The sequence below is a fragment of the Balaenoptera physalus genome (assembly GCF_965194825.1).
Source record: "Balaenoptera physalus genome assembly, chromosome: 1".
NCBI lineage: Eukaryota > Metazoa > Chordata > Mammalia > Artiodactyla > Balaenopteridae > Balaenoptera > Balaenoptera physalus.
This window is the reverse complement of record NC_138882.1, coordinates 151,061,425-151,201,801: the sequence shown is the minus strand read 5'-3', so window position 1 is coordinate 151,201,801 and position 140,377 is coordinate 151,061,425. Positions and strand designations below refer to the sequence as shown.

Sequence of the window (140,377 nt, the reverse complement as noted above, 5' to 3'; positions counted from 1 at the left end):
CAAAAAGTAATCAACTAGGACTTCCCTGGTGGTGCAGTGGTTAAGAATCCGCCTGCCAATGCAGGGGACACGGGTTCAAGCCCTGGTCCGGGAAGATCCCACATGCCACGGAGCAACTAAGCCCATGCGCCACAACTACTGATGCCTCCGTGCCTAGAGCCCATGCTCCGCAACAAGAGAAGCCACAGCAATGAGAAGCCCACGCACCACAACGAAGAGTAGCCCCCGCTCGCCACAACTAGAGAAAGCCCGCGCACAACAACGAAGACCCAATGCAGCCAAAAATCAATAAATTAAATTTAAAAAAAAAAGTATTCAACTAATCATACAAATGAATGCATACTTACAAACAAGGAGAAATGCCCCATGCTATGAGAGGATGTGAAGTGGGGAGGGGGGGTCGGAGGCTTGCTGGAGTCTAAAGGGTCAAGGAAGTCTTCCCTGAGAGGTGATGATTAAACTAGAATCTAAGAGGATAAGAAGTTAATTGTCGTAGAGTTGAGGAAAAGCTTTCCAGAAGATGGAGGAGTACGTGCAAAAGGTGCAAATGTTTTGAAATGAGAGGAATAATATTCCTTCCAGGCAGCAAAAGAGAGGCAGTGTGATTGGAGCCACAGAGTGAGAGGAGGGAAGGCATCAGGTGAGACTGGGAAAGGGAAAGGGCTGGGTGCAAAATCAGTGAAGGACTTTGGGTTGGACACTGATATGATCAGATCTGTTCTGAAAATATCATTCTAGCTGTTGTGTGGAAAATGGATTGAGAAAGCAGCAAGCGTGGATAATGGAAGACTAGTGAGGAGATAATCCCAGAGAGAGATGCTGAGGAGCCAGGGGTTGGTGCAGATGGCGAGAGGCGGCTGGAATGCGGCTTCGTTAAGGAAGAAAACTAGACAAGCCTGGTGATGGGAGAGAAGAGAAAGGAGAAGCTGAGTATCTGGAAGAAGAGTAGTTTTAGACTTTGGAACTTCCCCTGGGTGGCCCAAGGCATTCTTCATCCTTAAGGGTGATTTTCTAGAAGCAAAGTGTCACAATTAACAGGCCATTAAGTTATACCCCTTCCTCACTCTCATTATTATGCAACTGCTTTTCCATAACAACTTTAGTTGGTTTCCAGCACATCATTGTATTTGTAGGGAAACAGAATCAGACTTAATATAAAATGCACATCAAATGCTTCTAATGAAGACAATAAGAATTGACAGCTTGAAAAGTTGTGAGGGACAGTTTGGGTTGTCTGTTTAGAAGGGGCCTGTTATTTATGGAAGCACAGAGTACCATGCCCTGTGGCAGGTTCTTTTATGTAAATTACTGCAGATGACACTACATATATACATTTAATACAGACAACAACCTATGAAGAGAGTGGTATTGTTCCTATTATAGATGAGGGAAATGAGACCCAAATAAGTTAAGTGACTTGCCCAAGGTTTCAACTAGCAAGTGGCAGATTCAGGGTTCAGCCCTAGGTCTGCTTGACCCTAAATACCATGGTCTTTCTGTCATGCCACTGTACCTCATCTCCAACAGAACTGGAACACCCTCTGTCACCTGACCTTTCTTTTCCTTTCATCCAGAATGCCTTTGTGGCTGACCATTCCTACCTGGACCCATCCAGATCTCCAAGGTGCACCTCAGATGGCCCCTTCTCCACATAACCTGCTTCCCCTCCCAACCAAACACTAGCACACAAAGCCCCTCTCAGAGCATTTATTTTCTGCCTTGTTACATACCCAATTATAAACTATAGACCCCTTGAAGGCACAGACTTTCTATGTGTATGAGAGATAATCAGTGGTGTGTGGATTTGAACACATGTACTAAATTGTTTGAAGAGGTGAAAAAGTTGGCAAATGAGGCTACGACAAATGTATATATGGAGTAAGGAGTGAGATAGTTGATTATTCACATTTTTATTAATTAATATTTTAATTTGTTAAAGTAAATATCAAGTTCATCCGGTATACACTAGTATTATGTAATTCATATACTTCTTTTTGAGCCAGTATTAAAATCATAGATACCTATAGGCAGAAAGCATTCTGAAAAATAGAAGAATGGAATGGTATTCATGAATAAGTTTTAAATGAATCTTTCAATTACAAAAATCAATTTTAAGACATTTGATAGACATCTTCTTACCATAATATTTTCTTCTAAGACTTTTTATCTCTTTTGTGAAAAAATACTTACCTTACTATGTGACAAACTCAAAGACTCATGCAAAATTAGTCAGAAGGGAACTTAAAAATCATTCAGTCCAATTCTTTTATTTTGCAGTTGAAATAGAGGTTTAGTGATGAAATCTTAGCTCAGAGTCACACAGCTAGATGATGCCAGACTAGAACTTGCTTCTTCCAAAATCAAACTTCAAACTCTGGAGAAGAGACTGCTCACAGCCTATGTTAATATTCATTTAGAGCCCCAGTAACAGAATCCCAATTTATTTAGGAGTTACATACAACCTCTAAAAGACATTTCCCAGGCTCCCTTGCAGCCAGATATGGCCTCATGACTATGCTTCAGCCAATAAGATGCAACGGTAAGTGTGTGGACTTTTAGGAAGTCTCCTTGAAAGGGAGGGGATTCACCATTCTCTCTTCTCTTCTTCCTTCTTGTCTCCTGGAATACAGATATAATGGCTGTAGTTCTAGCAGCCATTTGGGACCATGAGGATGAGAAGCACACCTTGGGGCTAGCTAAGTAGAGAGCTAGAATGAGCCTGAATCCCTGATAACTTCAGGAAGCAATCCTGAGACAGCCTATTTCTGGATCTTCTTTTATGTGAAAAAAATAAATAAATAAATTTCTATGTTACTTAAGCCACCATTATTTTGAGTTTTTCAGTTATATGCAGCCAAACTTAACTAACCCATCATACTTACTCCACTGTAAACCCATTCCTCTCCCATCTCAGCAAATGGCAATTTCAGTCTACCAACTGCTCAGGCCAAAAACCTCAGAGTCCATGTTACTGACTCGTTTTCTTTCATACTCCACAACCATTCCACCAGCAATTCTCATCAACTCTTTCTTCGTAATAGACCCAGACCTGTCTGTTTCTCATTGCTTTCACTATCACTCTGGTCCCAGTCACTGCAGGTGACCCTTGAACAACATAGGGCTCAGGGGCACCAACCCTCTGTGCAGTAGGGAACTCTGCATAGTACTTTACAGTCAGACCTCCATATCCGCGGTTCCACGTGCATGGATTCATCCAACCACTGATTGTGTAGTACTGTAGTACAGATTTAGTGAAAAATAGCTGCGTGTAAGAGGACCCACGCACTCCCTTGGTTTTCCTCTTGCTTCTCTGGCAACTCCTGCCCCTTCTTCTTTCTTCATCTTCTATTCAGCCTTAAATGCTGGCTTAGATCTTCTTCCCTCTCCGGCTCTACATATTCTCAAAGGCAAGGTCATCCATCCATATCCCCAGAGCTGTCACCATCATCTAGAGTATCATCATTAAGAATTCCAAAGTTAGAATATGAAAAAGAATATATATATGTATAACTGAGTCATTTTGCTGTACATCAGAAATTAGCACATTGTAAATCAACTCTACTTCAATAAAATAAATTTTAAAAAGTAGTAAAAAAAAAAAAAGGACCCACAAAAGTTTGAACCCATTTTTCAAGGGTTAACTGCATCTTCTCTCACCTGCTTTACAGCAGTAGCCTCCTAACTAGTCTCCCTGCTTTCTTTTTTTTTTTTTAAGATTTTTTTGATGTAGACCATTTTTAAAGTCTTTATCAAATTTGTAACAATACTGCTTCTGTTTTATGTTTTGGTTTTTTTGGCTGCGAGGCATGTAGGATCTTTGTTCCCCGACCAGGGATCAAACCCGCACCCCCTGCATTGGAAGGCGAAGTCTTAACCACTGGACCGACAGGGAAGTCCCAATCTCCCTGCTTTCATTCTTACCTGTTTTCCAGAGAACAGCCAGATTTAATTTTTTTAAACATAAGTTGGTCCAAGTTACTCCTTCGCTCAGAACTTTCCAGTGGCTGCCCCTGACTCAGAGTAAGAGCAAAGTCCTTGTTGTTGTCTACCAGGCCTGACATGATCTGGTCCCCTCCTCAGTCTCTGACCACAGCTACCGCTCTTCCCCTCACCCACTGAACCCTGCCACCCTGCCCTCTTTGCTATCCCTTGAACTTATCAGGCATGCTCTGGTCTCCAGGTCCACTGCTTTTAGGAACTCTTCCCCCAGATACCCACATATCACCACTCTTACCTCATTCAGGCCTCTGGCCAAACATCACTTTATCAGGAGGGCGTTCCCTGACCACCCTATCTAAAATAGAATCCCACCCCCACTATCTACTGTCTAATTGTTCCCCTGTGTACTCGCCACCACATGATGTTTGTTTATACTCATTGTCTATCTCTCACACTACAGCCTTAGTGTTGCTACTCTGAGCAACTTGCCATCCACATGGAAACTTGTTAAATATTTGCTCGCAACAAAAATAAGCCAGTTCCATCTTATTAGTTAATTAAGACGATCTATAAGGGTAATATGGTTTTCTGTTCTAATAATAATAAGCATTATTATTACAGTTAACAGCAACCACAAAACATTAAAAATTTTGAAATAAGAATGATGGACAGCAGTACGTCAGACCAATTTGTAAGACTGACTCCAGAACCAAATGTCCTTTTATAGCAGTCCAAGAGATACAAAGCTTTTTCTTACTGTTCTCATATGACCTCTTCAGTGAGAACAGGGCGGGGTCAAATTGACCACTCGTTATTTGGTGATGAACACAGCTGCCTTCTCATAACTCTCCAGCTTTATGGAAAATCCTGATAATTTATTAATGTTTTTTAAAACATGAATAAATAAAAGTCCACTAAAACAGATTTATCTTTTCATTCACAAACAGCTTATTTCTTGTCAAAGTTAGGAAGTTTTTCCGTTGGATTTATAAATTGAAATTAGAAATCTTTTTAGTAAACTACTCACCAAATAGGTCTTAAGCTTGAGACATTTTTGGAGACAATGTATTACTAACATTTGTTTTCCTGTGGAGAAGGAGCAAAGGCTGACAGAACATCACAGTTCCCATCTTCAGAGGACCAAGAAGCCAAGTTTAGCTTCTTCAAGAACATTTGCAAGGAGAAACAGCAAGCTATTTCTGAGGCTTTGCTTCAGATGACTGCTAAAATATTCCTTCTTTGAAGAAAAAGTATAGCTCCCAAGAAAATGAAGAGCCGAGCTTTGAAGACAGAACTCCCTGCATCTGAATCCCATCTCCATTAGCTGTGTGCCCTTGGACTTCTCCTCACCTCAGGCTCCCCTTCTGGAAAACTGAGGTAAGCATCACAACCACTCCAGAAGATAGATGGCTATTAAAGATAAGAGAGTGGACAGTGTGGAGCACAGGGTCCGGTACCTAGTAGGTGCTCAATAAATGTTATCACTACATAAACAACTGTCTACAGAAGTCCACGCAAGCCATCAGCACTTTTAAACGTAATATATTACAAAATTGATTTTTTTTGGAACATTTGGAAAGTACAGAAAAGTATGAATAGAAAACCTCCCACCAGTACTCTATGAATAAAACCTCCCCCAAACAAAAGAGAAGTGGTGTGGACTATCATTTTACCTCTGACAACTTTGAAATAGTGACCTCTGCTGGCCAGTGGAAAACATGAGCTTTCCAGTAAACTCTTGCGACTGAGCAAGGGTTGAGTCAGCCAGGCTTGGTCCGTGTCCCAGAAACAAAAACCAGGTGTTGCATTACAAGGGACAGAAATCATCACAAGGGTTACCACGATGTAATTGGGATGTTAACAAAATTAAAGGCTGGCCTTTCCATTTGCTTATCCGCCCAGAAGATTCTTTTTTTCAAACTCCATGGTCTCCTATTTTTAAAATGTCATAATTACATGCAAATGTTACAGTCGAAAAACAATGCAAGGGGCATTAAAAATCAATCTTCCATGTAAGCCTCAGATTTTCCAACATGATGATCCAAAAGCAGAAGTGGTGACAAATGTGTAGAAAACAGAGTGAAAAAGTCAGAAGGCATCATTAAGAATATTACAACAAAAGGAGGAAAAATATCTTTGGGAACACATGTATGATTCAGCTGTGGTAAACAGCCAACTACAAAGAAGGCTTTAAAAAACCCTACAAACCTCTTACAGATATGACCCAGAAATCCAGTTAGGAAGCAGTCACGACCCTTTTCTTCAGGCAGAAATAAGCTTGATGGAATAGGCTGCCCAAGAGTCCATTGGCTGAGGTATTTAGACATGAAACACATTCCCACCTCTTAAGGTATGAAATAAAACAGAAGTTGCAAACTGGCAACCACAGGGCTGTGTGGTTTGATTTGGCACTTACTGTATCTTTTTTTAATTAATTAGTTTCCAACATTTTAAAAATGGAGATTTCACAAAAATCTGAATTTCTGCCTTCTTAAAAACAAATGGAGAGATCTAGACATACCAGGCAAGCACTCTTCCATAGCAACAATCAACCAGGGCCAAACAGCAGTGGTTCCTTTATTTTATTTTATTTTTTAATTAATTTTTATTGAAGTATAGTTGATTTACAATGCTATGTTAGTTTCTGCTGTACAGCAAAGTGAATCAGCTATACATATACATATATCCACTCTTTTTTAGATTTCCTTCCCATTTAGGTCACCACAGAGCATTGAGTAGAGTTCCCTGTGCTATACAGTAGGTTCTTATTAGTTATCTATTTTATATATAGTAGTGTGTATATATGTCAATCCCAATCTCCCAATTCATCTCACCCCCCCTTCCCCCCTTGGTAACCATAGCTTGTTTTCTACATCTGTGACTCTATTTCTGCTTTGCAAATAAGTCCATCTGTACCATTTTTCTAGATTCCACATATAAGCAATATTATACGATATTTGACTTTCTCTTTCTGACTTTCTTCACTCTTTTTTGTTTGTTTGTTTTTGGCCACGCCGCGTGGCATGCGGGATCTTAGTTCCCAACCAGGGATCGAACCTATGCCCCATTCAGTAGAAGCGCAGAGTCTTCACCACTGGACCGCCAGGAAAGTCCCTTACTTCACTCTGTATAACAGTCTCTAGGTCCATCCGTGTCACTGCAAATGGCATTATTTCATTCCTTCTTATGGCTGAGTATAATCTCACTCCTGGGCATATATCCGGAGAAAACCATGATTCGAAAGGATGCATGCACCCCATTGCAGCCCTATTTACAATAGCCAGGACATGGAAGCAACCTAAATGTCCATCGACAGAGGAATGGATAAAGAAGACATGGTACATATACACAATGGAATATTACTCAGCAGTCGTTCCTTTAGATGGGGCACGTCCTCTCTGGTTTGCTGCGTCCCCCATCCTGACAGCCTTACTCATCATATCACCTGTTTGGCTTTTGTAAGCTCGAGATTGAGACCCCGGGTTTCTTTTTCTTTTTTTAAAATATTTATTTATTTATTTGGTTGCACCGGGTCTTAGTTGCAGCGGGCGGGCTCCTTAGTTGCGGCACATGGGCTCCTTAGTTGTGCCAGGCGGGCTCCTTAGTTGTGGCATGAGGCATGCACGTGGGATCTAGTTCGTTGGATTGAACCCTGGCCTGCTGCATTGGGAGTGCGAAGTCTTAACCATTGCACCACCAGGGAAGTCCCGTGACCCTGGGTTTCTGACCAACCTAAGGCACTGAGGATTCAGTTAAAACAATTATCAACCATGTGCAAGGTACTTCAACAAGCACTGGGTTTATAAAGAGACATGATCCTTGAACCCAAAGAACTCATATATCACCATTTCCAGTAAGACCAAGTAAACTGGTTAATTATAATACATTATGACATCTTCATTGAAAAGATATAGAGGTGGTAAAGACAAAAGTGATAAAATTCACTTTCTAGCTTTTTGAGATGCTACTCAGCCCACTGATGTTCAGCCTTTCTTCTTTCTTAATAGATGCATTTTAAAAAAATTAATTAGTTAATTTATTTTTTGGCTGCACTGGGTCTTCGTTGCTGTGCGCAGGCTTTCTCTAGTTGCGGCGAGCGGGGGGCTACTCTTTGTTATGGTGTGCAGGCTTCTCATTGCGGTGGCTTCTCTTTATGCGGAGCACAGGCTCTAGGCACACGGGCTGCAGTAGTTGTGGCATGCAGGCTCAGTAGTTGTGGCTCACAGGCTCTAGAGCGCAGGCTCAGTAGTTGTGGTGCACGGGCTTAGTTCTCCGCGGCATGTGGGATCTTTGCAGACCAGGGCTTGAACCTGTGTCCCCTGCATTGGCAGGCGGATTCTTAACCACTTCGCTACCAGGGAAGTACCCTAATAAATGCATTATAAGGGTATAAATTTCCCTCTAAGCATGGCATTAGCTCTATCTCACAAGTTTCAACATGTATTCTTATTATCACTCCTTTAGAATCATTTTTCTAATTCCCACCTGTGTCATTTTCTGTGGGAGATTTTGAAGTGTATTTCTTAATTTCCAAACATATGGAATATTCTAATTATCATTTTTAATGGATTTCTACCTTAACTGCCTTACAAATATACTCTAAATCATTTTAATCCTTTGAAATTTGTTGAAACTTGCTTTATGGATCAACATATGGCCAGATTTGTAAATGTTCAATGTGAGCGTGAAGAGAATGCCTGATTTTTAGTTGTCAGGTGCAGTGTTTCATATGTGTCCATTAGGTCAAGTTTGCTGATTGTGTCATTCAAATATTCTACATCCTTACTGATTGCTAAAATCTACTTCTTCTATCAGTTACTGAGAGAGGTGTGTAAAGAATCTTGTTGTAATTGTGGATTTATCTATTTCTCCTTGTAAGTGGTTCTGTCAGTTTTTGTTTTGTGTATTTTTTATTAAGGTATAACATACCAATACATAAAGCACATAAATCTTACATATCCAGTTCAACAAGTCTTTTACGTATACACCCAAATAATTCAAATCAAGATATAGAACATTTCCAGCACCTCAGGTTTCCTCATGCCCTTCTAAGTCAATATGCTGCCCCTCTCTCCATTACTATTCTGACTGAGGACGATAACATGAAGTTTTACCTGTTCTTGAAATGCATAAAAATGTAATCGTACAGTATATATTCCTTTGTGTCTGGCTTCTTTTGCTTAATACCATGTCTATGAGCTTCATTCATGTTGGTATACATAGCAGTAGTCCGTTCTTTTGCTTGCTATGTAAAATTGCATTGCAGAAGTGTAGCACAATTTATTTATCCATTCTACTATTGACAGACAATTGTCTCCAATTTGGGGTTATTGTGAAAAATCCTGCTGTAAGCATCCTTGTAAACATGACTTTTGGTGTGCACACACACTTATTTTTGTTGAGTGGTATCTCAGTATAGTTTAAATTTGTATTTCCCTAGTAACTGATGGTGCTGAATACCTATCTTCTCTTATAAGCCATTTCAATATCCTCATTTTTGAAGTGCCTGTTAATCTTTTGCCCATATTTTTTAATATACTTTAAGGCTATGTTATTAGGCGCATTAACATTTAGAACTGTTAACTTTCTCATGAATTGAATCTTTTATTTTGAAGTGCCCCTCTTTATCTCTAGTAAGGCTTTTTGCCTTATACATTATCAAAAATTAATGCAAGTATACCGGCTTTCTTTTAGTGTCTGCATGTTTCTTTCCTATTTTTTTATTTTCAATGTATCTTTCTTTAACTGTGGCTCTTGTTGACAGCTAACAGTTCAGTTTTGGTTTTCTGTTTGATGATCTTTGCTTTTTGAGTGGAATATTAGTTCATTTATATTAATGTAATTACTGATATCTTGGGTTTATTTATTTATTTTTTGGTGGCCACACAGCATATGGGATCTTAGTTCCCTGACCAGCGCTCGAACCCATGCCCCCTGCATTGGGAGCGTGCAGTCTTAACCACTGGACCGCCAGGGAAGTCCTGATATCTTGGGTTTAAATCTGCAACTTATTATGTGGATTTTCTTTGTCCTGCCTATTTCAGATTTCTTTTTTCCTCCTCCTTTCATTCATTTTTTGTTATTTCATTCTTTCCCTGCCTTCGTTTGAAACTTTTACTATTCTTTTAGAGGTTATCCTTAAGTTACAATGTACACCTTTAATATATCAAAGTCTACTTTTACTCTATTGGCACTTTCTCTCTATTCCCAGACAACATAAAGACCTTAAAGATATTTTACATCCCAAATACTAACGTATATGTCATTATGTTGTGTACTTTAATTCTCTCTGTATTTAAAACCCCATCAGACATTACTATGTCTCATAAGTCAATATTCATATTTATCCTTTTTGTTGTTCTTAATTTCTTCCTGCTTCTCTATCCTTTCTTATCCCTGGAAAAACAAAAAAACAAAAAAACCCTACATTTACAAATTAAGTTCCTTTTAGTGTGAACTGTTGATGAAATTTCTCAGCTTTTGTCTGAAAATGTTTTGAATTTCCCCACTATTTTTGTAGATTAATGCTGGATATGGAGTTCTAGGTTAGTAAATTTCTTCCAGCACTTTAAAATTTCCATTACATTCTCTTCAATTGTTTTCGTTGAAATGTTAGCTGTCTAGTTGTTGCTCATTTAAACATGGTCTTTTTTTCACTTCTGGCTACTTTAAACACTTTGATTTTTAGCACTGATGTACCTCAGTGTGCACTCTTTTTATTTATCTGTTTAGGGGTCATAGAGCTTTCTCAATCTGTGCCTTGACGTTTTATCAATTTTAGAAAGTTCTTTGCTATTAAGTCTTCAAAATCGTTTCTGTTCCATCAGATCACCATCTCTTTGAAGGACTCCAATTACATTTACAAACTTTCTCATTATATTATCTCTGTCTTAATCTGTCATCTGTATTTTGATATTTTTTACTTTCCATGCTTTATTCTGAATAATTTCTTCTGACCGATCTTCTAAGTCAATCTTTTTCAGCTATGTCTATCTGCAGGTAAACCTATCCAATGACTTAATTTTATTCCATTTTTCTGTTCTAGAATTTCTCTGTGGTACTTTTTCAAATTGTGTGTGTGTGTGTGTGTGTGTGTGTGTGTGTATGTGTGTAGTTTCTACTACATATATATGTAGTTTCTAGTTCTCTAATGAATTAAAATTTCATTTTTTAATCTTATTGAACACAGTAATCATAATTCTTTTAAAATCTTTGTCTGATAACTCTAATACCTGGAGTCCCTATGGGTCTATTCTATTGTCTATTGCTTTTGTTATTCTCATTCATGTTGTCTCTTCCTGTGCCTGGTTATTTTCAATTGTCTGCAGACATTGTATCTGAAAAATCATTTGTAGAAATAATTAAGACCCAGGACGTTGTTTTCCTCCAGAGATGATTTATGATAGCTTCTCCCAGGAGCTAGAAACACTGGCAAATAGAGATTACTGCAATTTCAATTTAATTAGGATTCTAACTCAACTACAGCTCATGCAATCGACTTCCTCTTCACCCTTCCTTCTAGGTTGCAGCCCTTTGGGGTTCCAACCCAAAGCAAGGGGACTTACCAGCCCCTCTTTGCAGGCCCTGAATCCCAAATTCTGTCCCCTATGTTGGAAAACTCTGGAAACTGCCCCTACCTGACACTTTATCCTGATCAACAAAGGTAAGTTCTCAGAAGCCATGTTGGCACTACATGACCTTGTCCCTAAAGCCTAATTAGACCCTTGGACACTTGATCCATTTAAGCTAATTTCTTTCAAACAGGAATTTGGTTGGCATTCAGAAACAGATGGTCAGTCTACATCTATTATATGTAAACTCAGGAGTTAGAGGGCAGATGGAGTGAGTAGCAGAAAGCCACTAGGCAGAGAGACAGAATAAATCTTTGATGCACAAAGAAGCAGAGAAGAACCATTTAGAGGTCCTGAGAGCTTTCCAGGTTCTTCATGGGGCCCAGAAGCAAATCTATACTTGTACGCACCAAGACCTTCCTGTGCCCTTGGGATCAACTCCCCTTCTTATGCTTAAGCTAAGTTGGGGATTGTGTCCTTGCAACAAAGAATCATAATACAGCAAGGGAGGGACTAGTGTTCAAAATTTTTTCAAGACTGTAGACCGCTTTACTAGCAAGTTGAGAGATTAAAAAGGATAAATCAATCAAGAGTCAACATATCTTCAAGACTATCAAGTAAAAGCATGTGATTCAGAGGTCATCTTCCAATGTTTCTCTGCCAGAGACATCTCATAGGTCTTCCAGAAGTACCATCAGAACTACTTTACCATCAGAATCACTTGCAAGGCACACTCAACAGTATCTGGTAAGAGATATGTGTGTGCAGGGAGAACATGAGCAATTAAAGACAAGGTAGAGCCACACAGCTCCTGAAAAATAATGCAAGAGACAAAGTGGGAGAGCACCAGGACACCTAAAGAGATGCTGCATTCTGGGTAGGCTAGGAACAGAATAGATGCTCAATCAACAATGAGACAGCACATAGCAAGACACATCAATTCTGTAAATAAGTAGAAAAAAGGTCTTTGCAAACAAGGGTTACCTCCACTTACTTCTTCCACACAAGGAAGAACTCTAAGGGGGTAAGTTTGTACTATCAGGGCCTGGTATACAGCAGGCAGTTAGTAAATGCTGCATGAGTAAATGGAAGAATTAACAGCATTTTACAAAAACAGGTCTGCAACACTTTGTCTTAAACTCCTGAGGCCGGATGTTTCGAATAAAGAATTTTTCAGATTTTAGAAAGGTAATAAAGACGTATATTACATAACACTCTAGTGGGGTCTGGAACAGCACCTTATAATCACACTACAGTGAACGTAAACGTAGTCATACTACATGGAATAAATTAAGTCTACAAATAACCTCATATCAGTTAAGGTCAGGTTTAGCTGCCAAATATGTTTTGTCACCAAACTTACCAATAAAAAAACCTCTGGATTTCAGAATTGTAGATAAGGTCTGCTAAAGATGAAAACTAGTGGGCTTCCCTGTTGGCGCAGTGGTTGAGAATCTGCCTGCCAATGCAGGAGACACAGGTTCGAACCCTGGTCTGGGAAGATCCCACATGCCGCGGAGCAACTACGCCCGTGAGCCACAATTACTGAGCCTGTGCATCTGGAGCCTGTGCTCCGCAACAAGAGAGGCCGCGATAGTGAGAGGCCCGCGCACCGCGATGAAGAGTGGCCCCCACTTGCCGCAACTAGAGAAAGCCCTCGCACAGAAACGAAGACCCAACACAGCCATAAATAAATAAATAAAATAAAATAAATAAATTTTAAAAATGTATAAAAATAAAAATAAAAAAAATAAATCTTTAACGGTTTAAAAAAAAAAAAGATGAAAACTAAAAGTAATCCTAAAAACGGACTGCTAATTTTCACTTATTTATCAGGAAACTATTGTCAGTGTGATAAGTTTACTGATTAGACACAGTTGAGGAAAATTACTTGTAAGACAGGTCAGAAGAAACTATCCAGAATAAAGCATGGAAAGTCAAAAATATTAAAGTGATACATTGAGAAAGTGTAACGGGAATCCTGGAAGGAGAGACAGCTCATAATCTACAAGGGGAAGCAGATTTGTAATCAGTTAAGTTACAATTCAATGTGATAAGGTCCAAAACAGAAAGAATGACAAAGCATTGAGAAAACACATTGAAATCTATCCAGGAGCATGAGGGAAAGCTAAGCTCGTTGTGAAAAATGGGAAGTGTGCCAAGACGGAAATTCAGGCAAAGGGAACAATATGAGCCGAGCACATAAAGGTGCGAGAGCAACTCGCGTCAGATCCCTGCTGCAGTTTCAAGATAATCATCCAAACACCTGAATATTTCTCAGCATTCCTGCATTACCTATGGGATCTAACCACATTCTTCAAGCTTTCCAACAAATGAATCAGATGTAAGAACTCTGCCTTATAGAAAACCATAGTTCATATGCTTTAGACACTCATCTGAGCGAACAACACATATGAGAAAATCCGCTAGAACAGTAGTTCTTGAAGTATGGTCTCCTGACTAGCAGCATCCGCAGTGTCTGGACACTTGTTAGAAATACAAATTCTTGGGCCCCACCTCAGACGTACTGAACCTAAAACTCTGGAGAGGGGGCCCGGTAATGTGTTCTAACAAGCTTTCCAACTGATTCTGATGCATGCTAAATGCATCAGATCTCCTGATCTAAGATAAACCCTTCTCATAATATAATTCTCAGACCACTGCTTGGAATTGGTTACAAACTACATCTCTTGGGAACCAGTCCAGACCTCCTGAAGCAGAATCTGTACTGAAGTGGAGCCCAGACTCTGCACCTTAATAAGCACTCCCTGTGAGTCTGATGCTTCTGATTCCAAGTTTCAAATGCCACTGCATCAGATTATACACTCCTGGAGGACAAGGACTCTCTTGTTCACAGGTCAATTTGTTTCTAATAGCTGGGCCATAATAGACATTCAGTGAGTATTTTTGGATGATTAGCTAGCTCCACATCAACGTGCCTATCACTACAGCAACTGCCACGGCTGCTTAGGACCATGACTGGGAACTCTAAGGGGGTGTGTGCTGTCTATCCCCCCTTCTTACCCCTCAAAACGGTAACGGTTTTGCTTATTTTAAAATGGTGGTCAGCAGCTTGTTAAAGAGTAGCTGGATTATTAACTGATGAATTAAATTCATCTTTGTTTTAGGCTGTTTGGTTCTAAGGAAACATAACTATGGATTGGGATAGCAAACAAGAAAGTTGAGGGCCTTAATATATAGTACCTCAACTACCTTGAGGTGACGTTCAGACTAATTTAAGTAAAGCTGACAGACAAAATTTTCAGTCTGGTGGAATATGATCTGTTCAGAAACATTATTCTGGCAAGAAAAGAAACCTCTATTAAGAAATGGCTTTCAGCACCTGCATCCTTTGTTTAGTTTCGGAAAAAAAGGCAGCCAAGACAACGAAGAAAGAGGCTTTTAGAATTCAGGCTCCTTAGAGTTACCATGAAACACAGATCACCTACCAGATTAGTCCAACCAGGGGCAAAAGCTCATTTCTCAAGAAGTGTTTCAGGTTTTATAAGCAACAACTCTGATACTGAATTAAAATGGCTAAGGAAACACACATACACACACAACACCCCCCCCCCAGAAATTAAATAATTGACCTCACAGATATACATATTTCAATTAATAGTCCCATTTTTAAAAACTGTTAATTTATTTTTCTACCCAGTTCAGTATCAGTGATATATAAAACGATATAAACAGATTACCATATTTATAGGAAGACACACAGAACAATTACCAAGGAATAAACCCAGCAAAGTAACAAATTGTTGCTTATCCACGTCCACTCAACTATACAAGTTTTTTAAAATTCTAGCACAGTGTCCCAGTTCTCTAGGAAAGAAGTTACGTGGATTTATACCTTCCATAAGGGTCAAGAAAACATTACAAGAGCTGATACAATCACATTTTGTACTGACAGTCAGAGAAAGGCTTTTAAAGAACACCCTCTAATTTTCAGGCCAATGTGTAGTATCAGTGGGTTCATAGGCAGGATGTGACTTCATCAAAGGAAATGGTTCTCTCCTCTTGCTGGCCTCCTAAGATCCTCCTCCCTGTACACAGGCGAAGGAGCTCTCTTTCATAACAGGTGATCGAGCCATACCCTACTCCAACAGATGGTGTGTAGATTAACAACACAATGAGGAAAAGGAACTGACTTCCTTATCTACTAAATACAATCCAGATTTGGGGAAGCAGTTTCCAAATTTCCACCAGCCAGACATAAAGTGAACTATATTGTGTACACAGCACGTCCTCTTGAGAAAAAATAGGGATGAACACATCAGAAATTTTCACATTGCTCATCAAATATACATTTTCCCAAAGTATATGGGAAATGACAAAAACCTAAACAAAGCCAGACATTTTATCTAAGTAAGTCAGAGTTTAAATTCTTCTTTATGGAAGCATAAGGTTAAGAGTTCTTTTCTCCCAAAATGCCTCAGCCAGGGAAAGCACAGAGAATGGAATATAAAAAGTTCAATGGCTTTAAAACATGGAACTCAACAGTTCTCAGTCAACCTAGTCACAGTTTTCTGGTCATCTGTAAGTAACTTCCACATTCGAAATTCAACTTTTACATTCAAAAAAGAGATCAACTCCACTTCAGATGCCAAAAAAAAAAAAAGGCAACAGCCTAGATACTCCAAACACTTGACAACTGGGAAACTGTCTCATAAAGATACTTTAAAGGCCAGCAGGATTCATTTATAATTTGGCATGTGCTGGTTGAAGGGGCAACAAATAAATCAAGATATAATACATCAAGTAATCAGACAAATGGTAGACATATATACCACATTAAAGATTCATATACAATTCTGTGCTGGCTTTAAAGAAAAAAACCGCGGACACTAGAGGGAAAAAATGGGAAAAGAATTACAAGGGAGCATTTCAGTCCAAAGCTAGTCCAGTGAATATCTACCAGTAGGATTTCCAATCTTTCACCTCCAAAGTTGATCTAATAAATTATAAAATTACCTACTCATTTTTGGGACATACAACATACTCCTAAGTACAGTAATCCCTCTGACATTTTGGTTTCACTTGCTGATTGATGACTAAGTTGTTTCTGGCTGTAAAGATTTTCCTAATATATTTTAATTAGCCAGTTAACAAAGCAAAGGTTGCTCCCTCTGTGAGGCCAATTAAGCTTTACAAAATAATTTGATCTAATGAAGATGAGGGAAGGAAAAAAAAGGGAAAGTTTCCTGGGTTTTCGTGCAAAACTTTTTCTCTCACTTGAAAAACTCGGCAATCACTTAATGTTTTGTTCCAGAAAAAGAAAGCAAAACTAGTTGAGAAAATACCCATATGCTTATTGTTTACTAGCATGATACAAAATAAATTCATAGATGTTGGTCAATTGTCTTTCGAAAACCAAATGTGAATGTTTAATCTTGTAACTTAAGAACTGAATTTTTCCACATTCCTTTATATAGAGTTAGCATCTGTAAATTGAGACTTTTTTTGGACAATCATGCAAATTTAATTTGTCTCTGAAAACAAAAACACAACCTAACAGATTAACAAAATATGTCCTTCAGACAATATTTTCTGTGAATTTTTCTCCACTGTTACCCTTTTTATCCTTTAGTAAACAGAAACTACTCCAAAAAAGTTTATGTATTTTGAATTTACAGAGAGCTAAACTCTCAGGACGATTAGGAAGGAAGACTAGACCAAGTCAACCTATTTTATCAGTACCTTCTGAGCTGACTCTACTCCTCTCAAAAGTAAACTCTAAAAATTTTCTAGTTATTATTATTAAGCTATATAAGCTACAAACATTTCTACTGCCATAGATGCTTCTGTAAAATTGAATAAAGATTTTATTATACCACACACACAAAAAGTAATCGGTACAGAAAAGGCAGTTTTCGGTTATTCTGTTGAGAATTTCTTTCCATGATCTCTCCCATTAAAGTATAGTTTTCAAAGCAACCACCACGACAAAGGAAGCATCTAATTAGTCTATTTTCTTCTGATCCAAGAATGCTGAACATTTACTGTCCCATCTGTAGTTGTATCAGCAGTGTAATGAACACAGTTTATATTACTTAACTATTCTTTGAACTCCAAGAACTGTTGAAGTCTTTTCTGATGTTCTGCAGATGCTTGCACAGCACTAAATGAAACATAAATTCAAAGCATAAGCTTTATTTTACATTAAGCATATTAAGTGAACCACAGAGCACAGAGTCAATATTTTTCAAAACAATTAAAAACGAATAGAAATCTTCACATATTTAGTACTTCTGAAAAAGCTGGATGAAAACCCTCCTTAATCTAATGAGGAGGAGGGCTTGCATTCAGTAACAGCATGCTTCTACCTTCTAAAAGACCAAAGCAAATTAAGACTGACAAGTGAAGGCATCAATTTTAACCTGCTCTGCTGTGGAACCTGCTGTGCAGTTCCAGGCCTTGCAGTAGATTTTCTGGATTTTATTATTTTATTTAAACCAGATTCCAACATTATCTTTGAGTTGTGGAGTATTTGAATTGCCTTTAATATAAAATCCTTTAAACTAAAATGTTTGGTTAAAACACAATAGACTCCACTAATCGTTTTCAAAGGTAACAGCTTGGTGGTTTAGATTTACTTTTCCCTTTGAACGTAAGTTATGTCTTGGAGGGGAAAACTGAGTTCTCTCCCCACCCTTGCTGCCACAAAAATACATTACCTGGACAAAAGCGGGGCAAATATATATATTGAAACTAGCATAAAACGTCCTTTTAAACTTTTGGGCACAAACTGAATATACTGAAAGGTTCTGGTTTTCTAGTTGTTGATAGTAATATAACATTACTGAATGATAAAATTCCAGGTAACTGAAGGGCGCCACTTTTAAAAGTGTCAAGTCTTATTATAATAATTTGACTACAAATCATGCTAAAGCACCTTATACATTTACATCTCTCCGACTAACTGCACCATCTCAAGTGTATTTTACTGTTCGAACTCTCTCTAGGTGCCAGCGAGGCTGTCATCTCTCACTAAATGGCTCTGAACTTTTTCAAACACCAAGTCTACAGCTTTTCTCATGACTCCCCTCTGCTAGCAGGCACTGTACTATCTCTTGCTATTGTTAGTATTCTTGACTCTAATAGCAGTCTTCCTCTCATATTTTAATGTTATAGGCTGGAAAACTAGCAAATCGAATTTGCCTAAATTAAGAGTAAATAGGTATTAAATGAATTTCTCCAATGCGTAACTGATCTGCGTTAATTTTCACGCCTCAAATGTTAGCTTCATTTATACCTGGTTCTCAGAGGTGAAGTTTTGGGGAATGAATAAACCAGGTATTATACAGTAATAATAGTTATTGTCACAACAATATATAATGTAGTGTGAGCTTTACATATGTAGGATCCCATTTTATCTCTCTTAAGAGCAAATGAAACAAACTGGAATGGATAACAGACCCTTTTCATGGGAGGGTAAACAGTATCAGAATGGTTTCCAGAGGTTTGTAGATAGAATTCTAGGGTCAGAAAGATTTGAGTCTAAATGCTGGTTCTGCAACTTACTACCTGCATAATCTCAGGCAAGTCACTTAAATCAATAGGTAACCTGTCCACAACTACAGATAGTCAATAATGTAACCAGACATATATCCAAATGTTTTAATTCCAAATCTAACTTCTACTATACCATTCTGTCCTATATTTGTACAAAATAGTCTCTACTGACCTCATCAATTTTGGTACATGTATAAAATATGGCTCTTCCACAGACCTACTAGAGAATGGACTTGAGGATATGGGGAGGGGGAGGGGTGAGATGTGACAGGGTGAGAGAGTGTCATGGGCATATATACACTACCAAATGTAAAATAGATAGCTAGTGGGAAGCAGCCGCATAGCACAGGGAGATCAGCTCGGTGCTTTGTGACCACCTAGAGGGGTGGGATGGGGAGGGTGGGAGGGAGGGAGATGCAAGAGGGAAGAGATATGGGAACATATGTATATGTATAACTGATTCACTTTGTTATAAAGCAGAAACTAACACACCATTGTAAAGCAATTATACTTCAATAAAGATGTTTAAAAAAAAAAATATGGCTCTTCTCAGAGGAAAGAAACTAAGGCAGAGTTTCATTCTCATAACTTTTTTAACAGTCATCTATCTCCCTTTCTTATCTAAGAAATTTATTTTCCCCTTTTCGTCCTGTTTTGCTGTATCATCAATATACATCATATCTATTTCATTACCTAAATTCATTGAACGTTTTCTGAGAGTACCCTACGTGGCAGTTTACATCTTAAAGGGAGTCCAGTGTTGTATAGGGTGAGAAGGTGGAATTTTAAGAGCAAGAAAGACCTGATTTCAGGTTCATGTTCTAACACTGACTAGACTACGCTATTAGGCAAGGTCTTAATCCCTCCAAGTCTCAGTTTCCGTATCTATACAATTACGATAATCTCTACACCTCAAAGGCTCTTTGAGAAGAGTAAATGAAAGTGCGAAGTGTACTGTCTAGAACAGCACTGTGCAACAGAACTTTCTGCAATGATGGAAATGTTTTATACCTAAGCTGTCCAATACGGTAGCCACTAGCTATGTGCAGTTATTGAGGACTTGGAATGTGGCCAATGTAAGTGACAAACTGGATTTTCAATTTTATTTAACTTCAATTAATTTAAATTTAAATAGCAATACGTGGCATCATATTGGAGAGTGCAGATCTAGAAGCACTCAATAAACAGATTTATTTTTGGTTTGTTTTTAAACAAATGAATAAACCTCTTAAGGAGAGCGGATTATCTATAGCTCTTCTGTATTCCCACACAGAACCAAAGTGTTCCATAAAAACTTGCTGCTGCTGCTACCTTATGTATGTGTTGACATGTATGTCATATGCTTTATGTATGTGCCTCATGGAAGTAAAAGGAAATACACTACTGCTTCTAAAACCAAGTGGTTTGAGGAAGTTCTAAACTACTTATTGATTGCATACAGAAAAAACAGAGCAATCTCTTATATCTTTTAAAGTTTATTTATAATTATGACAGACATAATTTAGTTAATAAACTAGTATCCCTTACACTGACTAGGTAGATTATTCCATGAAAAGAAAGCAGTAAACATCAATGAAACTAAATATACACAGGTTTGGCATTTGTGGTTTTCTTTCTGGTTCCGTTTCTGAAGGTGGTATGATCTATCATTGCTTTTCCAGCACGATTCACAAAGCACCAAGGACTCATTTATGGAATACTCTGCTCACCCCAAGTCTTAGTTTGCTGACCAAGACGTAATAACAGAATTATTTTTAATACGCTTTTCTGGAGAAGTATTCATTTTGCCTTTTTTCTCCCTTAAGGATATTTTAGTAATTTAAAAAATATATATATAATTACATTTGCTGCTTTTATAACTTTCTATCCTCTTTTTTACCCATTTGAAAGAAGGCCCCAAAACTTTTATGATAGGCCAAATTTTAAAATGTAAATATTAAATCTAAATCCAAGCTGTTAGTTCCCAGTAGGAATCATGAAGGTCCCAAAAGAATACTTTCAACTTATGAGCCTTTATAATTCTCATACCTGTTTCTCAGGTGAACTCCTGAAAGTGAATTATCGTGGAACAAAAACAGGTAAACTTACTTCAGATGTCCACCAAATGTAGTAGTTATTCTATAGATGGCAGTTTTTAGTGATGCTCTAAAGGCAAATCTTAATGTTTTATAAGAAGTGTCCACTAGGCTTCCTGAAATCCGAGGTGGTTTACTGGAAGCATGAGGAAGCTTGAAGTACTTGTCAACTGCCTACATCAAGAAAGAAAGAAAACACGTTAGTTCAGACTATCAAGAAAGCCAATTTAGTCCAAAGGATTAAAGAGATTTCATTTCAGATAGATAGATAGGTACAGAGAGACACACACACACACACACACACACAGAGACATATAATAAATATTTATTTTGGATCACAGTCAAAACAGTTTGAAAAACAGGGAGTAGAGGTTCAGCCACTTCAGCAGTTACCAGGGAAAAGTCCACATCTGTCCTTTAAAAAGCAGTTATACTTCAACAGCCTTGAAAATGAAAAACCGGGAAGTGAAACACAGATATCCTACTCTGCTTATGATGCATGACAGACGGGTAAGAGTACCTTTATTATAAATCTCAGCCCAAAAAAAGACCAAACTTTATACTTTACAAGGGTAAGGTTATTTACTATACTAGTTTATCTTCCTTTTCAATTCTAGCTGATAAAGTACCTATGAGCAAGAATAGGTGGGAAGAGAACTCACAAGTGAAACTGATTTTATTTATACTTGATAGTATAAGAAAGAGATTTAAGTATAACTTTTAAAAGCCAAAGGTAAATATTATCATTTTTAAATGCTATAAACTATATTAAGAGAAGGGAGAAGACAGAGAAGTATAAGCATGTCAGTCTACTACAGCAAAGATAATGTCTAAAGTGACAAGAAGTAATAGTAAAAGTCTATTATTTATAGTTACAGATGTAAGCACCAAAAAAGTACTTAAAACTATAGTTAAAAGGATTTCTGCCGTCATGTTTTTAATTTCAAGAGCTCTTAAGAGGGGAAAGCAGGGGCGGGGTGGTAGTGGGATGAACTGGGAGATTGGGACTGACATATATACACTATTATGTATTAAATAGATAACTAATAAGAACCTGCTGTGTAAACAATAAAGAAAAATTTTAAAAAGAGCTCTTTTATGTCATTTGAGTGATCCTTTTTATTTCAGCATCCTATTTTTGTTTCAAGGCTGCAATACCGCTTTTATTTCTGAGGATTTTGGTGATTTTTGTTATGTTTTTGGTTTTTTGTTTGTTTTATAGTTTCTTCCAAGCTACTTTTCTTCTCTTTGCTTCTTTTGGTCTCTATCTTCTGTATTGGATACTTTCTTCAAATTCTAGTGATCCTTGGCTCATGACTGAGAGTGGGACCTCCTAAAGAGCTGACCGAAAGCTCTGAGTACACAACTGGAGATTTCTGACAGCTTCACAATAGGTGATCTGCATGGACTTTTTTGGGGGTGAGTGCTCAACTCAGTAACTTTAGGTCTTTCTTCTTGGTCTGATCAGAGTTCCCAAAGAAAAGTCTTCCAGTACCCTGTCTGGGGGACCTGGTCCCCAGTGCTCAGGGAAGCCAAGTGGTGAACAGAGCTATGGAGCACAGCTCTATGCTTTTAGTAGAGTACCCGCAACTGTGAACTCTCCCAGTCCAGAGACCCAGTGCTCTACTCTCTCTGAGGATGAACCTTGACTTCTGCTGGAATGAGGGAGAAGCACCACCTAGGAAAATCTAGGGATCTAACTGGCTTTCAAACAGCTCTCACCCAAACCTCCTTGTTCTGGTGCCTGTCCCTTCACCCTTGGTTCCAGAGGGCCTTGGTGCTTGCCCTACTACCAACTTCAGATTTGCCTCTGGAATCTGCTAAGTTAGTTATCTCAACCATCTGCTGTCCAGCTTTGAAGACTTTGTTGCTGTTGTATCCTCTCCTATTTATGGATTTATGTTTGTTTTTTTTTCCAAATAAATTTATTTATTTATTTTTGGCTGCATTGGGTCTTCGTTGCTGCGTGCGGGCTTCCTCTAGTTGCCGCGAGTGGGGGCTAACTCATCGTTGCGGTGCGCGGGCTTCTCATTGCAGTGGCTTCTCTTGTTGCGGACCACGGGCTCTAGGCACGTGGGCTCCAGTAGTTGTGGCGAGTGGGCTCAGTAGTTGTGGCTCGCGGGCTCTAGGGCGCAGGCTCAGTAGTTGTAGCGCATGGGTGTAGTTGCTCCGCAGCATGTGGGATCTTCCCGGAACAGGGCTCGAACCCGTGTCCCCTGCATTGGCAGGCGGATTCTCAACCACTGTGCCACCAGGGAAGCCCTTTTTTTTTTTTCCAGTGGACCCTTTTTATAGTTTAGTTTTTTACAAAAAAATTTACAGAAATAAGAATCACAGGATAATGTAAAATAACTTTACACAAGTTTAAATAAGACTATAAACGTATTTTCCAGGTTTTGAAGATATATACATCTGAAATAGGCAATGTCTTTTGAATGCAACTAGCTGCTTATCAGCTATCATGAATAAACCTGGAACATAGCCATCTTGTAATACTGATTTCAAACTGAAGATATATCTCCAGCAGGTTCTAGCTTATCATTACTTCTGGTTCTTTTTCTTGCATCTGCACATCAAAATACAATATTTTAAAAAACTTTTGACAGCTCATAATATTGTTGAAGAGTTCAGCCATTTTCTTTGTACCCCAATTGTGCAAAACATTTTCATTCTTAGGTTTATAAAGATGAACTGAAATGATGAATCAAATATAAAAATATTTTATTGTACATGACTCTTTTCATTTCAATATCACCTATTTCCTTCCAATCACTTTTTTGTTGATTAATTAATTAATTTTTGGCTGCGTTGGGTCTTCATTGCTGCCCATGAGCTTTCTTTAGTTGCTGCAAGCGGGGGCTACTCTTCACTGCGGTGCACAGGCTTCTCATTGCAGTGGCTTCTCTTGCTGTGGAGCACGGGCTCTAGGCACACGGGCTTCAGCAGTTGTGGCTCGCGGGTTCTAGAGTGCAGGCTCAGTAGTTATGGCGCACGGGCTTAGTTGCTCCGTGGCATGTGGGATCTTCCCAGACCAGCGCTCGAACCCTTGTCCCCTGCATTGGCAGGCGGATTCTTAACCACTGCGCCACCAGGAAAGCCCTTCCATCACTTTTGAATACACCTTTGTATACCTTCAGCATGTATCCACTTAAGAACCATGTAAATTTCTAGAGTGCCGTCTCTCTACGTTCATCTTCTGATTTATCTAAATAATTACTTAACATATTGGCAATTTTCTTCCTTTTACCATCATGGGTGGTAAATTTTAAAAATCTGAACTAGCAACTGCATTCAATGAAAGCTTAAAAAAAAACTGTAAAGATGTGTGTTCAGACTATTTATATACCTTTTCTTGAAAGATGATACAATACTATATGATTTCATCATTCTTCTGTTTTCTTATTGGTCTTCTTTACCACAACTGGAATAACTGATGAGTAATGATGAAATAATTCCTGGGATGATCAAATAGCAAGTTGTTTCAAGATACTGGAAATGTAAAATCACTAGGATTTCATAATACATCTTGGATTTTAAAAGGGTCCAAAGGATAATTGTAAAAGAGTGAATTCTGTTTGACTGTTTTCTCTTTGTTCTTTGAAAGACCTCTAAGAAAGAATAAAAGTCACAGAATATCAATCCTTACAAATAACTGGAATAGCTCACAAATAAACGCAAAAATTAAATTGGGTCCAGCAGACTCTAGTGGTATAAAAGTTACACTGGGGAAGAAAGTCTTAGTTTAGAGGTAATGTGTCCTTAACACATCTCTAATTCTCTCTAATCTCCTTTATAACAAAGGACAAGAAGGCTTCAGGTTCAGGGATTTGAGCAAACAGTATGTAGCCAGAGCTTAAAATTATTGTCTTTTCTCACTTTAATTGTCTTCTCCTAAATACTGAAATCCAGGAAGCCCTGGGACTTCCCTGGTGGTCCAGTGGTTAAGAATCCGCCTTCCATGTGGAACATATATACAATGGAATATTACTCAGCCATAAAAAGAAATGAAATGGAGGTATTTGTAATGAGGTGGATGGAGCTAGAGTCTGTCATACAGAGTGAAGTAAGTCAGAAAGAGAAAAACAAGTACAGTATGCTAACACATATATATGGAATCTAAGGGGGAAAAAAAAAAAGGCCATGAAGAACCTAGTGGCAAGACGGGAATAAAGACACAGACCTACTAGAGAATGGACTTGAGGATATGGGGACGGGGAGGGGTGAGATGTGACAGGGTGAGAGAGTGTCATGGACATATATACACTACCAAATGTAAAATAGATAGCTAGTGGGAAGCAGCTGCATAGCACAGGGAGATCAGCTCGGTGCTTTGTGACCACCTAGAGGGGTGGGATGGGGAGGGTGGGAGGGAGGGAGATGCAAGAGGGAAGAGATATGGGAACATATGTATATGTATAACTGATTCACTTTGTTATAAAGCAGAAACTAACACACCATTGTAAAGCACTTATACTTCAATAAAGATGCTAAAAAAAAAAAAAAGAATCCGCCTTCCATGTGGAACATATATACAATGGAATACTACTCAGCCATAAAAAGGAACGAACCTAGGTAATTTTTAGAGACGTGCATGGACCTAGAGACTGTCATACAAAGTGAAGTAAGTCAGAAAGAGAAAAACAAATATCGTATATTAATGCATATATGTGGAATCTAGAAAAATGGTACAGATGAACCGGTTTGCAAGGCAGAAATAGAGACAGAGATGTAGAGAACAAATGTATGGACACCAAGGGGGCAAAGCAGGGGTCGGGGGGTGGTGTTGGTGGGATGAATTGGGAGATTGGGATTGACATATATAAACTAATGTGTATAAAATAGATAACTAATAAGAACCTGCTGTATGGGACTTCCCTGGCGGCACAGTGGCTAAGAATCTGCCTGCCAATGCAGGGGACACAGGTTCGAGCCCTGGTCCAGGAAGATCCCACATGCCGCAGAGCAACTAAGCCCATGCGCCAGAACTACTGAGCCTGCGCTCTAGAGCCCACGAGCCACAACTACTGAAGCCCATGCACTCTAGGGCCCGTGCTCCACAACAAGAGAAGCCACCGCAATGAGAAGCCCGCACACTGCAACGAAGAGTAGCCCCCGCTCGCCGCAACTATAGAAAGCCCGCGTGCAGCAACGAAGACCCAACACAGCCAAAAAAAATAAATAAAAAAAAAACAAAAACAAAAAACCAGAAATAGAGTCACAGATGTAGAAAATAAACTTAAAAAAAAAAAAAGAACCTGCTGTATAGTAAAAATAAAATAAAATTCAAAACAAAACAAAACAAAAAAGGAATCCGCCTTCCAATGCATGGGACACGGATTCGATCCCTGATCGGGGAACTAAGATCCCACATGCTGCGGGGCAACTAAGCATGTGTGCCACAACTACTGAGCCCGCGCTCCACAACTAGAGAGAAGCCTGCACACCACAATGAAGAGCCTGTGTGCTGCAATGAAGACCCGACACAGCCATAAATAAATAAATGAAAGAAGGAAAGAAAGAAAGAAAGAAGGTTAAGAAATGCATGCTCCTGCCAAGCCCTCACAGAGGTAATTTGATACAGTGGGAAGCAAAGGACATGAGGTCTAAAAGCCTGGTTTTCAAATTTACTCAACCATTTATTGGCATGATCTTGATTAAGTCATACCAACAGATATAGTCTTTTTGAAAGAGACTCAGTCATGCAAAATAAGCCTTATTCTAACTTTATGGGATTGTTACAAAAATTAAAGAAAGAGCATTTCTTTTGGAGTACTACACAAATATTAGGTAAAGTAGCATAGGATTCTAGAGAAACAAAGAATGGTCTGTGACTTGTAGAAGAATATTGGTCAAGGGTCTCTGGGCCTTCAAACCCATAGTTCTGGCCCTCAAGGACATTCCTTTCCTTTTCCCCATTCTTCCTTCTAACTTCTGTTATCACTTCCTCAAGGAGGCCTTTAATGACTTCACACTTCCTTTCAATCTCCTATTCACAAGACTAGCTTAGACTCGCCCGTTTTATGTTCTCTGATCATCCTGCATTTTTGCATATTGTGGCACTTATTACAATTGTAGTTACTTATTTGTATGATTTTCCATTTTATAGTCTGTAAGCTCCTAGAGGGCAGGAACCATGTCTGCCTTTTCTCATTCTATATCCTAACACATGGTAAACCATTTGATAATTAACATTTATTGGATGAATGGATATGTGAATAGCATAAAGGTCAACTTCAATATTCCAAGTATATCAAAATTTGACCTTCAGATGATAAGGCAAAAAATATAATAGAGCTGATATCCTACCAACAAGGTGACAATGACTTTTCAAAGACTTGAAGGCTTTCTGAAAACTTTAAAACATACTTTTAAAGATGAAAAAGTTCTGGAGCTAGATGATGGTTGATGGTTAAACAACAATGTGACTGTACTTAATGACACAGAAATGTACACTAAAAGATAGTTAAAATGGTAAATTTTATGTTATGTGTATTTTAACACAATTTAAGAAAAATTTTTTTGATTAAAAAGCACTCTACCGGGCTTCCCTGGTAGCGCAGTGGTTAAGAATCTGCCTGCCAATGCAGGGGACACGGGTTCGAGCCCTGGTCTGGGAAGATCCCACATGCCGTGGAGCAACTAAGCCCGTGAGCCGCAACTACTGAGCCTGCGCATCTGGAGCCTGTGCTCCACAACGGGAGAGGCCCGCGCACCGCAATGAAGAGTGGCCTCCGCTCGCCACGGCTGGAGAAAGCCCTCGCACAGAAACGAAGACCCAACACAGCCAAAAATAAATAAATAAATAAATAAATTTATTAAAAAAAAAAAAAACCACTCTACCATTTTGGTCCCCAACCTTTATAAGGACCCTTTTTAAAGACTATATATATATATATATATATATATATATATATATATATGTAGATATATATACATATATATATGTATATGTAGTGGAATTCCACAGGATAGTAGCTGTTCTCCATCCACTAATGTAGGAAATAATGCTTTTAAATGAATTTGTATTTTAATTAACCAAAACAGCATGTAGAAACCTCTGAAAAATAGCTATAAATGTCAGACAAACATTAATTACTCAGATGACAGCAATGTATGTGTGGATTCATGAACCTGTTGTAATACTTGGAATCTCCCAGGAGGGTCTGGCCCACTATTAGGAACAACTGTCCTAGGATATCCATCCCCCCACTGCTTGCCCTCTGAATGGTTTGAAGAATGAAAGGCTTCCCCTTTCCTTTCATATTTTCTCTTTAATGATTCACAGTGATATGGCTTTTTTATTGATAGTGAAAAATAAAACAAAAGAACAGAACAGTTCCATACAATTTTTCCTTAGTAACATCCAGAAGCCTGTATTTTATAACTTGCCTTAAATTACAGAGATACTTAGAACTTACTCTCGTTATTAAGAGCAAGTATTCCTCCTACATCACAGAACATAAAACCAAAAACATGTAACAGGGCTCGTATGAGTCACATGACATCCCTGCCTCTCAAAATGAAGGGGCTTGAGACTATTATGATTAACCCATTACATCAGAACTGTCACTCAAATCAGGCCCCAGAACAGAAGCTTTTGCCCACCAAACCAACCATGAAGCTATCCAGCAGTCACGCAACAAGCATTTAATAAGTGCCTGTCATTTGCCAGGTACCAGGTCAGATGCTAGGAATACAGAAATAAGACAAGGTCCCTGCCTCTGCTCTGACTAGAGACAATAAAAGTAAACAGACAATTAAAATGCAGTATAATAAAGTGATGAAATGGGGATTACAGGGCAGAGCCAGAGAAAAGGAGAAAAATGTGTTCTAGGCAAAGAAGGAAAGAAGAAGCATCGTATATAGAGTTAGAGTCTGGTTAAGAAAATAAAATATATTTGGGGGGAAAACAGAATAGTCCATGGTGGTTATTAGAGTAGAGGGCTTATAGGAAGAACAGGATAGTGACTAAAGTCAGAATGAAGGACCCCTGTTAATAATAGGAGCAAAAGGCCATAGTAATAATTCAGGTCAGAAATGCCAAGGGCCTGAAGTGAGGCTGAAGCAGGAGGGATGGGCAAGAGAAAAGGGTGGGTGGTCGATATGGGATTGATCCCTTAGAGTTTTGCCACATGGGTGCAACTGAAGGACATGGCAACAAGGAGTTGAAGAATTGGTAACAAAATGGTTGAAGTGACAGACTACAAGGTCTAAGCTGGATAGGGAAAGACATATGTGTAGCTAGGAGGGAGCCGAAAAAGGAAGTGGGGCTTCCCTGGTGGCGCAGTGGTTGGGAGTCCGCCTGCCAATGCGGGGGACACGGGTTCGAGCCCTGGTCCGGGAAGATCCCACATGCTGCGGAGCAACTAAGCCCGTGCGCCACAACTACTGAGCCTGCGCTCTAGAGCCTGCGAGCCACAACTACTAAGCCCACGTGCCACAACTACTGAAGCCCGTGAGCCTAGAGCCCGTGCTCTGCAACAAGGGAATCCACTGCAATGAGAAGCCCGCGCACTGCAATGAAGAGTAGCCCCCGCTCGCCACAACTAGAGGGCGCCCACGCACAGCAACAAAGACCCAATGCAGCCAAAAATAAATAAATAAAATAAATTTAAAAACAAACAAACAAAGGAAGTGAAAATATTGGCAAAGACAAAGTGTACAGAAGAAGCAAGGAAATGAGAGGCTGTGCTTGGGGGGGCTCTTACATGGGCCCACAGATCTATGGATAGAATTCAGGGGGCATGAACTTTGGGAAAAAAATTACATGTTTATCTTTACTAAGCTCTAATTAAAATTTAGCATTTCTTTCAATTATGAAACAGTAAATCACAATAGCATTAGCAATTCCTGTGACTTTGCCACCAACAGATATCATCAGTATCTTCATATCACATTACTATTGCAATTATCTGAAATACCATTCATCATATCACTACTTCAAAGTGATGAGTTTTTAGACTCACTGATAGATCTTGTTATTTAATGCATTAATTAAAAAGCACACATTACTATATCACAAATTTAATACTTTCATAATTGTATTCTAATATAATTGATTTCCTTTCTAATCCTAAGGACTTTATTTTATGTATTTAAGAACATTATTCTGAGAAAAAGTCCATGGGCTTCATCAGACTGCTAAAGGGACCTTTGGCACAAAAACATTTAAGGACTCTGACTTAGAGGGTAGAATCCTGGAATTTTAAGCTTTGGAGGTGGAGAATTCAGGGGATGATGAGGCCTGGATGATGGTCAAAGGTTGAGACTGATGGGTATGTAAAAGACTGGCGAGGAGGTCAAAGTGTGGGACAAATACCCACGTGGACACTGAATCACTCACTACAGTCAACCTCAGGATATGGGGTGGGAAAGACTGCAAGGCAGTTTGCAAAATCTGATGCCTGCAGAGCATGACCAAAAGGCCGACTGTGATGTGGCCTAGGGGAGAACAGATGCCACAAGCCTCACACTAGGAAGGGTTGTTATACTCAGAAGCAAAGTATCAAATCACCGGTCCTGTTCTTTGCTCCATTTACCTCTTTTCAACTCTCAAAAACATGCCTCTGCCTCTTTCTACTCTGCCCCTCAACAGTATCCTCCATTCAACTCCTCTGTTTCAAAGTAAATAGGGCCTGACCCTTCCACAAATCTATAATTCTTACCTTCCCAATCAAAGGTAGGAATGACTATAACCAAATAAACAAATTGCTTTCCTTGTCATACCTACCCATAACCAACTATGAAGAATTAGGAATTCTGATGGTGGGGAGGTGAAAAGAAAGTAACTTTGGTGCAGAATACCTTGAGGGCAGTGTGATCCTTGTGAAATCAATTCCGTTTCAACCAGCATTTTTAAAAAATGAAATAGAATGGAAAGCATTAGAATGCAGAGCACATACTGAAAGGTAAGCACTCTTCTAAGAATCTTTTGTTTCTTGTTACACCCACACACCTCTATATTCTGAGTCTAATGTAAATGTACTAGATCATGGTCTAAAAAGTTTGAAAGCCACAGTTCTAAGGGTAGAGCCATTCTCTCTAAAGAGAACCTTATGTAAAAATAAAAGCCCAGGAGAAGATGATAGACAAGTTCAGAGAGAATAAGGAATGTGGATCTGCAGCTTTCCCTGGGGTCTACTACACTGCTAATGCCCTGCAATCAGCTCACATTCAAGTCCCAGCTCTGCCACTAACACGACTTGTGTGTGAGACCTGAGGTAAGTCACTGTACTACCGAGCCCCTCTCATGTGCAAGACAGGGCCAAAACACCTCCATCTCACTTCACAAGATAGATCTGAGGTTCAAAAAAAATAATGATAAATCACTCTGCAGACTATGGAACATTGTACTGTAGTTTTATTTTAAACTATATAGCAAGAGTGATTAAAAAAAAAAAAAAAAACTATGCTATGTACCAAAGATACGCCCAAATCATGGTTACCCTATTGTGTGGTTAGACAAGCCAAATATTAGAAGTTGTGGAGAAATAGTAGGAAATTCTTTCTTTAGAGAAAGGCAGCTGGGAAAAGAAGCCAAATAATAAAACTACCCATGTGTATAAACATGTCTCAAATAATGTACATGAGAAAGTGGGCACAAAGAGGACTCAAAGTGAAGAAAAAAAAAAATCACTGGTTTTGATGGGTAAGACTTTCTAAGAGGTAAAATGAATTGAGATTTGGAGAAAGGAACAGTGAAGCCTGTTTTCTCTTCATGTCTTAAATTGTTTCCCAAGACCCAAATATGCACCAGTTTATTATCCTTCAAGCCTAGTTCAGTAACACTCCTCCAGAAAACCTATACACCCAAGCCCCTACCTCTAAATGCCCCTAGCCCTCAGTGTTTATACTCCTCATCTGACATACAACTAATATTACAAGGCAGTGTAAAACATATCACCCAACATGAAGTTAGGAAAGGCAGCCTAATGGAAAACAAGAAGCATACGTTTTACTTTTCTTCCTTTAAGTCTAGGACTAAAAAGACCTGGTAGTTTAAAACTATGCACACAGCCTGCTAACAGGAATCCACTAGCCCCAGCTCTATCTTCTTAAGCCCTGGCCAGTAGGTAACTTCTTATCTGCAGGGTAATTTAACTACAAGTCACTTTCAGTAGCTACAAATTATGTAAGGATGCAAACTTATAGCACTGAACAGAATTCCAATATCCTAAATAATCTGATTAATATCAGAGGTATATCCTACAGGTTTAGTATACTTTCTTTCTCTGTTACAATAAAATTATTACTTATAAATGAATTAAAAGTTTATCTTCCTAGTTTCTCTTAGATTATAAGTGCCTGAGGGTGAGAATAGCACCATTATTTTGATTTCCAACATATGTTTGTTACTCAATGTGATATGTAAGAAACAAACTGAGGGACTTCCCTGGTGGCGCAGTGGTTAAGAATCTGCCTGTCAATGCAGGGGACACGGGTTCGAGCCCTGGTCTGGGAAGATCCCACATGCCGTGGAGCAACTAAGCCCGTGAGCCACAACTACTGAGCCTGCGCGTCTGGAGCCTGTGCTCCACAACGGGAGAGGCCGCAACAGTGAGAGGCCTGCGCACCGCGATGAAGAGTGGCCCCCGCTCGCCACAGCTGGAGAAAGCCCTCGCACAGAAACGAAGACCCAACACGGCAAAAATAAATAAATAAATAAATAAATTTATTTAAAAAGTGTAAAAAAAAAAAGAAACAAACTGAAAAAGCTGGGCAGGGGGAGGGGACAGGACCTCTACCTCCACCCAACCCACATATTGCCTACCTCTTGTAGCGTCAACAAAGTATTAAGAATAGCTGGTAGTGTAGTCTGGACAACTCCAAATCTATCTTCTGTAAATGATGCTGCTACTAAGTGAGACAGACCTCAAGTGGAAAAGAAGAAAAAAGTTAAAAGCGAATCAAAATTAGGCAAATCTACTTGCAATACATCTATTTGAGAAAGGATTAATATTCTGAATGCATAAAAAAACTTATAAATAAAAAAGAGGGAGTAATACAATAGAAAAATAGGCAAAAGATTGGAAAAGGCATGGAAAAAGTGCTCAACTGCAATAGTCTTGAATAATAAGATGACAGTCTCTGCCTTACGTTCTGGTAGGAAAAAGAATTTTTTAAAATAATATTGTGTTTGGTAGTGATAAGTGCTAAGAAAACAAAGCCTGATAAGGGTGACAGCTGTGAGGATACTTTTCATAGGGTGGTCAGGAAAGGCCTCTCTGAGGAAGTATCACTTAAGCATTGAAAAGGCAGTATCTGTAAGATGAAAAGAAATAGTTCTTTAGGAACTAGATTTTCATATTTAACCTAAGCTAAATATGCTTAAACATGTTATGTCAACGTAAGTTGACGGTTAAAAAACAATCTATTAATTGCAGTTTTTTTGAAATAGAGAAAAGAGAGGCAAGAACCCCAGGCTCAGTTTATCCACTTATATACAAGGAAAATTTCTGCCTAAATTAAAATACACCTAAATATCTAAGAAAAATGATCTATATAAAACAAAGAAATAACAATGTATCTGAAAATTCAAAGATTGAGATCAAAGTCCAGAACTGATCTTTCATGGATTATACTTCAATATTTAACTAATAAATAAATCATAGTTCACTGAGATTGCTTACCTTCTAATGCCCAAATATGCATTTGGGCATCTGAAAAAACAGCCTGAATGGAGGCCTCTGGGTGCTACAAATACAATAAAGACATTTAAGTAAGTTCCCCTGAAATGATAATTTCATGTAATCAATTATGTAGACTATAACAATAAAAATTTCACAGCTGCCTCTGAAGAATTAAAACCTGAAATTCTTACACAGTATGATTTAACTGCAATAAAGCATTCTGCTACCAACTCATTGTGTGACCCTTGCCAAGTCTCTAAATCTCTACGGGCCTCAGTTTCTCATTTAAAATAAGAGTTGAATAAATAATAAATATATTCAACTCAACCCACCTCAGGGGATTAGCATAGAGATCACTTAAGAGAAGGGTTAAGAATGCTTTTTTTTAAAAACAAAAGAACTGCCTAAATACATATTACCTCTCTTAAATTGTCTACCCTCGATCCCACTGCAAAGAAAAACAACCCAACCTTCTTTAATACAGCAAGGTATTGTGGCATGGAGCAATAACTGGCCCGTGTAAATGGTGGATTTCATAATGCACCCAATGAAGCCTACTAAGTACAACAGCATGTTACATGTCCCAACATTAAGTAGCAGTGTCTACAACTCCTTATCATACAATAGATCCACTTGCAAAATTAGAATCAAAAGCAGCCGTTCACTTCCAAGGAAAAAGGAGATGTTATCTTGTTCAGCGTCTGCTCTGCCACTTACTGGCTATGTGCCCTTAGGCTAGCTACTTGACCCCTCTGAGCCTCAGGTTTCCTAATCTGTAAAATGAGGACAAAAAGACAACTCACAGGAATGCTGTTAGAATTAAATGAGGGAACTTAAGTGAAAAGAGCATGCATGGCATACAGAAGACAAAAGGGTAAGTTTTCTTCCCATCCTTCTGAAACAAAGCTCTGAAGTAAAACTTCAGACAACTCCTCTTGCTCTTGCCGGAAGACGAGACACCTTCCTCAGGGGTCTGGTAGTCTAACCGGGGCTCTAATGGATAGCCTCACTGCTAGCTGGGTGGATCCTCCCTGCCACCACAGTGAAAAAACAGTTTCAACAACTTGAAAGGATTCTCTGCTATGTGTATCTATATTCTATCAGAGTTACTGAGTTCTCTCTCCCCACCACAGTATGACTCCCAAAGAATAAAAATGAGGAATGTACGCCAATGCAGACTTTCACTTGAAGGCATTAATTGAGTGCACTGTTAGTTAATACTACAGTATCTGCAGAAAGAGAGAAGCTAGATTAAAATAATTAAAACAAAAATTCTTTCCCCTACAAATGGGCAAGGTTTTCCTCATCAAAGGATTAACTGACACACAACAGCTGTAGCAGTGAAAACAGGAATGAATTTTTAGCTTCTACCATTGAGATTTACTCCCCTACAGCAGCCGGGGCAGCTGACAGACAAGTTGGAAAGTCATTTAGTTTGTGGTCTGAATTACAACTTTTATCCAACCCAAGTTTAACATCTGCAACCTAACCCAGTCATCTCTCTTCTGAACACCAAGTGGGCCATAAAGATGTTAGCAGGACAATGAGCCATGAAGCATCACCATGGATTTGCTCATTTTGCAGCAAGGGGCTACATATCAGCACAAAGCTGCCTGCAGCCAAGAAACTCAGAAGGTCAACTAGAGCCAAGCCTCAGGAAGCCACTAAGGTGAGACGTGTGTCTAGGGCAGCTACTGTTAAAAGGGAGGTTTAGTGAAGCATGATGCAAAGCTGTTTGGCTTGCTAGGATCAAGCTAAATATTTAGAAGTCAAATCCTACCTGCTACTTCATTCTTATTTTGTTTCCTCTCCCCCCATTCCCAATGCTATAACTACACATTCTTACCTTACTGAAAAAATACATTATCAGCACCCGTTTTGATAAGAAATTCTTAATCTGAGTTGGAAAAAGGGAAGAATTAACACATGCACATTTTCCAATTCTACTCAAATATAATATTACACATTTCCAGGTTCTTCCTGACACTAACTTAAATGAAACACTTCACATCTTACAAAGAAAGAACAGTATTTAAGGTAAACCACGTAAGTAAATACCTTTGTACTATAAACTGGAAAACAAAGATAGGCCATCTAACCTAAATTGCATTCTCATGTACACATGTCTAGCCCTCAAATTAAAGCCCTGTCATAATAAAAAAGGAACTCTAAGTGGTTCTGGTGATATTTTCTAAGACCATATTCTTTCTCAATTCTCTACAACTGTCTTGCCCCTTACCTCTTAACACCAAAAAAGAGCATGTTTCCCCTACCAAAAAAAAAAGATCTTAAGACATGAAGTGGTTTTCTACTAGTTGACATTTACAGGGAAAACAATTTTTTTAATATTAAGCTAAAAGCTACATACCCCAACTGACTTGAAAGTAAATTCATGACATAGCAGTACTTATGGCATATAGAGCCATATGGGATCCTGAAGTTTTGTAAAATGCCTTCAGTTCTGCCCTCTCTATTAATTGATCATTCTATCAGTGAACATGATATTATTTCTCCCATCCTAAAAAATAAAACCCTTCTTTGACCCCTCAACTCCTCCCAGCTACTACCCCATTTCTCTGTTCCCCTTATAGCAAAACTCCTTGAAAGATCTAGCTTTTCTTGTGGTTTCCAATTCCTCTCCCAGTCTCTCCTGAACCCACGCCAATCAGGTGTGCATCCCCTCTACTCCACCCAGTAGCTCTTGTCAAGTACTCAATGACCTCCATATTTCTAGCGCAACAGTTCATTCTTAGTTTGAGTCTCATGCTACCTATCAGCATCATCTCTGACACTCACTTCTGTCTGAAACACCCTCTTCTTGGTTCTTTCTCACCTCAACGGTGCTGCTTTGCTATTCCTTCTCACCTCCCAGACCTCGTCATTAGAGGGTCCCAGTTCTTGCATCTCTCTTCTTCTATATCTATATTCCCCAAGAATTTTCTCGGAGTCTCATGGCTTTTATATTCTGATGACTTCCAAAATTTCATTTCTAACCTGGACTTTCCCCTAGACTCCAGATGTTATGTCTAATATCTTATTCAGTATTTTCACTTGGTTGTCTAGTAAGTATCTCAAAATTGACATGTCTAAAATCAAACTCATGATTTCCCTACCTTACCTCTATCAAATCTCTTCTTCCAGAATCATCAGTAAATTGCAACTCAATAAACTGCAACTACATTATTTCAGATCCTCAGGCCAAAAACTTTAGAATCAACACTGACTCTTTCACACCACAACCAAACCATAAGCAAGTCCTATTACATCTACCTTCAAAATATATCCAGACCTTGATCACATTTTAGTCTCCACCACAACCACTCTGGTCACAGATACCATCGTCTCCCCCTAGATTACTTTAACAGCTTTACTACTGTCCCTCTGCTTCCACTCCTGCCCTCTGAGGATCTAGTCTCAACACAGCAGCACTTTTCAAAATGTAAAGTTACATCATGTCATTCTTGTGGGTAAAACCATGCAGTGTCTATCCATCACATTCAGAGAAAATGTCAGTGTTTACAACGGCTAATGGGCCTGATGAGCTCTGGGTGCCTGCTACCTGTCTTATCTCACCACCCACCTACCACTCTCCCCTCACTCTGCTCTGGACACACTAGTGTCTACACCGTTCCTCACGCAAGCCAATCCTACTCCCACGTGAGGGCCTTTGCATTTTGCTGTTCCCTGCCCTCCCTTCAGGCCTCTGATCAAGAGTCACCCTATCAATGAAATGGCCCCTGATCACCCCACATAAAATAGTACTCTCTTCCCCTAGGTACTGGTCTCCTTTACCTGTTCTATTTTTCTATATAGCACGTAAGACATCAAATTTCTTCCCTTTTAAGACATATATTTTTCATATTTTGCACATGACATATCAGGATGTATCTTATAGTCAATAGCATGTCACGGTTTAACTGGCAACTTTTTTTTTCTTAATAGTATGTAAAGTAAGTCTTACAATTAATAGTACAGTTGACCCTTGTAAAAACTCGGTCGTTAGGGACACTGACCCTCTTGCAGTTGAAAATCCACCTATAACTTACAGTCCGTCCTCTGTATCCACAGTTCCACATCAGTGGATTCAACCAACTGCGATCGAGTAGTATTGTAGTATTTACTACTGAAAAAAAATCCACATTTAAGTGGACACACAGTTCAAACCCGAGTTGTTCAAGCACAAACTGTATTTTTTATATTCAAAGAAATATAATACACTTGTTTGCTCACCTCTTTCCCCTCACTAGAATGTAAACATATGGTCAGGGACTTTTGTTTGCTGTTTTCCCAATACCTAAAACTACACCTTATATATATGAAGAACTCAATAAATATCTCTTAAATGAAAGAATTCACAGATCAAAGGCACTGTATTAGGTTAAGCCAAATGAAATTGCAATTTCTATAACTCAAAACCAGTCAAATACTGGCAATTTTATACGGGTCAACTTAATACATTAAGCATCCCCAAAGTCCTATTTATTCCTAATGGCTTACTTAAGTGAGATCCTTGATTCTCTCAGTGTTACATGTAACTATAAATCCTATACCCATATCATCCTACCTGTTCACGTTTATTCTGAATCCATGAATAAATCACATTGGGCTGTCTCACTGTCTCACCCTCAGCACTAACAGAGGTAGATGGAGAAGGATTAGAATATTCAGTCATTTGCTGACCTACAAAAAAAAAACCCAAGAAGGTGAAAACTTAGCCTGATTCTCTGCAACTATGACATTTCAAATTTTAGAAAATAAATAGTCCTCACCAGAAGCCGAAGTCCACAATCTTGGCCCTCTTCTTGTAAGCTGAGGACTCTGAGGTGACCCATAGCACGTGTTTACATCAAAAATCCCAGCCGTCCGATTCACTACGCTAGAGCCAAATGGGGTCGCCAGGGGACTTGCAACATCAGGCGCAGACAATTTTGAGGAGAACAGCGACGTCTTAATTAATGATGGCATTGAAGGCCGAGGCATCTGGCTAGATTTTGGGGTGTGAAAAGTAGTTTCTTCTGTAAAAGAACAGATCCAGTGCTGAAGAGGCAACCTGATCAAAGCAGGCCACTGTGGAGGTTCTCAAATCTTACACATCTCAATTCTTTGTTTAACTCATTTAACCAAGGTTCAGTAGATTTTTTCCATTTAGGTTTACATTCTCAACATCCAGATTTTACTACTGCAACTTGGTGACCACTCAAGGAGCTTTATACATCTTTTTCTGTCAGGTTGGTACAGCCCCTGTTTTTTTTCTCTGAACAGGTATCTTCATCTTCAAGGTCAATTTTTCTAACTCTAAGCTGCTTTGAGTGAACCAATCAACTTACACTTTTTTTTCAAATGGCAACAACCTTGTTGCATTAGAATATGCCCAGGGTTACTGCATGTTCTTACTGTAACTATTACTTGGCTGAATCAAATCTACAGTGTGAAAATGTACAGAAAGAGAGAGTGCTAACCTTATCCCATTTTCCCCAGAGTTCTTTCAAGTTAACAGAAGTCACACCAGAGACTAATTTGCCTACAAATCTGATCTGTGAACAGCTTCTTCAAAAATTATCTCATAACTGTACCAATTTAGAGAGTCTCTTGTACAAAAATAGAAGAACATCTTTCTGCCACTCCAGTACAAGGCACGAAGACAAATAAATTATACTAGTATTCTATCTTTTTAATAAAACTGGCATAAGACATCAAACATTTAAAGTACCAAATTTTCATGACATGACTTTTTAAGGGTTAATGGCAATAACGAATATTTGGAGAATCAATTTACAAATTAAGATTGGGGTTTTTAAGTTTTGCAGTTATTCCTCAAAATTAGAGGCAAATTTTGACTGAGTGATGGGATATGACAACCATTTAAAATAATGAATAATCCATATTCGGTCTGGCCCAGGATCTCCCCCAACTCAGAATTACAATGATCTTTCTAACATGCTAATTTGATGTAACTACAGCTACTCAAAATTCTCTAACAGTGCCACATCTAAAGGATAAAATTTAAACAACTCCTTTCATTATCAAGCATCATCCTACCCATTCAGACTCCTTTTGACAGACTTCCTTTAAGCAGTTACACTGTCTTGTCATTATTTGTGTGCCTCCCACTAAAAGGTCAGTTCCAAGAATGTTTTTTCATCTTCAACTCTTTGGCCTCTAGCACAGTGCTTGGTACATGGCAGGCATTCAATAAATACTTGCTGAATAAATAAATGCTAATCTGAATGCTAAGAACATCTGAAACATTCCAGAATCTTCTAAAATCTGACATTCATGAACTTATCTAAATCACTTTTCTTTTGTAATCTCTTAGTTTTTGGTCTATGACCCCAGCAGAGTAATGAAGTCAAAGACAGAGATGTGTTTGCTTTGGCCCATAAAGTGATTTTTTAAATATCAAGATTAAGTGCCAATGTTTAAAAGTGGTAGATTTTCCCCAAAACTTCTTCAGGCTTCTCTTTAAAAGAAAAAAAAGCCCAGAAGTTCAGATACTGGGTCCAAATTCCCACATGGGAACAATGGACTGAAGGTAACCCACAGCTTCCCATTTCAGATGAAGACTGTGCTCTCAAGTTTACCACAGTCCTCACCCAGCCAGTTCTGCCCATTTTCATTAAATGCCCGGCTCCAAAAGGCACTGGAACATTAAGTCTTTTTATCAGTCTTACATTCCTAGGTATTGTCTACTTAAGGTGTTTTGTGAAATAGCATAGGTTCCTCCACCTGTACTTCTTCCTCTCAGCTTTCATCTTTCAAACATTATATCAAGCTATCTTAAAACAATGAATGTGGATGCCCCCATCCGCAAATCACCGAGTCATTGCAGTTGCTCCTCTCTGGGCACTGCCCAGGAACTTTTTATCTCTGGGATACTGCAATCACAGCAGCATCCAGTATTACCTGTAAAGATTCACCTGGCTCTCTACGAGAGTAAGCTGAAGTCCTCTATTTGATGATCAACATTTTGTTAGCCTTTTTAACACGACCACCACCACACTGGACTTAATTTTTTCAATTGGTACCCAGGCCTTTTTCTTGATTCAGTACAATATCCCATATATTGGATCAATTTTCCCTAAAAATACATACTTCACACTTATATACATATCCTTAGATTAACTACTGTTAACTTTCTTAGGAAATAAAATGTAAGTGCTTTCCCCTCTCTTAGTAGTATAAGGAGTTACCTGGAGAATTCAATTTCTTAGGTTCCACTGGGTAGGATGAAGACATCACTCTCCCATTTGTAGCAGCAGCTTCTTGATAGAGTACAAGTTTCTGAGTCATATCATTTAAAAGATTCAAACACTCTCTTGAAATGGCTGTCCAACTGTGGGGATGTCCACCTAGGAGGTCCAAATACCAGCTTTTAAAATGTAGATAATCTTATAGTCTCCTCTCAAAATGGGGAGAAAAATCAACAAGAAATGCAATATTACACTTTGCATCAGGGCCCACTTTTCTCAGTCAAGCTACCATTTATACTCATGCCATCTAATACACAGCAGGAGTTCAATAAATATTTGGATGAAATAATTTTCCTAAAAGTCTACAAGCAAATATTTGCTATTTTACCATTAAAAAAAACCACTCTCAAAAAAAAAAATAAAAAAAAAAAAAAAAAAAAAAAAACCACTCTCAAATTGGTTGCTAAAATAAAGCCAAACACTGTTGCACGGTTTCAGTGAAAAAGACCCAGGTTACTTCACTAGCAGTACTAAACTGACTGAAGACTTAAGACAATGAACATGTCTACTGAGAGGCACCCCATGGCCCCCAGTGACCTCTAAATCGCTGTGGCTCACCCACTGTGCTTCCTTACATTTTCATTTGCAAAAGAGCCCCTATTTGCTATTACATCTATAGAAATGACACACTATTTGACAGTGATCATACTTTATACTGAGTGTTTATGTATCTGCTATCTTATTATTTAACTTAAACTACTGTGATCCACACACTTAAAAATTCCCTTAATTCTCATTATCTTTTGATTTTCTAAAACCTTTATCTCCAATAGCTGTCATGTAAAAATCAATTGTGCGTTGAGAATAGCAGAGGAGTCCACTGAAAACTGGTTTCTCCATCCTGGGCATTAAACAATCATTCTCTCTTCACTTAGGTCCCTCCTTAAATCTTTCTTCCAAGTTACAACTTAAGAGGAATACCACTTAACCTGAAAACAAACCAAATACTCCATCAATAGGCCCCAGGACATTTTTTTTTTCCTAAATTATTTTTTAAAAATTTCTTTCTTTATTTTTGGCTGCGTTGGGTCTTTGTTGCTGCACACGGGCTTTCTCTAGTTGCAGTGAGCGGGGGCTACTCTTCGTTGAGGTGTGCGGGCTTCTCATTGCAGTGGCTTCTCTTGTTGCAGAGCACGGGCTCTAGGCGCACGGCTTGAGTAGCTGTGGCTCGCGGGCTCTAGAGCGCTGGCTCAGTAGTTGTGGCGCACGGGCTTAGTTGTCCACGGCATGTGGGATCTTCCCGGACCAGGGCTCGAACCCGTGTCCCCTGCATTGGCAGGCGGATTCTTAACCACTGAGCCACAAGGAAAGCCCCCCCAGGATGTTTTATACCGCTGTATCGCAGGACCAGTAAGGAACTATGTAATGGTCCAGTTACATTTTTTTTTCTTCCAGTTTTCAGATATAATTGACATACAGCACTGTATTAGGTTTAAGGTATACAGCATAATGATTTGAATTACATACATCATGAAATGGTTATCACAGTAAGTTTAGTGAACATCCATCAACTATTATAGATACAAAATTAAAGAAATAGAAAAAAAAAATTTTCCCTGTGATGAGAACCCTTAGGATTTACTCTCCTAACAATTTTCATATATAACATACAGCAGTGTTAATTATATTTATCATGTTGTACATCACATCCTTAGTACTTATTTATCTTATAACTGGGAGTTTGTACCTTTTGACTGCCCTCATCTAGTTCCCCTGACCCCACCCTTTGCCTCTGGTAACCACAAATCTCATCTCTATTTCTATGACCAGTTACATTTTAATAATATGTTCTCTTGCAGAGAACATGCCACCCTGGTACGGTTTACTTGAATATCTTGTGAAAACACTTAGTGCATAGAGAATTCTTAAGTAAACCTCAGTCTGCTAGAAAAGTACTGCTACAGTTAATTTTCCACAGCATCAGCACTGGATTTTTCATACTACCAAAAGGAGAGTGGCTCCAATTATCTATACTTTTATATAACTGGATTTTATTTCCATGTAACATGTAACTATACGTTTATTTTATAATGTGGGAATTGGCGAGTTTGGCAAAATAATGAAGAGCTTATTAGAGAGATGTAAAGCTACCCAGGTTCTGTCCCCACTGGTGCTGGGCTGGAAGGCTTTCCCTCCAGGAACAAGGCAGAGCACTACTGGCCCAGCTGCAGTCTGGAGGAGCTCGGCAAGTAACAATGAAGAAGTGTTTCAGAGTTGCCAAGAGTGTCCTTGGGCCTATCACCATCTATTGATAATTTCTTTTCACTTTTTTTTTAAAAAGGAAGGCAAAGTAGCATGGCAGGAAGAGGCAGCTCTGCACTTAAGAGTCAAATGACAGAATTTCTTATTCCAACTCTGACATTAACTTTATTAAGCCACTTCAATCTCTGAGACTTAGGTCCTCCATAAGGATTAAACCATCTGCTTTTTAAGACCCCTTACAGCATTAAAACTTCTGGGATTCTCAAACTGTACTTTTCTGCTCTAAAACTGTCAACCTACCTCATAATTTCTTCAGGTGAAGGGAATGAGGGGGCAGAAGGAAATAATATAAAAATTTAAAAATACTTCTCCTGGAAATATCATTTCTAACCACAGCAATGCAAACAGTTGTATAATGTTTAAATCAATACTTCATTTAATGGAAGTATTATTAAATATGTGTGATACTTAATGATGTGTGATATTTTAATAAATACATCTAGTTCACCAAAAACTTTAAGTGGAACACTTTCTGCACACACATACTCAGTTCCTATTAGGTCTATTATTTTTAGCAATACCTGGCTGGCTAAGGCTAAAAACTTCTTGTCTTCGTGAAGGAGAATACTGAGAAAGCAACATCAGGTCCTGCAAGGCCAAATACTGAAAGGGAAAAAAATACACACTATTTAATTTTTTTAACCTCTATATAAAATCTTATTTATGAATGGGGCTCAATACTACATATCTAAGGGGAAATCAGTTGAAATTTTTCATGAAGGAAATGCTTTTCAGAACCATAACCTTCCTTTCTAGACTTCCAGAACTTTCTTGCCTCTACCCTCTGTAGGCTACCCTAGTCACTGTGGGCTCCAGCTACCTAGGAACTACGAACTCTCTGTGTTCCTTCCCACCTTACAGTGGGAAACTTAAAACACCACTTCCTCCTGGAACTTCCCTGGCCTCCCCGGCAAAAACATATACTCACACAGCTCTCAACCGTGGTACTTACCATAATTTATTGTAACTGCCTGCTTACTTGTCTCACCTGGTTCCACCCACTAAACAGTGAGGCAGGGACAACGTCTTGCTCGCTGCCACGTCCACAAGTAGTGCCCAGCACACAGCAGATACACAACATACGCTGTACTTTTTTACTCAAAATATTCATTTTTTTCCCTGGCAAACCACTTTACTCAACATTCAAGACACCATCCCTTCTGCGAAGGTTTCTTGCTTTGGTCCCAAGCACAGTAAGTGGTTCCCACTGCACTTACCACAGTAAATTTTCATTATTTTGTGTATCTGCCTTTTCCATTAGGCTGTGATTTGTCTTATTCATCATTACACCCTAAGCAACTAGCAGTGATTAACATCTGCCCAGTAAATACAGGTCTTTTAAATAACCAAATGAGTGACTGATATTTTTGTTTATCTAATAAATTAGTCATAATTGATATTTAAAGGTAATCAGAACCTTAGTGGGTCATTTTCTTATTAGTTTACAACTTTTCTAGAGTGTAATCCAAACTCTAGGTTCTATTTTAATTCTTTTTTAAGTACTATGACTTCTTAACAAGATCACATATATTGTAGTTCTACTTTTAAAATTTCAAAATGAAATTTAAATCAAAACAATTTACTCTCACTTAGGTTGATTTATAAACTTACTGCAACTTCTTTAGACTCTTTTGATTAAAATTTGTCTTAGGATTATTATCATTACTCAAATTTTAGAGAGTTCATTGAATATGTACACACTATCAAGTACTTCCTTTGATCGTAACAGCCAACAATTCTATATGAGTGAAAATATACCTTAAACCAATGATTAAAAAAAAATCAGTGTTTTGTTTTGCTACCATGAGGAATTTGTGAAAAGCTAATGTATATGGTTGTATATCATTATATTTCATGCTTGAAATATTTTTCTATCTCTCCTAAATATAGAATTAGTCTAGCTTATACACATACGTTGCAATATATACTTGCCTCTTAGTCACTTGGAATGAAAACTGAAAAAGTAAACAGCATTCAATGTAGCAGGTAGGTGATTTTTACAATACTTTTTACAGCATTAGAATATTCTAGGCCCTCAAAAAATATATCGAAATACTTAATTATGCGAATATTAAGTCTATTCCATAAGATAAGTTAGAGATGACTGTGTAAAGACACAAAATGCATAGTTCCGCTACCTTTATGATGAGGGGAGGATTGCTGTTTAAAACTTTCGGGAGGCATTCATATGACTCTTCTGAAAATGGTGGTTGAACAGGGAACAGATGAGCCTATCAAATATAATCAAATATAAAGACTATGGAATGATTATTTTCATGACTTAATTACATTCAGTAAATTAGCACTATTTGAAATTTATTATAAAGGAGACAATACAACCAAACTAATATCTTTAGTGTTCCTTGCAAAAACAGATTGCATTAAAATTACATATACCCAAATACACTACCTTCTAACATGTTACTTTCCCAATTTTACTAGATCTCTGTCTTCCAATAATAGAAACAAATTTAAGAAACAAAAATTCTCTGAAGTCACTGAAGGGTACAAACCTACAGAGATGGTAAAATAAAACAGAAACACTCATTTTCTAAGACAAACATTTGGATGATGAAGACAATGCAATTCCTACTCATTTAAAATCATTTCTTCAACATAAATTTTAAAAAGTTCCTTCAAAGAACAAGTATTTTATTGCCTTCCTTATATTTAAATATTTTAATACTGATCAATAGTATCTATATCAATAGCATGTAAAATTAATTAAAAATTAAGGCCAATCTAGTATATGCTCAATAGAGAAATGGAAACTTTCAGAAGAGAATTACACTATAGATAAAACATAGTAAGTACCACTAACAGTTCATTCAGTTTAGTTTTCAAACATTAAGAACACTAACACTGTTCCTCAGAAAAAAATACAAATAAATGATGGTTACAAAAGATATATGCCTTATGAAATCTCAGAAGAAAAACCAAAACCCGACTTCTCAAAATGGCTTTGGGCACAACAACATGCTGATCAGTGCTCTACTAAAAATAAACCTCTGCACTCCAAAACAGAAAAGTACTGACAAAAAACTCAATACTAACCTCTGTGGCATAGATTTTGAAGAGTATCCACGAGATGTACCAAGTCATCAGGACAAAGACACCACAGAGCCAGACATGGTAGAGTAATGAGAGATTCAAGAGGCCACTCACAGTGTCAAGAGGCCTATGAAACTGCCTATGAAAGCAGAAATTACTATTTAATCCTGTAGGAAAAATACAATCTAAGCATTTAAGAGACCTGAGGCCCCACACTGAGAAACAAACAAATCCTATTTCTAAATAATAATGGTGATAGATTCCTCTCCTTTTGTACCCTGTACAGTTCTTTCACTAATACCTTCTTATAAAGTACACAAGGGAGCCTTAAGGGAAGAGTAGACCTAAACTAGCTCTCAGTTTCTTGCATTCCAAATCTTCACTGTCACTTTCTATGACGGAAGAAGTCTCCCCTAGAGACTGAGTAAAATTTTATTATTGTTGTTTTGTAGCTTGATACTTAAAAACCATTCAGCTTGACTAGCACCTCTCCTGCACCAGATTTCAGCTCTATCTGTATATGTATAAACAGTTTCATAGTAGTTAAGAATACAAAGTACTATCTAAAAATAACAAACTTTACTTTTAAAATAATTTAAGAAACTCTGTTAGAATGCTAAATAAAGGGAATGCAGGCAATGTTACCAAAACCTTGAATAGTTCAATTTGCAAAGTCATCATAATCCTACAATCACACACTTAGCAATTGTGAAAACAGGACTAGAACCTCTGGCTCTGCTATTTGTAAATGTTGTGATTTTGTTAATCACTTGACCTAACCTACCCTCAGTTTCCTCATCCATATGGTGGCATAATCTCTTCATTCTACCTCTTAGGGCTTTTATGAGATTTAAAACAGTTTATGTTAGGAGTGCCCAGAGTAATACTTGACATTCCTTGGGGTTGGGGTGGCGGTGGGGATGATAAAGTTTTTTTTCTGCTTTTAAATAAGCATCACTGAGGGCCTAGCATACATTAAGTCCAGAATATCAGGCACTGCCATACAAACAAAACATTTTTTAAGTGAAAGGAGGAAAAAAGTATTATATTAAATTTCTATCAATACCATTATTATTTTTCTCTTTCCATTTGACCAAGTATAAAACCTGGGCTAACATAATAAATGACCCATGCGTTTGGTTTCATATATAGTGATTAAGCAGAAGACAAAACTAAATTTTACCTAGCAACTTTTAAAAGTTAGGAATTTTTTGAAATCTACACTGGAGAAACCATAATACCTCAAACATCCATAAATGTCAATATTCGCACTCCTCAAAAGTGGTAGTAGTTAAGATCATACAAAAGTATCACAGTGGAATAACCAATAGTTAAAAGAACAAATACTAACAGAGGAGTTTACATTTATTCGCTAAATAAAGATTAAAGCTTTGCCTATGTGCAAAGTGTATAGGGAATAACTAGAACAATAAACCCCAGTGCTGCCACCCCATTGCTACTTATGACCTGCAACTGGTCACGTGACCTGACTCAAATCTGGTTTCCTCACAGGTAAAATTAGAGTAAAACTCCAATATGGTGCTTATCTACCACAACATAGCAAAGAATGATTATTGAGGAGAAAAACAGAAGAGAGGTATGTCCATGCAACTCAAGAAATCCACTTATATAAAAGCTGTATCTAACAAAAAAGGAATTATCATTGCTTATTTTTGGGGAAAGGAACTGGGTGACTAGAGACAGGGGCCAATAGAGTCACCGTACACCCTTTTATATACCATTGGAATTTTAAATTATGTGAACTATGTGTATTCAAAAATGAATGCAATTTTTAAAAAAATTTAAAGGCTAAATCTAAATAAAACAACTGGAAAGTAGCAAACATCTAAAAGGATGGAAACATTTAAAAGCATTAAAATTAGACTTTTCAGGATCACTTACTCATCTAACTGAAGGTCCATAGCAGTGCTAATCCAAGCTTTGGGAATGTGGCCTGAAATGAAAAAATACCATGCTACAATCATAAAAAGTTAATGAAACAAATCTTAATCATGCTTTGGAACATGAGGTGGATGAGATGACCAAGTAGACACCAAGACCTCAGTCAAAATGCTAGACTTTGATTAGGAATGGGCAGGAAAAGAGAGTAATTTCTAAATACAGGCAGTCCTTGCTTTGCACAGGTCCAACATGTACATATTTCAGTTACTGTGGTTTAATAACACCAGCCCGCAACAATACAATTCAAATTTCAGTTACTGTGGCCTTAGCTGTGCATAACTGAATATAGCAATTCTAGCTTTTCAGTAGTACACAAATCAGTATGTAGGTAACACATGGACATCCTTTCTTTCAAAGTCTGTTAGTTATTAGTCACTCACGTCTGTTATTCAGTTCTGGCACAGACAGCAAAGCATGTAGTTGTGTTGCCTCCTTATCTGCCATGATAAATCTCCATGACATTTTACCAAAATGAAAAACTGAAAGAGGAAACTGGCCAAAAAGACCAAAGTGCAACAAAGAAATGAAAAGTGGTAACACTGGAAATGAAATGTGAATGAAACATAACTGGAATTATAGAAGAAATAGTTGACATGGATATGTTGACACAGCTGCTACGTCAGCCCAAATGTATTGATACAACAACAGGGGAACATCCAGGCTGATTGCAGTAGGTTAATAAGAAACAACAAAGTGTTAACATTAAAATGACAATTATAAAAGCTATGTAGAAAAATGGATTATATAAACTAAAAAAATTTTAAAGGAGACAACAGAATGGCCTATGCACACATGGAACAATTTTGTAAAATTATTCCACAGAAAAAAGTAGGACCAGAAAATGTTATAGTCTGAAAACAGTATTTTAGAATGCTGGGTTTTGTTTATATTAATATGTGTTGCTATTGAGATTAAGGTTTTCCATTCAACTTGTACTGTTCATTATATTAAATAAGCTGCATCTTTGTGCTTAAAATTCATGTTAATAAATTCTACAATGTCCCCTTAGCAACAGGGTATTTCTGTTGTATTAGTTAGCAAGTTACAAAAAGTTATAAAAAGGAATATGTTATTTATAGAGTAATGACTAAATAATATACAATATTTTCTCTTTTTTTTTAAAGGATACATTTTTTTATGTGGTAAAAAATACATTATAAAATTTACCATCTTGACCACTTTTAAGTGTATATACACTGTATGGCACCTTGTCATACAACAGATCTCCAGAACTTTTTCACCTTGCAAAACTGAAACTCCATGTCCATTGAACAACTCCCCTTTCTCCCCTCCCTCTAGCCCCTGGCAACCACTATTCTACTTTCTATTTCTAAGAGTTTGACTACTTTATTTAGTTATATATTTTTAAATATGTATTTATTTATTTATTTTGGCTGTGCCAGGTCTTAGTTGTGGCACACAGGATCTTCACTGCAGCATGCAGGCTCACAGTTGCGGCATGCAGGCTCCTAGTTGTGGCATGCATGTGGGATCTAGTTCCCCAACCAGGATTGAACCCGGGCCCCCTGCATTGGGAGTCTGGAGTCTTACCCACTGGACCACCAGGGAAGTCCCTTGACTATTTTAGACACCTCGTATAAGTGGAATCATGTAGTATTTGTCATTTTGCGCCTGGCTTGTTTCACTTAGTATAATGTCCTTAAGGTTCATTCATGTTGTAGCATGTGACAGGCTTTCCTTCTTTTTTAAGGTTGACTATTATTCCATTGTATGTATATACCACATTTTCTGTAACAATATTCTCTCTTAACTAGTCTTTGAACGTTTGAATCTAAATCTAAACATTTAATTGAAACAAGCAGTCAGCTGGGCTAATCACATACCTACAATTGTAGGAAATATATAAATACAATCAAGAATGACTTTGATATTTTCTGAGCTGTGAGCTAATACATATACTGTATCAAAAAGCAGAAATTCTTACCAAGAAAATAATACACAATGCAGAAATTTCTAAGCAGGAACAGCGATTCCACACAACTATGCTTAACTAGCAAAAGCAGAGACCTCCTGAAGCGCAAGAACTTGTATTGCTGTGGAAGAAAAGAAAACCAGAATCAAATGACATTCAAACAGAGTTTCTTTTTTATTCCAAAGCAAGCTCATAACTATAACAGTCCACACATAAAACATAATCACTGCATAAAAAGACAAAGTTTATTCCAGAGGTAAAAAAATCATCCATTTCAGATGTTAAAGTATTTAAAATTTACATTATACAACATCTCATTGATATGAGATCAGAAATGAGAAAGTTAACAATATCATTCTATACTTATAGTAAGGACTACAGGGATGGAGTAAGTACAAAAAACATAATAATAATTACAACAATAGCAGCTAACATTCTTTGGATGCTTACCACATACCAGGTAGTGTTCCAATCACTTTAAATACATTAATCCATTTAAACCTCACAACAACCCCATGAAGGAGGTTCTATTATTATCCCCATCTTACAGATGAGAAAACCAAGGCACAGAGAGGGTAAGTAACTTAACCAGTGTTACCAACTAGCAAAAGAAAAATCTGCGATTTTAATGCAGGCAGGCTGGCTTCAGAGCATGCAACCTTAAAGATAATGTATGCTGCCTCTACACTGAAATTTTTCACATGCTGTTTGCAGAAAAATAGGAGGTAGTGAAGAAGACACGAGACTAAGAATTGGGAGACCCGAGTTCTAGTGCTTCCTCTTTCTGTACAACACTAAGTCATCCTCGTCTCCTATCTAATTATCTGTGAGATAAGAAGGCTGAACCAGCTAAACAGTTCCTTAGTGGGTACCTTCCAATGCTAACAACCTAAGAGAAAAGAATCAAATATGAAAAAATACAAAATGTTTTTCCTGAAAAAATTACATTTCTTGTGAAACAAGGGTTGTCAGCCCTAAAAATGTCAATGGAAAAAATATTTTTTAAATTATTGGAAAGAATCTAAGGAAACCCAAAGAACCAAAGAGGGACTTCCCAAATTCTGGTCTTCTTTTGTGTTTATATTAAGGCTGATCCTTCTCTAAGGATTTCAGAAGCTAAAGGACAGCAAAGAATTATAGTCCTTAGGTAGAGGTTATGTCTTCATACCACGTCTGCAGTTTCCCATAGCATCTTACAAAAAGCAGCCCAGGTGAAATGAATGCTCGATCACTAACCATACAGCTTGAAGTATCTTGATTTATTCAGATATTTTCAAAGTCCAAGACATGGAATTGCACTATTCGATGCAGTTACTGGGTGCTACCACCATCTCACCTCAACCCCCCAATAAAAAGGGCATAGTCCCTAAACTATTCCTACTGCAGCTCTCACCTCCATCATCACTCACAAGGGTCCAGAGAGGCTAAGGAAGCAGGTAGACATTTCAGTAGATATGCAGAGAACAGCTAATATACCCTCTTCTTGCTCCCACGCTGAAGTGTTTTTCAATTCCCTGTTGGGTTCTTCTGTGATTTGGCTATGAGCTACCCTGTACCTATTCAAATATTTACTATGTGCCAGGCTCTATAAATCTTATCTCATTTAATACTTTCAAATAGTCTTGTTGGCATATGACTTGCCAAGCCTGTCTTGGCATTAATCCATTTCTTTGTCCCCTACTCCATGCCAACGTTCTGTTTTTCCCTATCAGTCTGTCATTAAGAATTTAATAAGGGCAATAGAACTGGTTTTTGTAGCATAGGCAAGTTTATAGGAAAAAAACCTAATGGACTAATGGTAAATGGTTAAAATTACTAGATTTTTAAAAACATCTAATTTTTCATACTGTTACATGAAAAAAGTAGTTACTGAATAATATGTACAATATAAAACTATTTATGAAAACCCCACCCCACAAAATATGTAGTATTACAGCTACTATATATATAAATGTACAGTAAAGGGTCTGGAAGAATACACAAGAATGAATCTAAGATTTTATCAAAAGCTATTACAAAAAATTTAGTAGTTAAATTTTACAAATGTGACAGTACATCGTAGAAACAATAATTTATCAGTACTGTCAATCCTGGACTCCCCTTGTTCACTCTTACACATCCATGATGTTAAATAGGTGGTTACTTTCAACACAAGTCCATGGAGGAGCAAGATATTTGGGGGTAATCTCATTTTTCTCTAATTTTTTTTTCCTTCATTTCCTATATTCTTAACTATGTTTGGATCAAAGCAGATTCACCATGGGTATTTCTATACAGGATTTTGGGGGGTTTTCTCCTTTTGAAATTCTGAGGTGGCAAAGCTGACACTCGGCTTTAATTCACCTTCACAAGATGTGAAGAATTTGTAAATAGGACTCTTTGTTCATACACTCACAGACTGCAGGGAGATAAGGGCCAGATCCAGATAAGGGCCAGATCCTGTGAGCACTATCTCCTTGCAGTAGGTGTATTTTCATCAGATTGTTCTCAGGGATGCAACAGGCATGTGAAAATTTTAGTTAAACCAGGAGAATCCTAATCCCTCACACTCTCACACTTACACTCTTGTGGAACATCATTTATTTACATATCCCTCCCTCCCTACCGGACTGGGTCCTAGTGGGAAGGGGCTGGTTCTAACAGTTTTGCTCCAAAGCTCAGTACTCAGCATGCCCTAGAGTGGGAATGAAGCGAATAATAGCACAGTCAAGAATAGCAGCAACAGGCTGGGGAAAGCCTTGATGGCACCGGAAAAATCTCAACCCATCTTTCTCTCTCCTGCCAGAGGAAGAGACAGCTCCTACCAAACTAGTAGAATTTTTAAAACCTATCCCACTCAAACCAGTCAAAACTGTTTTATTTATGCACCTCAAGCCTTGTTCTGAAAAGGATTTGAGACAGTAACTGACGTATTCTATACTTAGTTGTACATTCTCAAGCTTATGAGGTTCTTAGGTTCAAAAAGAAGCTGGCAGCTGCACAGAGGTACTTTGCATGAATGTCATCATCATCCTCCCCCAGCCCTGCTAGGTCACAGCAACTGCCACTACCTAGCAGGGAGGGAAAGAGTGGAACAAAGAGGTATTCTGAGAGTGGCAGCAGGAAGGGCAACTGCAGCTCTCAAACAGACACTGAAGTCTCATGAAGACAAAGATCTCCTCTCCAAATGGCATTTTGAGGATCTCAGTCCTAAGTTTTGCTGATCAAATCTTGAATTAATCAGATGATGCCAGTTATATATACAAACACCAAGGCAATTTTAACTCTGCCAAATTCTGACATAAAGTAATGCTCAAATCATAGCTTACCTGTATGATGGGAAATGGAAGATAGTTCATGTTGTTAATAAAATACAGGAGGCTATAGCTATAGCCCATAAATGCTCCAGCCAGCAGAAAAAAAAGGTGATACTCATTTAAGCAGGTTTGTGCAGCAGGGCCATCTAAGCTGAAGGGGAAAAGTTAGGTTATTAATTCAACAGTCAGGGACACATATTACTATTTTAGGCTCATTATTTACTGAAGGCAAAGCTTTGACTTAATTACTTAAGAAATGCCCCAAATTCTAACAAAGGGGTTAAGTGTGGGCAAAAGATTAACAAAACCCTTTTCCCTGATGCATGAGAACTTGACCTTTAGTTAATGCTCTAGCTCTGCTCCTCCAGAAATCTGGTAAGGGTAAGAGAGTCCCCTGTGACAGTAAGCAATGGTGCTTATGAGTTGGTAAATTGCATCTGGACTGAAGAATTCTAAATAAAGGCTATAACCTGATAGAGATGCTGTAACTTTGGGCTTCTCTCTGTGTTGCTCTTATAACTAGGCAATCCCTCACGGGCACCCTTTTCACTAAAGAAAATTTATTGCATTAGGAAAAACCTTGCCTTATATAATGTAACTGGGGGATAAAAGGAAATCAAGTATTCAGTAGCAGTCATGAATACTGTCTTAAAGTCACTGGATAACAGAGAACTTAAGATTACTTTTTTGACTTTTAAAGTCAGAATATAAACTTGAAATTTACATCAATGCCATCTGTTCAAGAACTGTGTAAGTTTCAAAATTATAAAAGTACTCTACTGAAGAAGGTATTTTTAATTATTAAAAATTTTTTTCTTCATTCTTCTCATACTGTCCTTATTTCAAACCCCAACCGAAATACCACCTCCTCCAAGAAGCCATGTGTGGATCCCTCCCTGCCTTCTGAACCCCCAGAGGTTTTATCTGCACATTTCACTTTCTTCCTACTAAATCCTATTTCTCATACATTCCTATTGCTCTCCTATTATATCCATTTGTGTCCAGGTCTTAAATCCCCTACTGTTCTCAACCCTCAAGGAGCTTACAGTCCATGTGTGAATCATGCTAACAAATCCAACAGCATTTAGCATAGCACCTTGTACAAAATAAATGGTTTAAAAAAACTGCTGAATTCAACAAACATAAAACATCAAAAACATTCGATGTATGTAAAAAAGCACTTTTTACTGAAGTCCGGAAAGTAAAGAACATCCATAAACTATTAATGTATATAGGTCACTTTGGGCTTAGTAACTAAACAAGCACCCTTAGAAAAAATATATGTAATATTACCTCTCAGTAGCAGTGCAGGGAACCACAAGAAAACTGTATTGACCCTTGGTTATCACCGCAGCACACCAAGCCATCATCATTCCCATTGCAGCATGAATAAAGGAGTGCATGAGCTGCTGAGGATGAATGATCTTCCCTATCAGTGCCAGTCTCGAGCAGGGAATGGAAGGCACAACTGCAAACAAAACACGTGACTGTGGCTTTATAATCTGCAGCATATGAAATTAGAGGACCTAAACTATTCCCTCTCATCTTTGCACAAATACGCCAAAGGGCAGGAAGAAACCCAGAGTCAATGTAAAATATAGTACAGAAAAATACCAAGTTAAAAATTCTTAGTTAAAATAATTTGAAAAAAAACTGAATACAAACAGATGCACAAAGAAAAAGAAAAACCAAAGGATCTAGAGAGGTGAAACCTAAGTATACTATGATTAACATTTTTCAATTCTTTTTAATTAAGATTTCCTGATAGCTCAAATAGTGCCTACCCTGGCACTCCCCTCACTGCCATAAAGGAATAAACAATAATAATTTTTAGATAGTGCTTGCCCTCCAGCAAGTTATCCTTATTTCAGCATTTTAAATTGTCAATATATAGTCCATCTGTGAAAAATAAACCACAAACCAGGTAACTAATGATGACACTGAATACTAAAATAAATGCTTGCATGGGAATTTCTAATACCGCTCTGATAATCCTAAAAGGTTTTCAGAAGTGAGCTGGGGGAAGCAAGTGTGGGTGGGAGGTGAGGGGTGCTGACTTTTGAAAACAGTTGGCCCAGGGTTCCCTGGCCTATCTTTGTACACATTCTTCTTTTGATACACACCAAGAGATTGTGGGGAGGTGCAAAATTAAGTATAAAGGGAGAGGGTTTAGGTGCTTTACAATTTGGGGAAGAGGCTGCTATCACCTTCCCCTCCCCACCAGAAATGCCCACAAGGCCTACTGACTGTGTAACTGACTTATATTCTGACTCATACTCTGAACATACCAAACCTTCTCATGTCATTAAGCCTTTTTATATGATACACCTTTTCCCTAAAACATCATTTTTCTTCCGTGTCTACTTAACACAGCTCATTCTTTAAGGTTTGGTTCAAGCATCACCTCCTCCAGGAAGCTCCCCATGCTGGGTAAATGGTGCTTCTATATACGTCCATACTATCCATGTATTACTGTCTTTCTCAGCATTAATTGTGATCCCCTGGGGAAAACTGGGACCATACATCTCTTATCCCCACACAATGCATGGCATAAAGTAATACATAAGGAATGTTGAAGGAATGAGCCAAAGTGACTAGTCAGGCTTTAAGAATGACTAGACGGGGACTTCCCTGGTGATCCTGTGGTTAAGACTCCTCGCTTCCAATGCTGGGGGCACGGGTTCAATCTCTGGTCGGGGAACTAAGATCCTGCATGCCACGTGGCGAGGCCAAAAAAAAAAAAAGAATGACTAGCTGGAGACCCCTTGTCTGGCATCTAAATCTAGATGACCCAGGTACATGGGACAGTGTGAAAGAACACATGCTGTAAACCAAGGGGTTCTGTAGACGGCTTGAATAGAAAAAGAGATCCATCAGCCAGTAGTGAGGGATTAGAAAAGCAAAGGAAAAGGGTGTACTATAAAATCCAGAGAACAATGTGACATTTTATACCATATCTAACAAGGAAGTACTAAAGAGCTAAAAAGAAGAATGATGTTATAGTGAAAAAAAGAAGTATCAGAAAAAGCTTCTCATTTTACCTCAAGACAGATTTAAGGAATCTGAAACGGCAGGAAGAGCAAGGAGAGAAATTGAGAGAAAGTAAAAAGCTCTGAAATCTAACAGGTGATTCTCCCAAGGTAAAACATATGATATTTTAAATTTTGTTGGAAAACCACAGAATTATAGACTTCAATATTTGAAAAGGACCTTAGAAATCGTCTGGTCTTGATCTCTTACTCTATAAAGGAGTTATTTTTATAATATATCTGCTGAATCACAACTTTAACACCAGCTGTGAATTATTAAAAGGTCTAAATTTTTGTATGTCATAAAGTACACATTAAAAAAAAGTACCATTTTAACTTTTTTTTTTTTTGCCGCGCTGCGTGGCACATGGGATCTTAGTTCCTTGACCAGGAATTGAACCCACACCCCCTGCATTGGAAGCTCGGCCACCAGGGAAGTCCCTTAACCATTTTTAAGTGTATAGTTTTCTGACATAAGTACACTCACATTGTTGTGTAACAATCACCACCATCCATCTCCAGACTTTTCCATCCTCCCCTGTACCCATTAACTCTATACCCATTAAACAACTGCCCATTCCTTCCTCCCTCCAGCCCCTGGCAACCGCCATTCTACTTCGTGTCTCTATGAATTTGACTACTCTAGATACCTCATATATATAAGTGGAATCATCCAATATTTGTCCTAAGAGTTCTAATTATTTTTTTAAAAACAGAGAATGTATTGGTCAAATAAATTTTATGGTAAGACATTCAAAGCATATATAATAATTCTGTATACATTTTTTAAACTCTGACATAAAACACAGCCTCTGATGTACACATCCACATACAAAATGCACTGAGTCTGCCCTTAGTAAAATAAATTCAGATATTTTAAAGATGGTTAATATTTGAAAACTCACCTGTATAGAACTCCACATTGAAAATACTTATTATTACTATTACCACTGACAGCAGCAGAAGGTAAAAGATTATATAGGAACTATACAGATCACTGAAAGAATCTAAAACACAAGAGAGATGAATAAGTAAGTTCATTCAGTCATATAGTCATGTTTAGTATACTGCAATAGAAAAGGGGCTCGAACCACAACTATAATTTTAATTTTAAAAGTTATCTTTTATTTAAAAATTTACTCATACACTGCTGATGGGTCCTATAGGACATCAACTCAAGAACTACATACAGTGCGAGTTATTTGGACCAAGCTCCAGGTCCTTTAACGTTATACTAGAATTTCTTTTAGATGACCCAGATGTTAACATTAGACAAAATAATACCATATGCAAACATTTTATCACGTGAAACAGAGAAGTACCACATTTAGTAATATACCAACAAAGTTTCTTTTTAAAATGTAAATAATATTTTTCAGATCTCTTCTTAATAAATGCAATTAGTCCCTACAGCTAGAAAAAAGTAACATTTCTAGAAATAGCATAATCCATAAATCATCCAAAGGAGCCGAATTAAAAAAAAAATCATGATGTCCCTGTGAAATACTAATACATTCACATTTTAGAGTAGTTCAACAATCAATATTCCATTTAAAAAATGCGGTAAAGTTTAAAATACGTATATATTATGCCTAAAAACATGAACAAGAGATATAAAAATAAGGACATATGTTTGTTAAATAGACTAAGACTTAATAATGAAACCAATTATTTTTAAAATTTTAATTCAGTGACCAAAATTATTGAAAAATATTTATTCAGTATCCACAATTAAACTCCTCAAACATTATACTGAGATAAAAGAGTGAAAGAACTGATTTATGTGACTGGAAATAAGGAAGGAAGGACTACAGTTTCTCTGTAAAGACTTTGTGAAGCAAAAGTTTAAGAATACAAGTAATATTTGATGAGAAAAATGGCATAAATCAAATCCAATCTGAAGAGAAAGTGATACTAGGATACCCTTGGGCCATGAAATGGCAGAAAGTGTTTATCTCAAGTGCCAGTACTGAACAATCGGTAATGGCTCTAGATTACAATATTGAAATATTCTGAAGTTGCAACTAGACAGCCCAGTTCATGAGTGATGCAGACGCAGCAAGGTGGTTACAGAAATACTTGCCATTCTTGTGCTGGCTAATGGCTTAATTTCATTTGACCTGTGAGACTCACCCAAGAAGTGATTGATATGTTTCAACAAAAAACTTTAAATGACTTTAACTCTTTAGCAGCAATATCTCGCTAAAGGTCACAAGGTAAAGCTTTTAACTCTTTGAAAACTGGCATTTCTTCAGAAAAATTAAATTAACAACATACTTCCCACTTTCCAAAGCAAAAGAAATTTATTGTTACTGTTTCTGAGAGGGAGGGAAAAAAAGAATTTCAAGAGTATTTGTGCTTCTAGGCCTTAGGCAAGACTTTAAAGACTTCAAAACCTACTCTGGGAACATTTCTCTCTTTTTATTTTTTTAATTCTAGTGTGGCAGAGTGGAAAAACATAGGTTTGAAGTCAGAGACCAATATTCAAATCCTAGTTCAGTTATTCACTAGCTGTGTCTCTGCACAGACTTATAACCTGAGTCTCAGTTCCCTCATTTAAGTAGGGATACTACGTCATTATTATACAAGGTTGTAGGAAAGATAAGAAGTATTATACTTAAGGTACTTAGCATGGTGCCTGGCACATAGTAGGCAGCAATAATTGGTAGCTATTATTAACATAAAATAGTTATAGTTTAATGAATTTATTAATTTTATCTCCAAGGATCTGGAGAAACATTAGCCTGCTCCAATCTTTTCCTCCTCATCAATCTTTCAGTTTAACTCTATGTTCCTTAGTCTTTCCTCCTTTTCTCTCTTCTCATCTTTCTTATCAGCCACAATATAGAAATTTTTTTAATATATTTCATGTAGCAGATTCCAGGGTATCATTCTTTTTTTTTTAATTTATTTATTTAATTTATTTTTGGCTGCACTGGGTCTTCACTGCTGCCCACGGGCTTTCTCTAGTTGCGGCGCGCAGGGGCTACTCTTTTGTAGCGGTGTGCGGGCTTCTCATTGCGGTGGCTTCTCTTTGTTGCAGAGCACGGGCTCTAGGCACGTGGCTCAGTAGTTGTGGCACACAGGTAGTTGCCCCATGGCATGTGGGATCTTCCTGCACCAGGGATCGAACCCGTGTCCCCTGCTCTGGCAGGCGGATTCTTAACCACTGCACCACCAGAGAGTCCCAAAGTATTCTTAATTTTAGACAGACTTTTTAAAAAGGTATGTCATATTTTCTACCTACAATTTTTAAATATATAAAAGGAATAGTTCACTTCCTTAAAAAGACAACCTCAATAAAGCTGCCAAATAGAAGAGACAAATAAACAAAATTAGGTTTTTATTTATGTGGTCTTCTAATGATCTTTCTGTTCATGTGATAATACTACACAGTCTCTGATGTGTCTACTAATCTTATTATATAGTGAAAAGGCCTGTTAGGAAGGGAATGCCTTAAGAATACCTCAAAGTGAATGTTTTGTCATTGTCAATACAGCAATTAAAATAAATTATTTAAAACATAATGCGATTTTTATGTTGAGAAGTGGGCCCTGTAAATTTGTTTTCCTCAAACTGAGTATCACTTACCAGACAGCCACTGTATAGGATGAAATAAATCAATGCTGCTGAAGATGACAAATACTGTGGTACAGATGGGCAGAAGCAGCACCGACCAGACAATACTTGTAACTATCCTCCAGCCCAAAACCTATAATTAAACAAACAAAAATCCCTCAATCATGAAGTCAGTTAAACTATTTCAGTTATTTCAGTTATGCAAATCCTATCTTTTCATACAGGATGTTAATCACTAATATTTACACCCAGATCACAGTCCATGCAGCTACAGATAAATGCTAACGGTTACTACTATTAGTAACACTACACACCACTCCAGAAACTTGTAGTATCAGTGAACTGATGCTTGTTTTAGTCCAGAGTCAGATGTCACATTAAATATCACACTTTGGGGGGTGAGGGAGGTCTCAATTAGTTTACAACTGTACTTTACAGCAACTTATACTTGTCTCTCTAGGTTTGATAGATGTATCAATATCTGAAAGTGTATTCATTTTCCAGGAACCAACTGTATATTGTAATTGTGTTTATTAGATATGAGCTCTTTACTGGGCAACTACTGCATTGTATTCATGTCTGACTCACCAGTGCCTACCATATGAGGCACAAGATTTACTGCTGAATACTTGAATACAAGAAGAGATACTGAGGCATTTTAAGCACGCAAGTGACGATCAGATTTATATTTTGGAAGGTAAAACACCCTTGTGTCTGTAAGGTGGCTATAATGAAGATGGATCAGAGGGGACAAGACACAGACAGGAGACAAACAGGAGGCAGTCCACCCCAATTGCCCAAGCCAAAGATTACAGTCAGTGTCTGAAGGAAGGCAGTGGTAAAGAGAAAGTTAAAAAAAAAAAAAAAAACTGCAGCCACGTTTCTGACATACAATCTACAGGACATCGATGACTGATAATACAGGTGGTAAAGAACAGGTAAGACTTAGTAACCCGGGATACAAAGTAGATGGCAGTGCCGCTGGGGTAGAAGCACTGTCCTAAAAGGGATTCTTACTCCTATATCTCTGTGCCCTCCACAGAATGGAGGCAGAACTGTTGATTGGACTTCAACAAGGAAGTACCTCCTCTTCTCGAGCCCACAGTGCACACATTCCTCTAATTTGACAAAACACCTGTCCTGCTCACCTAGTCCCCAAGACCAGCCTCTGCTAAGGTCATACCACATTCTTTCCGATTCCGGATATTCCTTCCCGCTTCTTATCCCAAGTAATCAACAAGTTATTAATTGTGCACCTAGCAGAGTTGCATACAACTCTTCCCCATTCTCTGCCAACTCCCATGCAGGACATCCCTCCCACTATGACCAGCTTCCACTCAGGACCCCTCTCTCACGCCGTAAAGAGTTTGCACTCAGGACGCCCCGCACACACACAACTTGTAACCAACTTTCCCTAGTACGCCCGTCCCCTCTGTAACTAGCTTCCACTCAGGACACCCCCACAACCCTGAAATAAGTCACTTGGGTCGCCCCCTCCCCACGCGCTCCCCACACTACACTCGAGCCGGCCCCGCCCCCGTCCAGCGCGCACGCGCGACCAGAGCCCGCACGCCCAGCCCGACCCCCGCAGCTGCCAAGCGCCTGCCACAGTGCGCGCAGCACTCACGCGCCACAGGATGTCCCGCGGCCCGTCGGCGCACGGCCGACTCGCAGCAGTGACCATGGTGATGGCGGCCCCTACTCTGAAAAGTGCAGGATACAGTGAGCCCACCCGCCACCGCAGTTCAAAGGGAGGAAGGCCCCCCGAGGGCCCCATTGGGGCTGTCTCAGACGCTGCCTGGGCGAAGCCCGGCCCAGGCCCCAACCCATCCCTTCGAGGTTCCGTCTGGACGGGCCCAGCCGGCCAGAACCGCCCCGCAGACACGTCCCCCAAAGGGGGCTGGGACTCCAGGGCCCGCCCTCTGGAGTCCAAAACGTCTCTCCGAAGCAGGGTCCGGCGGGGCGCCAGAAACTGGGGGCGGCTCTGCATGCTGGGAACTGTAGTCTCTACGGCCCTCTGAGTAAGGAAGAGCGTTGCATTCTGGGACTGGGAGTTCCAAGGTACAGCATGCTGGGAGTCGAAGTCTTCCCAGCGGTCCCTTGTGCCATGCTGGGAATCGTAGTCTTATATAAAGCAGCTTCTAGTCACAGTGCTGATTATCAGAATTCTGTAATTAGAAAGACCTGGCAAAATGATTTGCCTTCATTTCTTCCGATCTTACTTTATCGACCTCCTGAAAGTGAAATCAAAGGATGCTGTGGCCCTCTCCACAAAGGTACTAATTTTACTGAAATGAAAATCTCTCTTTCCCTAGAGGTGCATTTGGTTTCCTAAGATCTGGTTTCTAGCTCCAGCTCTGCCACTTGCTAAGTGGAATATCTTGACCCTCCCTGAGCCTCCGTTTCTTCATCTATAAAATAAGGATAAAAATAAAGATGGTATCGGATGATGTTGTGAAGATGTACTAAAATGCTATACAAATATTGTCCTTAATTTCCTGCCAGTGAGGAAAAAGGCTTTTCACCAGCCTAAGTCCCACTTAATGAATCCTTCTCTGATTGCATTAGGCCTCAGTGAGATCCCCAGAGGCATATTGCTAACACATTTTAACACCCAGTTACATACCACAGACAATATTCAGTACTCTAGAAAGACAGATTCAGTGATTTACTGACTGAAGAAACTCATAGTCTGGTGAGAGTAATTGAGATCACACATACTGCTCTGCAATGTTTGCTAAAAGTGGTTTCTTGAGTTGTTTTAAGGTTGTATATCATATTCACTTCCAAAAACATGATAATATCAATCAAGTCTGACGTATTGCAGGACAAACTGGAAATAGAAAGGTAGATCAAGTCTCTGCCATGAAGAAACCTTCTATTTGGTGGTGGAGAGAGATTATAAAGAATCATTCTAGGGCTTCCCTGGTGGCGCAGTGGTTGAGAATCTGCCTGCTAATGCAGGGAACATGGGTTCGAGCCCTGGTCTGGGAAGATCCCACATGCCGCGGAGCAACTAGGCCCGTGAGCCACAATTACTGAGCCTGCGCGTCTGGAGCCTGTGCTCTGCAACAAGAGAGGCCGCGATAGTGAGAGGCCCGCGCATCGCGATGAAGAGTGGCCCCCACTTGCCGCAACTGGAGAAAGCCCTCGCACAGAAACGAAGACCCAACACACCAACACAGCCATAAATAAATAAATACATTTTAAAAAAAAAAAAAAAAAAAGAATCATTCTAGGGACTTCCCTGGTGGTGCAGTGGTTGAGAATCTGCCTGCCAATGCAGGGGACACGGGTTTGAGCCCTGGTCCAGGAAGATCCCATATGCCGCTGAGCAACTAAGCCTGTGTGCCACAACTATGGAGCCTGTGCTCCAGAGCCTGTGAGCCACAACTACTGAACCCACGAGCCACAACTACTGAAGCCCACGTGCCTAGAGCCCGTGCTCTGCAACAAGAGAAGCCACTGCAATGAGAAACCTGCACACTGCAATGAAGAATAGCCCCTTCTCACCGCAACTAGAGAAAGCCCGCGCGCAGCAACAAAGACCCAATGCAAGCAAAAATTTTTTAATAATAATAATAAATTAATTTAAAATAAAATAAAATAATGAAAAAAAAAGAAGAATCATTCTAAATGAGTGTCCATAAACAGACCTCAGGTTACTTGCAATCAGATCTCTTTGTTTAGTTCCTTTGGTAAAGACTAGTAGTTGTCTACACGAGTGTCTATTCTCCCCTTCTTTCTTAGTAGTAGACTGCCCCCCCTCCCACTTTTAACTGGGCCTGTGGCTACATTTCTCAGACTCTCTTGCAGCTAAGTGGAGCCAGGTAGCTGAGTTCAGGCCAGTAAAATATAATCAAAGTATTGCATGGTAGCCTCCCAGAAACCTCCCCTTAAAAGAGAGCTAGCCCTTGTTCTTTGCCCCTTTCTTAATCCCTTCCTCCATCCAGCTGTATGGAACTTGGATGTGTTGCCTGCCATATTGAACCACAGGAAGAGGGTCACACTCTAGGCAAATTAGGTACCAAACTAAAAGGAGACTTGATTACTTGGAGCAATCATACTATTCTTGGGCTACCTGCCTTTACCTTCTGACTTAATTTATACAAGAGAGACAATTATTTATTGTTTAACTGACTTCTATTTTTACAGCACTTACTACCATCTGAAATCATATTGTGTAACTCCTTAGTTATTATCTTTCTTCCCACTAGTCTACAAGCTTCATGAGGGCAGGGACTTTGTCTATCTTGTTAATCACTGTTTCCAAAATACCCTTAACATTAGTAGGTAGTCAATAAATGTTTGTTAAATGAACAAAATAATGAATGGAAACAAGTAAGTGCATCAGATAGTGTCTGATTCAGGAAGACAAACTTTGTTATTTAAATCAAAGGGGGATTTAATTCAGAGAATTGATAACAAAAGTATTGGAAGGGTTAAAAGAGCATAGGGGAGAAAGAACAGGGTTGTAGTAGCAAGAGGAAGACAGGAATTATTACCCAAATATCAGGAAGATGCTACTCCCTCTGCATTAGAGCTCATCAGCCCACATGCAGTGCTCAGCTGCTGAGGTAGTTCCATTACTGCTGTTAAAACCACACCATTTCTGTTGAGCAGGAACTAAGGAGCTAGTACCCTAGAGCTGTTGAAACCACCACAAGTGCCCACAACCATCTGCAGTTGCTCTCCAAGCTCTGGTTTCTTCATCAATAATAAAAAGATGTTGCAAGATGCTGTATTAAATTAGATTTTGTTTGTAAATTGTCTGCCACACAGTAGATTTTCAATATATGATAAATATGATTAGTAAGAAGATTAACAGGCTTTGGAGTCAGATAAACATGTGTGTGAATACCTGCTCTGCCACTTAGTAGCTATTTGATCTTGGGAAAGTCACTTTATCTTTCTTGGCTTATATGAAAAGAAGATTTAAAAGCATCCCTATGGGGCTTCCCTGGTGGCGCAGTGGTTGAGAATCTGCCTGCTAATGCAGGGGACACGGGTTCGAGCCCTGGTCTGGGAAGATCCCACATGCCGCGGAGCAACTAGGCCCGTGAGCCACAACTACTGAGCCTGCGCGTCTGGAGCCTGTGCTCCGCAACAAGAGAGGCTGCGATAGTGAGAGGCCCACGCACCGCAATGAAGAGTGGCCCCCGCTTGCCGCAACTAGAGAAAGCCCTCGCACAGAAATGAAGACCCAACACAGCCAAAAATAAATAAATCAATTAATTAATTAAAAAAAAAGAAAAAAAGAACCTCTGCTTTAAAAAAAAAAAAAGCATCCCTATGGACACCGAAAGCATACTAGAAAGACACATGCACTAAATAGATGAAACTATAACCTAATCCTCCAAAATGGAATAAAATTAATTAAGAAAATGATACAAAAGATGAAAGAACAACACTAATTAGTACTAGAAAAACTCAGGATTATGATATAGAACACCAGGAAGAAATAGATATATAGGAATAGAAATATAGGAAATATATAGCAATAGAATTATCTATATAACAAACACATGAAAGGGTGCTCAACATCACTAATCATCAGGGAAATGCAAATCAAAACTACAATGAGGTATCACCTCACACCAGTCAGAATGGCCATCATCAAAAAATCTACAAACAATAAATGCTGGAGAGGGTGTGGAGAAAAGGGAACCCTCTTGCACTGTCGGTGGGAATGTAAATTGATACAGTCACTATGGAGAACAGTATGGAGGTTCCTTAAAAAACTAAAAATAGAACTACCATATGACCCAGCGATCCCACTACTGGGCATATACCCTGAGAAAACCATAATTCAAAAACAGTCATGTACCACAATGTTCATTGCAGCTCTAGTCACAGTAGCCATGACATGGAAGCAACCTAAGTGTCCATCAACAGATGAATGGATAAAGAAGATGTGGCACACATATACAATGGAATATTACTCAGCCATAAAAAGAAACGAAATTGAGTTATTTGTAGTGAGGTGGATGGACCTAGAGTCTGTCATACAGAGTGAAGTAAGTCAGAAAGAGAAAAATAAATACCGTATGCTAACACATATATATGGAATCTAAAAAAAAAAAAGATTCTGAAGAACCTAGGGGCAGGACAGGAATAAAGACGCAGTTGTAGAGAATGGACTTGAGGGCACGGGGAGGGGGAAGGGTAAGCTGGGATGAAGTGAGAGAGTGGCATGGACATATATACACTACCAAATGTAAAATAGATAGCTAGTGGGAAGCAGCTGCATAGCACAGGGAGATCAGCTCAGTGCTTTGTGACCACCTAGAGAGGTGGGATAGGGAGGGTGGGAGGGAGGGAGACACAAGAGGGAGGGGATATGGGGATATATGTATACATACAGCTGATTCACTTCGTTATAAAACAGAAACTAACACACCATTGTAAAGCAATTATACTCCAATAAAGATGTTAAAAAAAAAAGAAAGAAAAAATAGAAACAGACCCATAATAGAGACAATAATCAAAGCCAATTTTGTTTATTGAAGAGATAGATGAATGAAAAAGTAAATACACATTACCAAAATCACATATGAAAAAATGAATACCTTACGAGTCTACTCTTACTGAAAATAAAATATTATGAATAGCTGTAAAAAAAAAAAGATTATCTATGTAAATAGATACATAGGAATATAAGAATAGAAATATAGGAAAGATCACTATAGAAATGAAGGTTGAACTAGGAGGAACTCAAGAGCAAAGAAACAGAAGATTAATGCCATAAAAAAGGGAAGGACATTTTTCAACCAAAAATGAAAAAAGAAAGAAACAAAAAGGATTTTTAAAAAGCAATAAATAAAGAAGATAGGCAAAGATGATCTAACATATGAATAATGGGAGTCCCTGAAGAATCTGGACTCTCATTTTTAACCACCACTCTCTCCCAACGAGGTAAGGAATATGGGAATTACTTTTTGCTCAAATTTTCCTAATATTTTTAAATGAGCCATCATTTTCCTAAAGTTTTCATTTCAAAACTTTCACACTGTATAGTCCTGGGCATCTTATAGCCTGTTAATGTTATGGGGTGGTTGTCGTACATGACCCCTCTTTCTCCCCATCTGTAACCTTTTTAGTGTTAAATTCAGTCCTTTGAAGAAAGAAGGCTGCTGACTCTTGATAAAATGTGATTAGCTGTTTCCGAAGGCAAAATAAAAGACATTTATTTTAAAAGACAGCTCTTTGGACATCCAAAGTCTCTTGTGCAACAATATTTTGATGAATCAAGCAAAAAATAAATTCAAAACACATTGATGACATTTCCTAAGGGGGCATGGAAAACACATATTCCCCAGGATAAACATAAGTCATTACTATTTTTCTTTTACCAAACTGAAGCCTTGGGGAAGAATTTGAAAGGTTTAGCAAATTGAAAATGAGGCTCAAACTCCTCCTCCTTCCTTTGATACCCCCTCTCTGGAGCCAGGCTTCACCTCTTGATGGCTGTTTGGTGGATTAGATTTCAAAGGAAAGTGTAATGAAGAGAGAGGGAGAACCTTGAGGGAAAATCCACACAGTACAAACAAAGTATGTAATCCAGGCTTCAGAAATGACTTTTTCTTCCTTTTAAACTGGCCTGCGTTGTTTGCAAAGTCTGATTTAAACTTCTGCCAGTGACACAGAGACAGTAAAATGAAATCCATGGGTGAAGGTGAGGCTACTTGCTGCCTCATCTCCAAGTATATGAGGAAGAGGCAGGATCAAAGGCAGGATCAAAGGCAGGTAAAGGTTTTAGAGTCAGACAGATGCAGATTTGAATCCTAGCTCCCTGCTAATAGCAAGTTAGTGTGAGCAAGTAACAACCTCTTAGTGCACAAGTGTCCTCAACTGTAAAAAGGGGGGATACTAGTGTACACTGTCCTTTCTTTCTATCTACCTATCTAAATGGAGCCCCATTACCCACCTTCAGATAATGTGATGGTCATTAATACTGTTCACCAAGCATTTCAGTTCTCTTGTTTTCTAGGCATATAATAGGATTGCACTTCATGGCCTTCTTTAAAGTTAGGTATGGCCATGTGACGCTTCTGGCCAATAAATTGTGAGCAGAAGTGACACGTGTCACTTACAGGAGGAAGATTTAATTGCCACTGAGAGACCCTCCAGAGCTCTCTTTTCCCCTGGCACAGTGACCAACAATATATGAGATGGTGCTCATTCCAACAACCCAGGGGCCTGAGTGACTACTAAGAACAGAGTTTCCCCGCCAAGCTGTGGTGAACTTGTAACATGAGCAAGAAATGAAATTTTTGTTTTAAACTGTTGAAATTTTGGAGTTGTTTATTACTGTAGAATAACCTAACCTATCCCAAATGATACAAATAGTGAGTCGATAAATACAGTTACCTGATGAGGGCTTGAAAACTCCTTGAAAAACTTGGTTTATGTTTTAGGTATTACCTTATTAATTCACCCCACCAGCATTCACTCAGCAATGAGTATAGGTTGAGTGTAGGCCACACACTGTGCTGGGCCCTGGGGGTGTACATCAGAGCAGAGTCGCTGCTGTCAGGACCTTCCTGTCTAGTTAGTATACAAGGTCCTATCTTTAGACACTCATTCTCCTAAACCATACTCTCAACTAATACATCTGGTAGAACTGGCTATCAGTTTTTCGTTTATAAGTTGTTCTTGGAAAAAGGATGAGGACAGGTCTAAGACACTAAAACTGATCTTTTACAGACCCTCACCTCCTCACCAACACATCTTGTTTTCTCTTTCATGCCTCTACTTAAGCTGGACTCTATATCTTTGAATGCCATGTCTTCCATGAAGCATGGAATCTCTCCTTCTGAAAAATCCTGTAATTCCACCATTCAGTGGATACGTGCTGCCTTGAGTAGCACAGTAGAGAAAGAGCAAACTTCATAGCTGGACAACCCTACTTTCAAGTCCTAGCTTTGCCCCTCCCTTGCTGAAAAGGCTACAGATCTTGCTTTGGTTGAATGCTTATTATATACTGGGTACTGAAAATCATATTATATAAATTTAATTCTCACACTTGCCCTTCAAGATCAATTATATATATTATATGTGTGTATGTGTGTGTGTGTATATATATATATATATATATATATATATATATATATACATATACACATATAAATAAGATGTGCTCCCAGGCACTTAAGTCTACATACATATATATAGACTTTTACACAGGAAGCCAAGCAGAGAGAGGTAAGGTGAAGCAGGGATTCACACCCACATCTATGTGAAAATTTCAACTCTTTTATATAAATAATTTTTCACTCTGTGGTCTGTTTATTTGCTTTCTCACTCCTTTTTTGGTTTTAATATTTACAAAAGTTTGTACTTTTGTTCTAATCATTTCCTCTGTGTTACATCTTTAATCCCCTCTATTTGGGGAAGGCAACTATTGTCTATTTTTTCCTCTTATGAACAATATTGACATTATCTAGTAACTTCTTCCTCCTCCCCTTCTTCTCCAGCCCCAGGTTGGAAGCAATATTTTGGTTAATAACTATAAGGCAATCAGCAAGCTTTGTCTGCCTCTTATAAATGTTCTCCCCATTCTCTTTCTATTTTGTTAGTTATACTGTATATTTAAGGGCACATAACCATTAAAAACTGTATTCTTTCCCTTATAACCATCACTTATTCTTAGTTATACAAGTAAATATATTTAGTGCTCACCACCTGTTACGTCAATGTCTCACTAGTCTGGTTGTCTGAGGTATGTTCCCTAGAAGATGCCTCAGAAAGGTCTCATGAGAATAGTCCCTGTGTTCTTCCACGTTGATAACATTTTGTCTGTGGCCTTCACACCTGAAAGTCGGTCGGTTTGGTTTCCTTTCTTTGGGTATCTTAGATATATTGTTACTCTATAGTCGCCTAACATAAAGTGCTGTTGTCAAGTCTGATCACAGTCTGATTTTCTTTCCCTTATAAGTGAATTTGTCTTTTAGCCTGGATGCCCCAAATATTTTTTCTTTAAAATCCATTAATTTTACTAGAATATGTCTCAGTATGGATCTTCTGGGTTGATTTCCCCAGGTACAAGGTGTGCCCTTTCTATATGCAATCTTGAGTCTTTTTAATTTTTTTTTCAGGGAAGTTTCTTTTATATAGTTTTTTTAATATATTATTTCTCCTCCATTGCCCCATTATTCTTTTCTCCTTCAGGGACTTGTATAATACAGTTTTAGATATTTTTGCCTATCTTCTATATTTGTCATTTTCTCTTGAAGTCTCAGATTTCTCTTTATTCATTCTGGAATTTAAATGTTTTCCTTCTTTTCACTTTTTATTCCCTTAAGGCATTATCTGTTGTGCAAAAACCATGTTACTCTTATATTCCTTCTAGTTCAGTCTTCACTTGTAAGATGAGTTTTCCATTTTCTTTCCAATTCTTTCCTAAGTTTGATTACCTAATTTTTGCTTTCTAATTCTGACTTGTACTTTTCTTTCGTATCTTGTAATATTTCCTTAATTTACTTTAGCTCATTTTTAAATATTGTTACAGTTTTTACCTGGTTTTGTGGGCATATCTTTCTGGAATGCTTTATTTCATTAAGGATGTTCTTCTGCTCCTTGTTCTCATTTTTCTTATAATAACTTCATTATGAGATTTCACTCCAGTCCTTTCTGTTGCTCATTTTTAGATGAAGTTAGTTTTCCTGCACATTTAGTGGGGAAGAGTGAGTTAGGATAGCTTTGCTAAATTCAAGGCTCTACAGCTTCCTTGTCTATGTTTCCATGAAGTGGTCAGAAGAATGGCTTCATACTTTCCGAGATCTTCTGGCTCTGTTCCCCTCCCCAACTCTCATTTGGACTTCCCCTTCCTTTGTCCCAAATATCCCTGGCCTACCCTATTTGTAGTATATTCCCTGCGGCTTTCCAAAGTGTCCTGCAAAGACACTTTGTCTGGTTTTGAGGGTTCGCAGGACCCGGGCTGCTCCAGCTTCTTCAGTCCTTACTTTGGACCCCTTGCCCTCATCAGCTGGAAACAGGGTTGTACAACCCCCTGCTCCCCGCAGTTCCAGCTGCCGTTCTCCTATTGGCCCACTGTACTTTCCAGGGAGTACCTGTTTTGGGGTTCTCTTATTTTCAGATTTCTCAGACACTCTTTGCTTCCCCCTGCTTCTTTCCACAAAAATGCTGATACCATGCAAGTCTTCGAGCCACCAGTGGCTTCCACCTCCATGAATTTTGGGGTTTGCGGTGCTGTCTTGTCTCCCAGTTTTGTTATAGATGTCCGTAGGTTTTTGGTTTTGTTATCCCAATTGCTCTGTGGCTTTTTTGTTGTTGTTGTTTGTTTGCTTGTTTTGTTTTGTTTTGTTTTTTAATGGGGGAATTCAGGGAGATTAAAAAATGCCACTGCTATCTTCCCAGAATGCTTTTCTCCCAATTCTTTATATAATGCCAACCAGTGAAATCAAACAGACAATGGACAAACCACCATCCACTAACTTTTCTAAAAGTAGGGGATTCCAAGATGTAATAGTTATCTATCTAAAACCCATTCTGGGGACTTCCCTGGTGCCACAGTGGTTAAGAATCCACCTCCCAATTCAGGGGATGCAGGTTTGATCCCTCGTCAGGGAACGAGATCCCACATGCATGCCGCAACTAAGAGTTTGCATTCCACAACTATGGAGCGCGCCAGACGCAACTAAGGAGCACATGTGCCGCAACTAAGGAGCTGGTGAGCTGCAAACTAAGGAGCCTGCGAGCCACAACTAAGGAGCCCATCTGCTACAACTAAGGAGCACACGTGCCACAACTAAAGGAGCCGGTGAGCCGCAACAAAGGAGCCCACCTGCCACAACAAAGACCCAGCACAACCAAAATAAATAAATTAAAAAATAAAAATAAAAATATATAAAACCCATTCTGGTTTCACTCAGGGTGGCAGTGTGCCCAGCTAAAAAGCATTTCCCAGCCTCCCTTGCAGCTAGGGATGACTATGTGATCCAGTTCTGACCAATAAGATATAAGCATAAGATATCAGTGGGGCATTGGAGAAAGCTCACCAAAAGGCAGATCAACTCAGCTGGCCAACCAACCCCTTTTGCCCTTTCCCTTCTTTCTTCCTGCCAAAAGCTGAGCTGAGCTGCAGAGAGCTGAGCTGCTAGGCATCTGTGTAGAATAGTAAAAATGAAACTAACGGTCAAGGATTTAATCATCTACTGTGACAGTATAAGCAAGAGACTAAACAGGAGAAAGTGCTGGCTCCCCTAATGTTCCATTTTTCTCCCTGGAACAGTGCCAGGCAAGAGTCAGGTGGATTAGTACAGATGCCGGGGTTGTCTCGGGGTTGTCTCACGGCTGAAGGATCCCTGAACAAAAGGCTCCTGCCTTTTTGCAGACCAGGGAGGCAGGGAGAAGGGAGGGGGGAAGGGCTAGGAGTGGAAAAGTACTGCATACTGAGTCAGAGTGGAGGAAACATTTCAAGGCCCCACTCTCGCCCCCTTCTCCCCCTCCCCCCGCCAACAGCCAGTAAGTTGGTCTCTGCAGAGACACCTAAGAGAGGCCATGGCTAGGCTCCCCCTTCTCCGCATAAGGAGCCTGGGCTAAGACTGGGGTGATGGTAGGATGGGGCCAGAGCCCTTGACTGCAAATCCCTTCAGCGAGTGCAGTGCACAGGCTATGTACCTTCCCGGGAGGCCTGTGGGCAAAGCTTTGTAACTGCCTATGGTTGGGTCTGAAATATGACACAGGTTTTTGGCTTAGAGGCGGACTCCTCACTGCCTACACTTTGCTGGAGAGGGAAGCAGGAATCTTGGGATCAGATGATGACAAATTCATGCTAAAGACTGCTGAACAAAAGAAAAATAGAAAGATAGAAGGCAGAGTCCCTGATGGCCTCATGGAGCAGCCACGTTAACCTGGGACTATCTCCAAAGTTCTATTTACATGAGAAAAATAAAACTACTAATTTGTTTAAGCCACTGCTTTTCTGGGTTCTTTTACAGCTGAATGCAATTCTTAAGGGCTACATGGGGTTCCTAAGGGCAGTGGCTTCCAAAAGGGTGATGCTGGTTCGTTCATGAAGTTTTCACTGGTACTTGGTAGGTGAGAAAGAATGAACAATGTAGTCGGTTTTTTGTAAACTAAATTTATTCAAACTTTTAGTACTGAGATTATGCCCTTCCAGATTATTTGACATTATAATGTCCTCTCTTTCACGAGATGATGGTGGTAATTTATGATGCTGGTTGTGTCTAAAATCTTTACTTAAAAATTAAGTTCTGGGACTTCCCTGGTGGCGCCGAGGTTAAGAATCCGCCTGACAATGCAGGGGACACGGGTTCAAGCCCTGGTCCGGGAAGATCCCACACGCCGCGGAGCAACTAAGCCCGTGCGCCACAATTACTGAACCTGCGCTCTAGAGCCCGTGAGCCACAACTACTGAGCCCACTAGCCTAGAGCCCGTGCTCTGCAACAAGAGAAGCCACCGCAATGAGAAGCCCGCGCACCGCAATGAAGAATAGCCCCAGCTTGCCGCAAATAGAGAAAGCCCGCGCGTAGCAACGGAAACCCAACATAGCCAAAAATAAATAATAAACAAATTAATTAATTAAAAATATTAAATTCTGACCACTGTATCATAGAATCTCTAAACATAATTTTGGAAAAATGTACAAGTCATGTCAAACTTAAAAATACTTAGTAGTAACTAATTTCCACCTCAAAATCAGATATTTATATGTGCCTGGAAAAAAACCTGTTTTTCTTTACTTGAACACTTACAACATTTCTGAGACCAGATATGTGGGTTTTTCCACCCTAAACAATTTTGACACTAACTGCCTGGAGTTAGTGCAGACCCACAGGTTAGGGGGTCTTAATGCTAATTGCAAGCAGTGGGTCCCCAGGTTACCCATGACTTCTGTCTGACTTGGCTTATAAATTGGAGGTTCCCACGACCCCACCCCCTTGGGTTTGATAATTTGCTCACAGAACCCAGGAAAATAGTTAACTTACTACTGCTGGTTAATTACAAAAGACATTTTAAAGGATACAAATGAACAGCCAGATGAAGAGATACATAGGGTGAGGTCTAGGAGGGTCCCAAATGCAGGAGCTTGTGTCCATCTGGAGTTAGGGGTGTACCACCCTCCCAGCACATGGATGTATTCACCAAACCAGAAACTCTTCAAACCCCATTCTTTGGGGATTTTTATGGAGAATTCATCACATAGGCATGACTGATTAGTAACTCCATTCCAGTCCCTCTCCTCTCTCTGGAGAATACGGGGTGGGGATGAAAGTTCCAAGCTTCTAATCATGGCTTGGTCTTTCTGGTGACCAGCCCCATCCAGGAGCCCCCAAGAGTCTCCTAATTAGAACCAAAAATGCTCCACTATCCAGGAAATTCCAAGGGATTTAGGAGCTCTGTCAGTCACTTCTATCACTCAGGGTCTTCAGGGCTCTCTGTCAGGAACTGGGGTCAAAGACCAAATATTAGAACAAAAGATTCTCCTAGCACCCCTATTTACAAGGGCTTTAGGGGCTTTGTGTCAGGAACTGAACTGGGGCAGAAACCTTATATATTGAGATATATATATATATATATATATATATATATATATATATATATATATATATAAAATTTCACAATATGCTTCTATTCTTCAATAGGAGAAAAATCCTGTCACTTTCGGTAAGAGATAGGAATGGGAGGTTGCAGATGACTTGTACAGGGGAATGCACAGATGCACATGTATAAGAATCACTGCCTTGGGCAGCAGGAGTTAAGTATTAAAGAAAGAGCGAGCCAGGGCACCAGTTCAGATGGTGACTGGAAAGTATGAATACCAAGTTATTTGAAGAGTCCTTGAAGACAAAAGAAATATTTAGCTGGAGAGGACTCAGGGGGCGCAGAACAGTTGCTTTCAAACATCAGAAGTTAACAAAGGGAAAGAAGCTCAGACTTTGATCTGAGAACCCAGGGTTGGAGCTCGGACCAATCAGTGAAAACCACAGAGGTGCTTCTAACAGCAGGAGTGGTTCAGGAGGAATAGCTGCCTTGGTGAGGCTGAGGCTGGTGATCCCTTAGCAGGGATCACTGGACTGTCAGATCCACGGGAACAGGGACCTTGTCTGTTTTGTTTGCTGCCCCAGTACCTAGAAAGGTGATCAGCACATAGTAGGTGCACAATATATATTTGTTGAATAAGGTAATGGGGGTGACAGTCAGCATTCGATGGGAAGTTTGCCATGGTGACCTTAAGCTCACTGTAGCCTGAATTTGTGTGCCGCTTCCTTTATCTGCATGATCATCCTTTTTAGTCCAAATGTGTCTTTGTAGTTGTCTCAGAAATACACAGGGAACTCCTGTCCTGAAGAGGACAACAGAAAAAAGTGGGAAATCAGCAATCCTGACCTGGCAGAAGCTAAGCCTCCCAGATGGTGTATGTTTTGAACACAAAGTATAAACAAGTATCTTTGAGGTGTCACTGGTTTCTCCCTTTCATGGTCTCTAGCCAGGAAGTTACACTGCCTTGAAGAGGCACTCAAAGGGCACTAAAAGAATTTTCTAAAATCTGTATGTCAAAATAGTTTATAGGTAAGCATGTTCTTTAAACACACTGTTCCATGCTTAGAGGAAGAAAAATTCAGATGTCCATTTTAACCCCCACACTCCAACAGCTAGCACATTAAATCAGACTCCCACCAACCTCCGGCAGGCTGAAGATAAAACATCAAGGAAGAACCTGAGGTCAAAGTCACGAAGTGCAGACACAGACATTATTATTATTTTTTTGTATTTTGTATTTATTTTGCAACAATTAGGTTCAGTTGCCCAGAGTCAGGTCACCAAAGACAAATCTTCAGGCTCCCAATGAATCCCAACCAAAGTTCATGCTGTTTGGCCACTTTAGGATGGCAAGGGGAGCAGAGGCTCACCTAGGTAATCTGTACACGATCCAGAGAAAAGACACCCGAGTTAGGATGGATCCATTTCAGGGATTAAGGGTGTACCTAACGTGAAGCACACCACGTGACCATGAGAGGCAAACGCAGGGCACTTGGGCAGCCTCACCCATCCCCTCGTATTTCTCTCCAAACCAGTGCACAGTCACAGTGACAACTGACAGTGAGAGAAGAGCTGAATGACACGTCTCAACTCAACAACATTTAATTTTTGTTTGTTAAACAGGTGATTAGGCTTCAGTGTGGCACCCCCCAGATGTTGGGGGTTGGGGCCATTCCATCCGTTTTCCCGCGCTTTGGTCATTCTGCTTTCCTGCAATGGATGCCACGTCCAAAAGAACCATACTCCAAAACCCACTGAAGAGAACTGAAAAACAAAAAGAGTAACTTTCAAGATCAAGATGCCCCCGTACAGAAAGGATTTAGAGATATAACTTCAACACCAGAGCAGTCTGCCTATACCAGCTCCCTAAACCTAGAGCCTTGAGCCCTGATTTATAGACTCCACGGAAGACTTCCTGCTGGAGGGGAGATGACATTTTTTAAAGTTTTCCTCTATTTCTTTGGAAACCCAGTGACTTTCTCTGACACACATCCCAAAGCTACCTTCACCCATCCTCCTTTCTCTCTTCTTTGTGACTGATCTGTGTTTGGTGCTAGAGGAGGAAAGATAAAAGTAAATATCTTTTTACATAAAAAGACATAAAAAGATTTGGAAAGTGAGAGCTGTTTGTGGTTGCTGAAACATACGGTTATACAGGGGACAATGGCAGGATATGAGGCAGGACAAACGGATTAGGGATGGATCATGGCAATCCAGGGAGTTTGGGTTTTCTTTAGACAACAGGAGGCCAAAAAACAGTTTTTAAGTAGAAGAGTGATGCAGTCAAAGGCACAACCAGATTTATAGATTTTCAAAGACCCCTATGGCTACATATAGGATGGATCAGAAGGAGGAGAAGAAAAGAGACAGAGAAACCCATCAAGCTCTTACCATAGTCTAAATGTGAGATGATCGGGTCCTGAACGCTGGGTACGGTACTGATAGGACAGATTTGAGAAATATTTCAGAGGTAGCATAGACAAGTCTTGCTGACAGATAAGATGTGGAAGATAAGAGGGAGGAATCTACACTGATGCTGAGGTTTCTAGCTTGGGTGACCAGGTAGATTTCTTAATTTATCCAACAAATATTGATGGAGGACTCACGTGCCAGGCACCGGATACGATGAATAAGGCAGACATGGTTCTAACTCTCAAGAAACTTACAGTCCAACAAGGGAAACTACAGAGTAAACAAATACATAAAACATTATTTATGTAATTACGATTATAAGGTACCATGAGAGGGTATGATAAAGAATCTAACCTAGTCTGAAATCGGGGCAGTGTGGATGGCAGTGCCATTCACTGAGACAGGAAAATGAAAGAGGATCTGGTTGTTGGGGGGATGAGTTTAGTTTTGAACATAATGAATTTGAGGCATCTGTTGGTACACCTAGTTGAGGATTTGCAAGAGACGGGAACTTGGAAAAAGAGGCTAGAGATATGGTCAAATCCAGGGGAGATTAAGGAATGTGGCAGAGAGGGGTTCCTAATGCATGGCCTTTCCCCTAAGAGAATAAGCCAGGCCTCCCTGGCGACCTCATCAGGGGAAATATCACAACCAGTGTCAGCATTTAAGCACACCATGAAGGTGAGGCTGAGGCAAGGGAGATTTGCCTAAATCCACTGGCTCTAGAAAAGGGAAAAGTTGCCAACAAAATAGCTGTGAAAAGTGGTTGGAGAAGGGTGGATGCTGTAATTTGTTGGAGTGAAAGAACCTAAAGTCCTGATTGGCCTTCTGGTAAACATCGGCTCTGGTTTCTGAAATGCTAAGTAAAGGTAGGGACAAACCAGTCCACAGGGCAGGCACTAAAGATTTATTTTCATAAATATGGAAAGATTTGGTCCACAATGTCACCATCAGCCAGGGCTCCCTCGCCACTTCCAGGCCTAAGACCTGGGTAAGGCTTCCCTGGCCACTTCTGGCTCCCCACCACGGTGGCCCCCTGTGGCATGCCCTACTCCCTTCCTGGCCCCATCCCTGCAACCAAGCCTGGACAGTGTCACCATTGCCTGATCTGGAGTGTTCCAATCAGAAGTTCCCAAAGTCATGATTCTCTTTTTAACTCAGCAAGGCCTGCTAGGCCTGCTGTGTGATGCAGGAGATATAAAGTTGGGCTGTAAAATCTGGGAAGGTAAGAACCTATCTCCATTGTTCACCCGTAGCCCAGCACCTAGCACAGAGTAGGTCCTCAATGAATGAACAAGAGTTTCCAAATAACTTGGCAAATGATCCCAGGAAAGTTTTGAGTGCCACATGGTTATGTATATAACCCTTGCTTCTTCAAAATCTAGCTTTCCCCAAATGCCTGCTGAGTGCTGGGGCTATACTGGTAAATAAATCTCTGACCTCAAGGAACTCTCAGTCTATGAAGTTATGGTTAATAAGAAAATGGCCACAATAGAGAAACATACAAAGAACTGTGGCAGAGCCCAGAGAAATAAGTAAGTAATATTACCTGGAGAAGTAAAGCAAAACTTCACCAAGGACAGAGTATCTGAAGTAGGCCCTGAAGAATATATAGGAAGTTTCCAAGCAGACAAGGGAGGGAAAAGCATATTCCAGAACTTAAAAAAAAAAATCTTGAAAGATTTTATTTATTTTTTAAAAATTATTTATTTATTTTTTATGCTGCGCCTCACAGCTTGCAGGATCTTAGTCCCCCGACTAGGGATTGAACCCGGGCCATGGCAGTGAAAGTGCAAAGTCCTAACTACTGGACCACTAGGGAATTCCCTTCAAAGATTATAAAGTAACATTTCCAGTAATTAGAGGTAGTTTGGTACTTTTACTACTAGATCCCTGTAAGTGCACAGTGGGATAAAACGTAAGTACTTATGTGATACCCCAATTCTATCATTGATGGTGTCAGTAAGAAATGAGATCCTCAGTACAGGAGAAAGGAGATATGAATATAAGATACAAGCAGTTTAGTACTGTACTAAACAGGAACTGGAAGTATCAGTATGAACTCACAACATATGTTCTATCAAGCAAACAACAATCATATTTCCTAGCTCTGAACATTGAAAAGGCCTGAAAACAATGACTAAGCCAGTTGCAACGAGCACCACTAGCATCCAAATTGTGACCTGGAAATACTATCTCCCCACTGAATGGAACCAGGACTCCTTAGAGAAATGGCTCAGTCTGGGTCTGGGACAGGAAAAGTTCAAAATGAGCCTAGAACATTTGGTCATAACAGATAACAAGGCAGTTATCAGAGACTCCTAGGGTCGTGCCGACAGGACTCAGGCGCCAACCTGAAGAGGCTCCCGGTGGCCAAATACAGGACAATTTGAGCATCAATAAGCATAGTATTTGCAATGGACTGAAACTAATTAGTCATTGCTGCAGATCCTAGTGAGCCAACTACTATTTTGAAAGCAGGTAAATAAAGAGAAAAAAAATCATTTATCTTGCTTTTCTAATATAAACTGTATCACTGGAACCACACAGATGAAGGGAAATTTTTATTAAAGAAGTATTCTAGTAAATAAATAAAGAAGGAAAGATAGAACTGAAATATCACCATTTTGAAACCCCTACTGAATTAATGGGTCTAGGCATTGCTTATTAATGACTACTAATATCAAAAAGACAGAGAGATAATTAGACATTATAAGTTTATGGATGGAAGGGTTTTACAGCATATATCAAGTAATCTTGCCAAAAAAAAATCAATCTGAATCTGATCAAACCTTTAGATACAACCACCAATTCACAGAAAACAGAGGACAGAGCTATACGTTAAATGATACCATGGAGAAACAATCAGCAAAATCCAGACGGTGAAAAACTATAGGATAAATGATTTTTCAACAAATAAGTGGCAAAGGGAAAGAGAAAGATGGAGTAGGACTCTATAATTTAAAAGGCATTTAAGAGGTACAACACCCAATTGCAATATGAAACTCAAACACTGAAATGTTTTTGATATTAGAGTTATTTCTTTTTTTAAAATATTTATTATTATTATTTTTTATTTTGGCTGCACTGGGTCTTAGTTGTGGCATGTGGGATCTTCTAGCTGCAGCATGTGGACTCTTAGTTGCGGCATGCGGACCCTTAGCTGCGCCATGCAAACTCTTAGTTGCGGCACGTATGCGGGATCTAGTTCCCCGACCAGGGATCGAACCTGGGCCCCCTGAATTGGGAGCATGGAGTCTTACCCACTGGACCACCAGGGAAGCCCCAAGAGTTAGTATTTCTTAAGATGTGATTATGGTACTATGGTTAGGTTTTGAAGAGTATCTTTCTTTTTTTTTAAAGGTTGTTTTAGCCTCTTATTTTAAATATTTATTTATTTTTGGCTATTCCTCGTGGCTTGTGGGATCTTATTTCCCAACTGGGGATTGAACCAGGGCCCATGGCAGTGAAAGTGCAGAGTCCTAACCACTGGACCGCCAGGGAAGTCCTTGAAAAGAGTATCTTTTATAGATATAGAATTTAAGTGTTTATGGATGAAATAATAGGATGTTCTATATTTGCTTCCAAATAATACAGGGGAAAGAGGTGGGGACTATATGGGTATATGGATGAGACAAGATTGGCCATGAGTTGACAACTGTTGAAAGTGAAAGAGGGGAGGGGTACATAGGGATTCATTATACTATTCACTCTACTTTTGTCTATGTTTAAAAGTTTCCACTAAATAAGTCAAATAAAAGAATAAAAAGTTATTGTGTTGACCCACTTACCATCCCAGGTTCTCCCAATTTTCCTCAGAGAAAGGGAACTAAGACGAAAACTGAAAAAGAAATAGCCCAGAAACTGAAAATGGATTCTCTGGGAAGGGACATTTCCCGACATTGTGTGGAAAAGAATAAGGGGCTGTAGAAAACAGTGTTAGCTATGGTGTGAGATCATGCAGTTTGGACACTGTGTTAAAGGGGATTACAGCATTCATTGAGTTAAAGCTGATTTCAGAATAAAAGAACTGATGTGTATAAACCTAGTAAGAACATTTGAAGCTTTGGCTTATAAAATGCACTCTTGGCATGAGTGAGTGAAAGGATAATTGCATATAAACCCTGTGTATCAAATCAGGAGGGTTTTAATTACAAAGGAGTCTCCTGAAGCCCTCTGCTCATCCCTTATTAAAGCCCTTATCACACTGCGGTATATTTACCTGCTGGCCGTCCTCCTCTGGACAGAGCCACTTGTCATTGCCCCTGGGAAGGTAGCCCCAATCTGAATACAGTCCTTCAGACACTCCATCCCTCAAGCCAAAGTAAGACTCCCTAGGTTCACAAGGGTCCTGGCTCAGAGAAGAAATGGCATTGGCCCTCAGGTGATAAGTTAATATAAAACAGAAAGGAAAGAACGAAGGAAGGAAGGAAGGAAAGAAGAAAGCCAGATGTTCTTTATAATGTCTCAATGACTTATGTAGGGGTAGCTTCCCTGATTACAAGTAATTGGAGGCTCCCTCGTGATCCTGAGGTTCTAGGGAGAGAAGGGGTTAATGCTCTCCCAGTGATCCCTTCCAGGCTAAGCCCTCCACTGCACAGATTTACATGAGGCAAGTTATCTGTGAGATTAGAAGTCATTCTTTTCCAATGAAAGCTGGGAGTCCAGAGCTTACAGTGAGAGGCACAGCCAGCTCATAAATCTGCAGCGCTCAGGGCTCTGGACAGCCCTCTCATTGGCAAAGCGATTGATGCTTCTGCCAGGGAGGGTCCAAAGAAACTGTTCGTCACTATCTCATTTAGAGACTTGACACCCAAATGGAGACACTGACACCCAAGTTTATAGATCTGAGCAAAGCCCATAGGTACCAAATCTGTGTAAATCAGGATGGGAGGTCTGCAAGGGCCCTAAGGGCCAGGATCTTCCAACATGCCAGCGTCTGACTCTCTGAAGGTGTATAGCACCTGGGACACTTGGTCTGGAGACTTCATAACCAAAATGTATGGAAGGAACTGTATGTATGAAGTCTCAGCCCAGGAGCAGGCTGAGAGAGCCCCTCTCCAGGTTGATGTCAGGTATTCTGAGGCAAGGCAGAGAGCCAGACAGCTGTGGCCACTGTGTCCTCCACCTCTGTCCCTCTGCAGCTGAGCTCAGGTTTTCTTGTTCTAGGTGATGTGAGCCCACAGTGCATCACTGTGTCTCAATGAACAGCCTATGTCTTCACTTTCCCAAAAGCCACGGGAAGTTGACTACTCTTTTCAGAAAAACGGGTAACTAATTGCTTTCTGCTCACGCAAGACCCCCTCTGTGAAGCCTTCCCCCAGGCCAAATGAGTCAGTGTTTCTGTGCTCCCACAGTGCCCATCAACTCACAACTTGGCCATGGCACTTCTCACACAGCCTGGCCCACCGCCTGGTCCTTATCTGGTGAACTGTTTTACCCATGGACCAAGGCGCCTTGAGGCAGACTCTATCTGATTTTGCAGGTCCCCAGTGCCCAGCTCACAGAGGCCACAAAGTGGCCTCAAATAAACATTGAGAGAGAAAGTAAATTATGATCCAGGACTCAGTGAGCCAAGGCACTTCTGGTAAAAGCCCACATCCTGACTCTTGCCTGAATCTTACAAAGTCACCTCCACCCACTCAATTAACGAAGCACTCGCCCTGTCTGTGCTAGGCGGGTATTAGGCCAAGACCGGGGAGTCCAAGTGAAATAAGAGTCCCTTCCCCATGGACCTCAGATGAAGACCCATCCTGCTCTGGGGCCTTCTCTGCTAACAGTCAATGGAGTCCATTTGCAGGATGAGCTGGACAAGTGTGCAGGCAATTCAACAGTAATGCAAACAACCTACCACGTGCTCATTCTAAGGCAGTGGGCTCCAAAAACAATCCACTGAGGTAGTGGAAGCAAAATATTAGAACTTCTATCAATATTTATTTTTCATCAAAAAATAAGGAATTAAGCTTTAATAGTTACTATATGGATTGACAACAGTCTTTGTAAATGCTTCAAATAGAAACGTGTCACTAAAGGTGTGTGCTTGTGGCAGAGAGACTCTAAAATGGCCTCCATATGATGTATATGTATAGCAAATCATCACAATGTGCACTTTAAATATCTTACAATTTTGTCAGTTCATCCTCAATAAAGCTGAAAAATTAAATTAAATTAAAAAATAAAAATGGCCTCTAATGATCCTTGCCTCCAGGTACTTATGCCCTGATGTGTCCTGTCCCCTGGAGTGTGGGCAAGACTTGCAACTTGCCTCTAATCCAAAGAATACGGCAAAGGTGATGGAGGTCATTTCTGTGATTACATTACGTAGACGGTAACTTGCATCTTCCTAACAGAGTCTCTCTTGATTATCTCCATTTGTGGCTTTGATGAAGTAAAAGTCCTCACATGGAGGGGCCTATGTGGCAAGGAACTGAGGGCAGCTTCCAGCTGATCATCAGCAAGGAGGCCGTTGGTCTGGCAGGCCGCAAGGAACTGAATCCTGACAAGAACTATGTGAGCTCGGAAGAAGATCCTTCCCCAGCCCAGTTTTCAGCCGAGACCCCGGCGCAGGCAACAGTTTGAGTGCAGCCTTGTGAGAGTACTAAGCAAGGAGAAGGAGAAGGAGAAGGAGAGAACTAAGCAAAGCTACGCCCGGATTCCTGACTCACAGAGACAGTGAGATAGTGAATGTGTGTTTTTTGAGCTGCTAGGTTTGTGGCAATATTGTTAGGCAGAAATAGATAATTAATACCGTCCTCAAATTCTCAACTGACAGGTTGTGCAATCAAAGTAGTGTGGAGACCTCTAGATTAGCAAAGTAGGCATTCCCCACCCCCAAAAGAGCCAAAGGTCAGCAGGGGAGCCTGCAAGTTTTCGGGGTAAAAAGAACATCAGCCTAAAAAGTGGGAAAGTGGAAAAAACCTCAGGAACTGGTCCCCTAAGACCTGGGTTTGATTCCCAGCTCTGCCTCTAAGAGAGGGGTGATCTTAGTCGACTCAGACTTACTAAAGCCCAGCTTCCTCATCCATATAATGGGGACAACAAGGCTGGTAAGAGCGGCCAATGAGAGTGACCTGGACAGTATTTTGTAACATAGAATGTGATATACACGTTAGATTGCTACCAAACCTGGCCTTGGGCAGGGCACTGTCCTCTCTTGGCCTCAGCTTCCTTACTGTAAAAAGAGGAGGGAAGCACATCCCATCTCCAAGGGCTCTGACCTTCTTGATTCTAGCAATGTGAAGAGAGGAAGTGGGGAAATCAGGCTCTGACATTTACAGTGGTTTCCTCGTCACGCCATTGGCCAGGATGACTGTCGCACCAACAAGGCAACTGGAGAGGCCTCTGTTTGACCAATCACATCTTGTCACCTCGCAGGGTCGGCGACCTAAATTCCTCAACTAAGAGGGAAAATCTCCATTTGTTTTACAAAAAGGAAATAAAGGGTGACAGTAAAGTCAGTAAGAACCACCAAATTCCAGCACAGATTACTAACCCCTTTCAGAAGGGCAGCAGCTTGATTCTATTACTGAGCACCAACTATGTGCCAGGAGCTTTTATAAACATGATCTCTACTTTCACTACAATCTTATAATATAAACACACACATACCTCACTTCATTGTTCTTCACTTTATTACACTTTGCAGATATTGTTGTTTTTTACAAATTGAAGGTTTGTGGCAACTCCACATTGAGCGAGTCGTTTGGCACCAGTTTCCCAAGAGCATTCATCTCTGTGTCACATTTTGGTAATTCTTGAAATATTTCAAACTTTTCCATTATTATCCGATTTGTTATGGTGATCTCTGATCAGTGATCTCTGATGTTACTACTACTAGGACTCACTGAAGGCTCAGATGATGGTTAGCATTTTTTTAAGCAATGAAGTATTGATACTTTTTAATTAAGGTATGTGCATTGCTTTTCTAGACATAATGCTGTTGCATACTTAATAGGCTACAGCATAGTGTAAATATAACTTGTATATGCACTAGGAAACCAGAAAATTCATGTGACTTGCTTTACTGCAATACTCACTTTACTGTGGTGGTCTGGAACCGAACCCACAATATCTCCAAGGTATGCCTGTAGACTGTATCATCTTTATTTCATAGTAAGTTAGCTGAGGCTCAGAGACAGTCAGCCCCTTGCCCCAGGCACATTGCTAGTACATGGTAGGGCAGGGATTTTCATTCTGTTTGACTCTAAAGGCCCTGGTCATTGCACCACACCCTGTTGCTCTGGGAGATAGCAGCTTGGGCAGAAAGGTCAGCCCATGATTACAACATAGAGTAAAGGTTCTTGGCCCACAGCGAGATCATGTGCAGAGTGTGGCTTCATTCATTCATTCCACAAACATTTACTGAGCACCCACTGTATACCACGTCATGTGGTGGGCAATGAAGAAACAGAGAAATACCCATTCCTTGTTCTTATGGGAAGACACCCTAGTACATGGAGGACAAATGGATGAATAAATGCGTGAACAAATGGATAAGCAGGTGGACACGCTGACAGTGAGTGATTGGTGTTTTGAGCACCACTAATAAAGTGATGTATAATATAGGGTGTAATGGGTTCACAGGTAAGTGATGAAGTGATGACTGCTGGAAGGGAAGGAACATTTCAGACAACTGGATCAGCAAGCGCAAAGGCAGGATGTGTTCTGGAGATGGCAAGCAGCTCAGCATGGCTGCAGGCTCAGAACACGGAGGACGTGAAAAGGGGAGGCGACAGATCAGCCGTGGAGGAACAGGGTCTTTTTCCTGTACTCTGACCCTCTGAGCTAACCCTCAACAGTGGAATCATCAAAGAGGCCAAAGAACAAACTGGGCGTGAGAACTGGTAAGCTTCGGAGAACTGCATGAGTAATTCGAGAGCGGTCACACTCAGGGTCTGAGGCCAGCCTGAGATGTCACAGAGAAACTGGAGAAAACCACTAGACTGTGATCAAATGGAACAAACCCATGCTGTGCTGCTGGGAAGGGGACAGGGAGCAGAGGAGAGGGGATGCTGGGGCCAAAAGGCAGGAACTCCTCTTACAGAAGAATCTGAGAGCTTGTGTTTCCCAAATGTATAAAGCCAGATGAGTCTACTTCCCAACTGAAGCCTCAGCAAGAGGGACACACACAGGGACATGCGTGTGCACACACACCACACTGAATCATGCAGACAGATAGAAGGGCCTGGCCCTCTCAGTGCTTGATGTTAACAGCAACAGGACAGATGCCCCCGCCCATTTTTACTGTACCTCATAGCGAGAAGATGAAAAGATAATCTCTCACTTTCCCCTTTAGCTGGACTTGGCTGCTGCAACTGTTTGGTTTGGAGCAGCTGTGCTTGTTGGGAGATGGTCCATCTCTGGTGCATCAAAAAAGTAGGCCTGCAGGAAAAGGAGACCCATGAGGGTGGTTAATAAATAATGGTCCAGGTGCGTGTCCTAGACTCCATGCTGACAGTACCTCTGGGCTCTCGTGGCCCCTACATTTCCCCCACTGCACTGGTCATCACTGAACTGTCTCTGTTTCTGTCTCTTACTCAACTGAGAGTGCCTTTTTAAATTTTGCTACCATTTATTAAGCACTTGCTACCTATGACTTAATCTTTATAACAACTTGGTGAGGTTGTTGTCATTACCCTCATCTGACAGATGAAGAAACTGAGGCTCAGACACGCTGCCATTCGCTTAGGTGCACATGGCAGCAAGTGGTGCAGTCAGGACTCAATGCTTGGTCTTTCCGACTGCAAAACTCAAGCTGTTAATCACCACAGTCTCTCCTCCAAAGACCGTGTCCTTCTTGTCTCTGCGTCACCAGCCCCTCACACAGGGCAGGGCACACTGTGTAAACAATCAATACTTAATGAACTGAACCAAGGTAGACTGCTGCCAAACCAGTCGGCTCCCCGTAAAGACCTTTCAAAGAAAGTGCTAGGCAGGCTTTACCTCTTAATTCTTCAACTTGGAAATGAAAGGTTTGATAAGTGCTTCCACTCACCATCTACAATTTAACTATCAAAAATCAGAAGGAGGTGGAAGACGGAAAAACATCAGGGAGGATCTTCCCACCTGTTTCGGGGTCTGAGAAGCCTAACGTGAGCCCAGGAAAATGCCAATCTCACTAGCCTTGAACTCGGGTTGTTCGAAGGACAGGTGAACCCGTTAGTAAATCAGGGATCACTGCCTGCGCATGACTCGCCCCTGGAGCCGGGGCCTCAGGAAGGTAAAAAAGATAAAAAGCCACCAAGTCAAGAACCATCTCACCAGCTCTGCTCTCTATCAGCCAGAAGGGGGCACCAACACAACACGCTGGAGCCTCCCCCAACATAATTCCTATTTCGAGTTAACTCTTCAACGATCCATTTCAAAAAGTTCCTAGCTGCAGACTCCCTCTAGTTTGTCACATCCCCTGGGCAATTCTAGTAGTTTTAAAAGCCTTCCTCCCCAAGGCCCCTTCCAGCAGCTGTTTTCCGAGGAAGGAGAAGAATGGTCCCTAACCCGAGCAGGGGCAGGGGCCATGTTACTAGCGTTGGGCCCCTCCAGTTATCTTGCAGGTGCACTGAGCCAAGAAGCCCCCAGGAGGCAAGAACAATGACTATCCTCCAGGTTCCTGGAGGAAACCCTCACCAGATGGAATAAGCCAGGAAGCCCAGCTTCTAAACCTGGCTCTGCTAGGAACTCGCACTATGACTTTGGACAAGTCTTATCTGTTAAATGAAAGGACTGGGAAAAAAAATAAAAATAATTAATTCCACTAGGAATTAGGCACTAGGGCACAGACCCTCTACTTGGAGCAGTACCACCTCAAACATAGGTTTGTGCATCTCCAAACATACCAGCCAAGGATGCAACCTCTAGTGCCTCCTTAGTCTCCCTGCCAGGTGTGTTCCAGGACCAGCTTAGAGATCGTGTACAAGTACAAGCACTGAGGGACCCACGGCAGGTGCTGGGCTGTCATATGCTTCACTGCACTAAGGCAAAAACACTAATTCGTGTTCCCCAGGGGACAGTGAGAAGGCCAAGCTGTCTGGTTCAGCCAGTGCCCCTCAGCTCAAGTAGCTCCCCTGCCGTTTCCTCTCCCTGCCTTTCCAGTGATAATAATTGCACATATCATTCATCCTTGTGGTAACATCTTTACTTCTTTTTCTAAGTGAGGAGGTGGGGATCCAGAGGGGTGAACTAATAAGCAAAAAAGCAGGGAGTGATGGAGCTGAGGCTAAAACCCGTCTCCTAATGTCTGTTTCCGCCCTCTTGCATTGTGCATCTCCTCTGTAAGAGAAAGGAGGAGGCCATCTCCAGTGTGAACAACAAAACCCCAGACCCAGTGGGCCCCTGGCTAAACAAATGGTTCCCTTCCTCGAGGAAAGAAAACTGTGCCTCCCGTCCAAGAAGCGGTCCTACACCTGCGATTAGCTACCTGCTCCACCATCCAATCTGCCCCGCTCCTCTGAGTCCCTTAAAACTGAACAGGGCAATGTCTTTTCTCCTGCCTCCTCCTCTCCTCCAACTTCTCAACCGTGTGTGCGTGTGTAAGAAGTTCAGGAGAGAGATGGGAAGATGCCAGGGAGGGGCACCAATGAAAGGGCACTGTCCCTAGAGTTGTGGCCTGGGACTGCTCTTACTGGGGCACTCGGAGGAACAGGCAGCAGAGTGGCCCTGGCAGTTTCTGATGACACAGGGCTCGTTTAATAACTTCTTTACATCTGAAGGAACTATCACAGCATATGAAGGGCTTTCACAGCCATTTCACCGAGTCTCACAAAAGCCCACGAAATATGAATCTCCCTGACAGACGAGGAAACCCAGGTTCTGAGTTAAGTCACTAGCCTAGGCTCTCAATGCTAAGCAGCTCCCAGCCCAGTGCTCTTTCTACTTCATTATGATGCTCTCTTTTAGAAAGTTCCTGAGTAGCAAGATGGGCAGGTAAACCCTAACTTCAGTGTCATTTACCCCAAAAGGGAGGAGTAGGCATAGGAGGTAAAAGATCCTGGCCGCAGGTACCAAATTAAATGTGTTAATAACAACACCCCTGCTCCACAGCCCCATCTGCCTTGCTCCCCTCTACTCTTTACAGAACCGGACACGGCGATGCCTTTCTCCTGCCTCCTTCCCCTTACTAACTTCTTAACAAGGTACATAACACACACACACACACAAAATCCAAAAGAGAGATGGGAAGACGCCAGTGAGAGGCATTATAGCGAGAGAGTTAGTCACAGTGCAAAGCACATTCTTCCTCAGCAGACAGGAGGGTCACAGGAAGGTCACAGCAGCATTTCTAGGCATCAGCCCAGAGATTCCAAGTGCCAGACATTAATAGTGTCACTCTGCTGTCTCAAGGGGTTAAAGCTTAGGCATATGTAAAATGCATGTCAACCGAGAACTTGGCACTTTTTATGAGACTTGTTCAATGATAAAGTTCTGGGATCTTATTAAAGCACTTCATGAGACCATGGTTGTCTACAGAAAATATTCAAGATCAAACAGTGCCAAAGAAATCTTTACTCCTGTAACTGCAAAGCCTGACCAAGGGTCTGGCCATGTGCTATGTGAACACCTTCCTGTGGGCAGCCATGCCCTTAACATTCTTGGATTTGGATTTTTTAAAAAACCTATACCAGGCCCTGTTAAGGCCATGGGCAGCAATTTTTACACACAATGTGTACAGAAATTACAAAGAACATGTCTCCTTAGGATCAAAGGAAAGGGATCTAATTTATGGGCATTTATGGGACAAATTCCATGTTAAGTGCTTTATACGTATTATTTTATTTTATCCTCAGAACAACCCTCTGTGGCAAGAACTATTATACCCATGTTACAGATTAAGAAATTCAGATTCAGAGACGTTCCCTGCCCAAGCTCATACAGCCAGTGAGTGACACAGCTGGTCTTCAATCTGGGCCTGTCTGACTCAAAAGCACATGCTTTCCCTAAAAAGATACCTAAACACATTACTTCAAACATTGTTTTAAATGTTGTTCATCTTAAAGATAACTTTTTCCTATTTTGACTTCATTCTCGAGCTTTCTACCTATGAAACGCTGAATTTCAAAACTCTTTCTGAGTCTGTGCAGAAAACCAGTAAAAGCATCCAGAGGTGGAACACCCGCCGCCCGGACCCTCCGCTCCCCAGCTCTATATGTAGACACTCATCCACCCCTACTTCCTCTGTCCAGACACCAAATCTCAACCAAACTTCAGAAGTTAGGTGAAGTCAGAGATTATAATCAAATTCTCATGACTATTATTTCTCATCTAGGACAGTCTATTTAAAACGCTATTTATTTCACGGAGCCAATTTTCAAAGAACCGTGGTGTCTAACAGTTTGAGGTCTGAGCATTTGCATCTAAAGCGCACCGGAAGAGCATCGGAATGAGACCATACCAGGCAGCCCACAGAAAGCAGCATGTGAAGCAACACAATCGTCACAATTGTGGCCAATGCGATGCGTCGGTTGTCCTCACGAACTGCTGGCCAAAATGTCATTGCCAAGACAGAGCCTGAGATGCCCAGGGCAATCGTAACTAGAATCCAGCGGACCACTTTCTGGGGGATGATCCACAGTATCTGAAAGAAAAGGAGGGCGGGGAGGGTTTGGGGGAGGCATTCAGCGAGGCATTTGTTCATTCCAGGCACATGTGTTCATAAAGGCCCAGGAGCCTGTCAACAGCTGGGCCTTCACTGCCACTCGGGTTTCCCGGAACAGCCCAGAGAAACGCCACCAGCGTGCAGACTGAGGAGAACGCTTTCCTAACAAAGGGCTCAAGATCCAGGGAAGGCACTTGGCTCCCCGGCCCCCATTCCCACTAAACTTCTAAATTCAAGGGGTGTTTTTCAGATGCACATCAGTGTTAGGCTAGAAATAATGATGCTGGTTGACTTTTCCACTAAGAACAGGGCCTCACTCAGAATCAGTGTGGTACTTACCGCCGTGGGGATATAAATGAAGAGTGAATATCCATAGACGCACACAATCTCCAAAAATGAATAGGAAACGATGTTCATAACTTTACTGTTTCTCCACACAAGGAAACCCCAGAGTGCAAGGGGAACCAGCCAGGCATAGGCATAGATGATTGTGGCTGCGATGGACACTGAGGGCGAGAGGACACAAGTTTTAATTCCACCATGCCTTTAATGCACTGTCACGGCACTTCCGGTACCTGCTGGACTTACTTCCTGCAGGAGTGTCCACCTGCCTCACTGGATCAGGGGATCGTGTCTTGCTGGTCTCAACCCCTGAGCCTGGCACAGTACCCAACAAGCAGTAGGTGCTCTATAAATGTGCTGCATCCACGCCCCTTTAGCATTTGTGTTTGTGGTGATGACCAGTAGTCTTTCCTATGGTTTCTATAATTCACTTAATAACTAACAATTAATAGTATTAAACAACTGAATTATGCAACTGAAATACTTCCGAGGGCCACACTGCAAGTGTTTAAATACACAGAACATTTCAATCGAATACAAGTCAACTATCCCCTTGGAAGAACACATCTTCTTTCTTTAGCAAATTTATGAAAATGACCTGGGCACAGATTAACTTGTTCTACATGTTACTTAGAGTTCCTTCTGTCTCTGAAATAGGGAGTTCCAGCTCACCGATGAATTGCTTGGAATAGTCTCCAGATCCACTTTCTTCTTTAAATAATTCGGTCTCTGTGGTGGAAATGCTACTTAGCGGCTCCTCAGAGCAGCAATGCTCAGTGTATTACTTACTGTCCCTCCCTCCCCCTCCTCCAGCAGCACGCCCTAGAGGATTCATCCTTCCTCTTCTGGAGTGGAGGATCATAATCGGCTCAGTCCACAACACCAGCCCTTCCCAGATGAAAGTCACCAGGTAATCCACTGAACGCTCTTGGCAAGAACAAAGGCACTCCTAGTAACTACAGTCAGACTCTGGGTAAGATATGTGATTGTCCAAAACATTTTCAGCTCCCAGAGCAGTTTTTTTCACATGGGGAACTCCAGCATTAAGCCAGATGTAATTTTGCTGATATACTGCCTTTTTCTTGAATAACTAAAGGGAGGGGAAGGGAATTGCTACAGTGACTACAGCTCTCCACTGGGTGTCAGGCATTACACTGAGTGCTTTACTGAGAGGTAACGTTGTACAACAGTCAGAGCTACAGACTGTATATGCAGACTCTAATCCTAGCTCTGCCACTTACAGCTGAGTAGACCTGGGTGGTGAGTTACTTAACCTTCCTGCCTCTCATCTGTAAAATGGGAATAATAATAGTACACTACCTTATAAGATTATTAGGAGAATTCAGTGAGTAAAAACAGGTATATTTAGAACACTGATTGATAAATAATAAATGCCCAATCAAGAATAAGCTTTTTGGGACTTCCCTGGTGGTGCAGTGGATAAGACTCTGTGCTCCCAATGCAGGGGGCCGGGGTTCAATCCCTGCAGGGAACTAGATCCCACATGCATGCCGCAACTAAGAGTTCGCATGCCACAACTAAGGAGCCTGCAAGCCGCAACTAAGAAGCCCACCTGCCACAACTAAAGAGTCCTGGAGACGCAACTAAGGAGCCCACCTGCCACAACTAAGACCCAGTGCAACCAAATAAATAAATAATAAAAAATTAAAAAAAAAAAAAAAAAAAAAGAATAAGCTTTTTATATTGTTAACCGATATATAAACACATTATTTCATATAATCTATATCTTTATTTTAGAGATGAGGAAACAGGATCAGAGAGCTAAGTGGTTTGGTTAGGGTCAAATAATTAATAAGTGGTAGAAGCGGGACATGACCTTGGACGTGTGACTTATAATCTTTACATAAAATGGAAAAATATTTATTGATCGAGTCAACGACTATCTTACTGGCACATACATCCCATGACTCCCTGATACTGGGATGCCCAGCAAACAGGATAAGAACAGACAAGGACCCCCAACACTGCCCTCCCCCCTCCCCCCACAGCTTCCACACTCTCAGGCAGGGTGATTCACTCCTCTTCTCTGTCAATATACCTCTACAGACTTCTGATATAGAAATTAACACATACCATTCATTTATTACAGTAATATCCATTTATCTGTTTTTCTTTACTTAACCACTGAGCTACTTGAAGGCATATTGATAGTTCATGTATAACATTTATTGAGTTAAACTTAAACCAAGGTTACTTGACAAATGGAGTTGGGACTGAATCCAGGTCTGACTCCATAATGGAGGAGAGAAGAAGGGAAAATGGGCATGGAGGGTAGAGGGGAGGAAAGGAAAGCTACATGGACATACACACAGGTAAATACATTTCTCTACAGACACACAGATATGTGTACATACATATATAGCAATAGTTAATTTTACTGGACTCTTTTTGTACAAGGCACTATTCTAACCTCTTTACATACATCACTTCTTTATTCTTACAATAGCCCTATAATATAGGTATTCTTATTCCCACTTCACTGATAAGGAGTCTGAGGCCAAGAGAGATGAAATGATTTGCCCAGCAAGGTAGAAGCTAGTGAATGGTGGAGCTGGAGCCTGAAGCCGATGGCCTGGTTCCCGAGCCCATGCTCTTATACAGCCTTTCAACGGGAGAGCAGACCAGAAGGGACGGAGGGAGGGAAGGAGAGAATGGAGAAAGTGGCAGAGGCCAATCTCCTGCAGAGCCAAACACCTCCAACTTGGGGTGGCTGACATCTGCAAATCCCTCAAAGCTGTTTGTTATTTTTTCCCCAGCTATCCAATACTGCCACAAGAAAGGACGTTTTAAAATAAGAATGTCATCCACAAGCCCATCACTAGGACACGTTCACTTCTTCATTTTCCCTTCTAGGCCCTGACCATTTGCAAACTTCTCTTTAACAAAGTTGCTAACAGCACTGGCCTAAGCCTGGATTATGAGTTTTCCATGTTGCTCTAAGTGCTTCATAATTAATGGCTACAGACCCAGCTAGTTGAGTCATCATGCCTTAAATAACAATGCCCCTACTGTTTCCAACATTTGGGTAATACAAATAATGCTACAGTGGAGACTTTCATGCACATTGCTTTTTACTTATTTTGTACATTTTTCTTTGGATAAATTCCGATTGCTATGGGGTCTTGCCTTACAGTTTTCCAAAAGAGTATATGGATTCACAATATTGAATATACTTAATGCCACTGAACTGTACACTTAAAAATGGTTAAAATGCTACATTGTAGGTTATATATATTTTACCACAATAGAAAATAAAAAAACTATGTGGATTTATATAGATGGATGATTAATTTTGAGCCCTTAAATACAGAAAAAAGGGCTGCAGGACCTACAGACAGGGGTCTAAGAGCTCAGTGGGTAAAAAGAACTCACGGTTACCAACTAACAGCATTCCAAATGAGTCAAGCTATTCACCAACCTTTTCGGAATTCGGGCACATAATGGTATGTCTTCCTTCCCAGATGGATTAAGAAGTTGGAAAGATTCCCACTAATTGCTATGGCAAAGACCAACGTGGCACATATCCAAAAGGGGCCTGCAAAGCAAACCAGAAAATTCAGACAAGAAAATGAAGAACCAGCTTTTAGGCTCTCACAAAATAATTTCTTATCTCCCTCACCCTATTCATGTGAGGTGAATGAATTTTAGATGGAATCTAAAGGGAACGGAAAATGAATTTTAGATGGAATCAGTACTCGTTTAGTGGGGATTTTCTTTTTTAAAAGGTCAAACATACAACTCAGTAATTAGCTGCCTTAAAGACAAGGGGGATTGAAATGCACAGACCAAAACACCTTCCATGATTAGATGAATAAAGACACTGATTTGCTTATAGTTTCTTTTATTGGAGGATCATCCAAAAAAATTCATGGACATTTTGTTAAACCTTCACCATCAGGATACAGGAAGCAAAGGTTACTTCCTTTACTTAAGTACCAAATGTTAATGCCAGAGAAAAATATTTTAAATCAGATAGGTCCTTTGTTGTCTAAATGGAAGAATAGGGCAAGCAAAACACTTTAGGAAAGGGTTCATTTAATCTAACAAATCACCGTGTATGTGTATGTGTGTCTTTATTTTTTTCTTTCTTTTTTTAATCAAAAAGTAATACATGCACATAGTTCAGTGTTCAAAAGGCACAAAAAGGGAATATAGAGAAAAGTAAAATTCCTTTCCTCTCTGTTCCCTAGCTATGCATTTTGCCTCTACAGAGCTCACCACTGTAACCAGTTCCTGGTGAATCCTGCCAGAGATTCCTATACACATATAAGCAAATGCATATATGTGTGTGTGTGTGTGTGTGTGTACGTGCTTTATACAAACGCTAACAAGCATATGTATTTCCACCTTATTATGTTCTGGAGATTCTACTATAGCTATTCATAAACATCAGCTAATTCTTTTTTAGTGATTATAAAAAATTCCACTACGTGGATGAGTGCACCATGCTTTGTAAATCCGTTTCATCATTTCGCTTGATTTCATGAACACCATCCTTGTTTCTCCCCATCTAGAAAAAGGACTATTAGAACAAATACAATTTTTAAATTTAGAGATTTTAATACATTTTATGAATTTCATTTTTCAATTTCACTAATATTCTGCAATATCTTTTGGGATAACTGCAGGCACCTTGACATATAAAATTAAGAAAATTGTGTTGGGGGAGATGACTAGCAGAAATGGATGAGCACTTTTCGAAGTCAAGTTGCTTCCTTAAGGTGGGAAAGGGAGCACAAGCACTTGACTGGGAGGCTCCAAAGAGCCACCAACATCAGCTTCCCAAGGAGCACCATTTACTCACTAGCCTGCAGGCGCTCTGATATAGCCAAGGATTAGATCCTGTTCACTGTATTATTCTGAGTGACTAACACATAAAATATTTAACAACAACAACAAAAAAAACCCTACAACCAACAACAATAATTTAAAAATCCCCAAAAGCTTTATTGAACAAATGAACAAAACTGACAATGTGTTGTTGATGGGCTGAGACCATCAAAGCATGAGACCACAAGTGGTCAAAATATTATACTACCCGTAACTAGAAAGCAGAGACTATCGGATCCTGTCAGCCATTATTTACTAAATACCTACTATCCTCTGGGCCCTGGGCTGGTGCTGGGGACACAATGATGTGTGACAGACACAGTTGCTGCCTCTGGTGCACTCAGGCACACAGGAAGCCTGGCCTCTAGAGAAACACAACCACCTGCTTGGCCTCTAGAGAAACACAACCACCAGGCCTGCCACAGTGCTTCACTCCGTCTTCTCTCTTCCTCATTCCTGCCAAATTCCTACTCTAATTATGGGGTGGGGTGGGAGGGAGCGTTAATTTAGTTTGTGCATTTTATGCTATAAAATATTTCTAACATACAGAAAAGCCCAAAACTGATAAAACAAAAACTGGTATACCCATCATGCCTTTTTTTCAAATCTTTCTAATGCTGTCATACTACTTATATCCTTCTACAACATGTTTTGGTTTTTTTTTAAATTTATTTATTTTTGGCTGCGTTGGGTCTTCATTGCTGCACGTGGGCTTTCTCTAGTTGCGGCGAGCGGGGGCTACTCTTCATTGCGGTGCGCGGGCTTCACTGTGGTGGCTACTCTTGTGGAGCACAGCCTCTAGGCGCACAGGCTTCAGTAGTTGTGGCACACGGACTCAGTAGTTGTGGCATGCAGGCTCAGTAGTTGTGGTGCACGGGCTTAGTTGCCCTGCGGCATGTGGGATCTTCCCAGACCAGGGCTTGAACCCATGTCCCCTGCATTGGCAGGCGGATTCTTAACCACTGTGCTACCAGGGAAGCCCGCTTTTTTTTTTTTTTTTAATTGACTATCGTTCTGAGATGTATCCATGTTGATGCTTATAGATCACATTCATTTCTAACACCTACAGAATTCCATATATGAACACACCATAATTTACCGATCCATTCTCCTGCTGATGAATATTTTGGTCATTTCTAAATATTTGCTATTACAAGCAATGCTGAGGCAATGAATAATAATCTTCTTCTACATGCCTTCTTATATATATGTGAGTTTCTCTAAGACTATTTATCTAGGAATAGAACTAAGTTGTAGGGTATGAGCATCTTCAAACTGCTCCAATTTGTGGCACCAGTTACCTACCCACCCACATTATACAAAAGTTCCCCTTGCTCCACATCCTTGGCAACAGTTGGTATCAATGTTTATGAAAAGCTGACTTAGAGTAGGTCATTCCTCTGTTCAGACCCTTCGATGGCATCTCACTCAAGCAAAAGCCAAAGTCTTCACTTGCTTACAAGACCCTACATGATGTGCCCCTCCACACTGTCCCTCTGACCTCAGCCACTAGACACCCTTATTCAGTTTGGTCCAGTCACACTAGACTCTTCACTGTTCTTTGAGCACATGAGGCAAGTTCCTGCCCTAGGGCCTTTGCACGTGCTGAGCTCTCTGTTTCAAATGCTCTTCCCTGAGATACCTATACGTATTGCTCCCAATTCCTTCTGGTATTTACTCAAATAAATTTAAATTTTTTTAAAATTTCAAATCCACCCACCTATGCAAACATTTACTGTCTTTCTTCTCTGCTTTTAAATTTTCACCTTAGCATTTCTCACTAGCACACTATGTATTGATATTTTACCTATTTTCTTTGTCTATTGTTAAACTTAGATTATAAACTCCCTCAGGGCAGGGATTTTTGTCTGTGTTATTTACTACTGTACCTCCAATGCCTAGAAGAGTAAGTGTTCCGTGTTTGTTGAATTAACCGAATGAATGAATGAAGACAAGCCAATTTGTATGCTTGCTAAAATAATGGACATAAATAATATCCTGTTTAAATTTTTATTTCAGGTAGGGATAAATATCTTTTCATATATTTATTAGCCATTTGGGTTTCCTTTTCTGTGAATTGCTCATTTTCCCCCAGAACTTATACTTGGTTTTATTCTCATAATCGGTAGGCATCCTACATGTACACTTGCTTTGCATCCTTTGTGGGTTATGTGCATTGAAATATTATCTCTGGTCTGTGGTTTATTTATTTATTTATTTATTTTTTACCTTGCTTATGGTTTATTTTGTGGTGTAGAAATTTTTATTATTTTTTTGGCTGTGTTAGGTCTTCGTTGCCGTGCACGGGCTTTCTCTAGTTGCGGTGAGCGGGGGCTACTCTTCGCTGTGGTGCGCGGGCTTCTCATTGTCGTGGCTTCTCTTGTTGCGGAGCACGAGCCCTAGGCGCGCAGGCTTCAGTAGTTGTGGCAGGTAGGCTCAGTAGTTGTGGCTTGCGGGCTCTAGAGCTCAGGCTCAGTAGCTGTGGCGCACGGGCTTAGCTGCTCCGCGGCATGTGGGATCTTCCCGGGCCAGGGCTCGAACCCGTGTCCCTTGCATTGGCAGGCAGATTCTTAACCACTGCACTACCAGGGAAGCCCAGAAATTTTAAATTTTAGTTTAAATGCAGTCGAATTCATCAGTCTTTCCCTCAGATTCTGCAGACTGGCTCTTCTGTCATCTTGTTCCTGACCACTTTCCTCCAACCCACCCCACGAGGCCCAGCCCTCTCTGCTAGAAAACACTTTACCGATAGTGTACCTTCTTTTTTTAACCAGGTCTATGGGCTCGTGAGGTTAACAGTGTTGTGGGAAGAAGGATGCTTTGGGCTCATATCCTGGCCTTGTCACGAGAGACAGCCAAACACAGTGATGAAGAATATGGATCATGAGCTACGGTGCTGATTTGAATCCTCCGCCACTTACTAGCTGCGTGATCTTAGGCCAGTTGCTAGACTTCTACGCGACACAGTGTCCTCATCTATACAATGGGGATAATAATAGTACCTACCTCATAAAGTTGGGGTCATTATGAGGATTACATGAGTTAATACAGGTTCTTCCCTAATAACAGTGTCTGGCATATAGCAAGCATTCTATGTGTGTTTGCTATTATTATCGTTGTTGTTGTTGTTGTTGTTGCTAACTCTGTGACTATGGGCAGGCTGTCCTCCCCAAACCTCAATTTTTCTCTTTTGTAAGATAAGGCTACCTTGGAGCGTGGGAAATAAAACAGTGTAACACAGTAAAACAGTGCTGAACTCCATGCTTGGCACCTGTTAGGTGCTCAACAAACGCTGGGTCCCTCTCTTCTTTCTCCTTGGGGGTGGAGATCCTGACTTTATCTTTGAATCCTCAGTCTCTAGCACAAAATAAGGCGCTCAAAAACTGTTTGAGTACCTACTCTGCGCCAAGCCCTCTGCCAGGTGCTGATGACGTGGATTCCTCAGACACAGAGTCTGCTTCTCAAGAAGTTCTCAGGCTAGAAGTAAGGATGAATGAGAGAGCTAGAAAGAAATGCCACCTTGGCAACCTTTAGCTGAGAGGCCTGGGCCAAGGCAATGGTTTTCACACTATGCTCACCGGAGCTCCAGGAATTCCATGGACATCTGGATGGAACTTCTGTGTCTGTCCCTGAGGGAGGAAGCTGAGTGGAAGGGAGACTTTCCTCAACCTCCATCAGAGCTGCTCCACTTTGACTGGTTTTAAATATTGGACATCCGTGCCATTTGATGAAAAGGTTCTGTAGCTTAAAAACCCCAGTCTAATAGAATAAATGGGGGCTTTTACATAAAACTAAACTAGGAGCTAGTTCTACTTTTTTTTGGGGGGGGCCATGCTGTGCGACTTGTGGGATCTTAGTTCCAGGAACTGAACCTGTGGCCCCTGCAGTGGAAGCTCGGAGTCCTAACCACTGGAGCACCAGGGAATTCCCTACTTTTACTTTTTAACTGATGTATAGTTGATTTACAATATTACATAAGTTTCAAGTGTACAACACAGTGAGTCACAATTTTTAAAGGTTACATTCCATTTATCGTTATTATAAAATATTCGCTATATTCCCTGTGCTGCATAGTATATCCTTATAGCTTATTTATTTTACACTTAACTAGTTTGTACCTCTTAATCCCCGACCCCTCATCTTGCCCCTCCTCCCTTCCCTCTACCCACTGGTGACTACTAGTTTGTTCTCTATAACTGTGAGTCTGTATCTTTTTTGTTAGATTCACTAGTTTGTTTTAGTGTTTAGATTCCACATATAAGTGATATCATACAGCATTTGTCTTTCTCTGTCTGACATATTTCACTAAGCATTAACACCCTCCAAGTTCATCCATGATGTTGCAAATCCCAGTTTTAGTTTTCTCACATGGAAAACAGGGATAAGAGCACTTAATACGTAGCCTTGTTGAAAAGGATTAAAGAGTGTATGTAGTGATTGGCACACAATAGATTCTCCTGAATTCCTTTTCCTTTTATAATCAACAAGTATAATCACTCTAAAACTTAATGTTTAGGATTGAGCATATATATTACTGAACCCCACTGAGCACCAGCTTCCTCTTTTGAAAAATGGGGATAATAATACCTACCCAAAGGTTGATGCAAGAATTAAGTGTGCCCGCGTGCACCAAGTCTTTCGTACAGCACCTGCACACAGAAGCACTCAGAGCCGCTGGCTCTCTTCTCCCCTCAAACACAGGCCACCGTTGTTGGAACCCTTTCCTTCAGGATCACTGGATGGACCTCTGACCCCTTCTCGGATAGCACGGAGGTTGGAATGACATTACCCCTTGGCCCATCCTCTTACAGACTTTCAAGGGGAAGCCAGCCTGTGCAGAGCTGGAACTCAGCACATCATGAATAAGCGTGAGAGAAGCTCCTCCACACTCACCCCTACCACGAAATCCTCTAAAATTAAAATCAACAATCTCCTCTTACACAAGTGACTTAATTTGTCTTGAATTTGTAATGTCATTTGAAGACTTTCAAAGGACATACTATTACTTGTCATCAGGGTATTAATAGAACATACAATTGCATTTTCTCCAAATTCTTTGCAACAGTTGCTACCAAAGCTCAGAAGAGTCAAATAAAACACTGCATGCCCCACCAACAGTGCACTTCTCCGACTTTCCAGGCAACCCGCACACTCACCTGAGCTTAGCTGGGACACGGAAAAGAATCAAAACAGCACTACACATACCATAGAGATCTGGGTTGCTGCGGATATACAACCTCACAAAGTTTTTTCCTGGTATTGGCAAAAGAGACCCCTTTATTCTGTCAAAGACCTGCAAAACAGCACAGCAGTAAGTCTACTGAAGATTTTTTTCTTAAAGTTCAATAAGTTTGCACTGCAAAATTGAAACTCAGTGATTAGAGCTTTTATTATTTATTTAGTATTTTTTTATTATTTCATTTAGTATTTTCAAATGCTAATTGATCTTTTACTTTTGAAGACCATATCCAGTATACAAAACCTTTCACATTACCCGACTGTTTAACCATAGAAGAAACAAGTCTGCATTATACGACAAAAGAAAGGTAAAACTGGTTTACAAACCTGGTAAGTGTCTACATCAAAGAATGTTTGATAGTATTCAAATGTCCAGAAGGGGGAGCTTTTCTTCTGTCCAGCAAGTAACTGTCAGAGGTTAAAATAAAAAACATAATGAACACAGAAGCAATTTCCTTATTCTAGCTACCCAGAGAAAGAGAAAGAGAGAGGGTCTAATGGAAAATCAAGATGTAGGAAAGACCAAACTCTTCTGCATTCATCAATCAATTTTACCATAGCCATGCCCAATTCTCAGCCTGACATAAAAGCATCAGTTCTGAAGACACACCAAAAGGTTTCAAATCCTGGTCCCTCCACTAGGGGATGGCTTCATCAAATCACTAGACTCATCTCAGTCTTCCTTATCTAAAAAGTACAGGTGGGCTTCCCTGGTGGCGCAGTGGTTGAGAATCTGCCTGCCAATGCAGGGGACACGGGTTCGAGCCCTGGTCTGGGAAGATCCCACATGCCGCGGAGCAACTAGGCCCGTGAGCCACAATTACTGAGCCTGAGCGTCTGGAGCCTGTGCTCCACAGCAAGAGAGGCCGCGACAGTGAGAGGCCCGCGCACCGTGATGAAGAGTGGCCCCTGCTCACCGCAACTAGAGAAAGCGCTCGCACAGAAACGAAGACCCAACACAGCCAATAAATAAATAAATAAAAGTCATTTGTGAGACAAATATTTAAAAAGTACATGTAACAAGATCTACCTTATAGGATAATAGGAAGGATTAGCTTAATTACTATGCAAAACAACATATATATGTATATACACACACACAAACATGTACCTACAGAAGGCAGTCAGTGTAAATATCTTTTCCCCTTCCTCCACTTCAACATCCTCACTACTATCACCACCTGAATTCTCAAAAATCTGATACACTGACTCACTCTAAAGAATTAAAAACTTAAAATATACTGCTCTAACAAAAAACCAAAATTCTTATTTAGAAGAGGCGCACTAGGAGGGCCATGCCTGCACCAAGAGCACAGCTCTCTACAGAAGAATGCACGCCCCATGCCAGGAACTGTGACTGCCATCCCCAGATATCTGAAGAGGATTCACACAGCAAAAAGTACAGATGCACTCTAAGGACCTTTGCAAGACGAGGGAAGGTACTACAGGCAGATATTTTTTGTTCACTATAAAGGAAAAATTTTCCACCATTAAAGTTTTCCAAAAGTGGTAGGGGCTGCTTTACATGGTCATGAGCAGCCTGCTCCTAGAGGTATTCAAGTGCTGTCTTTCTGACATACCACGGACAGCATTAATATCTTGAGAGGGAAGCTGAAATACAGTAAGTCCCCTATATATGAACAAGTTCCATGCCGAGAGTACGTTTGGAAATCCAATTTGTTCCTAAGTCCAACAAAGTTAGCCTAGGTACCCAACTAACACAATCAGCTATATAGTACTGCACTGTAATAGGTTTATAATACTTTTCACACAAATAACTCATGAAAAACAAACACAAAAAATAAAGAAAACATTTTTAATCTTACAGTACAATACCTTGAAAAGTACAGTAGTACAGTATAACAGCTGGCATACAGGGGCTGGCATTGAGTGAACAGGCAAGAAGAGTTACTGACTGGAGGAGGGAGAGGAGGTGGGAGATGGTAGAGCTGAAGGACTGTCAGCAGTAGGACACGGAGGTCACGGTGCAATTTCACTCACGCCTGCCACTGATGGCACAGGTTCTGGTTCCTTACTGGATTCAATTCTATTTACCCTCCTAAAAAAACGATCCAGTGATGTCTGGGTAGTACTGTACCAGCTATATCACCACTGCTTTTACGCTTGCTTTTGGACATCCTGGGCTTGAAATAAAGATACTGTACTCTATACAGTACTGTACAGTAAAGTTCACAAAAGCACAAACACTTGTAGAGGATGCACACATGTGACAATGTACGCCAGACACATGAACTAACTTACACGATTGGACATGCGAACACACGTTCAAATCTTTGAAAGTTTGCAACTTGAAGGTTCGTATGTAGGGGACTTAACTGTAGAGGAAACTGTAGATTCTTTCCAACTCTAATATTGCAAGATACTGAACACCAGAGACCCATGTTCCATAAGCTAGGTCAAGAAATTCTGTCACTATCATAGAATATTGGTAACCTCTTCCTGATTCCCTGACGAAATTAAGATAATGGATAAAATGTTTTCAGTTTTAAGATTTTTTTCCCCCATACATTTCTTCTTAAACTTTTGATGGCTGCTGTTGTTCAGTGTGATGGTAAATTTTATGTGTCAACTTGGCTGGGCCATGATGCCCAGATATTTGATCAAACATTGTTCTGGATGTTTCTGTAAGGGTGTTTTTGGATGAGCTTTACATTTAAATTGGTGGACTTTTTGAATAAAGCAGATTGCCCTCCATAATGTGGGTGGACCACAGCCAATCAGGTGAAGGCCTGAATAGAACCAAAGGCTGACCCCCTGAGCAAGAGGGACTCCTCCGGCAGATGCCCTAAGACTTCATCTGCAATATCAGCTCTTCCTAGTTCTCCAGCACGATGCCTTTGGATTCAAATTCTCTTTCCTGAGTCTCCAGCCTGCCAGCATCCTCGATCAGATTTTGGACTCACCAAGCAACCACAATCATGTGAACCAATTTAAAAAAAAGTAAATCTCTTTCTCTACATATACATATCCTATCGATCTATTTCTCTGGAGAACCGTAACTAATTAATACATTCAGTTATACTAAAGATCATTCCTGTATCCTGAGGGTGTCAACAACTTTGATAAACACTTAACATACACTACTCTAATACAGAGGGACTCAGAGTGCCTTGGTTTATAGTTCCGTCTGCACCTGCCAGTTGTGTGTCCTGGGGCAAGTCACTTAAATTCTGTGCCTCAGGTTTCTCATTTACAAAATGAAGCTAAGAATAGTTCCTTGCATATAGGGTTGTTTTAAGGATTAAATGAGATGATCCAAGTGAGGAACTTTAAATAGTACCTGGCAGCTATTAAACACTGAATAAATATTAGCTGTTGTGATGATAATGATGACAGTAGTCAGTATACTATTTTCTTATATTTCCGATGAGGAAATCCAGGTTTAGGGAAATTAAAGTACCTTACCCAAGACCACAGAGCTATTACTACTGGCCAGACCTGGATTCAAACTCAGGGTCCTAAGTCTGAGCTCTTGCCACAATATCTAGTATACAGTGCTATTTAATTTGACATACACTTTGGTACTTATTTTGATATTTCATGGAGTTCCACGAAGAGCACTTGCCACTCCACCGTTTCATGAGCCTGTGAACACACTGCTATAAACTGAGTACTCCTCTGGTGAATCACGATCATGTTCCATTTATAAAATATTACTAGAAATACTGTTTTTCTGGAATGCACCAACAGTGTACATGGCAGTAAATTTTTGTGATCAAAAACAGCTCTGATATTCAAAATTCAACCAGATGCAGAAACCTAGAACTCTCCATAGAATCCTCCCTCTCTTCCTCACCCCTTTTCTACCAAGTCCTAGTGAGCCCATCTGCTAAACATCTGTATCCAGTTCTAGTTCAGGCCACTTCACCAGTCTCCTACCTGGTTTTCTGGCCTCTAGTCCGTCTCCCACCAATTCATACTCCACAGGGCCACTGTATCTTAAATATCTTTAAACGTATCTGGTCATATTGTTTAAAATCTTTCAATGGCTCCCAACAGTTTTCAGAATACAATTCATACTCAGAGGGTTGAGTCCTTGCCTATCTGTGAGCCTCATCTCCTGTCTTCACCTATATTTTGCTCCCAACGTACATGAAGATGGAAGATGTGCTTTCTGTACCATGTTCTTTCATGCCTCTGTGACTTCACCGAAACTGTTCCCTTTGCCCAGATCACCCTTCCACACCTTCTTCCCGGGTTCACCTATTCTTTCAACAAGATTCAGTTTAAGTGTCACTGCCTCCAGGAAGCCTTCCGTAACCCCCTTCTCTCTGCTCCCGCAACCCCAGCGTGCTTCCCATGGGTAACAATGGTCTGTTTGCTTGTCTGTTTCTCCCCCAAGGCAGATTTACCTTGATTTACATGATTTACCTTCGTGTTGCCACTGCTTGGCATTCTACCTGGCACACAGGAGACAGTGAATAAATGCATGCACGAGGTTTTCAGAAGTTAAAAGAGTAAGCTGGGACGAAGTGAGATAGTGGCATAGACTTATATACACTACCAAATGTAAAATAGATAGCTAGTGGGAAGCAGCCGCATAGCACAAGGAGATCAGCTCAGTGCTCTGTGACCACCTAGAGGGATGGGATAGGGCGGGTGGGAGGGAGACGCAAGAGGGAGGAGATATGGGGATATATGTATATGTATAGCTGATTCACTTTGTTATAAAGGAGAAACTAACACACCATTGTAAAGCAATTATACTCCAATAAAGATGTTAAAAAATAAAAGTTAAAAGAAAAAAACAATTTAAAAGACAAGTTCAAACCTCAGTTTTGTCAGAGTCATCATTTCCTAGTAACTCATCATCCTCTTCTCTCCTTGAGCCTCCTGGGGGTCCTGGCTGGTGTTTTGGGGTTTCACCAGGATCCTCGATGCTTATTGTGGTGGCATCTGGGTTTGCTGCTAGAGACGTGGCTGTATCACCAAATTCTGAAATCAGTTATAGTACAAGGGTATCAATGACCTTACCCACACTGGAAACGCATACTTTTAAATTTAAAGACAAGCTGTTACAACCTCAGCTTTGCTATAGACCCTATCTGAGACAAGTGGCAAAAGGCTCTGAAAAAAATCTCATCTAGAAATCAAGCTGACAAAGAAAAATGATTATGAAAACAACAGAATTTGAAGTCAGACCTGAATTTTAGTCCTGGCTCAGTTACTTACTACGTATTCAAGCCTGAGTAAGTAACTTAACCTCTATAAGCTTCAGTGTTCTCATCTATACGATGGGGAGAATAATATTTATTTTCAGGAATTTTGGGAAAGTTAGGAATATTACTTAAGTAAAGCCCTTAGCAGAGTGCCTGGCCTGTAGCAAGTAACCAATCTAACCCTCTCTTCTTTGATTCAAGTTCAAAAATACTTAATGGAAGTTATTTTTTCCAGTAAGTCCTATGTAATCACTACAGAAAACATGAGGACAAAAATGAAAGTAGAAACAACAGAATAAAAATCGCTCTTAGTCCCATCCACATAAAAAGCAAACACTATTAACTTTTGGTATATTTCCTTTTCTCTATAGAGTAGATTCATGCCAGTGATGATCATTCACTCAACAAATATTTACTGCGTGCCTACAGTGTACCAAGTACTGATTTAGGATGTGACAGTACTATGTAAACAATGTTGTACCCTGTATTTAGCCGCTCTTAGATAAAATTTAAGGCAGCTGTGGAATTTGGCAGGACTCAGGAAGGATGCCAGCAGGGCACCACTGTAACACTACAATCATGGCAGTAGGATGGGGCTCTTGGATAACTGAGCCCAATCTTACTGCCTTTCAGCTACGCAAATAGTTTTATGGAGAGAATTAAAGTGACTGAAATTAATAAGGTGGCTGATCTGTAACAATTACTCAAGCTTCAGTCTCCCATGTTTTGGCAGCATGAGGCTCTGGAATGAGAGGGTCCTCTGTTTAAGATAAGACTCTAGCACTCCATGACCTTGGGCAAATCACTCCATATCTCTGAGTCTCTGTTTCTTCAACTATAAAAAGTAGATAATATTTATCTCACAGAGAGATTTTGAGGATGATATGAGATAATAATAAATACTGTTATAGCTATCATTTACTGACTGGACAGGGCACTGACATTTAAAAAGATGGTTATAAGTTTGCCTGAGGGAATCAGTCCAAGGAAGATATATTTAAGTTTCATATTTTAAAAACAGTAGTTTACCAGGGGAAAGGACATGCCAGAAGGAGAAACAGAGAGCGTCACTTTAGAGGTACCAAGTCCAAACAGGTTCAAGAGATGATAACTCATCTAGCTGATGGGATTAGGAAAGGCTACTTGGAGAAGCTGCCGTATGAGAAGGATGGCCAGAAGCAGGGGGGATGGCATCTCAGGCAAAGGGTATGGGATGAGCAAGACCCAGAAGACAGAAAATGTGTTCCGTGTGTGAAGAACAGCAGATGGAACGTTTGATTTGAATGTAGGATGTGTGTACCTCGCACATGATGACTATTCACATATTCTGCTCTGTATTAGTTATTCTTGTCCATCTCAGTGCCTTGAGGGCAAGATTGGTATGTTTCTTATTTCTGCCACCAACATTATCTGCTTCTACATCCTATGCTGTTTTGCCTCTGTTCCTTTCCTGACACAATGTCTCCCACCTGCAGGGCCCTGAGCTTCACTTTTTCATTTAACACTACCATTTTTCCTCTGAGAAGCTTTAAATGACCCCCGCAGCATTCTGTGTTCTTTTCTAAAGAGCAAAGTCTTTAACATGGTGTATAAAGTCCTGTGTGACTTGGCTCCTGCTTCCTCTCAAACCTCACCTTGTGACAGGCCTCCCCCACCATCTGTGCTCTGGTACATTGGCCTTCTTTTAATTCCTTGGGAAAGAAAATGAAACAGACTTCCTCCCTTATCAAGTACTCTGCACGTGCTGTTCTTTACACGTGAACTTTCTTGCACTGTACTCCCAGATAGGATGACCAAGGAAGGCCTCTGGAATGAAATGAGATTTGAGCAGAGCAAGGGAACAAGCCACGTGGCTATCTGGACTAAGAATGTCCCAAACAGAAGGATGGCTCAAAAGCCCTAAGCTGTTAGTGTACCTGGCATCTAGGAGGGACAGTGATGAGGCCCATGTGGGTAGGCAGAGAGAAAGGGCTAGAGTAGCAGGAGATGAAATCAGAGGCAGCAGAGGCCTGGATCATGTAGGGCCTCCTAAGCACAGAAAAGGCTCTGCCTTCCACTCCTAGTGAGATGGGAGCCACTGGAAGGTTTAGAAGGAATGACATGATCTGACTTGGTTTTAAAGGACTACTCTGGCTGCAAAATACAGACTGTAGGGGGTAAGAGAGGATGCAGGAAGACCTGAAGGAAGGTAAGGTCTATAATCCAGACATGAGGTGATGGTGACCTTGAGCACGGTGGGAGAGTGGTAGAGGTGGCGAGAAGTGGTCAGATGCTGGTTGTATTTTGCAGATGGAGCTGACAGTATTGGCCGATGAAGTGGATTTCTCTTTAAACATTGTATCTCTTCCTTAGATAGTAGTAAGATAGCGTAGGTTGTGATGCCTGGGGTCAAACTCTGCTTTACTACTTACTATAACCTTTAAGCAAATGACTTAATTTTTCTGTGCTTCAGTTTCCTCATTGGTAAAATAGGGAGAATAAAGTAACTATTTCATAAAGTTGACATAAGGAGTACATGAGTAAATATTTGTAAAGCACTTAGAATACTGCCTGCCATTTAGGAAATACTATACAAGTGTTTACAAGGCAAATGAGCATTCGTCAATCCCCAGGTTAGGTCAGGCTCTGGGTTATGAGTTATGAACTTTTCCTCCAGCACTTTCATAGTTTATAGATATATATTTAAATGATCATTTAACAAATAAATGTCTCCCTCACTAGACTGAGAGCTTCATAAGGGAAGAAACTGTTCACTCTTCTACCCTGGTAACTAGAACAATTGCCTGGTTCATGGTCACACTCATGAGAGATTTATTGACTCAGTGAAGGAATGACCTGATCACATTTCATTATAATTATCTTTTTACACTTTTATCTACTCTAGCAGTGTAAAAAACTTCTCCTTTATCTTTTGATCTCCTGTATCTAGTACAATTCTAAGCACAAAATACATGCTCAATAAATGCGTGTTGAACTAAAGCAAGAACTCTATAAACATTTTCTGTAATCACTGCACTAAATTTATGATATTACCAATCTGAAGGGCTGTTTGGCAAAAAAGAACAGCTGATGTGAACAAATAGAATAACCTGAGTGTGGCAAACATTCTTTTACCAAGATGTCTGAAATAATCTTCTTTAATATATGCACCAGCATAGCAACGGAAATTCTGCTGTGACTACAGAAATACTGATCATAAAAGGGGGGCACCCAACGGATGTACCTTCAAACCGCAAGTCATCTACAGCTGCCATTCAGCCAAGGGTCTTCTCCCAATTATTAGGAAGATAATTTACAGAGGTCTAAAAAGGAAAAATAAATAAATTTCATACTATAACATTAAAAAAAAATCTACAAACGAATCTTATTTCAGCGTTAGAAATGGTATTGCTTTCCCTTGCGTCCTTTTTTAGTGGGATCCGATAGGTTTATATAAAGATAACCATTTAGCATCAGATACTATTAAAACTGTTATAAAAAAACTAATGGTGGGGGGCTCCATTGGTTCCATGCAATCTCACTGTGTGGGTGTTTAAGGGCCAGGTGCAGCCTGGAATTGGAAGGATGAGGAAGGGGAGGCTGGGATTTGAGAGGTGGCTATGAGGGCAGTGGAGAGCAAAGGCAGTCAGCCTAGCCAGTGGTTAAGGGCACAGGCTCTGGAGTAGAACAGACCTGGGTTTGATTCCCGATTCTGCTGCTTCTGGCCGTAAGACTGTGGGCTCCTGGGGGCCTCAATTTCCTCATCTGTAAAATGGGTTCATAATTGTACCTACTCACACGATGTTGGGTACCATTAACTGAGGCAAGTAAGTGTAAGGCGCTTAGTGCACAGCGAAGCAATTAGTAGGCGCTGGAGTGATGGGGACCCTACACCCTGGGGCACCGTGAGTCCAGGACGGTCTGGGAAAGAGCTGCCCAAGAAGCACGTACAGTGTTTTAGGAGGAGAAGCTGGGCCGCAGCGGCCCGGGTGGGCAGGAGATCCCGAGCTCCCTCAGTCCCAGGCCAGCCCCACAGACCCCGCGGCCTCACCTCGGGGGGCTCGGCGTCCAGCTGGTGCCGGGAAGCCTCGGGCCTCAGATTCTCCGCGCAGGTTCTGGTCTCGCCGAGTTGCCGGAAACCGGAGATCCAGGGGGCAGACCTTCTCCACCTCCTCCGGGCAGAGCCCCGCCTCCTTAAAAAGACAGCAGCTCCCGGAGACGCCTCTTCCCGAGACCTCAGCGGGCGACTGCATCCAAAGCTCGCTCCCACCGCGGCCCCTCGAAGGGCGAGGCTTCGGCTCTTAAAGAGGCAGGTGGCGCCAGGCGGACCAGTGGGGATGTGGAGAGGGTCCGCCTCGGCTCGCCTCGCTCCGGGGGTGGGGGGGGGGGCCGCAGAGAATTCTCTGGAGAGTGGGGTTTATTTTATGTTTGGTTATACCTCTTTTCTTGTTGAAATATAAAGTAGCGTGACGGAAGACGATTGTGAAAAGGAAAAAATGTCATCAATCCCCCCATTCTTTTTTGGCCATAAAAATTTAATTAACCAGTGAGGGAGAACGAGTCAATTAGTTTTTGAGTGTTGAATCAGTGATCTGGGGAAGGATGATGTCTGTTCCTAGGGACACCCCCGTAAGTGTGGTGATTTGTTCCTTCACTCCTGCGACGGTCTACCTTATGCCCTTGGGGCAGTGAGGGGTGGCTGGGGATTGGCCTCACTCTCCGCTCTGTCCCCGCCTCGGCATCTGACCACCACCTTGACTAGAGCAGGGGCCCAGTAAACGACGGTGAAGTTGCACTGAGTGAGCCGGTGAGAAACATTTTGCCCCGCCGCCAGTCTTTGCTTGGTTATCACCTACACATCCCTCCAGATGTCGGTACCCTTTCCTCCTCTTAGGGAAAGCCTGCCTTCGCCTCCCAGGACTTCTTTTGCGCCCATAGTCCCCTGTGCTTGCTTAAACCGTGGCAGTTGTTATTGTTTGCCCATCTTTGCCGGCGTGGGAGTGCTTTGGGGGGAAGGATCAGGAATGACTCTGGTCTCCAGGTCCTCAAAGCAGCCCAGAACCAGGGACACGATAGCTGCTCACTGAAGGTTAATTGTAGAGCGATCAAGTTCTGGCTGTCTGAGCAGCATAAGCCAAATTCACTGCCTACACAAGGTGGAACCTTTGACTTTGGCCTCACCACACTGGGTCCTTATGGTCAATCAGAATGGCTTATTACATCTGACTAATAAAATAGTTAAACACATACGGAGCGTATTTATTGAACTGACATTGTGATCAGGCTTTATACATGCAGATCTCTAATTCTCAGAACAATCCAGCAAGCTTGAAGTGATTATCCTCATTTTATAAAGAGAAAGCTGAGGTTAGCGTATGTATGTGCAGGGTACTTTGGTTGAATGTGTACCAGGAATGAATTGCAAGGCACAAATTCGGTGTGCAAATGTATCAAACACTTCTTATGCCCCATGGCAGATCCTCTTGGCTTCATTAGCTGCTTATTTCACCACCACTGATCTTATTCCAGCTGCAGCAGCTATAACCTAAGTGAGCTTCACCTCAAGTCCATAACTCAGGCTTCTCGCTTTCTGCATCAGGGCTTGTGTCTTGATACCTTGGGATTAAGGGACTGCTGGAACCGTTCAGCACTGGGACAGGTGCAAGCCAGAAGTGCAGAAGTGGGGAGCGGTCAATGCCTCATGGGACAAATCTTTGACCAATGGAGTCAGTAACTGATGAATACATGCTTCTCTCTTTTTCCCCTCAGACTCTCCTCAGATATTTCATACAGCTTTCAAACTGTCTTGCAGGATCAAACAACCAAATGCCTTTGGAAGTGGCCAATTTGACTAGATAATTCTTTGTAGAGCACCCTCAACAGAGAATTGCACCCTTGCACTGGCTCGCCTTCCTCCCCTCCCCCATTGCATTGCAATGCACCCTTGCAGTGGCTCTCCTTTCTCCTCTGTTTTACAACTCCTGTCCTTCACTCCTGATCCTTGGACTCACACTTGCCAGTAAAGTACTCACATGAGATGAGGAACTCACACTAAGGCATGTTGATACGAAGAGTGGCCCCAGAAAGCAGCTCTCAGGATGGAATTTTGGAACCGGGCTGCTCACCAGTCAGATGGCAACAACAGCCCCATTGCTAGTGATAAGTGTGTGTGTGTGTCAGGGGGCGGGGGGGGCGGTGATAACACCTAGACTATATATTTCTTCTCTTGGAAACAGAAGTAAAAGTTTTATTGATATATTAATTATAATGATATGTAAGTTTTGGCTCAAAATGAGACAAGAATCAAAGATAACTATACCGGTTTAACTAAAACAGCAATTCTCAACTGGGGACTATTTTGCTCCCAGGGATATTTGGCAATATCTGAAGACATTTTTTTTTTTAAAGAATTTTATTGGGATTTCCCTGGTGGCGCAGTGGTTAGGAATCCGCCTGCCAATGCAGGGGACACAGGTTCGATCCCTGGTCAGGGAAGATCCCACATGCTGTGGAGCAACTAAGCCCGTGCGCCACAACTACTGAGCCGGCACTCCAGAGCTCACACGCCGCAACTGCTGAAGCCCGCACCCTCTAGTGCCCACGCTCTGCAGGAAGAGAAGCCACTGCAATGAGAAGCCCACGCACTGCAGCAAAGAGTAGCCCCCGCTCGCCACAACTAGAGAAAGCCCGTGCGCAGCAGCAAAGACCCAATGCAGCAAAAAAAAAAAATTAAAAAATAAAAACCATCATTCACTTAAAAAAAATAATTTTATTGGAGTATAGTTGATTTACAATGTTGTGTTAGTTTCAGGTGTACAGCAAAGTGATTCAGCTACATATATATATATATATATATATATATATTTATTCATCTTTTTCAGATTCTTTTCCCATATAGCTTATTACAGAATATTGAGTAAAGTTCCCTGTGCTATACAGTAGGTCCTTGTTGGTTATCTGTTTTACATATAGTAGTGTGTGTATGTTAATCCCAAGCTCCTAATTTATCCCTCCCCCGCACGTTTCCCCTTTGGTAACCTAAGTTTGTTTTCAAAATCTGTGAGTCTGTTTCTGTTTTGTAAAGAAGTTCGTTTATACCATTTTTTTTAGAGTCCACAGATGAGTGATATCATGATATTTGTCTTTCGCTGCCTGACTTATGAAGGCATTTTTGATTGTCATGACTTGTGAGGTGCTACTGGCCAGGGTGCTTCTAAACATCTTACAATGCACAGGATAGCCCTTCTCAACAAAGAATTATCTAGTTCAAAATGTCAGTGGTGTCAAGGTTGAAAAACTCTGAGCTCAAAACGTTCATATTTCCTTAACTCATCTGTCCAACTATGGTAAGGAAGGTGAGCCCAGCTGATGATACTAATTAGACCTCTAACTGCTCTGCGAGGGGAATGAACCAGTGAGAGAGAACCCACCCCACCCTCACCTAGATAGAATGGGGGAAGAATGCAGGACGAAGAGAAGCAGAGGAGCAAGCCTTGCTTTGATGGGCAGGGATGGGGGTGAAGGGGACTTTTCATACTGAAAAGTATGAGCCTTGTTAGATGCTGCATGTGATCCTGACAGAGTCCCCTGGCTTTCCGCAGGGGAAAGCTGGTGACCACACAGCTGAGCCATGCTCCAGAAAGTGTCTCCAACACCTGCTGAGTGACACCCATCCCAGGGAGAAGGCTGCTGGCCTTTGCATCATCGTCTCAGGTGATGCAGTGTTAGAGAACTGCTACTGATTATTTTGGCAAATGCCCTGTTTTTATAGTGTGAGCTCTGAGTCAGGTCAAATAAAACCAAGACCTGAGAATAGAGCTTTCCAAAGGAGATGTCAGACAAGTCACATAATGACAATTCTCTGTGAATGGTACTTTTTGAAGAGCTCCAAACCTGTTCTTCCCCTTCCAGTGGTTACTAAATTGCTAATTTTCGCAACAACCATGGTTGTGAAGCTGTTGTTTTTCAAGGCTGCCTTGGAGCCGGGAGAGGGGAATGGGGCTAGAGCAAGTTAAAACACCACAAAGCTCACTGTTCTTACTGAGATTCAGCTGTTTTTATTGAATAGACACTTCTCTGATTATCACAAACCTTTCTTTGATTAATTTACAGAATACCGAAAGAAGTTGATTTTGACAATTTTTGCCAGTGTTCTCATGCTTTTATGAAGGAGTGGGTTTTCAGAGATTCTTACTCTTCCATTCCAGAAGTGCTGCTAATTCATTTACATTAAATGCATTTATTTTTATATGTAGATATTTCAGTCATCTTTTTCACATTAATTACTTCCATTACTTCTTTATATCTTCTTTACCTTTTTTTTTTTTTGTATCTTTATTGGAGTATAATTGCTTTACATTGTTGTGTTAGTTTCTGCTGTACAACAAAGTGAATCAACTATATGTATACATATATCCCCATATCCCCTCCCTCTTGAGCCTCCTTTATCCCACCCCTCTAGGTTGTCAGAAAGCACCGAGCTGATCTCCTTGTGCTATGCAGCAGCTTCCCACTAGCCATACATTTTACATTTGGTAGTGTATATATGTCAGTGCTACTCTCTCACTTCGTCCCAGCTTCCCCTCCCCGCCCATGTCCTCAAGTCCGTTCTCTACGTCTGCGTCTTTATTCCTGTGCCGCCACTAGGTTCATCAGTACTGCTTTTTTAGATTCCATATATATGTTAGCATATGGTATTTGTTTTTCTTTCTGACTTACTTCACTCTGTATGACAGACTGTAGGTCCATCCACCTCACTACAAATAACTCAATTTCGTTTCTTTTATGGCTGAGTAATATTCCATTGTATATATGTGCCACATCTTCTTTATCCATTCATCTGTCAATGGACATTTAGGTTGCTTCCATGTCCTGGCTATTGTAAATAGTGCTGCAATGAACATTGTGGTACATGTATCTTTTTTTTTTTTTATTTTTTTAGTTTTTTGGCCGCGCTGTGCGGCATGCAGGATCTTACTTCCCCGACCAGGGATCGAACCTGCGCTTCCTGCAGTGGGAGCGCAGAGTCTTAACCCCTGGACCGCCAGGGAAGTCCCCTACATGTATCTTTTTGAATTATGGTTTTCTCAGGGTATATGCCCAGTAGTGGAATTACTGGGTCATATGGTAGTTCTATTTTTAGTTTTTTAAGGAAACTCCATACTGTTCTCCATAGTGGCTGTATCAATTTACATTCCCACCAACAGTGCGGGAGGGTTCCCTTTTCTCCACACCCTCTCCAGCATTTATTGTTTGTAGATTTTTGGATGATGGCCATTCTGACTGGTGTGAGGTGATACCTCATTGTGGTTTTGATTTGCATTTCTCTAATGATTAGCGATGTTGAGCATCTTTCCATGTTCTTTCCCTTCTTTCACTAGCTATTTTTTTCTTGCTAGTTCAAAGTTATACATCCATTTTATTTTATTTTGGTTGTTGCTTTTAACCCATTTTATTTATTTTTTCCTGTCTGCTTTTTTAAGCTTATTGTTTTATATACATATATATATATATATTTACATTGTTGTGTTTATTTTTAATTTTTAAAATTTATTTTTGGCTGCGTTGGGTCTTCGTTGCTGTGCGCAGGCTTTCTCTAGTTGTGGCGAGTGGGGGCTACTCTTCATTGTGGTGTGCGGGCTTCTCATTGCTGTGGGCCCTCTTGTTGTGGAGCACGGGCTCTAGGCATGCAGGTTTCAGTAGTTGTGGCACGCGGGCTCAGTAGTTGTGGCTCACAGGCTCTAGAGCGCAGGCTTAGTAGTTGTGGCGCATGGGCTCAGCTGCCCGGCGGCATGTGGGATCTTCCCAGACCAGGACTCGAACCCGTGTCCCCTGCATTGGCAGACGGATTCTTAACCACTGTGCCACCAGGGAAGCCCTCCCCCAGTCTTTAATTCAACAATTGTGTATTTGTTTCCTAAAACTTCTATTTGACTCTTTTAAAAATCATTTTGGATAGCCTATTAATGCTTTTTTTGTTTTTAAATCCAGGAAGGCAAATGATTTAATAGCTTACTGGTGGAAGCTGATTTTTGCTATCAGGGTGCCCTGGCGCCTATGAGTGCTTTAAACATTTAATACATAGTTATAGCTATTTAAATAGTCTTACTGATAATTCCAATGTCTGAAATTCTTGAGGATCTAAATGTTGTTGTTTCTGCTGATTCTCACTCATGGTGGTTTGTTTCTTTGTGTGTTGATAATATTTGTGAGCTCATATTAGTTTCATCCTAATCTATGTGAATCCTCAATATCTAAATATTTTGTCTTTTCTAAAAAGTCCTATTTGGCTCTTTTATCAAAAGTACATGATCATTTTTGACACCAAGATACAGGCGATACCTCTTCAGAGACGAGTTGCTACTGCATCTTCCAGAAGCCAGGAGTCATTGCTGATAGGGGACCACTTTCATATCCTTTGAGGAGTTTCCATCTTAATACAGGAATCTCAGAGTCAGCTCCCCTATTCTACAGCTGATTCAGGGCTTAGTTTCACAACCACAGAGCTGATATTGGCGCTTCTCAGGGCTGCTCTAACTTTTCTATTTGCCCAGGACTGTTCTGCCCAGTTCCCTATTTTGGTTTTACCCAATGATATTATTTATGTTTATGTATATACATATGTGTGAATGCTTGGAGATATTCCCTTAACTCTTATGAAAGCAGTACATTAAATAGTTATTTCATGGAAAAGCTAACTGGTTAGTGAGCAAAAGTCTGACGTACTGCCAGAAATGAAATTCTCAACTAACCTTTCTGTTACTCAGAATTCCAAAAATGCACAAAAAAGTAAAGAACGATATAATGAAATCCCGTATACCATCATCTATATTTACTTATTGCAATTTTGCTATTGATACCCCTTTTCCTTCTTTCTTTTTATGGTTTTGTGAGGTCACTTTTAAAACTTAAACACATTTGTTTTGAAGAGAAACTTATATTGACTCCATAAAATGAAAAACCACGATCTCTTGCCAGTAATAGAATGCAACCATAATAATAAATAAAATGAAAATCAAAGTTATTTAAATTAATAAAATAAACAATAAGATATAAAAGTAACAATGAATTGATTTATACAAATACATACCTGAAAAGTTTTTCAATGAGAATAAAGGAATAACTTATGATCAATCAGTAATGAAGATATGTATATTAAACTCATTGTTTCTTCATTTAAAATAAGGATTAGTTTCTAGAATAATAACATGATTCTGTCTTTTGGTTTTGATGTTATAGCACCAAGAATCCCAACTCCCAACACATATCTGCAATTGGAAAGGAAGGGCAAAACATATTTAACCACTTTTTAGATTTCAGTTATACATATTTATAACTACTTTGTATTCTAAACAATTGTCAGCTTCCAAAGTGATGGTTGATGTACTGCTGAAAATAACAGAATTACTGGAGTTTTGAAATATTTTTGGGCAGCATATGTGTAACATATGTGTAACATGGTGTATCAGAGGTCCACCCCAAGGTCCAGTGATTTGTAGGAGGTCTCAGAGAACTTATCATATAGTCATACTCATAGCTGTGCTTTAACAGTGAAAGGATACAAGAGAAAATCAGCAAAGGGAAAAGGCACATGGGGTCAAAGTCCAGGGAAAACCTGGCATAAGCTTCCAAGAGTTCTCTCCCAGTGGAGTCACACAGGATACACTTAGCTCTTCCAGCAACAGCTGTGACAACATGGCTGAAATATCGTCTACCGGGGAATCTCATCAGAGAACAATGCCCAAGGTTTCTACTGGGGGCTGGTCACATAGTCATCCTCTGTCTAGCATGTACCTAAATTCCAAATTCCCAGAAGGAAAGCAGGTTTTCACAGTAGCTAAAATGTGAAAGGAACCCAAATGTCCACAACAGATGAAGGGATAAGCAAAATGTTTTACATACATACAATGGAATATTATTCATCCTTAAGAAAGAAGGAAATTTCACAGTATGCTGCCACATGGAAGAAACTTGAGGACTATGCTAAGTGAAATAAGACAGTCATAAACAGACAAGTACTGTATAATTCCACTTATATTAAGTAATTACAGTAGTCAAAAATCATAAAGACAGAAAATGTAATGGTGGTTGCTAGGAGCTAGCAGGAGGAGGGAATGGAGGATTATTGTTTAATGAGTATCATTTCAGTTTTACAAGATGAAAAGAGTTATGGTGATGGCTGCACAACAATGTGGATGTTCTTAATGCCACTGAACTATACACTTAAAAATGGTTATAATGGTAAATTTTACGTTATGTGTATTTTATCACAATAAAAAAACAAAAATAAAAAAGTAATAGGGCCAGTGATTGTAGATGTAGATGATACAGTTCTAATAACTTTACATAACAACTCTTTCCAAAAAAAAAGGTAAAGGAATAGAAAAAGATACACTATGCTAACACTAATCAAAAGAGAGCTGGAATGACTATATTACTTTCACACAGAGCAAACTTCAGAGCAAGGAAAATTATCAGGGATAAAGACATTTTATAATGATAAAGGGGTCAATTCTCCAAGAAGGCATAAGCTTTAATGTGTATGTGCCTAACAATAGAGCATCAAAATACATGAGGCAAAAACTGATAGAACTGAAAGGAGAAATAGACAAATCCACTCTTGTAGTTGGAGACTTTAATACCCCTCTGTCAGAAATGGATGGATCTAGCAGGCAGAAAATCAGAAAGGGCATAGGAGAATTCAACAGCACCATTGGTCAACTGGATGTAATTAACATCTATAGACCACTTCACCCAACAACAGTGGTATACACATTCTTCTCGAGCTTACATGGAACATTCACCAAGATAGACAACATTTGAAGCCATAAAACATACCTTAACAAAACAAACAAAAAACAGAAATCATACAATGTATGCTGTCAGACCACAGTGGAATCAAACTAGAAATCAATAACAGAAAAATACTTGGAAAACTCCAGAATACTTGTAGATTAAACAAAACACTTCTAAATAACACAGGGCCAAATAAGAAACCTCAAGAAAAATTAAGAAATATTTTGAACTAAATGAAAATGAAAATACAACTTAACAACATTTGTGAGATGCAGCAGAAGTAGTACCTACAAGGAAATTAATAGCATTGAAAGCATATATTAGGAAAGAAAGGCCCAGGTTCAATCCCTGGTTGGGGAACTGAGATCCCATGAACAGTGCAGTGTGGCCAAAAAAAAAAAGAGAGAGAAATCTAAAATCAGTAATCTAAGCTTCCACCTTAGCAATTTGGAAAAAGAAGAGAAAATTAAATTCAAAGTAGTCAGAAGAAAATAAATTAAAATTAGAGCAGAAATCAATGAAACTGAAAACAGGAAATCAATAGGGAAGATCCATGAACCAAAAGCTGGTTCTTTGAAAAGATTAATAAAATTGATAAACCAGGCTAAGTAAGAAAAAAAGAAAGAAGATGCAAGTTTCTAGTATCAGAAATGAAAGAAGGGACATCACTACCGATCCCATGGATATTAAAAGGATAATAAAGGGATACTAATAATTCTATACCCACACATGTGATAACATAGTAAAATGGACCAATTCTTTGAAAGACACAATCTGTGTAAACTTACACCAGAAGAAATAAACAATCTGAATAGGCCTATATCTTATTAAAGAATTTGAATAAATTAATAACCTTCCAAAACAGAAAAAGTACAGGCTCAGATAGGTTCACTGGTGAATTCTACCAAACAATTAAGGAAGAAATTATACCAATTTTCTACAATCTCATCCAGAAATTAGAAGGAGAGGGAATACTTCCTAACTCATTCTATGAAGCCAGCATTACCCTAATACCAAAACCAGACAAAGACATTACAAGAAAAGAAAATTAGAGGCCAATATCTTTCATGAATATAGATGCTAACATCCTCAACAAAATATTAGCAAATTGAATCCAACAATGATAAAAAAAATTATACATCATGACCAAGTGAGATTTATTCCAGATATATAAAGCTGGTTCAACATTAAAAAATCAATTAATGTAATCTATTACATAAAAAGCCTAAAGAATAAGAATCACATGATCATATCAATACATGCAGAAAAAGCATTTGACAAAATTCAACACCCCTTAATTATAAAAATTCTCAGCAAACTAGGAATAAAGGGGGAACTTCCTCAACTTGATAAAGAATGTCTACAATAAACCTACAGCTAACATCATACTTAATGATGTTACAACTAGAAGCTCTCCTGCTAAGATCAGGAATAAGGCAAGAATATACCCTGATGATTTGCAAACTGGCCCCCTTACATGGAAGGCAGGGAGAGACCAAAGAAAGAGGCAGATCACTCCAGATTGGTAGGTGGCAGGATGGCATTTTAAAAAAGCAAGGGGACTTACAAGGCTTGTCTTGGGCAGCCACAAGACAAGTAGATCTCTGAACACAGCCACCATTATCTTAAAAGTTTATACAGAGGACTTAACTGGGTTCAGTCATATATACCATCCAGATGGTCTCAACATCACATGACTATCTCAGGCTGCATACTTGGGTAGCTTCTAGCATGGGGAAGGCAAGCAGAACACACATTCCAAAGACAGGGGAGGAGGTGAGGAGCTTCTGATTGCCCAAGTCCAGCTTACAGGTTAACCAGTGGTCATGTCCTCTCAGTAATCTCTTCCAATATCCCCTCTCACCACTCTCTCAACATCATACTGGAAGTCCTAGCTAATGCAATAAAAGAAAAGGAAATAAGTGTATACAGATCAGGAAGAAATAAATAAAGCTGTCTTTGCTCATAGATTACACAATTGTTTATGTAGAAAATCTGAATGGGGCTTCCCTGGTGGCGCAGTGGTTGAGAATCTGCCTGCCAATGCAGGGGACACGGGTTCGAGCCCTGGTCTGGAAAGATCCCACATGCCGTGGAGCAACTAACCCCGTGCGCCACAACTACTGAGCCTGTGCTCTAGAGCTGGCGAGCCACAACTACTGAGCCCGCATGCTGCAACTACTGAAGCCCGCATGCCTAGAACCTGTGCTCTGCAACAAGAGAAACCACCACAACGAAAAGCCCGCAAACCGCAATGAAGAGTAGCCCCCGCTCGCTGCAATTAGAGAAAGCCCGCGCGCAGCAAGGAAGACCCAACACAGCCAAAAATAAATAAATAAGATAAATAAATTTTAAAAAAGAAAATCTGAATGAATTGACCAAAAAACTACTGGAACTAATAAGTGATTATAGCAAGTTTGCATGATACAAGGCTAATGCACAAAAGTCAATTGCTTTCCTATATACCAGCAATGAACAACTGGAATCTGAAATTAAAAATCATAATACCATTTACATTAGCACCCCCCACAATGAAATACTTAGGTATAAATCTAACAAAATATGTAGAAGATCTATACAAGGACACCTATAAAACTCTGATAAAAGAAATCAAGGAAGAGCTAAATAAATGGAGAGATATTCCATGTTCATGAATAGGAAGACTCAATATTGTCAAGGTGCCAGTTCTTCCTAACTTAATCTATAGAGTCAACACGATACCGACCGAAATCCGAGCAAGTTATTTTGTGGATATTGACAAACTGATTTCAAAGTTTATACAGAGAAGCAAAAGACCCAGAATAGCTAGCACAATATTGAAGGAGAAGAACAAAGCTGAAAGACTGACACTACTTAACTTTAAGACTTAATTTAAAGATATAGTAATCAAGAGAGTATGATATCGGCAAAAGAATAGACAAATAGGTCAATGGAAAGAAGAGAGAGTCCAGAAACAGACCCACACAAATGTAGCCATGTAATCTTTGACAAAGGAACAAAGGCAATACAAAGGAGAAAAGAAAGTCTCTTTGACAAATGGTCTGGAACAACCAGACAGCCACATGCAAGAAAAATGAATCTAGGCACAGACCTTACACCTTTCACAAATATTAACTTGAAATGGATCTTAGACCTAAATATAAAACACAAAACCATAAAACTTGCAGATAACACAGGAGAAAAACTAGATGACCTTGAGTTTGGTGATGACTTTTAGATACAACACCAAAATCACAATTCACGAAAAAAGAATTAAGTTGGATTTCATTAAAATTAAAAACATCTGCTCTGAAAAGGACACTGTCAAGAGGCTGAGAAGACAAGCTACAGACTGGGAGAAAATGTTTGCCAAAGACATAGCTGATAAAGGACTGTTATCTAAAGCAAATGAAGAACTCTTAAAACTCAATGATTAAAAAAAGAACAATCTGATTTAAAAATGAGCAGAAGATTGGAACAGACACTTCACCAAAGAAGATATACAGATGGCAAATAAATATATAAAAAGATGCTTAACATCATATGCCATTAGGGAATTGCGAATTAAAACAAGTGAGATACCATTACGTACCTCTTAGAATGGCCAAATTTCAGAACACAGACACCATCAAATGCTGGTGAGGATGTGGAACAACAGAAACTCTCATTCATTGATGGTGGGAATATAGAATGGTGCATCCACTTTAGAAGACAGTTTGGCAATTTCTTACAAAACTAACCATACTCTTACCATAAGATCCAGCAATTGTGTTCCTTTGTATTTACCCACATGAGTTGAAAACTTAGGTCCACGAAAAAACCTCACACAGATATTTATGGCAGCTGTCTTAGTCCATTCAGGCTGCTATAACAGAATACCATACATAGACTGGGTAGATTATAAACAACAGAAATTTATTTCTCACAGCTTTGGAGGCTGGGAAGTCCAAAATCAAGGGATCAGTAGATTTGGTATCTAGTGAGTGTCCACTTCCTGGTTCCTAGACAGCCACCTTCTTGTTGCATCCTCACATGGTGAAGGGGCAAGGGAGCTCTCTGGGGTCTCTCTTATAAGGGCACTAATCCCATTCACTAGGGCTCTACTGTAATTACCTAATCACCTCACAAAGACTCCACCTCCAAATACCATCTTTAGGGATTAAGTTTCAACACATGAATTTTGGGGAGATACAAACATTCAGGCTATAGCAGCAGCTTTATTCATAATTGCCCAAATTTGGAAACAACCAAGATGTCCTTTATTAGGTGAATAGATGACCTGTGGTACATCCAGACAATGGAATATTATTCAATAATAAAAAGAAATGAGCTATCAAGTCATGAAAAGACATGGAGGTTTCTTAAATGCATATTACTAAGGGTAAGAAACCAATCTGAAAAGGCTACATACTGTATGATTCCAACAATATGATATTCTGGAAAAGGTAAAACTATGGAAACACTGAAAAGATGAATGGTTGCCAGGGGAGAGGGAGGGATGAACAGGTGGAGCATAGAGGATTTTAGGGCAGCAAAACTATTCTTTATGATACCATAATGGTGGATACGTATATATCACATATTTGTCAAAACCCATAGATTGTACACCACCGAGAGTGAACTCTAATGTAAGCTATGGACTTTGGGTGATAATGATTTGTTAACATAGGTTCATCAGTTGTAGCAGATGTACTACTCTGGTGGGATATGGATAGTGCGGAGGCTGTGCATGTGTGGAGGCAGGAGGTATATGGGAACTCACTGTACTTTCTGTTTAATTTGCTGTGAATCTAAAACTGCTCAAAAAATAGCCTATTTAAAAACAAACAACAACAAGAAAAAACAAGTAACACCAGGGATATAAGATTGCTTTGTACCTGGCAAAATGCTACATGAGGGTTATTATGGCTTGAAGAGGCAGGTGCCTGCACTTTGTGGGCACAGCATGTGGCATTTGCATTGAGATGCTCAGAAAGAGAACATCTTTTGGAGCCGGTTTTTCTTTCTCTAAATAATGTTTGTGTGCTAGAGGCCAAGGCTGACACTTTTTAGAGGTGACAGACACTTTCCTGTCATTCTTCCTTCTGCCCTAACACACAGGTATGTAAATGTCTCAGGAGGGGTAAACTTAAGCTTTGTGAATTAACTCCTTAGAAATTATTAATGGCAGAACTGGCCTGAGGCCACTTCCCCTTTCTGGGCCTCAGTTTCCCTGCTTAAAACAGAAAGTGGTTTTCGATGTTTTCTAAGACACTTTCCCTCTCTGAGCTTCTGTGATTCTTCTCTCAGTTTCTCCAATGAGCCAGGCTCTCTCTGGCTTGTAGTTCTTTGGACGTGTGGCTCCTTCCACCAGGACCACTGACCCCACTTGCCTGGTTTACTGCTTGCTCTTCTGTCTTTCTGGTTTCAGCATAGACATCACTTCCTTGGGGAATTCCTCTTGGCCTCTCTAAACAGAATAAGCTGCCCCTTCTCCATGCTCCCATAGCCCCCACTCAACCTCCCTCTCTGTACTTAATACACTAAATGATAATTTTCTGTTTACTTGACCCTTCCCCGCTCTACACTGCACCCTGCCGAGAGCAGAGTGCTGTACTTATTACTCTACCCCCAGTGCTAAGTGGAGGCGCAGTTCCAGATTTCCCAGTTCTGTCTACCTGGAGAGCTTCCAGACCCAGATCCTCTGGGAAGGGCTATGCCTCCAGAAACACTCAACCACCAGCTAGAAGCTGTGAGTGGGAAAAGCATCCTTCAGTGGGAAAGAACAATTTACGTTATTAAAAGACTACTTAACATTAGAACTTACAGCAGAGCCTTTCTAAAGAAACACAGAGTCCCTCTAAGTGTGACCTTTTAAAGCTTTTGTTTTTAAAATTTATCAGAGGGAGAATTTAAGATCTGAAGTTTCCCAGTCCAAGTATCTCCCAAAGGCTAAGGCAAAGAATCAGAAATGATCATCAGAACAGACCTTTAGCACCTGGCTTGGAATTTTCCATTCCACTGACAGGAAGGCAAACACCTTCTGTCCTGGCACCTTCTTCATGTCCGGGTTGGCTGCTGCTACCCTGCACCTTTGTTCAGCTCCACCCCTTGTGGCCCGGCGGTTTCCGCTCTGCCCACCGGCCTCAGAGCCAGCTCTGGCTCTGCCATAATGGGGCTGCCCCTGCCAGGGCTGTGGCTGAAGAGGCTCTGGGTGCTCTTTCAGGTGGGCCTGCACGTGGCCATGGGCAAAGTGCTTCTGACACTGTTTCCCGGGAGAGTCAAGCAGAACATCCTGGCCATGAGTGAGAAGACTGGCATGGCCAAGAATCCCCACTTCTCCTATGAAAACTGGATCCCCACTTTCTTCAGTGCCCAGTATTTCTGGTTCATCCTGAAGGTCCGTTGGCAGAGACTGGAGGACATGACGGAGCAAGGGGGTCTAGCCCCAAACTGCCCCGTGGTCCGCCTGTCAGGACAGAGGTGCAACATCTGGGACTTCATGCAAGGTCAGGAGGCTGGTCCACGCTTGAGAGGTGCTTGGATGGGGGTGCTTGATGGGGGTTGGCAGGGGGGTTGGAGAGCCTGAATGCTACTAATCCAGCTGCTCCTTTTCTGGCTTCTTGTCCTCTCCCCACTTCCTGAAACTAGCACCTTTCCTGGGTTCTGTTCTTCTAAGTGGCATCATCCCCTTCCCAGGTAATCAAACTGCAAACCAGCCACACTGGCTGTCAGCTCCTTCAGCACCTCTCTTACTGCACAGTCACTCTGCCTGGGATGCTCTTCACTGCCACCCCACCCCAACCCCCAACCCCCCACCTGGTCCACTCCTGTTCATCCTTCAGACTCTTGCTCAGTGACATTTCCTGCGACAAGCCAACCCCCAGTCCCCTGGACTAGGTTACTCCCTCTTCTATGCTTAACATCCTAAACTTATCTTTATCACACCCATTGTGGTTTGTAATTATGTGTGGATAGTTGATAAATGTCTGTCCCCTTCACTAGCCTGCAAGCTCTGTGCAGGTGGAGATCATGCCTCTAACTCACTATTGGGTCCCCCTGGCTGCTGCTGGCTCATGGTAGTTGCTCGGTAAATATTTGTTGAAGATCTCTCTCTCTCTCTCTCTCTCTCTTCCAGGTAAACCAGCTCTATTTGGGTTCTTAAAGGCCTCTCTGGTCAATTTTCTCTTTTTGTCCTTCCTCCTCCCCGTCTTGCCCTCTCTTCCCACCGAACTTGTGGATGGCTGCCAGATTCCCCTTCCACAAGCACATCCCTGGATGACTGGTACCCCAGCTCACCAACCTTCAGCAGCCCCCATCTGCACTTGGGATGAAACCCAGGCTCAACCTTGTGCTGAAGGTCCTCCCTGATCTGACTCCAGTTTTTCTTCCCAACTTCACCTGCAGGCTTCCCCTCAGGCCCACTGCCTCCAGATGAACTGCTGGTTCTTGTACATCCCTTGTGCTTTCCCTTCTCTTTGCCTTTGCTGATGTTGTTGGCCCTTCCCCTCTGTCACCAACACTCCTCATCGTCAGGGTCCTGCTCTCGTGCGTCCCCCTGTGAAGCCAGCTCAGATCCCTACACTGAGGCCCGCTCTCCCTCCCTTCTGAACTCATGGATCTCTGCTTGCACCTCTCCTGGACATTGATCCTTCCTACCCAGCACCTGGCTACCGAAGCTCAAGTGTCATCCTTCTGCCCAGTGGGGAGGCTTGGGACAGGGCTGTGTCTGATTCATCTCTGAATCCCCCGGGTATAGACACAGCAGAGTAGAGAAGGTCCCTGAGGCAGCTGGCTAATCTAGTGATTTTCAAAGCGTGTTTTTTGGAACCCAAATCCCACACATGTGGTTTACTACATAGAGTTCCCTGGTCAAAATAGTTTGGGAAACACTGCATACTATACTCTCCTCCTGGAAGTTCATTGTGCACATGAACATATAAAGGGCTTCAAGACACCCTGAAGTTTAAAAACAAACAAAACTTGAAAAAACTTTAACACAGCACTGACTAATTTTCCTAACATACACATACAACTCCCCACTCTCCACCAGAGGAAAATCTTATCATCATCATATTCGTTCCAAAGAACAACCTCTGGGAAATGCTGACCTGATCCAATGCTCTCATTTTAAAACGGAAATGGAGGAAACTGAGAGCAAAGGTTACAGGGACAGTGAGAGACCAAGTCAGACCCAGAATCAGGGCTTCTTCACCCTGTTTTTTCAATACACCTCAACAGACATTTGTGAGTGCTCCCTACGAGCCAGACCCTTAGCTAGATGCCAGGGACTCAGAGCTAGGAAAGAGCTTGCTGTTTTGCTTGAGGAATGTATGGTTCCACGGAACAGACAGATGTAATAAACAAATCCGTACAGTTCCATGAGGCGGGCAGACAAAGGTATGAACTTTGCCTACAGGGCTTGGAAGATTTCCTGGAGGAGGTGGCTTTGAAGTTAGGCCTTGAAGAATGAGTAAGATTTTTATAGCTTGAAAAGAATGTTTCAATCAGACGGAAGGGGAAGAGTTTTTTGCTCATGACTTTAAACCATTGTGCTGAAATGACCTCTATTTATTCAATAAACATTCACTAAGTGACCACTGATAATAAGAGCAATGAGAATAATAGCTGATCTTTACTGTGTGTCTACCTCGTGCCAAGCACTGTGATAGAACCAGGCCAATTTGCTGACTTTTGATGGTCTAGTGATCAGTTCCATGAAAGCCAACTTGCCTCACAGCCAATTCACAGCATTCACTTGCTTATTTTAACAGTTTACTTTCCAGTGAGCCAGTGTACGTTTTAAAGACTGTTCTATTTGTCTCTGCTCCCTGCTGCTACACCTGAAACTGAAGATGGAGAGAGGAGTCTGAGAGACAAAAGAAAACTCTATTTATAAAATAGGGTTGGCTTTCAGCACATTGGCCCAGAGTCCCCTGAAATAATAGATACTGACGACACAGAAATCAACACAACTGGAAGATCTCATAACTCACAGAGGGAAATGATGGAGTGGGAGAGGGAACCCAGCAGTTCTGGGAGGAGTCGGGTGGGGTAGGAAGGTAGTCAGGGGAAGTTTTCCTGGAGACGAGGATGGTGAGCTGATGGTCTAGGGACCGAAGCCTTGAGGTGGGTGAGGAAGAGGAGAGTGGTGACCAGAGCAGCGCAGAGGGGAGGAGCAGCAGAGGTCTGATATGTGGAGGGGCTTCAGTCAAGTTTGGCAGAAGTGGGGTGTGGGAGGCATGAAGGGGTGAAGAATGAGGCTGGAGACATCATCAGGGATCAGAGCTTGTGGGGCCTCATGCGTCTTAGCAAAGAGGGTATCCTTTATCCTGTTTTGGTGAGTTCTAGAAGGATTTTCAAGCAGGAAGTTAACATGATCAGTTCTGCTTATTAGAAAGACATTCTGTAAGTGTTTTGGAAACCCACCAGTTCACTAAAAAGCTCTGTTGTATGCTTTAGGTATAAATATGAACTCATTTTAGAGCCATAGACTGGAAAGTCTGGAAAACTCTTTACAGATAATCTAAAGCAACCTTTACATTTTTCAGATGCAAAGGCCCAGGAAGGTAAAGGACTTGCTCAGAGTCACACAGAGAGTTCCTGTAGAGTGAGAACCAGACTTGAGCCTTATGACTCTCAGCTAGTGTACATTCTGTTGTTGGATAAAACAACAGAGGCTCAGAGAAATTCCCAGCCACCTCTTATCCTCTGCATGTACATGCACACACAAGACATACACACACTCTCAGACACACATGCACCGCAAAACATTGATTAACTGGCATGTTGGGGTAGAAGGCAAGTCCGGATGATTTCTTTTCTTGGAACCTAGCAGTTAATCTGAAACAGGATTTATTTCAGCCCCCATTTAAAATCTTCTAAAATCTCTCCAAGTATACTTATGAGGGGTCAACTATAAACTGGCTTTCTCTGCTGAGAGAGCCTGGCGTGGAGAGTTGATTTACTGGTTTGGGGGTCAACCAGTAAGTTAACCAATGGTGGGTTCGAGTCTAGTGCTACCACAGAGCTGTTTTCCCACTTATACAAACAAGCTGGACTTGACAGTCCTTGCCTGATGTTCTTGAACTGGTGTCCTCTGCACTGTGGCCTGTGGACATGGGCAGGGTGCCAGCCCCCGGTACAGACACCCACTTGCGCCCATCCTTCCTCTCTCTGCTACCAGGAAAGCAGGGAACTAAGTTTAAACTTTGCCCTCAGTACTGGTCACTGCACCCAGACACACTATAAATAATTAAACAAATGGCTCTGTTTCTTCCAGTGTCCTAACCAGTGAATGTTGAAATTTTTTTATCCAATTAAGAACAAAATTCCAGACAGCTCGTATTTTGCACAGGTCCTGACCTTAAATCTCCTCTGTTCTTATCTGAAGGGTGACTCCCTGGGGTCACTGGAGGCCAGTGGCCGGCCACTTGGCCATGACTGGCCTCTGAGCCTCTCCTGCTGTGACCTGGGCAAACCCTACACATGGGTGAGGATGCAACCAACTGAGGCCCTCTCAATGCCTCCTAGGGCCTCCTATGAGGAAATCTGTGAGACAAGGACAAGGAGAATTTTGTTTCTCCAGAGAAACTGGCCTGCTTCCTCCTCAGGTACTGAAAAATGAGGAATATATAAGCAATCATGTTTCTCTTTTTCCTTGGTCACCTGGAAACTCAGAGTCAAATGTTAGCTCAGTTATACTGAATGAATGAGACCTGTTCTGTGCCTCCCAGAGGGCCATGGTTTTTAAAATTTTTTATTTGATATTTTATTATCATATGTATAAATAAATAATTTTATTTATTATATGTATAAGCTGCTTCAAATCCTTTGCAGAACGAGGTGAGGGAATAACTAACCCAATAAACCACAAGTAAGTTAAGATGCCCTCTACTCTGCCTTGCAAGCAAGAGAAACTCACTCTGATTTTCTCAGTCATACACATTTATACACGTACAAAGTGTATTAGAAAGATGTTGCAGGCTCCCCAGAATCAACCACAGCTGGAGCACTGGGCCTGGACCATCTTTTAGCATCAACAGTTGGGCCTGGAAGCTGCTGTCACTGTGGTTGCCATGGGAATTCGTCACCACTATAGGACTCCGCCATCCCTGACGGGGCACTACCACTGGGCCGTAGATGAATTCTACCATCTCAATAACTCCAGAATCAAAGAGCTATGTGAGAGAGTCCAATCAGCCTGGGTCACTGCCTGTGCCCTGGCTGCTGGGAGCGAGAATGGACCTGGCCCCCCTGCCTTCTACAGAGCAAGGCTGGGCACACTCCCCCATCAATAGTACACAAAATAGGGAATTCCAAGGAGGAAGGAGGGCTAGTGACTGAGCAGCCAAAATTGCAACAAATATCCACCATCCTTGCTTTATCTCCATGATGTCCCCTTGTACCTGGAAGAAAATCCAGATTCTATACAAGGCATAGGAGAGCCTGCCTGCTTTGGCCCATACCTACCTCTCCAGTCATGTCTCTCATTGCCCCTGGCCTGGTTCCAGTCACAGTGGCCTTGCAGGTCCTTGAACACACCAAGCTCTGTCCCTCTTTGGGCCTTTGGACATGGAGCCCCTTTGCCCGGAATGCTCTTCTCCTCCCTTTGCCCATATGTAGCTGGCTCTTTCCTGTTTCTCCGGATAAATGGCATCTCCTCAGAGGCCTCCCCTGACCCATCTGTCTCAAGGAGGTCACTCCTTTATAGTCCCTTTTGTGACACTTATCACAACTTGAAATTACTTCATTTATGCATGTGCTTGCTTTCTGCCTGTCTCCGCATTAAACAGAACTCCAGCTGCATGCAGGCAGAGACCTGCTGCTCTGGCTCTCTGCTGAATCCCCAGTGTGTGGCGGAGAACCTTGCACATTATGAGCGCTGAATAAATGCTTGTAATGGAATGAGAGTGTGCTTGATGTTGGGAATATGAGGAAGAATGAGGAACAGGCCCTACCCTCAGGTGCAATGAGTAGCCTGGGGGATACAGACACAAACCGTGTCACAGTGCGGGACCTGCCATGCTCTATCTAATAGGTGTATGGTAAGGGCTCAGCAATGTCAGCTCTGGTCATAAGCAGCCACAGGGTGCTAGCAGCTCCCTAGAGTTACCCCCAGTCTAGGCTGGGGGAGTTACAGAAGACTCCCACCAGGGCTGACTTCATGGGCACGGGACCAGTGAATCATACAGGGTGCCATGGTCAGAAGGGCCCTGAGCTTGGGCTGAATGCTCTGCAGTAGCTGTCTTGAAATTCTTAATAGCTTTATCTTTAATTTGCATTTTGTAAAAGAAGACTTTTCCACAATGGAACACGCCCTGGAGACTTGGAGCCTTGGCTCACACAGGCTCCTGCTTCCCACAGCCTCCCTGCCCCCAACAGGAACCCCCCAAGCGGGTTCTCTAAGGCCCGCTCCTCCACTCCCAGTGCCCCAGCCTATCCAGCCTCATTCCTGCTCCCACCCAGTGACTGCTACCACCTTCTGGCCCCAGAGAGGGCCTAGACCAAGGTATGGGAAAGGTTAGGGTCAGGTGTGGGCATCCCACCGCATCTCATACTAGGGTGTGGAGGTGGTCATCCCCAGCCTGGGCTGACAGCGCCATGAAGCAACTTGGCAAGTGACTGGGGGTGACTTGGTGGGAGAAGCTTTTTGCCCCCACTCCCCTCATCAAGGTACCTAGCATGTCCCTGCATGGAGGTTGCAATAGTCTGTGGGTTGGGGTGATGGCAGGTAGGAAGATGATATGTCTGGCTCAATTTCTGTGCTCCTGGCTGGGGCATGGTGTATTGGTCTGGTGGCTGGAGGGAAAGGAAAGCTGGTAGCCAGCAGCCACAAGCACACATACACATGTGCACAGAGTTTGGGGGCTCCTAGGTGACTGCGAGAGTCTGCATTCGCCCTATGAATATCCCTGTGTCCAGGGGAGCATGACATTAAACAGCAACTAAAAAGCAGCATGCCAGGGCAAGAGAGATACTGCACAAGAAAACTTTATATTTTAATGTATTTAATGGCACTTTCTCCCACTTTTTGAACAAGGGACTCTGCATTTTCATTTTGCCCTGGCCCAGCCAATTATGTGGCCCAGTCCCCACGCTTCACTCCCCTTTGTGGAGTCTCCTCCACTGCTCCCCACTTCACAGGGAGGAGATGAGAGCTAAGAACATAAGAGCTTACATTTATTGAGCACCTACTATGGGCAGGCACCATTTTAAGCCCTTTTCTGTTTTAACTTATTTAATCCTTAGAACAAGCCTATAAGGTAAGTATTGGTATTATGTCCATTTGTGGGTGAGGAAACTGAGGTGTTTTGAACGGAAAGAGCACCAAATTGAGAATCTAGAAGCCACAATGTTAATTTTAACTCCATCATTGACCTGCTGTGTAACATGGAGCCAGCCTATAAACCAGGGGAAAAATATCACCCACCTTGTAGTACACTAATTACATCAATGAGAGAATAGATGTGTGCCTGCCTTATAAACTGCATGAAAGGGACTCTCCTCGTCATTATTTTAATTACCACCCAGTGAGTGCAGGTGGTCTGCTGAGACCACCTGATAGAATCCCCTCATTTTGGAGAGGAGTAAACTGGCTCCAGCCTCTGCTAAATCATGCGCTCTAGGCTTCCATCCTGCACTGTGCCCTGGCTCCATCTTAGAGGGGAAATAAAGGTAATAGAATGAAAGCAGGAGTGAAGATGGTGCCTGCAAAAGAAATGCTGTGTGTTGATTATTGGTTGATCATGGTTCTATTTGTTTCAGGCAACAGGCCATTGGTGCTGAATTTTGGAAGTTGCACCTGACCTTCATTTATTTTCAAGTTTGACCAATTCAAGAGACTTATTGAAGATTTTAGTTCCATAGCAGATTTTCTCATCATTTACATTGAAGAAGCACATGCATCAGGTAAAAAAGAGATTTCCTGCCTCTACCTCTTCCCTCTCTCTCTCCCCCCTTTGCTCAAGGCTGGGGGTAGGGAGTAGAGGAGGAGAGAGAGAAAGAGCCGCTATTTGTCGAGGACCTACCATCTCCCAGTCCCTGCTAGGTTTACCCACCACTCGCTAACTCCACAGTCTGTGCTGTCAACTAGGCACACAGAGCAGAAAACCTGGAGTGACAGGTCTAGCTGGGAGAACATCTAACATTCTGAATGGATAAATAGGGAAATCAAGGGAGAGGAGCTAATATGAGGACAATCACAAGGAATTTAGACCTGAAATGTCACAAGTGAAATGGCGGCTCTATAGCAATCTGTGAAATCCACTCCAAGACTCTCCAAGCTCAAAGGGACTTTGTGGTTCATCTCGGACAGTGGTTCCCAAGCATTAGTGAGCACCAGAAGCACCTGGAGGGCTTGTTAAAGCAGACTTCTGGACCCCACCCCAGAGTTTGAGTTAGATCTGGGGTGGAGCCTGGGAATTTTCATTTCTAACCAGCTCCGGGTGACACTGAAGCTGCGGATTGGGGACCACACTTAGAGAGCCACTGCTCTGGGCCAGCTTCTACCTGGGGCTGGGATCCTTTCTTCAGCCCCTAATAGGTGATGACTCATCTTCATTACCTCATGGGAAATCTTGTTCCTTTGCTGCACAGCTCTGTTTATGAGAAAGTCTTTCCTTACAATGGGCAGACATGTCCCTTCCTGAAACTTCTACAGCTTGGTCTAAGCCCCTTGAACTTTATAAGATGGTCAGACATATCCCTGTCTCCCTGATTTTCATGGGGACTGAACACATGAGTTTGGCCCAAGTCTCAAACCCAGAGATTGGAGAAGGCTCATGTGGCTGAGTGGAACGAGTCATTTACTCACCCATCTCCCCACAAGATGAGAGGCTGTTTTGATCATCTGTCACCCAGCACCTGGCACAGTACATGTCACAGAGTCAGTGCTCAGTAAAAGTTGGGTGAATAAGTGAGCATTTAGGCCAGTATTAGCCTTGCTGGCTTATCCATGTGTTGTAAGTATAGAGATTGCTATTAATTAGTTATCAGCAAAGCTGGTCCAGCAGCCCTTTCCCCAGTGTGGTTCTTAGATCCCTCATGTCTGATCCATCTGGGTTGCTTGTTGAAAATGCATATTTCAGGGCCCCACCCTAGGCCCACTGCATCTTAATTCATATGCACCCAGAGGTTGGAGAACTGCTTTCAACCTAACACTGTGTTCATTTAGCTGGCCATTTCTATCCTCATTTAAGGCTTTGGGGCAACTTAAAATATTAGCATAGGGTAACAGGTACATGGAGGTTCATTAAACTGTTCTCTCTACTTTTATGTATATATGAACATTTCCAAAATAAAATTCAAAACAAACAGCATAGGTATCAGGAGAGCAAAGGCAAGCACAATGTGTCTCTTTGTTAAATACCCTTTGGGAGAGCAGCTGCCATCAATTAAAGAAAGAGAACTTGGGCACCTACAGGTGTCTGTGGTCTCCACGGTTGAGAAGAAGCGATGCCTTGATGTTCTCATAGCTGATGGCCAAAGCGCTGCCAAAGCTGATTTACCTGTGGGGTCAGCGCTGCTCAGTCTTTAAAGTGCACTTAAGTCACCTGGTGATCTTATAAAGATGCAGATTCTGGCTCAGTGGGGCTGCGGAGGGGCCTGAGACTTGGCATTTTTACTCAGCTCCCCAGGTGGTGCTGAGGCTGCTAGCCCAGGGACCACACTTGGAGTAATAAGGTTGTAGAGGATCCCGCTTCGATCTCTAAAAGTACACATTGCAAACTGCAACAAAAGGGGTTGGATCGTCCCAGAAATTGTTTCTGGTCCTGATACCTGTCTCCTCCCCCATTTCTCCTGGAATCAGACTGAGCAGGTTTAACCCTTTCCTGGACCCAGGGCTGTCCACCTCAAGCCATTGAGAAATTTCTCCTGAGAGCTGGGTTTCCTAGGGGAAGGGTACTGAGCAGAGAGGACTCTGAAGCACCGAGCAGGTGGAGCCAGTTCTGCTGATGGACTTCAGCAACTTATATCACCCTGGGAGGCAACTATTAGTATAAATGCAAGCCACGTGGCTTCTGAAAGAACCTTCTACCCAAGTAGAAGGGCAAGGCCAGTAGCAGTATATGGTTATTTTTTCAACCTGGGGGCCCATTAGCTAATGAGTACCGTCTATCTTTAAGTAGGCAGATGGGCACCTCGGCAAACGAGGCCAATTGAAAATCCCCTTCCATTTAAAGTGAAGCAGCTTAAATGGGTTTGGTTTGGGGGTGGGGGGGGTGCATCTCCAGAGCAAAGTAGTAGAATACCTGCAGTATAGAATGAAAACTGCAAAAAAAAAAAAAAGAATGAAAACTGGCTTCTTTCCCACCTGTCTGCTATTTGGGGGCAGTCAGGCAAAATAAACCAATATCTTTCAAGTATCTACTATGAACCAGGCAGAGTACTGGGAATTCTATAATGTTCTCTCATGTAAGCCTCACAGCCGTCTGCAACGTAGGTTCTGTTAATCCCATTTAACAGATGGGAAAACTGAGAATTTAAAGAGATTTAAACAGCTTGCCCAATATCACACAGCTGGGTGTGTCAGGGAAGGCTTCCTGGAGGAGATGGTGTTACAGCAGTGGTTCTCAACTGAGGGTAATATTTGTCCCGCAGGGGACATTTGGCAATGTCTGAGACATTTTTGGTTGTCACCAATTGAAGGCAGGGGGACGCTACTGACATCTAGTGAGTAGAGACCAGAGATGATGCTCAATGCCTTACAACACACAGGACAGCCCCCGTATCAAAGAATTATCTAGCCCAAGTTGTCAATAGTGCCAATGTTGAGAAGTCCTCCATCTGCAACCCTCAGTTAAAAGTGTGTGTGGCGGGGGTGTATTTGGCCGGCAGGAAGTGGGTGCCATGCCTCTGGGGCTGCTGTCCGGCCTTTCTCTTACAGATGGCTGGGCTTTTAAGAACAACGTGGACATCAAGAATCACCAGCATCTCCAGGACCGCCTGCGGGCAGCCCGCCTGCTGCTGGACAGGAGCCCCCAGTGCCCCGTGGTGGTGGACACAATGAAGAACCAGAGCAGCCAGCTCTACGCAGCGCTGCCTGAGAGGCTGTACGTGCTCAAGGACGGCAGGATCCTGTACAAGGTGGTGACGTGGGGCAGGGCGCCAGGGAGGGCGAGGACAAAGACAGGGCTTTGTATCCATGCTCAGAGAAGGAAACTGCCTTGCCCAAGGCCACACTGCACAGGCTCTGATTTCAATTCCAAATCCTCTGGGATGGGATAGGAGTGGCAGGGTTTGAAGCTGCTAATCCCTGAGACAGGCCTGAACATGGAAGGCGGTGTAGAGGCCAGAAGAGAACCAACTCTGCAGTTAGGAGCTGGAAACGCTGAAGCAGGAATTCGAGACAGGCATTACGTCCAGGCTTCTTTTCTGGTGATCGTGTCACCACCCTTCAATGCTTCCAGCCTGGCGAGGGTGAGGGGAGTTAGCACAGCCTCCAACCCTGTGGGCACTGGTAGCCTCCCTTGAGAGGATGGAAATTAAGTTTTATAGCTGCTGAAGGGATTCAAGCCTTGGCAAGCACATGAAGCCCAGCCATGTGGATGCTCCTCTGCCCTTTGTAACGGAAGTGCCCCCGATTCTCCATTCATACCCTTCGCTAACGTGCCGCAGTGCAACTGTTTTCACTCACCATGTTCACGTGGTCAGGCAGGCCCTACTCACACAGGTGAAACAAGCAACAACCTGCAGATGAATCCCCAGGGTGCTAAGGGTCACAGCACGAGGATTCAGGTCCTTCCTTTCCTCTCTCCTGCGACATGGTAGTAAAGTGGCACGATTGAGGCAAGCTAGGTACCGAGTCCCTACCCTGGAAAGTGCTGGAAACACAAACACAAATTTAAAATGGCCCACATCTTACCTCAAGGTGCTCACAGTTGAGGTGATAAGGAAGACACAAATAGAACGTTAACGTGGCCCGAGTGCTGTGAGACTCCAGAGCAGGCATCAGCAAAGCTTTTCTGTAAAAGGTCAGATAGTAAATATTTTCAACTTTGTGGGCCAAATAATCCCTGTCGAAATGATTCAGTTCTGCTGTTATAGCACAAAATCAGCACAGACAATATGTAAATGAAAGGGTGTGAGACATCAGGACAGATTTGGCTCTCAGACTATAAATTTTCTGAACGTCGGGGAAGGTAGGCCTTTCAGAGGAGATGAAAACTGAAGCCAGCCACGTAAACATGGTGAGTGAAAACAATTGCAAATATAGGGGAGAGGGTGGGGAGAGGCACTGAGACACGTTAGGGAAGGGTGTGAATGGAGAATCGGGGGCACTTCTGTTACAAAGGGTTCATTCTGGACCAAGGAGTTTGGCCTACATCTTAGGGCAAAAGAGAGCCACTGAAGAATTTTGAGCAGGGGAGAGGCACAGTCAGATCCGTACTTTAGAAAGGTGATGGCCTATTGGGTGAAGAATGGATGGAGGGAACAGGGGCTGAGGACTGGGGGTGGGGGGAGGTGTGGCAGCTGCCCAAACAGAAGATGGAGAGGGCTGAACTGGAGCTGTGGGACTGGAGAGGCAGAGGTGGTTTGATGTAGAGTGGGCAGAACTTGATGTGAGAGGTGGAGAAGAAGATAAGGCTGGTCTGAAGGTCTGACTGTGGAAGAGAAGCTTATTTGTATAGACCCCTTTCTCCTTTTAAAACTATTCACTTCACCTGCTCTGGTTTCCCTCCTGCTTCTCTGTCCAGTCTTCCCATTAAGTGTTGGTGCCACTCCACATGGGTGATGTCAACCACCTCATGGGTGCCTGCCTTGACTACACCATCCTGATGACTCCCACATGTATATCACCAGCCCAGATTTCTCAATTAAGCTCCAGACCTACATATTCCTGCAAGGTGGAAATCTGGAAATGCTGACTCATTTCTCTTGCAGGGTAAACCTGGCCCTTGGAACTACCATCCAGAAGAAGTTCGTGCTGTTCTGGAAAAGCTCCACAGTTAATCTGGACAGATCCCCCAGTTCTAGGTGCTCGGCAAGAGGGCTCCTCAAGGCTTGGCTTGCCCCCCATCCCAGCTGACATTTACCTCTTGACCTGTGTCCCCAGCTGAATCACTAGCCCAGATTTTTCTTATCCAAGCAAACAACTGTTACAATGAGAAAATGAAGCTGCAAGTGAGCTGAGTGTTAAAGAAGGTACAACTCCACACTGCCCCCACCGTGGAGACCTTGTTCATTGCACAACGTCTCGGCGTGAGAGCAGGCACACTCCCTGGGCTTCCTTCTGAACATCCAGCCACTCCACTATGGCATTCCTTAAATGAAGTAACTTCATTTTACCAAATTTGCCATTTATGGAATTGATAATTTAAGAACTAAATTCGTTTTTAGAACTAAGCATGGGGATAACTCCAGGTGTTTAGAGAGAGATGAGGAATTTAAAGAGAAAGGAGTAGGAATGGGAGCAGACAGTACAAATGGTAACCCTTCCCTTGCCAAAAGATTTAAACCAGAAAGTGGTGGGGGTGATGAGAGGTGAGTTTCCCTGGTAATATGTCTTCAATTCTACTGTAGAAGAGGAGGGTACTCACTTTACCATCTTTGAATATATTTCATAGAAGTCTGGCTCTCCATACCCGGGAATCTTCTACTATCTTCACTTACCAAGAACCACTTGCGGGGAGGACTGGCTTCCTAAAAACATTATAACCTTGACCAAACTAGACCATAGGCACTACAGAGCTGTCATTCAGTTATGCAGAAGCTCATATCTGAAATTCTGCTTCTCTGATTTCTTCACAAGTCTCCTAATGGTCATTTGTGTTAGATTACATCAGACTAATGGATAACCACCGATATTGATCTGTTTTAACTCTGCCTCTTTTCATATTTGTTTATGACGGCCACAGCCTAAAGTACACACAGCTGTGACTTGATTTGAAAGACAATGTTTTAAGATGCAGCAAGCTAATACAGAATGATTAAAAAATATCAGGCTATTTTAGATGGCTTCAGTGTGATCTTTACACTGTCTTTTCTAATGTGTGTCAGCTTGTTCTAGCTTTTATTATAGACCAATGTAATCTGATTAGCAAAAATAACATATGTTGGAAGGCCCTCCTTTGGAGGGAAGGACACTCAGTCTCTCTGTGTTACCTGTCTAACATGGTTTTGTCTTGTGAACTCCTTGCCAGACAATGTCCATATTGGAGTCAAATTATGTTCACAACATGACATAATAGAATGGACTTGGGAAGCATTTTTTCTAATATGAAAATACATTCTCCTTGGCTCTGCCTTAGTTGATACATGTTATTATTAATGTCGTTATTTTACTTTTTAAAAAATAGTTGTTAATCATCTATCAGGCACAGGCACTTTCAGATATGTAGTCTTATTTAATCTCTATATATCACAAAGAGGAGATTATTAGCCCCATTTTACAGATGAGGAAACCAAGGCTCAGAGTTAAGTAACTTGTGGAAGGTCTCAGAACCAGTAAGTAACAAGCTGAGATTCAAACCCCATCTCTAACTTCAAACCAGAGTCCTAGCTGTGCTCCCTGCTGGCTGTGTGACTTTGGTTAAGCTGCTTTTGTATCTTGAACTATTACAAAACAGGGTATGAATAGGGCCTACCCCACGGAGGATTCCTGAGTAAAGCACTCAGAACTGTGCCTGACTTGGAGAAAATGCCATCGAAGTGTTGGCTCTTATGGTTACCATGATTATTGTTCCACAACTGCCTCCTTGGGCCCCCTTCAATTCACATCTATAAGTGCATAGAAATATCCCAGTTTTAAACAAATAATAGTAGCTGGAACTGAGGAGTTTTCAGAAAGCTAAAATAGATCCCAAACATTCCAATTCAATTCTCTTCAATGTAATGCTTCAGACATTAATTGAGCACTGATTCTTTTCTGGGTGCTGAGTGATGATGCAAAGATGACAAAGTCCAGCTTTGGTCCTCCAGCAGCTTAACCTCCTAGGGCAGGGGGGATGGGGGTGGACATACACTGCAATAACCATAATTCAGGGTGGACTATGATGGGTTAGAGTGAAGACTGAAGCTCAGAGAGCACAGAGGAGAGAGCAACCCCTCTGAGCTGGGTGCGTCTAGGAAAGCTTTGTGGGGGTGGGAGCCTCTGGGCTTGGACTTCAAGGATCCCTAGGACTTCTATAATCTGGGATGGGAGCCTGAAGAGTATGGAGGGAGAAGAGCATTCAAGTGGGCTAAACAACATGGGCAAAGGTGGGAAAAAAACCTGCCCAGGAGACTGCAAGAGGTTTGAATCCAGTTCTAATTCATGATCAAGAAAGGGCTTTCCTATTTGAAGGTGACCTCTTTGGGTCTGGATAACAAGAATGATCTTGTTATCCAGAGGAAGTAAAAGAAGCTTGTTAATATGTCTTGTCCCACTCTGAGTACAGTTTGCATTCAGAACTTCAACTGATTTGAAG

At 41.0% G+C, this 140,377-nt stretch overlaps 3 protein-coding genes and 1 long non-coding RNA gene across 12 annotated transcripts; 2 read left to right on the top strand and 2 right to left on the bottom strand.

Moving 5' to 3' along the window:
• Window positions 1-15,132: 15,132 nt before the first annotated feature.
• On the bottom strand, window positions 15,133-63,008 carry NDC1 (NDC1 transmembrane nucleoporin). Its single transcript, XM_082429501.1, has 18 exons — window positions 61,722-63,008; window positions 60,107-60,227; window positions 57,421-57,522; window positions 54,780-54,954; window positions 53,499-53,637; window positions 50,203-50,311; window positions 48,198-48,249; window positions 46,299-46,434; window positions 45,383-45,475; window positions 43,766-43,847; window positions 40,923-41,081; window positions 38,502-38,747; window positions 38,297-38,412; window positions 35,579-35,629; window positions 33,733-33,796; window positions 32,874-32,974; window positions 21,117-21,277; window positions 15,133-17,634 (listed from the first exon to the last, which is right to left on the bottom strand). The coding sequence occupies exons 1-18, from the start codon at window positions 62,082-62,084 to the stop codon at window positions 17,571-17,573; spliced, it is 2,334 nt and encodes a 777-aa protein (XP_082285627.1). The 5' UTR covers window positions 62,085-63,008; the 3' UTR covers window positions 15,133-17,570.
• A 13,202-nt stretch (window positions 63,009-76,210) lies between these two features.
• Window positions 76,211-110,402, bottom strand: YIPF1 (Yip1 domain family member 1). Of its 8 annotated transcripts, none has more exons than XR_014254915.1 (11): window positions 110,266-110,401; window positions 109,459-109,537; window positions 105,848-106,011; window positions 101,383-101,463; window positions 101,023-101,110; window positions 94,406-94,522; window positions 90,964-91,130; window positions 90,421-90,603; window positions 86,286-86,417; window positions 80,828-80,877; window positions 76,211-76,388 (listed from the first exon to the last, which is right to left on the bottom strand). XR_014254915.1 is itself a non-coding variant. In XM_082430650.1 (11 exons), the coding sequence occupies exons 3-10, from the start codon at window positions 109,487-109,489 to the stop codon at window positions 86,328-86,330; spliced, it is 921 nt and encodes a 306-aa protein (XP_082286776.1). In that variant the 5' UTR covers window positions 109,490-109,537; window positions 109,908-109,979; window positions 110,266-110,379; the 3' UTR covers window positions 76,211-76,388; window positions 86,286-86,327. The 8 variants fall into 8 exon arrangements, 7 of the variants coding, with proteins under 7 accessions (XP_082286776.1, XP_082286780.1, XP_082286779.1 ...); XM_082430650.1 differs by lacking the exon at window positions 80,828-80,877 and adding an exon at window positions 109,908-109,979 and having other exon boundaries at window positions 110,266-110,379; XM_082430654.1 differs by lacking the exon at window positions 80,828-80,877 and adding an exon at window positions 109,908-109,979 and having other exon boundaries at window positions 105,848-105,996; window positions 110,266-110,379.
• A 177-nt stretch (window positions 110,403-110,579) lies between these two features.
• Window positions 110,580-119,427, top strand: LOC309645797. The gene is made up of 2 exons (XR_014255067.1): window positions 110,580-111,021; window positions 112,623-119,427. It is a non-coding gene; the product is annotated as an uncharacterized lncRNA (long non-coding RNA).
• Window positions 119,428-122,417: 2,990 nt separating this feature from the next.
• On the top strand, window positions 122,418-138,921 carry DIO1 (iodothyronine deiodinase 1). 2 transcript variants are annotated; one of them, XM_082430713.1, is made up of 4 exons: window positions 122,418-125,503; window positions 132,735-132,878; window positions 135,856-136,055; window positions 137,853-138,921. In XM_082430713.1, exons 1-4 carry the CDS (start codon window positions 125,140-125,142, stop codon window positions 137,919-137,921), a joined length of 777 nt encoding a protein of 258 aa, XP_082286839.1. In that variant the 5' UTR covers window positions 122,418-125,139; the 3' UTR covers window positions 137,922-138,921. The 2 variants fall into 2 exon arrangements, with proteins under 2 accessions (XP_082286839.1, XP_082286840.1); XM_082430714.1 differs by having other exon boundaries at window positions 122,423-125,476.
• Window positions 138,922-140,377: the final 1,456 nt, after the last annotated feature.

What these genes read in the sequence shown, in the direction of transcription:
- NDC1 (XM_082429501.1), bottom strand. Translation starts at nt 62,084, where the DNA reads ATGCAGAGCCGCCCCCAGTTTCTGGCGCCCCGCCGGACCCTGCTTCGG. An exon ending in TCAAAATCTATGCCACAGAG is followed by an intron (nt 45,476 to 46,298) that starts GTTAGTATTGAG and finishes TATATTTGATAG; the next exon opens with GCTCATCTGTTCCCTGTTCA. An exon ending in TTCAGAATAAACGTGAACAG is followed by an intron (nt 35,630 to 38,296) that starts GTAGGATGATAT and finishes TTTCCAACTCAG; the next exon opens with ATTAAGAATTTCTTATCAAA.
- YIPF1 (XM_082430652.1), bottom strand. Translation starts at nt 109,489, where the DNA reads ATGGCAGCTGTAGATGACTTGCGGTTTGAAG. An exon ending in TTGATGTAGACACTTACCAG is followed by an intron (nt 101,111 to 101,382) that starts GTTTGTAAACCA and finishes GCTGTTTTGCAG; the next exon opens with GTCTTTGACAGAATAAAGGG. An exon ending in TGCTTTCTGTGGGCTGCCTG is followed by an intron (nt 86,418 to 90,420) that starts GTATGGTCTCAT and finishes CTTTTCCTGCAG; the next exon opens with GCCTACTTTTTTGATGCACC.